The sequence below is a fragment of the Medicago truncatula genome, chromosome 8 (assembly GCF_003473485.1).
Source record: "Medicago truncatula cultivar Jemalong A17 chromosome 8, MtrunA17r5.0-ANR, whole genome shotgun sequence".
Taxonomy (NCBI): Eukaryota; Viridiplantae; Streptophyta; class Magnoliopsida; order Fabales; family Fabaceae; genus Medicago; species Medicago truncatula.
Window position 1 is genome coordinate 26031245 of NC_053049.1, and position 144179 is coordinate 26175423.

Below are 144179 nucleotides of genomic sequence, written 5' to 3' on the forward strand. Positions count from 1 at the left end.
CTTTGGACATATGTAACATTGCATAGTCAAGGTAAAAGGTACCACTTTTTTGCACCTTTTCTTGATAAATCGAAAGGGCATTGAATCTTATAAATTTTGATTACTTTATGAGCAAGAAAAAAAATGCTGCAAATTGATTTTAGTTAAAAATGAATTTGATGTAAAATGAAATATATTTGGATACATCTAAGAATGAAGGGAATAATTCAAGGTTAAAAATTAATTGTAGAATCAAATGCTACAGATTTTAGTTTTAAGTTATAATCAATTTTAGAGACAAAATTAAAAACATATGAACATGTCAAAATTAAGTCTATATCACTAGAATCACTTCAGGATTCAACAAATGTCGAACCAAACATAAAACATGTAATTTCGTTTCACTTTTGAATGGATTCATAATTGATTCTAGAGGTGTAAAATTAATTTTAACATGTTTGGATGTTCTTGAGAATATAATTGATTTTCCTCCACAATTGATTCCAACTTAAAGTTAGAATTTAGAGTTTTTATATCTACTATTGATTTGTAGCCTCAATTTTATTGTTCAATTCACTTTTTCATAAATCTATCAAAACATTAATTAACTCCCAAATAGATAGAACCAATTTTACAAAATTAATTAATTCAAAATCAATTTTTATCGCAACAAAATCAAATAAGGGCTTTTAAGAAATTTATGCAATTATGATTTTAAGACCCTCAAGCTTTACTAGTCTAGCACAGCCCCACCTGGTTGCATTATTGCATGAATCTTTTTTATCTTCTTCAGGAGAAAAAGTAATCAAGTAACAAAATGATGAATTTTCTTTTCCTTCTTAAAATTAGATAGAAAACACGTTGAAAGCAGGAAAAATATGGCAGTATACTTGAGAGTTTTTGTGTTACCAATTCTATAATTTCCTCCTCAATCAAAAGAGGTTGCTATGTGGTCCATATCAAAAGTGACTTCAACAGTACTCAAACGTGGTGATTTGAGACTCTCAATGAAGAAATTAGTCAAAAGAGTAACATTTCTATAAATCAAAACAAAACCCATAATCTTAAAATTTCTTCTTCAATTTACAATGTTTGTCACATCTCTAAAATGCAAATGTTTGGATGCTGATTTATGAATTTATTTGAAAGTGACTGATAAGTTAATGTAGTATGATGACATGTATAAATCAAACGTATGTTTGGTATTGCGGTGAATATTGCGAAATCACATCGAGGGAGAAGTTATGTATTGGAGCTTTTGGCTTTCATGGTGAAAAACTCATTTGAACACGAGAATGACTCGGCCACCGCAGTTCCAAACACATGGTAAATAGTTCTTAGATGAAGATTGAACTCGTTTTTCAAGTTGTACTATTGTAAATTCCATTTGGTGAATTCATAATGAATCACTAATCATTATTCGACGACTGAGATGTGCTAATAGCAAATATCGATGACCACTGATATTTTAGATTTGAAGAATCGATATTACTTAATTCACATCCTTCAAGTGTGTTTCTATTTTAGTGTAAATAAAATATCTTTCACATACAATTGCTGCGACTAATCATTCATTCCGCATAAAAACATAATAGACGGCAAAACTCTCCTTTAAAAGTTTAAACTTTACTAAATTTCAAGAGCCATATTCAAGTTTAGATACTTTAATTAAACAGAAAGAGACCTCGATCATATCATTTAAACGTTCTTGAGTTAGATTAGAAATGTGCTCTTTAATCAACCTACACTCCATTTTGAATCTTTGTTATGTTATTTTTTGGTAGAAGATAATTAATGTGACTTCAAGTAGTCAAAAAAGATGATGAAATAACTTGAAGTGTATGTTGTTTATTTTCCACATTGCACTTTTCCTTTTACTTTGTAAGATGGAAAACCTTTTTCACCGACACACAAGGGGAAGTGCTTAGGCCACACTTGACCGACAAGAGGATCATCACAATATGTTGAAAGAAATGAAAGTAATATGACTTTGTTGTATGTACTAGCTTGTACCTCTACCAGGACGTGTCCTTACATGCTTCAAATTCAAACAAAATTTAAATGGCTAAAAGAAAAGTAGAAAAAGTTGAAAAAAGGGATAAAAAAGGACACATAAAAAAAAAAAAATTGTATAAAGGCAAAGTTAACCTATACTATAGCTATAGATAAATGGTTGATGAGTATTATGATATACCTTGTCCACCACTTCATGCAACAAATAGATAACACATGACACCAATTATATTACAAAAGTAAAATTTGTTGTCAAATTCTGATTTCAAGATATTCCTTATTATGAACCCTTTATCTCATTATATAGTTTGTTGATAATTCATGCACAACATTATTATTATTGAGAAGGTGTGATTTTGAATGTGTAAACGTATATGCACATAATTTTGTACTTTAAAAGGCTTTATTCACCCTACCCCTCTTTCATGCTTTTACTTTTCTAGATTCACTGCACTTGGGGAAAGCATGCAGTCAAAGAATCTTGATCGTTTGATGAATATTGGACAACATGTGTATTTTATTTTATCAAATTATCTTTAAAATACATTTTAGAATATGAGTCATCCGATCTTTATCTAACAAGTCAGAAACCATTCATAGTTTTGATTTCGGATATCCTCCGCGCAATTTGCGGAGACTAATTCCTCGAGCCTTGTACGACCCAAATGGGTGGCAAACTCTTTCTCTAAGAGTTTTAACGTTCCTGCATGTCCAAAGCTGAATTCGAATCCAGAACCCTAGTTAAGCTAAAAGAGACTCGTGTCATCTGATCTAAGCGCTCTTGATTACTATATAAAGGATTTTGAGATATCACAACAACAATTTCAACTGCATCAACCACATTTTCTCACAGTATAAAGTTTGCAGCATAACCGCAACCACAATTGAAAACGATGAAACCATCTACTTGTTGTAGTCAAATATTACTCATCGTCTAGATGAAGATGAAAACTCCAACTGGATCAACTGCATTTTTCGCATTATACACTTCACAACATAACCACAACCGCAATTGAAAACCATGAAACCATCTAGTTGCTGGAGTCAAATATGACTCGACAGCTAGATGAATATCAAAACCAACTTTACTAACTTTCCCATTAAATCAAATTAATTGCACTTAAAAATAAAACATGTAGTCAAAGAATCATGATCGTTTGATGAAGATCAAACAACTTGTAGTTGAAATTCACCAAATTAAATTTAAAATACATTTTAGAATATGATTCATTTGATCTTCATCTAACAACTTAGACCATCTCCATCGGTAGGATCTTATCTATTTAAGATCCGGTGCCTATTAAGTACCTCCAATGGAGATAATCTTTTTCAGGGTCTTATAAGACCCGGGGTCTTACTTAAGACCCTCACTTTTAAGCGGGACCACACTTTTTTAATATTAAAAAATTGAAATATAATGATATAAAGTTATTGATAGTTGGTTAGTACGTGGATCCCATTTAAGAACTTTGTGTAAGATCTGGGTTGGAGTGATTGGGTCATTATTAAGTATTTTTTATTAAAAAATTATAAATGAGTGATGTGTACACGTGAAAACCATTTAAGAACCCAAAAATAGGTGTCTCCATTGTGAATGCTCTTAGAAACAATCTTTTTGTCAAAAAAAAAAAAACTTAATCAATTAATTGTGACATCTGAATATTATTATTTTTTCACTACATATTTACCCTCTTGACAATTTTCCTTGTCCCATTTTATAATATCCTTTTCAAATTACAAAATACATTAATGAATTTTTTTAAGAGATTAAATACATTAATGATGTTTAAAAAAAATGCCCTAATTAAATGAATGGAATTACTATAAATTTATTACAAAATAGAATGTATATTATTCATAAATTTATTATAAAAATTATCTTTCTTAATTTGTTATTGACAAAAAAAGTCTTAAATATAAGGACGGAGATAGTTTCGACAAAAATTCGTTAAAATAAGTGATCATATCAATGAATGAAGCATGATAGATGCATTCACCTTGCACTCAACTGTTCAAGCCATCTTGTTAGTCAAATGTCACCTGAATAAACACTGTTTTGTTCATGAATACCTATATGCAGGTTAATCAATAGGCTACTAGAAGAATCCAGATATATTGAACATCAATATATTGGAAGCTTTAGCATAGCCTTATTATGCATGCTTTTAAAAATTAAAATAAATTAAACTAAATTGTTTCATGTATTATTAACACTCACATCACTTTACAGAGTCGTACTTCTTTAAAATGATATAAACCACATTTTATATCCTTTCACTTTCTTACTTTTGACTCATGTGAGTTATCTGCACATGTTTTTTTAGTAAAAGACATAAACGTATTATCACACTCAAATGGCTACTAATATGACAAGAAAACACTAATTTATACAAAATGACAGAAATTCAAAGAGAATGGATTCCTTTATTTCCTTTTTTTTCTTTCTTTAATCAGTAATCCCTCATAGTGTAAGTTATGATGATAGTGCCTAATCCAATTCATGCATATTAAGGAAAAAATAAAAAGAGAGGAAAAACAAGTAATCTATGAAGCAATTACTCAGAGACAACATTCAGACACGATAGTGACGCATCAACACTGATAATAATTTACAAAAACAAAATTAATTGTAATTAGTCTATAAAGATGCATAAACAATAAGTTTAGCCAAAGAAGGTCTTACAAATATAGTATACAGTATCTTGCTTATGAAGCAATCACACAAAGACAACATAAGACACGATAATGACTCGTCAACATTGATAATAATTTGAAAAAAATAAAAGTGATCGTAATTAGTCTATAAAGATGCATAAACAATATGGTTAGCCAAAAAAGATTTTACAAATATAATATACGGTATCTTGCTAAGGGGAAAAATGTAAATATGAAGAAGCCAACAGAAGTTATTACATCCTAAATATCTACACAAAGTGTATTCATCTATTTCAAATTTAAAATAATTAATATTCCTTTGACTTAAATAAATCAATAAAAAAAGAGAGTAGCTAACATAGCCAAACTTAAAGCATTCAAGAGTTAAGAAGTAAGTGAAGTTCATGCAAGTTGCATAAAAAATCACTAATATTCAAACATGATCAGTGAGAGTGAGACCAAGCACTGTTAAAGGTGAAATAAAATACTACTAAAAAACAATTATTATGAGAAAAGATTTAGCAGGAAGAATCTAATTCATCAACTTTATCTCCTAGCTGGACTCATCTTTTCTAGAATTTGGTTTCAACCAATGAAATCTATCAAACATAATCCCCCCAAGATTTTCATTAACATGGACCTTAGATTATAATCATTATTGTCAGGTTTTGAAGCATAATAATACTCATGTCATAGTGACATAACAATGTAATAATATGCGGATGGTTAACGAGTGTCCTTGAGATATTCTTTAAAGTTTTTCAATTAAGAAATTATTCTTTAAAAAAGTTTAACACCTCAATTTTTGATACACTGAAAGCACAATTTTTCATAAAAATTTACTATTTAAAATCCTTAAGGAGTGTTCTTAAGACACTCGTTAGCATTTACCTAATAATATACATATATAATAAACATAACATGCAAGTAAGAAGTTGATTAATGGGTAGTGGCCTTATTAGGCATGTTTGCTAATTAGGGAAATTTAGAGCAAGGGGGGCATTTGAGAAAAATTATGATTGTTTGTTAATATATATGTTATTATAAATTCTTTGGTCATTTGGAGGTACCAAAAAAGAAGAACCAAACATATGGGTGACTCTGACTTGGTTGAGGCCACAAATCACATGGCAAAACCAATAAAATGAGTTTGTCGGCTACTTTTGAAGGCAAAGGATGGCTAGTGAGCAAGGCACAAACATTTTGATTATGGTCTAGTATGTAGCAGAGGATAAACATTAATCTAAAAGATGAAAGTATACATGTCATTGACAAGATGAATCAAAAAGAAAGAGACAATGAGATTAGCTAAGTGTATTTAGTGACAATACCTTAATTAGTAGGTGGTTTTGTGATTCCAAAGCAATGATGTTTAGTACAAAGCACAAACTTTTTGTATAGTAATAATTGTTATTTTTTTTGGCACCCTAAGTAAATGTAAATGTAATAGTTAAAATGGTTCTAAATTGCGGTTGCAGTTATGATTGCGATGCAATTTAAGAATAATTAAATAAATTTAATTAAATTATGATGATTCATGTGAAAGGATGTAAATATCCATGAAGAAATGCAAATAAGTTTCTACAAATATTTGTAATTTGGTGGAAGTAATTGATAAATGTCAAATGAGTTAGTCTCTTCCATAAAGTTTCTCTACCATATTGCCATTACGAGCGTTCGTTAAAAAAAATGAATAGGAAAGAGCTATACTATCTATTTTCATATCATCGTCGATGAAAGCATGTCCTTTAATGTCTTTATTACATGTGAGAATCATAGATTCCAAACTCTTTAGAATGTGTTAGTTTTTTAGAATATATACATGAATTTGAAAACTATAACTTACATGCAAACATTTGGATTGAGATAGAAAATATAGACAAATGCATACGTTGCGACGGTAAGTTGTGAACCGCAATTTAAAACCATGATAGTAGTAATATAATAGTGATTTAGAAGACCATGAAGTTCATGTCAAATCCTAGAGTTCAACTGGCTTAATTAGCTTAGAAAAACTTTCATCCCATCGTTTCATGTCACCCTATAGGCTACCTTGCGGGACCTTGAATTGCGAATGCACTCTTGACCTCAAGTACACTAGAAAAGTATTTCTCTTTTAGATGATGATTGCAGCCATATGGACTGTTGAATAGGGGCATGCTTTGATTTGATTTCATCACTCTTTTATTTCTTCCCTTTTTGCCTTTTAAGTTTGTTTTTTGGGAAAAGACTAGTGGGGCAAACAGATAAATAAATATAAGGATAATAGAGAGAGAGAGGGAGATGTTAAGACCATGCAAGGTGGGGAACATATTCATATAGATGTTGAAATTAAAAGTATGTTCATAGGTTAGTAGGTTTCATAAGGGTGTTTCTTGCTTTAAATAGGATTAGAAATTACAAAACTTTCCAATATAAACAGTATTTTGAGAAGGCTAGCAGTGACTTGTGGACCATCATTGGTTTTCTCTAGATAGTGCTGTGTGATGTGCAGATACAACAATGTTTTTGCAGAATTGAAATTTGACTTAAATTCTCTCTAATTTGTGAGGTTGTATGAAAAAAAATTAAGGGGAATGGTCCCATTAACAAATGCATCTAAAAAGAGAGAAGGAAGGTGTGTCATGTCCCCCTACAATTGACCCCCCATGAAGAGTGGAAAGGGAATTACATAATTATGTCTTGTTTACCAGTTTGTTTGTTTGGCCCCCTTCTATTCTCTTACCTTATTGAAAGAAGTGGATGAACATAAGAACAGCTGAGTTTGCCCCCACAATTTCATCTTCAATGAACTCATATTTAATTTAATGTTCCTTCCATGATGGTTGGTATTGGTTACAAGTACCTAGACATTGTCTGTGATGTCCTTTTTCTTTTATTTGGAAAATTTAAACGAGTTAGGTTCTAGAGATCAGCATTATCGGTTATACCTTAAAGTTCAAAGAGCGGTAATAGAGATATTTACACCGCCAACTAAGTTCTCAAATCAACATCAGGGTTGAACTTAGGTTCTTATTGCATCTGACATAAATCCTTATCAACTAAACCAACCTGCGTGGACATTGTCTATGATAGACTCAACCAATGCCTTAAACGAGTTAGGTTCTTGATATCAGCACTATCAGTAATACCTTAAAGTTCAGAGAGCGGTAACAAAGGTATTTACATATTATCCGCCAACTAAGTTCTCAAATCAACAATAGGGCTGAACTTAGGTTCTTATTGCATTGGACATAAATGCTTACCAAGTAGACGAACCTTGCGTGGACATTGTCTATGATAGAATCAACCAATGTCTTAAACGAGTTAGGTTCTAGAGATCAGCACTATCAATAATACCTTAAAGATCAGAGAGCAGTAACATAGGTATTTACATATTATCCACCAACTAAGTTCTCAAATCAACAGTAGGGTTGAACTTAGGTTCTTATTGCATCTGACATATATAAATCCTTATCAACTAGACCAACCTGCAAGGACATTGTCTATGATGACTTAACCAATGCCTCATGCCATATGGTTAGTTTTTATTTCTCTATATCTGAAGTGAAGAAAAGAAAGTCATGAATGAGTGTTTATGACATGCAAATAAATGTAAGGATTTACAGTTTGTAGGATTAAAAGGATAATTCACTCTTGTGTGTGAATTGAGATTTGGCCTTGAGACCGTCAACATTTGAGGGATGATTTTGCAACTTGCAAGATGATATTTGTTGCTACAGAGCTACATTTTATAATATATAAGACAGATCCTTGACCATAAAATCTTTTGGAAAGTTATAACATATGGGAAATGTCTATAGTCAAGAACACCATATTAATGTTTTCTTTATATTCCATAGTGGGTGTGGAAGCAGGTTCATTATCAGCCAATTTAGATGATAATGGCAAACAACATCTCTGTCCATCTTTACAAATTGTAATACCAATGAGTACATTGTCAGAAACAGCTCTTCACTTAGGAAAAAATTAAGGGCATTATTAGAAACATTAAGAAGCACTTTAATTTTCATCCATCGTTAGTAACTTTCTATATTATTTAGAAAAAAAGTTGTCACATCATTAAAGTTACTAAGATATCTCACTGATGATAAATATACTTTAAACTGTTTTCAAATCTAAGAACACTAATATTCACTACAATTATACAACTGTCAGTGAATCAACATTAAATCTTTTTCAGTAAAACAAACTAAAGCACGCCTTTAAGAAACAATTAGAACAGAAATTATAAACTGCCATGGAGTTGAGATGATAATTAGAAACTCTACTCAAATACCAAAATATTTCCATCCCATGAGCATGAAGCAATAACATTAGGCAAAACTGGGTGGAAGGCAATGTCCATGCAAGCTTGGTTAAAGGCCTTTATTTTCTTCAAAACTTTGGATGACTGATAATCATAAAGGTAAATAGATCCATCTGAAGAGCCAGATGCAAGCTTCTTCCCATCTAAGCTGAAATTGCACTTAATTGGGAACCCAGAAACCCCATGGTTCTCATATCTCTTATATTTGTTCAGTCTGTATGGCGGGGTGGTACTAAAGATTGCAACATAATTCCCGTTTGATTGCGCAACAAAAACTGGATCAAAGGGGTGGCTTCTAATGCAAGGACAAGTATAAGCTTCCACATAAACCTGATTCAGAAGCATAACATGTTAATTAAAATTTAAACTTACAGTCTTAACAAAGTTTATTCATATATATGGTCGAATCGGTATTCAAAGAATAACTGCATACTCTAAAATGAATATATCACCAGACACCAGTAGCACTTGTGGGTTGAGTTCTATCTCAGCATTAATATTAGATAAAGTCTTCAGAAGAAGTGAAAAATGACCTAAAATATTTGTTGTTGCTGCAGATTATGTTTGTATTTATTTATCAACTTTATTAATCTTCTTTGAAATGTGAGTTCAGCATTAATATTATTACCTTGTACCCATCAACAAATCTCAATATTTCGCAAAACCAGAGTCCCTTGAGCAAAGAAATAAAAATTTTGGTGGATTAATCTGATATGTAGGTAGTCACCTAAAACATAAGCATGTGCATTTCACACTGTTGGACATGTAACTTGAGAAATTGTTTACACTCAATTACTTCTAGCACTATAAATGTGAATATAACTGTAGTAAATCAACATTAAATAAAAAATTCAACCATTTTTTTTGTTTTGTCCTCTAGTGCACCGTCACACCATTTAATCCGGCATGACAGTGCACTAGAGGACAAAACAAAAAAAAAACTTGATGAAAGTAGGGCATTTGGGTAAATAAAAATTCAACCAGGTCATATATGTAACTTTGTTTAGTGTCAGGGTCAGGAAAAAAAAAAAACTCGCTATGTGTTGCCTTTGTTGCAAGTGCTTTTGGGCTGTGTCTTTGTTTTTAGGATTATCAATGTGTTTTCTATTCATCAGTGCAACCCAGAACCACGATTAGCAGCCCCCGTTGCTGCCGAAGAGGTCTTTTTGTTTGCTGTTACCGTAATGTGTTGCTATTTTTTCTCATTTTTCTGTGGTTGGAGCCGATTAAATACTAACATAAACACGGACCATAGAAATGACACAAACATGAGCAGTGTCCAAATATAGGACACCGGGAACTGACGTTTGTGAAGCATATAACAGGAGCATTCAAGTACAGTTATAGAATCAAGATTATCTCCTCTTATGTACTCACTTGATAAGCCTCCAACATATATACATGTGTGGGAGACAGGATGAACAGGTGAACGGACAACATACTGGAGTCTATGTGAGATCTTTCGTAACATTTTTCAATATTTTTTTTTCTAAATTTTATGCCAACATTTATCCAAGTTATTTAAAAACACAACGGAAGGTTTTTTTTTTATTTTTTTTACAAGAGCCGTGTTTACTTATGTGTCAAGTCATAGTTGGGGAGTTAAAGGTGTCCAATGGGTGTCCCAACAGTGTTTGGTGAGTGTCAAGTTGTAACTAGTCCCTTGGCCTATAAACATGTCAAAAGACACCCCAGTCTCTCTGATTCCGAATCCAACAATCTCCCAATTATGCACTCTGATTCTAAGAGGCAGATCCATTGGTCTATAAACAACCAAGCCACCCATTTAGAACATGTATACTAGGCTGCATTAAAAACAGCATGGATGGCAGTTCCGATTAGGAAATAATAAGTGGTAGAATTACTTGATGGCGATAGTTAGGAAATAATTAGTGACAAAACTGTTAATGGCAGTTATGAATAAAAATTCTAGCAGTTATTTATTAAGAAAATATGTGATAGTAGGATGTGATAGCAACTTGTATCCAATAAGAACATGTGCGATTTTTCTCCAACTTCTTTGGAATACCTCGGGCACATTATATACATCAAAGGGGTTGCAATGGACCCCAATAAGGTAAGTGTGACATTGGCCGCACGCAGCCTAAGAACATCAAAGGGGTGTGGGATTAACCGTGTATTTCAAAAACTCATCAAAGACTATTGAAAATTCCTCTTTCTTTTGTAATCTATTACCTTGATTTCAATAATACATTCCCATATTTGATCCATTGCTATTTTTCTCTGTTAGTTTTTCTTTATTCGCCTCTGTTCTCTATCAGTTTTAGTATAACTTTTCATTTTAGTAGGATACAATCCTTGTTACGATCCTATGTTTTACGATCTTGCAACCCCCTCCCGATCCTAGGTAATTATTTTGGTAGGATCTTACAATCCTCGTTATGATCTTATGTTTTATGATCTTGCTACGCCCTTCCCTAACCTAGGCAAGATCTCGATCTTGACAATATTGGACAATTGAATGGAAAAAAGGATTGAAACAAAGAAAGAAGCGTCCAATGTTATTCTATTACTAGGCTGCAGTTATTGTACTAGACGGTTGTTGAGTAAAGACGGAAATGCAAGGAAAAGTCAGTGGCCATTTTATTTTGGGACTGGATATTGATTAGGAGACACCAAGCTCCTTGAATTCTTCGAAGGGAGAGACCAAGACTCTCGAACTTCTTGGATAAGAGTTGCCTTGTAACATAAAACTAACTCTTTCTTTAGTTTGTGTTATTTCTCAATTCTGGTGTGTTATCTTGTAACATTGCCGTTTCTCTGTTTCTGATACAAAATTCCAGTGTTTCAGTGTAATAAACTAATATAGATACCATTTTCTATCAGATTTGTAGAGGGATTGTGGTGCAGCAAGAGAGCGATGAAGTCCGAGCGATGATTATAGACTTGAACTCTTAGCCCCACAAGAGGAAGTTATGTTCATTAAGCTTCTTTGTGACTTGATAGAAAACATCACTAATATTAAAATAAGGAAATGAGGAATCATGATCGAAACATCTCTGGTGATCGGAGAATCAGTATGCAGAGAAGAAGATTAAAACAGAGGTGGTGGAGGATAATTTTCGAACAAGGCTATCGGTGACCTAGGGATCTTGAGACAATCTTAGATTTCAGAGTTTAAAAGAAAGAGAAGATAGCTTCAAGAGAAAAATGAAAATTGTATTAAATTAGTAAAAAAATATTAATATTGATATTCTTTTAAAATGGCCAACCCAGTCATATATTAAACATAGATTCCGATCCAATCACAATCCAGTCATTGTTGGTTGAACCACTAAATCTAGAATAAGTCAATTTACTGGTTCAGTTATAAGTCTGGTTTTAAGTTTTAAATCCATTACTAGCACTTGCAAGCTTTGAAGACTTTTACTAGGCTATTTCCATTATTGAATTCCCTCTAGAACAATTTATTGCTACAAAATAGTTGTAATCAATATCAGTAATGCAGCCTAAACTAATGATAAGTAACTTTCACAACAATTTTGCAGAAATTACGTGAACTGTAAAACAATAGTAGAGTTATCTCACCTGATTAGACAATGGTACCTGTCTTGACACATCCCAAACGATAATAGAATTCTCACTGATATTGCTCCCAGATACATCACTTGAAGAAATGAATTGCTTCCCATTTGTTGTAAACTCAACATCTAGAATAGAACCTAAATTTCGATTATAGTTATGCACAGCTTTGTCAGTTCTGATATCCCATAGCTTGATATGGCCCTTTGATCCCCCAGAAAGGAAGAGACTTGAATTGTCTGGATGGAACTTTATAACTCCAACAATTTGATCTTCTCTGAAAACCTGAGTTTCCATCCCCTTTTCAACATCAATCAACCTTGATGTGCAATCATATCCACAAGAAAGTAAGAAGTGCCCTTGTTGAGACCATTTCACATCTTTCACTGCTGCATTGTGGAAATTTAGCGCACATGCTTTCTTCTTATCATTGCTCCATACGTTCCATATGAAAACCGCATTGTCCATCCCAGCAGATGCAAGGAGGTGAGCTGCAAGGTAACTACAATGAACAGATCATTACTAATAACATATAGAGCAATGATATATCTCTTGCTCCGGTCTGCTCTCTTACTTGTGTGAGTGTGTGATACTTTTAAAATATTTTAACTTTGTATTTATTTACTCTTGTTGTGAATAAATACATGCTTCAAGCAAAAATATATAATACAATACTTTCACCATTAAGAAACAATATAAGAAAACTATTATTTCCTAAAAGTAAGCCATATCACAAACAAGGGCAACAGCTTGTGAACTTAGAGAATTTACCATGAGTTGATGACCAATGTATAGCATTGACAGCTCTAGTATGTCCAGATAGAGTTGCAGATAGCTTGTCAGGTATCGAGTTCAGGTTTTGATGACCCTTTGCTTTACTTTTCAACAATGCTACAATCTTATGGGGTATATCAGCCTCTGAGATACTACCTATATTTATGAACAAGAAAAAGGTCAGAGTAGTTGTCTCTACCAATGGTTTAAAGTTCAATATATAAGTGGGGGAAAATATACAAGGTTAAAAATATCAAGAAAATCTATATCTGAGAAAACTACCATCAAGAAAAGGTCACGCTCCGTCTGAGGAAATAAAGAAATTGCAATTATACAAGCTCATCACTCAGCCAGAGCCTCAGATTATAAGATACAGAAGGTTGCATGTTTGATGCTTCTACTAACCGTTCTCACTAAATACAAGTGGAAGTCCTTAAATTTCGAACTAGATTTTGGATTATGATAAAGTCATGCCAAATGAAGTTATAACTTATGTATAACGCAATAGGTCTCTTATGTTCCCTTTGCTATTAATTACCTTGTTTTCCAGTTATTCAATTCCCTGAAATACCTTAACTAAACACTAAATTGGGAGAACAATGAGTGGAACTTATATCAAGGAACGTAGATAAAATTATGAAATAAAATTTGCATTTCATAATGTTCTACCTCAAATAATGTTATAATAGATTATGGGCTAGTTCGGATAAACGTGTCCAGCACTTAATAAAATAAATACTAAAAGAATCTTGCAATAACAATGAGGTTTCTAAACTACTTCTCAATCTCATATAAATTGAAATATCTTTTGTATTACGATTTTTTCAAAAGTAATATCATTTTACTTCTCCATAGACATCTATATGTACATACGAACTTTTCAGGGGTAAAGAACCATTACCTATTTTAATTGAGAAGTTCTTATAAGCTAAAAGTTAATCCAAAACCAATCTATTTTTCTTTGTCCTTTTGGTAGGTAATTATGCTTAATTTACCCAAGTTTAATAAGAAAAAATGTTTAATTCCTAACCCTAGATTACTATGGACCATGATATACCCACATAAAGGCATATCAGATATGTGTATTAGTGGAAGCCATTGTATTTTAGATATGTCTGTGATTATTTACTGACTGATGCATGAATATGTATGATTAAGCCAAGTAAGCTTTTCTAATTTTTCTCATATTGTGTTTGCTTCGTCCAATCGGTGGAGAAGAGGGGATTTTAGGTCGTGAAGGGAAAATGATGAATTAGGAAAGAGTATGAAATAATATCAAAGTTTTAAATCAAGGTCGCGTAAATATCCTTCATAATGATGATAATTGTGGTCAAATACTGGTTATCCGGCCGCAACTGAAGTCACGATATGGTTGCAGAGACATCAAAAACAACTGATGCCATTTACCGTTTTTTTCCACATATGAATCATATTAGTCGTGCCTTCTCTTCCTGTCGTCGCTCATCCCAATGGCAACTTATGATAGTTAGGACTTAGTTCCATATTTTGTAGGAAAAGGCATTGTTTTCTTGTAACAATCTTATTGAGCTTTAGCTTGAGGGGAGTATTAGAATCATTCATATATTTATTATAAGGATTAGAACCATAGATTAGGATTTGAATTAACAATTTATATCGATTAGAATTCATTGTATTAATTTTATTCTTGTTCCGGACCGAATTTCGGCGCATAAAACGGTCCACTTCACGTGAGGAGTGGTTGTGGAAGGCCCCTACTGCACAGGAACACCGCCCCGGGCTGATCCTGATCGTTGAACCTATCTCTAACCGACTCCCGCATCCGTCACCGGATTTCACGAAAGCAGTTACACTGAGCTCAGTCATATAAGCATAGCTCCACGCCACTTCACGTATTTTCTCACACTTCTCTCTCAAGTTCACATACTATGTTGAGCATCGGAGCGATTAGCTGTTTCGCAGGTTTCTTCCCCACAGTCGACGAACACCAGATCGTCATTAGAACAGAGGTTGAGATCGGTCATCCTAGTTCTATTCCCGCACAGATCAATTCTATATGCTATTATAAATAGAGGTAAGAGTTGTTTGATTGGACACAGACACACACAGAAATCACAAATTCAACAAAAAAAAATAAAAAATCCTAATCAACGGTTCTAATCCTTATAATAAATATCCTAATCAATGGTTCTAATTTTCTATTTTGAACAAAAAATTAAAATTGAGAGTGAAATGTGCAACAACAAGTAGTAGAAAATGGAAAGAAAAATAGTACCGGAGAGCGTGAAAGAAGAGGATTGTGATGAAGAAATGGTAGTTGTAGTAGAGATTGATGATGATGATGATGCGCGTTGTCGTTTGGAAACGTAGCTACCTGGAAGAATGAGAGAAGGAGAAGGAGAAGGGAGATAGGGTTTTGGTGGGTATGAAGAAGTGTGAGATGATTTTAGTCGTTTGGGTTCTTCTTCTTCATCTGAGGAATTTGAATAAGCGTTGCGCAGAAGTTCCATGTGTGTGTTCTTCTCTGCTCCCAATTCAAATTTCTGTTTTTTTCTTCATCTTATTAGGTTTTCAAGGAAGAATAAATAAATAGATATATTGATTTTTTTATAGAGAAAAAAAAAAGATATATTTATTGTTAAAAAAATGAAAATATTTGGTGTATTTGTTTAGATGCTTTTTCTTATATTTTTAAGGCCAAATAGCTATGTGGGTATCTTAAGTTTCACAAAAAATCGGGTTAGTTTTAAGTTTTATAAGTTTTAAATTCAAATTGAATACCCATGACACAAAAGATCCATTTCTATCTTCTTCAACTTTCCCTTTCTTCCTTTTTCCAGTAATACAAAAATATTTCAAGATCTAGGGTAAAATCATATGTATAAATATTTGTGACTTTTAAATGTATGAAACTTAACGAACTATATTTATCTTTTTCAATGACAACAATAATATAATAAATATAACAATTTTTTTTTTTTAATAATACCAACAATATAACATTATTATAGAAAAAACCATTTAAAAGTATAATTGAAATAACAAAAAAGACAGATCAAAATCTCTCTGTTTTCTTTATATAGTATAAATATAGATTATAGGTTTTTCCCCCACAATATAAACATATCGAATAAGACATGGCACATAACAAAATTAGTTGTCTTATATGTTATGCATCGACCAACAAACACATTAAATTACAAAAAATTGTCATGTACAGGAGTGTCCAACACTTATTGTTTTGCGACCGAAACACACACCCTACGAGTTATGCGAATCAAACACATTAGTGATTTATGACAAAATCATTTTTCTACATTGTACCTTTAAGACCAAATATCGTCATTGTTAGGGTAAAACATTTAGGTTGAAATTTAAATTGCAATAAATATTTTATTTAAGTAATAATATTTATACAATTATTTTATGACAACTTTTTCTTCTATCTTTTACCGTTAAAAAACAATATTACCTCCGTCCCTAATTATAAAACCCTTTTGAAAAAATAATTTGTCCCTTTTTATAAGACCCCTTTGGTGTTTCCAAGTACATTAATTATTTCTTTACCAACATACCCTTATTTATTTTGCATTTTTTCTTCAATCAACAATAAATATTATATTGAAAACATAAATTTACTCTCTCTCTCAAGGATAAAATTGTAAAAACAACAGTAATTATATACAAATTTAATACTACAACCAACTTTCTTAATCTCCACAATTTTGGTAAAAGGCTCTTATATTTAGGGACGGAGGTAGTATTAAATAGAGATGTGCGAAAATCATCACAAATATCTTAAAACTGGGTTGGTATTATCGTGAATGTGATAGAGTAGAAGGATCAAAATGCAATTAAACATAATTTTTAACAACAAAGCACCATATCCAAACCCCCCAACAACAAATCATCCCAAAGAGTCACCATGGTTCTTCTTCTTCCCTCTTGTTCAAACCAATTGAACACCACTTTCTGGTTTTCAACTCCCAGTTACCGACGCAACCAGTCACATCGCAACAGTAACATCATCATCAAATGCGCGAACAAGAGAACCGGCAAACAACGGTACCCGTCAGAGAAGAGAAAATTGAAGTCAAAACACAAGGAACTTTTATCATCTAATGATAATAAGAGCAACAAATTTGAGGGTACATGGAGACTATGCAACCTTGCTGTTCCACTTGATCAAGACCCTGGTAAAGACTTTCTAGAAGTTTCTGATGCACTTCTTCATGTTATTGCTAAGCTTCTCAAGTTCCCGGTATAATAATTCATAACTGATTTTAAATTTTTAATTCCTTTTTTATTTCTTGCTAAATTTTATTTTATAATGCGCCATTATTTTGTTTCAGGTTGCTTCAATGTTACCGCGAGAACCGTTTTCAGTTGTTAGAAAATCGTTTGATGCTAGGAAGGTATGTTAATTGAATTCATTCGTAATGTTTCTGACTTATTTGAGCTTATCTACCGACATAAACATATATGAGACTGTTTGGAAGAGTAATCGGAAAAACTTATGACATGTCGTAAGTTGTTTTTAGCTTATTTTCATAAGCTCTCTAGGATAGCTAGCTTATGAAAACAACAGTATAAGGGTTTTGAACTTTTCATAATTATCAAAACAACAATAGCAATCAATCCTTATCCCACTAAGGGAGGTCAGTTAAATGGATCAAATTACGCCGTAATGTTATATCATGTACCATATTTCTATCAAAGTTTTCATAGTTATCGAAGATGAATCCATTTTTAAAAACACATTTTCAGAAACTTTTATAATGTCTTTTCTAATACTCATTTTATCGGTGGATATGGAAACAGGAAACTTCGGAAGTAAACATGTCCTAAGGTATTATATTACAAAAATAATTAAAATACTGAAAAAAAATGCAATTACCTAGTGACGTTCAAGGTTTTAAACTGTGGTTTCATTGCGGTCAAATGCAACGACTATGAACGCAGTCACGTTGCAGCTGTGAACACATTAAAGACCTTGATGTCACATCCCATATCACTGTCACTAATTTTTTTTTTTTATGAGACACTGGTATCATTATTTAAGAGTAAAAAATATGAAATGGAAACTGATTTTTTATATTTTTCTTTTTAACTTGGGGCAATCTTGACTATGTCACAGATTAAATTGATGAGTTCATTGGTTTATGTTTTAACTATTTGGTTTTGACCTCTAAGGGTATGTATGTTATCCAAAATTAACCACATGTTTGCAAATGAATGTAGTGAAAATCTCATTTGATGCGAATGATGTTTTAAACGTTCATCTGAATTTGGGTTGTAACAAGTGAAATATCGTTTTAAATTACGGTACAGTTTCTATCATTGTTGCACTTGCATCCTCTTATAATGTTTTGCTGATGCTTTTTATCAATTTTAGGAACCTAAATTTGTGCATACTGTGGACATGGATGTCCAGAAACTCCTCAGCCTCGAACCTCGTTCTTGGGACTTTATATCTCAGCTGCAGCCTAAAGTTGGCCTTGTGGAACGTGTGAATGACGAAGGAGATTTTGGTGATCTGATGAGTATTATACGAGACTGTAAAGAAAATAAGGAAGATTTAGTGAAAGGGGAAAATGGACACAGCATCTTCTCAAAAGAGTTGTACAAAAAGCAGGATACCAGAAAGCCAAAAATTGCAATTGTGGGTAGTGGGCCTTCTGGCCTATTTGCTGCGCTTGTTCTCGCAGAGCTTGGTGCAGATGTTACGCTAATAGAAAGAGGTCAACCAGTTGAAAAGAGGGGGCGTGATATTGGTGCTCTTATAGTTCGGCGAATCTTGGAATTAGAAAGTAACTTCTGCTTTGGGGAGGTTGTACTATTCATGTCTATTTATTTCTTTTAGTGATGGCTTATTTTATACGTAATAGATTATGTTGCATTCATGGTTGCATCATTCGTCGCTTCTGATTTAAGGTAGTTTGGACACATGCTACAAATTCATTCAATTATTTATTTGAAGTGTCAGGTTCTGACAAATATGCAATTTAGTTCAAGGATTGCACACGAGAGAGTGCTTTGTCCCATTTGTGCTGCTTTGTTACTATAGTTTGAACTTTCTCCACATTACCCATTTGGCAGGGATCTTATTGTGACGTTTTATTAGAGTTAATGGAAATTTTGTGCACCTTTTTTAGACCCATCTAGGTTGCTATATTTATATATTTTTAGGAGTTTCTTCTAAATGCTTATAAAATCACCAATGAGATGATTTATTGATTTACATATAGTTGGTCAGCTCACATGTGATTTTTTTTATGTTGCTTTAATTTCAACTACTCTTCACCCATGTTGATTTACTTGTTTATTTACTTTGTCATTTCTCAAGGACTTATGTGTGGCAGGGTGGTGCAGGTACCTGGAGTGATGGAAAGTTGGTAACTAGAATCGGACGCAATAGTGGCAGTGTCATTGCGGTTAGTTTCACTTGAATTTAAAATGGCAATTTTGTTGTACTGTTTACAAAGAATTGTTAAACTACGAATATATAAACAAAAGAAGCTTTGAGGAGATCCTTGCACTTTGTGAGGTATTTTTAGGGAATATACCATATAACTATCACTTATTAACAAGAGTGATGTTATGAGGTTTTTTTAGGGAATGAAAGTTTAGCGAAAAGAGAAGGATTATCCGCTCACTGATTAGAAGCACTAGTGTCTAAAATCCAGGGACCGAGTTTGACCTAGTCCATAAAAAAAGGATTCTCTTTGTGATTTGGCCGTTATTCCTTACCTCAACTACGATGAGTTTAAAAATTAACTCGAATGTTTGAAAACCATGCGAGAGGAGATCAATGAAAACTATATACCAAACCATTGAGAGATAGGACATTATGACATCTTTAAATTCATGAAACTGACCTCACTTAGTGCGCTAAAAGGCTTTGTTTCTTATTGAAATTTTATTAATTTAATTCTCAGTTCAGCATTCATGTGTGCAACCTCTAGTTTACTTTTACTAATAATGACCCTGAATATTAGGAAAAATTAATATAATAGAAGTTTGATAAAAAAATGAGTGGGAAAACCTTTTTACTTTTTGGTAGGTTTTGACCCAACCATAGATATTTTATTTGGGAAGGTTTTATTAGCTAGCAGGATAATTAACAAAACAATAAGATTTATTTAGTTTTAATTTACCCATTATGCCCTTATATCTAACTGCAGTTCATAAAATGGTTGACTTGATATCTTCATTTTAGGTTATGAGAACTTTAGTGCAGTTTGGAGCTACAAAACAGATATTGATTGATGGTAAGCCTCACTTAGGAACAGATAGGTTGGTTCCATTACTTCGCAACTTCAGGCAACATCTGCAAGATTTGGGTGTGAGTTCCATTAACTTGTTTCCATTGAAATTAATCTCATGTCAGTGTAATTTTCTATCTTGCTTAGTGTAAATTTCCTTGTTGCACTTGTCTTCATACTGACCAATTAACACTGCTGCTTCGTTTTTGCAGGTAACCATAAAGTTTGGAACAAGAGTAGATGATCTACAGATAGAAGATGGACAAGTTCTTGGGGTTATGGTATCAGAATCCGCTGATGAATTGCGTTTAAGAAGTCAGAGGTTGGAATGTGATGCAGTTATTCTGGCGGTGGGTCATTCTGCTCGTGATGTATATCAAATGCTTCTTACTCACAATGTGGAACTGGTACCCAAAGATTTTGCTGTGAGTTTACTTAGACATTATCTTTTAATCTTCATTTCAATTTATGGAAATTGTGATGCTTGTCTGTCGCATTTCCTCGTGTAAGCTGTGCTATCCGGTGTGATATATGTCAAATGCTTGCCTTTTAATACAAGGATTAGGGAACATTTCCATGATTACTGAACAATAATATATAGCTTCAATGGTTTGCAACTTCCCAATAGTGGCCCCAATCCACTCAAATGACTACCTAATTATCTGTCTCAATCCCTCTTATCAATAGACGACATACCTTATTTCGTCTATCTCCCTACTAACTAAATAATTACCTCTAATTCCCTCAACTAATAAGGTATTAATTCCTCCCTTAAAGTTTCACCTTCTCCTCTATGTGAATAGTTTGTAGTTGCTGAGTAAAAAATTTCAGTAGGGACATATTGCATGAGACATGAATCACGATGATATAATTGTCAAATCACCCAAATCTTCTCATGTATCACTAACAGTAGAATTGTTTGGAGATGATAGAGGTATGGATGGATTTCATGAATTGTCGCTTCTGTTTTACATGTGACACCCAGAGTGTGGACAAGGGACATGGGTGTCGTGGTTTTTTTTTGTTGATAAAAAGAGAAATGGGTGAATCCATAGGCCTCAATTACACATGGGAGAATATTATATCTGCAAAGTCATAAATTAAAGTATTTATATTTCCCTATTTTCTCTAATTGCATGATTATCCTATTTACAATAATTTTAAAACTCCCCCTCAAGCTGAAACATATAAATCATATGAACCAAACTTGTTACATATACATTCAATTTGCGGATCTCTCAATGATTTAGTGAAGACATATGTCAGTTGGGCATTTGAATTTACAAAGCTTGTTATAACGTCTCTCGACAATATCTTCTCCCTTATGAAATGACAATCTTAATGTGTTTGGTCATCTTATGGAAAATTGGATTTGAGGGGAAATGTAGGGCTGTCTGATTATCACAAATGAGTGTCATATGTGAAACATTCCCAAACCCTAGTTCAATTAGTTATTGTTTAAGCAATGGCTCAATATTCTACTTCTGCATTAGATCTTGCCACAACATTCAGTTTCTAGCTCTTGCAAGAGATCAGGTTATTATCAACAAAGATGTAATAACCAGAAATTGATAGGATATTTCTTTGTGTATGACCTTTCTCTTCATACAAGAGTCCTTTTTGTGGTTCTCCTTTAATATATTTTAGAATGTGAATTACAACATCCCAATTTCCTTCATTGGGAGCGTTAAAAAATTGACTTACTACACTAACATCAAAAGAAATATCTGAACACGTTAAGTTGAGATAATTTAGTTTTCCATTCTGTACTTCTCTAGGTCTTGAAGAACCCACCCTAACTTGGTAGAAGTTTGGTCTTGAGTTCCATATGAGTATCTGCTCGGTTATCATTGATGATTCTTGGATCCTCCAAAATATCAGTTGTTTTCTCCCTCTGAGAAATCGCAATGTCATTCTTGTACCGTGCAATCTCTATCTGATAAGCAATGAAGTTTGTCTTGTTGGAAAACGATGTCAAAGATATTGATTTACCATAATGATCACTACTTGTAACGACCTCATCAACATACACAATCAAGCAAATACGTCCTGCAGCTGAATAACGATGGAACACCAAGTGATCAACATCACTCAAATCCATGCTAAAAGGTCAAACTTTAGTGATAAACCTATCAAACCGGGACCTAGGAAAATGTTTGAGGCCATATAAGAATTTATAAAGACAACAAATAAGTCCAAAGACTCCCCTTGCACAAACAAGTTCAAGAAAATGTTCCATGTAAACTCCTATTGAATCACCATAAGGAAAACATTTTTTATCTCAAGCTGGTAAAGTGGCCAAGGACAAATAGCTATCATGGAGAAGAATAGCCTAAAAATGCATTTTGACAGGAGACATTGTCACGATAGTCTCAGCCATGCCTTTGGCAACCAAAGGGGTTCAAGTATATTAACTGTACAACTAAATCCAACTTTAATTGTGAAATCTAACGACAACCTACAACAGTTTTGCTTGGATGGAGTGATAAAAGTGGAGGTGGCGATGTTGGTACAACTAGTATTGAAGGTAAAAGTGGAGGTGGCCGATGTTGGTACAACAGTTAATCTGTCTGTTTTTCCATTTAGTGACTCCATTTTGTTGAGGGGCATGAGTACAAGATGTTTGATGAAACTGTCAAATTTTCTAACTAATTAGATAAATGATCAGGGGCATTATCTCTTTGTAAAGTGCAAATAGGAACAGCAAATTGATTTTTTATTTCTCGAGAAAAAGACTTATAAAGATAACAAACAACTATGATCAGTTTTCCATTTAAAATAAACAAGTACATACAGAATAATCATCTGTGAATATTACCAAATATTTGGACCCTAGAGTGGTCAGTGGACACAATACGACTTGGACCCCTACAATAGAGTGAACCGAATCCAATGGGGTTGTAGCCCGCAATGGATGTGACTTGGAAAAATAACTACTAACATAATTAACAAATTGATGGGATTCACATGACACGTAGATAAATTTGAAAGACTTGCCACTATTTGACTTAGCTTGACAAAGATCTGATCCTTAAGGGAGGCCCCCGACTCTCATAGAAAGTTGTAGATCGGCCAAATTCTTATTTTTTGTTGTTGTAACATGGTGCACCCTGTTGTGGCCTATTTGTGTACTTTGACTTTTAGTGTCATGAAATAATGATGTGATGTTTGCTTTGACATTTGTTCATGTCATGATTTTCTATCTCTTCCCTTTTTAATTTTTTTCTCTTTATACATTGTAAACAGGTAGGGTTACGGATTGAGCATCCTCAGGAGCTAATAAACAGAATACAGGTTTGTATACATTAAAAAAAATGACGCACCCTTGTTTTTTCATAAGCATATACCTAAGGTAATTGCTCCTTCTCCACTCAATCAGTTATTACATAATTACGATTACGTAGATAAATAAGAGAGAGGGAGAATAGAGGGGAGCAAGTTATCTAGACATGGCATTCTTCTAGTTGTATATGCATTTGAGGGTATATTTCCCTCTGTTTTTAATGACAAAATACCATTTTCCTATCAACCTTTAAAAATTATTGTCCCCAAATTTGTGCCTAAAAACTAAGTGTCTCCTTATTAGTCCTCCAAAGATTTCTTTTTGCCGAATTATTCCTATAAAGATACAAAGTTTAGGGATGAATCTGGTGATATGTGTTTCTTTGAAATTAATTTTATGAAAATTTCTTTGGAGGGATATTATGGTGGCAGTTTAACCTGAGGAACTAAATTAGTAGTATATATGTTAATAAGATCTGTAGGATTGATGTTTTGTATTTGTCTGTGGACAGCAAAGTGTATTTTTGTTTTGGGCGTGATTTCTATTATTTAGTAAATTTATGTTCTGGGGCTCTGTTAGATGTTTATTTTGTATACATCTAACCTGTTTGTATTAGAATTAACAATGACATACTTATATGATCCTATTCAATTTCTGACATTCTTCTGACTATCATAAAAGCTGTTCATCACAGACTTTTATTTGTGATGATTATGATGCATGGAAATTTAAATGTGCAGTATTCTGAACTGGCATCTGAAGTTTGCCGTGGACGTGGTAAAGTCCCAGTGGCAGATTACAAAGTTGCCAATTATATTGACAAAGATGATTTCAATGAATCAACTGATTCAAAGGTGGAAAATCGCAGTTGCTACTCTTTTTGCATGTGTCCAGGTGGGCAGGTAAGCGTTCCATGAACATACAGTACTGATTGATTTGCATTTGATTACATTGGACGGATTAGTATTATTAAACTATTACTCTGTTTTAATTTCTCTAAATGATCAACTGGGAGTAATGTATGGAATATTGGAACTTATAGGTTGTTCTCACAAGTACAAGTCCATCTGAAATATGCATCAATGGCATGTCATTTTCTCGCCGAGCATCTAGGTGGGCAAATGCTGCACTTGTGGTGTCAGTCACAAAGAATGATTTTGAAGCTTTGAATTATTATGGTCCCCTCGCTGGTGTTGAGTTTCAGGTTGGTCTGATTTCTTGACATCTTTGTTGTATTTAAATTTCGTTACTTACAACTATATTTAACTAATTAATTATTAAATAGTGGAACGATAAATTCATATTCTGTTTATCTAGAGTTTAAGCGTAAGTGCTTTAAGAAATGGACCCGTATTGCATCTTATGAAATTTTGTTCAACATTGTGCTTGTTCCTGATGGGCATATAGCAGAGTTTTTAACTTTTAAAATTTGACGTTATCTATTTTGTCTAATACTACTACTATTATTTAGAGAGAGTTTGAACGAAGAGCTGCTGTGATGGGAGGAGGAAACTTTGTAGTGCCTGTACAGACAGTTCCAGACTTTCTTGAGAATAAGTTGTCCGGTAAAATTATGGACCATTACCATGTACCATTTATATGTTACTCTCATGCTCTCTATAGATTAACCTAGCTTAACAAGTTTGTGCCAGTTACATCTGTTCCACCGTCAAGTTATCGCTTGGGTGTGAAGGCATCAAATCTTCATCAGCTATTTCCTGCAAACATAATTGAAGCTTTGAAGCATTCACTTGAAACGTTTGACAAGGAGGTTTGCTGTTTTCATGTCCTGCAAATTAGTATACTATAGTATTCATAAAATTTTCTATCAAAGTTGATCTAAACATTTCTTCTCCTTTTTCCTTTTTAAATTCAAACTTCCAAACTTTTCAGTTACCAGGGTTTATCTGCAACGAGGCTCTCCTTCACGGTGTAGAGGTAATTAAAAATACTCATTTTTCAATTGAGGCTATTATCAATAAATCCCCGTTGTGTTTACATATTCACCAAAATTCTCTATATTTCCCAGCTCCTAGCTTAGTCTACAGTCATAAATTAGATCTGTATAAAGCTTGTGATTATCGCGACTTTGCTTCTCAGCTGTTATTTATTTTCCCTATTAGACAAAATCAAATCTCAATGCATATCAAAGAGAATAAAACATGTGGTCCCAAATATATGCAGATGTTGAAATTCGAACCTCAGACACCACACTTATTCACCTTAAAAATATTAATTTTTATCAATCATGTCTTACTTCATTCTTTTGTTAAAATTATATGTCAATGTTATATTATTGGTATGTTACTTCATCTTTTTTTTTTTTTTTTGACAAAATGTTACTTCATTATTTTGTAAAAATTATATGTTAATGTTATATTATGTATCTAAAAATAGTTCATTCTTAACCTCAACATGTAAAATGTTTTATTTAAATAATTTTCCTTTTATCGAATATTTGACATTTACCGTAAATGATACCCTTTAACTATTTGTTGAAATGTTTCTTCCACCTGTTTGTAATATTAACAAAAAAAAAATGTTGCCATAATCTTTCAAAACTCTTTTATTCCAATATGGCGATTTGTTTTGTTGAAGAAATAGGGCGATTTGTTTTGAAGAAATAGGGGAAATAAAGCGATGCTGATTTGCTTTGTTCATGAAAATAGGAGATTAGGTGTGAGCATTAGGGTTGTTCATGAAAATAGGAGATTAGGCGTGAGCATTAGAGTTTAAACAGTAAAATTATTCAATAGGGTTTAGGTTAAAATTATGGCTTACGGGTTAACTTTAATATATAAGAAGATAAGAAGATTAGGTGTGAGCATTAGGGTTGTTCATGAAAATAGGAGATTAGGTATGAGCATTAGAGTTAAAATAGTAAAATTATCCAATAGAGTTTAGGTTAAAATTTATATCATATTGCATAAATTTAATATTTTAACCCTGATGCTAAATTCCTTTGTTTAACCTTATTGAATTTTCCCCCTTCTCAATTTCTCAATACATCTTCTTATATATTAAAGTTAACACAGAAACATATTTTAATATATAATATATAAGAAGATATAAGAAGATATATATAAGAAGGGAATTTAGCATCAGGGTTAAAATAGTAAATTTATGCAATAAGTTTAGATTAAAATTAGGGCTAAAATATGCTTCTGTGTTAACTTTAATATATAAGAAGATGTATCGAGAAATTGAGAATGGGGGAAATTCAATAAGGTTAAACAAAGGAATTTAGCATCAGGGTTAAAATAGTAAATTTATGCAATAGATTTAGGTTAAAATTAGGGCTAAAATATGCTTCTATGTTAACTTTAACTAGACCATTGACCCGTGCTAACGCACGTGTCATTTAAAAAAGATAATATTCACTGAAAAAATAAGACACTGTAGTTCGCGTGAATCTAAAAATTGTCGTGAATCAAAGCATAATGTCAATATCAAAGACTTTGTTATTATTCCATAATTCTAGTACTTAGTTCCTGTTACTTTAAAATAACATAATTTTGGAAGGCAAATTGAAGTTCGTTGACATGCAAATAGTTTCAATAAGTAAGAAAATGAACAGTACACAAAAAAGTCCTACACATTACGGAAAACTTCTCTGTAGACCACATTTGATGCAACATCGATATCATCGCCGTCGTCGTCATTAATCAATATTTTTAAACCAACCCTTGAAGTAACCCGTGATATTGCGACGTACAACTGTCCATATGAAAAAATAGGAGACGGTAGGTAGACACCAACATGTTCTAGCGACTGACCCTCACTCTTGTTAATAGTCATTGCAAATGAGACAGATATCGGAAACTGCCTTCGTTTAAATTTGAAAGGAATTCTATTATCAGATGGTGTTAGCGATAACCTTGGAATAAACACCTTCTCACCGATATTAGAACCAGATATTACCCGTCCTTCGAGCACAAATTTTCCCATCTTTGTAATGATCAATCTCGTACCGTTACATAAGCCCAAACTTTGATCCATGTTCCTGAGTAACATGACAGATGCTCCTACTTTCAGTCGCAACCGATGATTTGGCAATCCGGACGCCACAATGGTGTTGAGGAATTCAGGAGTGTGGATGTCATCTACAACGTCACCATCTATGTTTTTATGATAAGGTGTATCGTAACTCAAATAGATTTTTTCTTCACCAGGAATCAAGTCTAACACATAATCATTAACCTGTTCAACAATGGTATTCTTTGGCGCCAATATTGCTTTACTTTGAAAATATTCTGCTTTACCAATGTTTCCTAACAAATTTGGGTAAGTGCTATCAACGATAGATGCAATAGGATTACCTGAACTTGGAATAAGCAAGTCGGACGGGATAACAACGGATATGTCGACATCATTGATTTCCCCAATTGTACCATCCCCAACTCTTAAAACCCAATCAGAAAACAACTTCCTCTCCTCAATGTCTGATTCAGATGCGCTGCTTAGAAGCCTCATATTTTTTGTAAGCGTAAGGACCTCACAGTACCTCCACAGATGAGATGAGTTAATTGAAGCATTGACAACTTCTGGCCTCGTACTTCCTGGCATTACCGGTAATATTTGTCTGAAATCTCCACCTAACACAACAACCTTACCACCAAATGGTATGTCCTTGTTTCTTTTGTCAACGGTCTTAAGAACATCTCTCAAAGATCGATCAAGTGCTTCGAAACAATGCTTGTGCATCATTGGCGCTTCATCCCATATTATAAGTTTAGCTTTGATCGGCAGCGATGCCAACGGTGTATTTGGTGTAACTCCACACATAGAGCATTCGTCTATTGTAAAAGGGATACCGAATCTTGAATGTGCAGTTCTTCCACCGGGTATAAGCAAGGCAGCAATCCCACTTGATGCACATGCCAAAACAATCTCACCATCAGACCTCAAAGCAGCACATAAAACCCTCCAAAATGTCTTCCCAGTACCACCATAACCATACAGGAAGAACAACCCAGGTTTGTCTTCCTTAACTCTTGTCATTATTTTATCATATACATTACGTTGCTCTGAAGTCATGGTTGACATCATCCGGTCATGTTGAGCAGCTAGTACAGGCCTATTATAACTCATCTCATCGTGAATCAACCTACTCTCGACATCCGGTACTAAAGATGCATCCGCCTTTGGCATTGGAGGAAAATCAGACAAACTCTTTCCAAAACTTTGCAACATCGTTTCTAGTTCGGCCAACGCATACGCCTTCAACTGCTCATGAGTCAACCGTAAATCTGGGAAACAAATAAGGTTTGTTAAAAATCAGCGTGACTTAAGAATTGGCATGTAAATAGGGAAGGGGCGCAGAACAAAGGGATGTAGTTGAAGTGGAATAAAATTATGCTCAACATTTTTGGATAAAGATTAATATGAATAAAATGAAATTAATATTTTTGATGGGGCATTTTTTTTTACTTAAGAATAACCATAGTTGACTCGCCAAAACATATTTTAGAGATGTGGATTAAATGTGTAGTAGTTACTTGAATGAGAGGAATTATGATTTTTAGTTTGTTTCCACCCAAAATATATTTTAGAGATGTGGATGAAATCCCCTACTTATTTGAATGAGAGAAATAAGGATTTTAGTTTGTTTCCGCCAAAAAGTTAGTTTAGAGATGGATGAAATCTCTTAGTTACTTGAATGAGAAGAATTTGGATTTTTAGTTTGTTTCCACCCAAAACATATTTTAGAGATGTGGATGAAATTCCCTACTTATTTGAATGAGAGAAATAAGGATTTTAGTTTGTTTCCACCAAAAAGTTAGTTTAGAGACGTGGATGAAATCTCTTAGTTACTTGAATGAGAGAAATTAGGATTAGGATTTTAATTTGTTTCCACCTAAAACATATTTTAGAGATGTGGATGAAATATTTAGTAGTTATTTGAATGAGAGGAATTAGAATTTTTAGTTTATTTTCACCCAAAACATATTTTAGAGATGTGGATGAAATCCCCTAATTATTTGAATGAGAGAAATAAGGATTTTAGTTTGTTTGCACCAAAAAGTTACTTTAGAGATGTGGATGAAATCTCTTAGTTACTTGAATGAGAGAAATTAGGATTAGGAATTTAGTTTGTTTCCACCCAAAACATATTTTAGAGATGTGGATGAAATCCCCTACTTATTTGAATGAGAGAAATAAGAATTTTAATTTGTTTCCACCAAAAAGTTACTTTAGTGATGTGGATGAAATCTCTTGGTTACTTGAATGAGAGAAATTAGGATTAGGATTTTAGTTTGTTTCCACCTAAAAAATATTTTAGAGATGTGGATGAAATCTTTAGTAGTTACTTGAATGAGAGGAATTAGGATTTTTAGTTTGTTTTCACCCAAAACATATTTTAGAGATGTGGATGAAATCCCGTAACTATTTGAATAAGAGAAATAAGGATTTTAGTTTGTTTCCACCAAAAAGTTACTTTAGAGATGTGGATGAAATTTCTTAGTTACTTGAATGAGAGAAATTAGGATTAAGATTTTAGTTTGATTCCACCTAAAACATATTTTAGAGATTAGAATTAGTAATTGTTAGTAATAATGTTACTAAAAGTGTCACCAAAAGACAATAATTGTTACTAATAATGTTACTAAAAGCTATGCTACTAAAATGCTTCAATAACAAATATAGTTTGAGCAGCACAAATACAAATATATAAATCAAAAACCAAAGCAAGTAAGGCTAAATTATTTATGAAATTCAAGGGACATTTGCTAAATTCAAAGATAAAAAAAATAGATGCTTCCAAAACTCTAAGAAACTAAAACTTAAAATTCAAAGTGGAAAGGTGTTGCACAATTTATCTAAACATGGACTAATTGTAAATAACATCAAGGTAGATGGTATCATGTGACCCAACCATCGGGGCACCTCCTATGATCTTCACACCTTCACGGAGCCTGCGAGCTTCCACAAACCTATTCCAACGCCGTTCTATCTTGAAGTGTTCATAAGGAAAAGTTGCAAAATTTAGCTCACACACCCATAAGTTACCGCAATCGTCGATAATATTCACAGTTGTCTTGAGTGTATCAAGCATCTGCGGAACATTGCCGGTGTAAAGTAGAATCTGCAAAATTAGAAATCCATGTAACTTATATCAACTAAACGGAAAAGGAATAAAAGAAGTTAAGGTGGACACGAAAAGTGTATCATACCATGCAACCTTTAGTAACATCATACTCAGTTAATTTTTTTTTCGAAATCAAGAACCATGTCAGTGATATTGTGACGATAAGCGAGAAGAGATGTTATTGGGGGGAGATAGTCATCGAAAGTTGCTTGCAAATTCATCTTGTCAAGAAGGAAATGCATAGGGGGATCAAAAACCGGGTAGGGGATACTCTTGTGAAACCTATCAGTCAACTGTATATTGTGAGAAAAAATGTTCCGTTTACTGTGTCGACCAATACTTCAAATTTGTTGGACTTAGGATCAGTCAATATTGCATAGCGCCCAATTTGATCTCCAAAATCACCGCCAAACATGTTTGGCAAGCATATTGCACCCTAAAAAAATAACAAACAAAAACATCACAAACGTTGATAAAATAGAATGCAAATAATTAAGAATAGGTATATTTCACAAAAAACACATACATCATCAATGTCATATTCAACGATATATGATCTGTATTTCAGTCTCAGCTTGTTGATTGCTTTGTCAAGATCGGAAAGAGGGTTTTTCACCAACGGACCTACAAAAGATTAAAAGGGATTGAAAGAATGATTTATACTTTACAACAACGAGGAATAAGAGAAAAAGTCTATATATTTCGTATAAACCAGAGTGGAATGAAGATATGGTGACCAGTGAGGCAGTGGTATGACAGCAAAGTCTGAATGTTTCTGGAAGCCATGTTGATTAAGAAATTTCGGTTTAAGAGAAAGGTATGATTTTAGAAAGAGATTTCGGTTTAGGAGAAATGATTAAAATATATTGGTGAGGGTTTGGAGGAGGGGAGTTAGGAGATATGGTTTATGGAAATCAATTAGATAGGTTTTAGGAGGAGTGAAGTTAGGAAATCATGGTTAGGGTTTGGAGGAGGAGAATTATGAAATATGGTTAGATTTTGAAGGAGGGAAAAATTGCTAAAATATTAGGTTAAATTAGGGCAACAAAGCTTTGTTTAGGAATAAGAAGATATATAAGAAGATGTATCGAGAAATTGAGAAGGGGGAAAATTCAATAAGGTTAAACAAAGGAATTTAGCATCAGGGTTAAAATAGTAAATTTATGCAATAGGTTTAGGTTAAAATTAGGGCTAAAATATGCTTCTGTGTTAACTTTAACTAGACCATTGACCCATGCTAACGCACAGGTCATTTTAAGAAGTAAATATTCATGTAAAAATAAAACAATGTAGTTCGCTTGAATGTAAAAATTGTCGTGAATCAAAGCATAATGTCAATTACGATAGACTTTGTTATTGTTCCATAATTCTAAAACGCAGTTTCTGTTACTTTAACATAACATAATTTTAAAAGGGAAACTGAAGTTCGTTGACATGCAAATAATTTCAATAAGTAAGAAAATGAATAGTACACAAAAAAGTCATACACATTACGGAAAACTTCTTTGTAGACCACATTAGATGCAACAACGGTATAATCGCCGTCCTCGTCATTAATCAATATTTTTAAATCACCCCTCGAACAATACGTGTGAGTAAGATATGATGGTTGAACAATAAAGAGTATTACTTATCACGATAAGCACAAAATAGTGGAACAAAATTAGGGAATGCCCAACATTTTAGGATAAAGATTAATATGAATAAAATGAAATTAATATTTTTGATGAGGCTTTTTTTTTTACTTAAGAATTGGCATGTAAATAGGGAGGGCGCAAAACAAATGGATGCACTTGAAGTGGAATAAATTTAGGAAATGCCCAACATTTTAGGATAAAGATAAATACAAATAATATGAAATTAATATTCTTGATGGGGCAGTGTCTTTGACTTAAGAATTGACTTGTAAATAGGGTTTAGGGGCGCAGAACAAATGATTAAGATAGTTGACTCGGGTGAAATGTAGTAGTTACTTGAATTAGAGGAATTAGGATTTTTAGTTTGTTTCCACCCAAAACATATTTTAGAGATGTGGGTGAAATCTCTTACTTATTTGAATGAGAGAAATAAGGATTTTAGTTTGTTTCCACCAAAAAGTTATTTTAGAGATGTGGATGAAATCTCTTGGTTACTTGAATGAGAGAAATTAGGATTAGGATTTTAGTTTGTTTCCACCTAAAAAATATTTTAGAGATGTGGATGAAATCTTTAGTAGTTACTTGAATGAGAGGAATTAGGATTTTTAGTTTGTTTCCACCCAAAACATATTTTAGAGATGTGGATGAAATCCCGTAATTATTTGAATGAGATAAATAAGGATTTTAGTTTGTTTCCACCAAAAAGTTACTTTAGAGATGTGGATGAAATTTCTTAGTCACTTGAATGAGAGAAATTAGGATTAAGATTTTAGTTTGAATCCTCCCAAAACATATTTTAGAGATTAGGATTAGTAATTGTTAGTAATAATGTTACTAAAAGTGTCACGAAAAAGGTAGTAATTGTTACTAATAATGTTACTAAAAGCTATGCTACTAAAATGCTTCAATAACACAACAATGCTACTAAATATAGTTTGAGGAGCACAAACACAAATATATAAATCAAAAACCAAAGCAAGCAAGGCTAAATTATTTATTTAATTCAAGGGACATTTGCTAAATTCAAAGACAAAAAAATAGATGCTTCCAAAACTCTAAGAAACTAAAACTTAAAATTCAAAGTGGAAAGGTGTTGCACAATTTATCTAAACATGGACTAATTGTAAATAACATCAAGGTAGATGGTATCATGTGACCCAACCATCGGAACACCCCCTCTGATCTTCACACCTTCACGAAAGTTGCTTGCAAATTCATCTTGTCAAGAAGGAAATGCATAGGGGGATCAAAAACCGGGTAGGGGATACTCTTGTGAAACCTATCAGTCAACTGTATATCAAACTGTCCGTCACCAACAAACACCAAGGTAATCCAGGCACCAAGATCGATTCCGTAAAAGTCAAGAATCGCTTTCCATCCCTTTGTGAGAAAAAAATGCTCCGTTTACTTTGTCGACCAATACTTCAAACTTGTTGGACTTAGGATCAGTCAATATTGCATAGTGCCCAATTTGATCTCCAAAATCACCGCCAAACATGTTTGGCAAGCATACTGCACCCTAAAAAAATAACAAACAAAAACATCACAAACGTTGATAAAATAGAATGCAAATAATTAAGAATAGGTATATTTCGCAAAAAACACATACAGCATCAATGTCATATTCAACGATATATGATCTATATTTCAATCTCAGCTTGTTGATTGCTTTGTCAAGATCGGAAAGAGGGTTTTTCACCAACGGACCTACAAAAGATTAAAAGGGATTGAAAGCATTTATACTTTACAACAGCGAGGAATAAGAGCAAAAGTCTATATATTTAGTATAAACCAGAGTGGAATGAAAATATGGTTACCAGTGAGGCAGTGGTATGACAGCAAAGTCTGAATGTTTCTGAAAGCCATGTTGATTAAGAAATTTCGGTTTAAGAGAAAGATATTGTTTTAAAAAGAGATTTCGGTTTAGGAGAAATGATTAAAATATATTGGTGAGGGTTTGGAGGAGGGGAGTTAGGAGATATGGTTTATGGAAATCAATTAGATAGGTTTTAGGAGGAGTGAAGTTAGGAAATGATGGTTAGGGTTTGGAGGAGGGGAATTAGGAAATATGGTTAGGTTTTGAAGGAGGGAAAAGTTGCTAAAATATTAGGTTAAAATTAGGGCAACAAAGCTTTGTTTAGGAATAAGAAGATATATAAGAAGATAAGAAGATATATATAAGAAGGGAATTTAGCATCAGGGTTAAAATAGTAAATTTATGCAATACGTTTAGGTTAAAATTAGGGCTAAAATATACTTTTGTGTTAACTTTAATATATAATATATAAGAAGATACAATGTTTTGTTCCAGACTAGGACCAGTTCCCCAATCCAGATTCCTCGTGATATTGACTCTTATGAAAGCACTTCGGTAAAAGGACTATATCCAGTTGGTGAAGGAGCAGGTTATGCTGGTGGCATCATTAGCGCCGCGGTAGATGGAATGCATGCTGGGTTTGCTGTTGCGAAAAAATTCAACTTATTTCATGGAGATGTTAAATCTGTTCTTGGCAAGGCTCGTAATGCTGGACTCGTCAAGTACTAAAAGAAATCAGTTTTCTTCAGATTTCTACAGGCACAGAAAACAATAGATAATGGAAGAGGTTTTGCATCCCAGTTACACCGCGCTGAATATTTGAGGTGATGTTATGATTCTGCTCTTATTCTTCTGTCAGCACAAAGTTGTCACTTGTCAGCTTCAGCTTTTCATAGATGAAACACTGATGCTAACTGGTATCTCTGTTGAAATTGTGCAGCTAACAAAGTTGTCTTCCAGACTGATCCACCGAGACGGGAAGGAAGACTTCGAAACTTCATTTATGTTGCTGCCTTTTCCCCAATGATCATAGAATAGCATACCAGATCCAGATGCTTGCATGCTCCGTTTTGAAGTTGAAGCAAAGGCCTTTGAACCTGGTAGCTGCAATTTTGGATGATGATCAGCTTGACAAAACATGTATGTATCTACCTATAAAATGAATTTGAGATGGTGGAAACACAACACCAGTTGCATGGTCATGCCTAGAACTCTTATACTGTGATGTTTATTTCTGTATTTACAACAATCTTAGGATTCATAATAAGGTTTGGGTTCCTAGCTTACTTTAAGTTGGCCCTGCAATGTCACAATAGCTTTACAAATTAAGCTACATCTATTTATTTCTTTGGAATAATTCCCACAGATGATTTCTCAGTTTTTAACGATTAAGAATAAAAACTAATTCATATATATGAACGATTTTACACTTTGCATATACAATATCCTCCATTAATGATGAACCCAGTTTGGAGTGACAAGGTGGCTGGTGGTTTGGGGGAGGGACATTGTGATGTGGAGGTCATGAGTTCAACTTTGCCCACTGACAAAATAACAACTAACATTTACTTGCTCTTATAAGGATTGAAGATTATACCATCGGTTAGTTGCTCTTATAAGGATTGAAGATTATACCACAACCAATATTTTAGGATTTGTTTGGTATTGCCATTTATTATATGATAAAAAAAGGACAAATGCTTACATTGTAAGTTACATTTGAACTATAAGATGATATTCTAATATGCATCAATAGCTCATGTAGGCTCCCTTTTTATCTTTTATTCATCAGCGAAAAGTAAATTAACAAGAAATGTATTTCATTAGTTGGTATTGTACATTCTTAGCAGAGTCACTCAAATAGTTGTTTATGAGCTTTAAGCATAATCCTTCATGACTTTACACTATTTATTATTTGCATAAGTGAAATGTAGGTGCCATGCATTCCAATAAATGTACCAATGAGCAGAATTGCTATGATTATGATCAATTCTAACCCAAATCGCCTAGCAGCTTTATTCATCTTTAAGTAGCAGAGGCAAGGAAACAACCATGACATTGCCACACTCAAAAAAGCACCAATAAAAGCCATAATGTATCCAAAAAATGGAACAAATAGTGCCACAAAGACACTGCTTACCACAATGGCTGTTCTAATGAGAATGCTAATAGGTCTTCTCTTGCATAGATGCCATTTTTCTTCAATGGCATTGATTATTGGAGTGATTATAATAGCATACTTAGTGAAAGGATTTATTACTGTGGTATATATTGCTAATTTTGTACTTATTGTATTTGTTGGTAGATTTAATGTGATTTGAGACTTCAAATGATCCCCAAACATGCTGTAGCCTAATACAGCTACGGTTCCATAGATAATTGTGCTTGCCATAAAGCAAACCAGCAAAACCTGCAATAAGCAAAATATCACTGTGGTAAGAACAAAGTAAAGTGACTTCATCTCTTGGATTTTAAAATACATCTTCTGTCAAATGGGTGTTACAATTTGAAATTAAAAAAAAATCAGTAATATTTTCAGTTTTTAATATAATATTATTAATTTTTTCAATACATTACATTACCAACTAATGAAATACATATTATTAATTACTTAGGATAGAATATTATGTTGAATATTATTAATTACTTAGGTTAGAATATTTTGTAAATATATCATAGCTTAGTCTCTAAGTTACTAGTGATATTTTTATATATGTTAGAAATTTATTTATGAAAAAAGAAAAACAAGAGACCAGGAAGACATAAACCTAACCTTGTAGAATAAGAAAAACAAGAATAAAATGTTATTCCAAAGACATTACTTACCTTAGAAAACTGCTTTCTGTCATTCATGGAATTGCATATTGTGGGCATCAGTGCATGAGCACAATAACAGAAAGCAAAAAGGCTCATAGCAGTTGTCAATCCTTCCAAATTAACTAACTTTCCTCTTTCATGAAACCCTACACCATCAACTTCTCCCACCCAAACAACACAACCAATCAAAACAACAGAAGTCACTACCCCACCAACAGATATGTAGGCCAAAGCTCCTAAACTTCTCAACCAAGTTGTAGGTAATATTATCAATGCAGTGATTAACACAAAACTACTTTTACTTCCAATATTAAGTCCAATAATTGTGAAGTTCATATTTGGAAATAACTTTTCTAAATTGTCACCTTCTAATATAAGAAGCACCACAGCAATTAAAAAAAGTTCTACATATATGAAACTTGCTATTACAACTCTTCCCTTATATCCAAAAGCAACCTCACCTATATCAGGATAGGATTTGATTAATGGTTGTTGATTCATACACCTTTCTAGAAGTAAAGCTGTGTACCAACATATCATGGCAAATATAATTAGTAACATGAAACTCAGCCACCCTCCTTGTGAAACTGCATATGGCATTGAGAGTATCCCAATACCTGAAAAGTATATATGAACTTTTTTTGAATCTTATACGACATAATCATATATAGGTGAAGAACATTATTTTAGGGAAGAATAGTTGGAGGACACCGATACATAATTACATTGAATTATATGATTGTCTCAAATTATTAGTGATGTCGGCCGTCAGTGTCCATATTGTGTCCTTTGTCCGTATCCGTTTACATAGTCCACAATTCAATTATTTTAGCGGTTCAACCATGACTATGCTTTGATTCAAACGGTTTAAAGCAATTGAACCATGATCTAAACGTCTTACCTTACCAGCATCATGAAGCTTTATAATATTGTAATGCCAAATCATATTTGAATGAGAGCTAAGAAAAGACATGTCTGTACACCCTCTCATTACTATTATAAGCAAAAATTACCATTTTAAATTCCTTCAATTAATGATGTATATGATCTTTATTACAGACCACATACATCATTTAATTAATAAATCTAAAATGTTGATTTTTGCTTATAATAGTGTTCGAAGAGTCATTATATTTATGACATTCTTGAATCATTTATATAAGGTAATAGTCATTTCAGTCATTGAATGTGTAACGAGTAGACATAATAGTTTTTTAGTGTATCGAAATTTGAAAATAGTCATTCTTTGTGCTCTATGTTAGTAAAAGTATTCATTTATATTAAAATATTTCGTTAATATTGTCATATTAGTCATTCAATATACATACTAATTGTCATATCAGTTCTTATAGCTGCTTACTTAGTCCTTATATGAAAAAAAGTTAATGTCAACACTAAAGGACTATTTTAATGTCAGAGACTACTTTAACTACAGAAGTGCACAATCAAAAACTATTTTAAATTGTTGATACATCAGGACTATTGTGGATGCTCGTTACACATTTAAGAATCAAAATTAATATCGTCACATTTATAAATGTTCTTGCGACACATGTTTCATTAACTAGTTATATAATTTAAAAAAATAATTCCTTTTTCCGAATAGCACATATTATGACTAACTTTTCATACAAGAGTTTGAGAAAACCTATTTGGGGTTGATCTAGTGGTTGACTTGGGATCTTGGAGTTTGCTCCTCCAAAGGTCTGAGGTTCGATTTCCTCTAATGTCAATTTCAGTGGGCTAAGTCCATACAGAGCTTGCTCTGGCTTTAAACGGGCCTCCCCACAAGTGGGCGGTGAGATTGGTCCCCTTGAATTAGTCGGTTCTTGGACCGGATATCGAGTTTTCAAAAAAAAGAGTTTGAGAAAGAAAATGTAATACCTGCCAAGGCATTGAGTCCATTGAAACAAGTTTTGATAAAAGAGGTTCCTTCTTTGTGCTGCCCTGAATTTGATGAAACTTGGAGCTGCCTTTCTATCTCCATTTTCTCTCTAGATAATTAGTTAGGGAATGAGAAAACCGTTGTTGCCTCTACACTATATGTAATAATTGGTTAATATATAGTGTTAAGTGGTATAGATTCCATGTGTCTAAAACAAGTGGTATAGATTCCACAAAATGGTTCTTAGTAAATGATTCATCAATGCACTTCAATCAAAGATACAATAGTTCCTTTAAAATATGAGAAAGTGACATGGTGTGTTTTAATTAGATAATTACCATCTGTATCTTAATTTTCTCTTTTTGTGATGAACATCATTTTTATCTTTATTAATAGTCAGTCTCATATTAAACGTAATTATAGGATTTTTGTTTGCTGTAGTAATTAATCATTGTGTGACAACTATTATTATAAATATATTACATAATAGAATATAATGAATTTTTGAGTGTGATTCACATAGCGATAATCCTTTATTTATTAAAGTAAAATAATCTGCTAACTACATTTTCCCTCAAAAGCTCCAATTAGCCCTCCTAATTCACCATTAATATCCACCTTCGTTTCCCAAGCTCCAATTAGCCCTCCTAATTCACCATTAATATCCACCTTTATTTCCCAAAATAATCTACTAACTACAATTTCCACCCAAAGCTCCAATTATCCCGTCTAATCAGTGGCGGAGCCAGGAAATTTATGGAGCCTGGGCGAAAAATTAATCGTAAATTCACATGTGATATAATATATAAACAGTCATAAATCGATTTTTTTTTTTTACCTAAAAAAAATCAAAATAAATGAAGTTTATCATTTTATCAACAAAAGTACAATTTAAAATAGGGTTATTAATTTAAATTAACCACGTAATATACGTGAAGTCTGAAAATTGACCCTGTAATTAAATAACATGTATTCTGACCATGTAATTCGAGATTTTTATTATTTATAACCTGTAATATACGCGAAGTCCAAAAAAGCAACTGAGAGATTGAATTTTTTCATGATTTTCCAGCGACGAGTTAAGAACGTTAAAATATGGCTTTAACAAAAAAATTATAAATTTTCGACAAACGACAAATTAATTATGAATTTTTAAAGTGTCAAAAGCTCAAAAAACAAAACAACAGAAATCTCGATCTATAAATCAAATTTTGAGCTCATTATTTGCAAAGACATCTATAAAAATACATAAAAGGGATTTGTAAAGTTTCATAGCATTTCGAAATCGTTTAAATTTATTTTGATTTTTCAACTGAAACGTGCAAAATTGAAATTTTGTTCCGCGTAAGCGTATACTCACAAGTCAAATTTAGTTCCCTAATTTTGTAGGCATGACTAGAACATGATAAGAAACATTCACAATGAAATTTTGTAAATTTTAAACGAGATACAAATTAATTATAAATTGTTTAAGAAATTCATAATTATGAGGGAATAAAAATTCATAATTAATTTATCCCTGGTCAAAGAAATTTAATTTTATGTAAAGCTATATTTTAACGTGCTAAACATGTAAGAAAAAAATAGTGAAAAAATTCAACATTTAGGTCACATGTTTAGACTACACGTATATTATAGGGTGATCAAAATTAAATAAGAAAAAATTCAAGTTACAATGTTAGAGTATATATTTTGTATTTTATTGGGTCATTTTTCAAATATAAAGTATATTAAAGAGTCAATTTGAACAATTAACCCGTTAAAATAAGAGAGATGAAACTGTCAATAGTGTGCCAAATAAAATTCCAAGACCTATTTACGTGTGACAATTTTCAAATTGCCCAAATTTTTCTTTTTATAAATGTGTTAATGAGCTTTTTGGTTGAGTCTAATGTGCAAAAATTATCGATCGAGCCCGGGCGACCGCCCGGGATCGCTACACGGTGGAACCGCCCATGCGTCTAATTCACCATTAATATTCACCTTCATTTTCAAAAAACAATTGATATTCAATTTCAAGACTCATCTACATTTCATATTCCCCACGTTCTACACAATTTATTTCTCCACTCTTCTCCTTCCAATATACATCCTTTATTTATTAAAGTAAAATAATAACTACAGTCCCCCCCTAAAAAGCTCCAATTAGCCCGCCTAATTCACCATTAATATCCACCTTAATTTCCAAAAAACAATTAATATTCACTTTCAAGACTCATTTACATTTCATATTCTCCACGTTTTGCACGATTTATTTATTGACTCTTCTCCTTCCAATATATATATAAATAATCTACCAACTATAGTTTACCCTCAAAAGCTCCAATTAGCCCGCCTAATTCACCATTAATATCCACCTTCATTTAATAAAAGAAAATTAATATTCACTTTCGAGACTCATCTACTAATATTCACTTTCGAGACTCATCTACATTTTATCCCCACGTTCTGCACGATTTATTTCTTGACTCTTCTCCTTCCAATATATATATATGAGATAGGATCCGTTGACACCACCAAATCCTATCCGTCTAAATTTTTAATCAAGCGGCTACGATTTATCTACGTGATAACTTGAGTGGACTCCTTTTACACTGTATTGATCTTTCCTTTAACGCTACTGTAATTACGTTTCCAGATTACCATGTCTCTTGTCCCTCCTTTAATGTCGATTTGCTTTTTACATATTAAATTCAATCAAAAGAGGAAGCTTATTGAAGAGAATGAGGTAAACAACTACTAAAAGTGAAATTTGGAGAGGAACCTTCTCGACTTCCACAAATTAAAATTACACCATTTCTTTGGACAAATAAAAACCCATGTCAATAGTATAAATTTATAGGTTCATGTTCTGGAAAATTCATTGTTTATATGTGTGTATCAACATTGAAGCACGTAATATTGTTTATTTTGTGATATGAAATAGTTGTTCACCATCAATATGAGGTAATCAATTATAGAAGTGAGATTCGGAAGGAAAAAAAAATAACGTTCTTGACATAACAAAACTAATTCAGAAATTTGGTCAAAAAAAAAAAAACTAATTCAGAAATAGATAATTGAAAGAATTATGATATTTCATCATTATTGGCATGGGATTCCAGTTTTTAATTCAATGAATGAATGAATTAATTAATTTTTTATTGATGGTGATATGAAATAGGTTATGAATCTTGTCAAAAAATGAAATAGGTTATGAATAAAAATGGAACTTGGTTTGTTGTGAGGAAAACATGCTTGATCAGTAAAAGAAGATGAAGGATAATCACTTATTTTTTGGCAACAAGAGATATGAAAGAGAGAAAATCACTCATTAATTATGGGAGCCAATTAAAGAGAGATCACAATAAGGTTTAAGTAAATAATTATGAACCTTTATATTAATTTCAAAGGATGGTTGTGATTTGGTGTCAACAGATCCTGACTATATATATATATATATATATATATATATATATAGGGATAGGATCAAATGACACGTGTCAAAATTAGTTTGACACCAAATCTTATCCATTCATTTCATTTAATCCAACGACTTAAAACTATCACCAAATTAATTAACATACATCAAATACTCTCTATCACCTAATTAAGAAACATATCTATCATTATTAATTCATAATCAAACAATACCTTCTTGTTTTTGGTAGATTCAAACCCTTTTTATTTTCCCCTAATTTTTTTCTTTTGGCCATAAACACAAACTCAAACTTTATAATTTTTATAAAATCATGATAAATCTTAATTCAGTTAAATATGAGACACAACGAGTCCTCTAAAAAAATTAGACCTATGAGTGACAGAATAATCTAATTAGCATGAACGATTCAAGAATCATTTGTCGAGTTTGTTATTTTTTTTAATACAATTTAATTAATTATTAAAAAAAATGAGTATATGAGATAAAGACAAAGAAATATCATTGATGGTGATGATGACTCAAACAACCATAGGTATATTAGTTTAACCATTCATTTTATAAAAAAGTTTAGAAAAAAAGTTTGAGTATGAATATAGAAATCTGGGAAAATTTATAAATTTGGAGAAATAAAAAAGAGGAACAAATAAATTTGGGGAAATAAAAATGGAATGTTTGATTATAAATTAATGATGATAGATATGCTTCTTAATTAGGTGATAGAGAGTATATGGTGTATATTAATTAATTTGGTGATAGTTTTAAACCTTTGGATTAAATGAAATGAATGGATGAGATTTGATGTCAAACTAATTTTGACACCATGGTGTCATTTGATCCTAACCCATATATATATATATATGCACACACTAGCGAAAAGACGGGAACTCACGTGTCCGTCATTTTATTGCGCTAACATATGAAAATTATTAACGGTAATTTTTTTTATAAAATTTTGATTTGGATTAAAACTAAAAATATAAATGTTTGTTGCTTTCAAGTTATAACAAACCAAACTAATCATGATTATTTATTTCAATGACACCAACAATATAACAAAAAATATAATCTAATTTTTTTTTTTGTGACACCAAGAACGATATTTATTATAGAAAAATTGTTTAAGGATATAATTGAGATAATGAAAAAGTAAGTATATCTAGTTGTATTTTGGTAGTGGTCGGGGTTTGAACCCCGGACCTTGCATATTTTATGCATTGTTCCAACTAACTGAGCTAAGCTCACGAGGACATTCATCTAGTTGTTTGTTACACTTTTTAAATGATAAAGGAAAAAAACCACACAAATATATATTTATATCGTGTTTGTTACATTTTTTTAATATTTAAATTTATTCTTATCAATTTCTTACATGTGTTGTTTGTATTTAAAATTGAGGGTATTTTTGAAAAGAAAAATCCAGCCCTAAAGAGCTGAGAGGGGTAGTTTTTTTTTTTTTTTTTTTGTGGTGGTCGGGGTTTGAACCCCGGACCTTGCAGACATTATACATTATCCATACCAACTGACCTAAGCTCACGAGAACAAGGGGTAGTTTTTTTTTTTTTTTTTGTGGTGACAGAGGTTTGAACACCAGACCTTGCATATTTTATGCATTGTCCATACCAACTGAGTTACGCTCACAAGGACAATATATATAGTATTGATGACACCAACAATATAACAAAAATATAATCTAAATTAATTTTTTAGTGACACCAACAACGATCTTAATTTCCTTATAAAAAACCACGATCTTTATTATAGAAAAAATTGTTTAAGGGTATAATTTGGATAATGAAAAAGTAAGTATAAATATACTTATCTAATAAGTATAATACGATATTTGAAATTCAAAATTCGAAAATTTTGAAAAAAAAATATTGGCGCAAAAAATGAAAATTCAAAAAATGCGATAAAAAATAAAAAAATTAGAATTCGTTTCCGACGAAATTTTCGTCGGTAACTAAACTAAAAAAAAAAATGCCAAATAATTCCAAAAATTTGAAAAAATATAAATTTTAACAATTTAAAAAAAAATGATATATATATATACTAAAAGTCCTTTTTCATTAAACAATCTTTCTTTCAAAAAAAAATTAAACAAATTTTCATTTGAATAAAACATTTTGAACAAGAAAATAATGGAAAAAATAATTGCTAATTGTTTATTTTTGCAAAAAAGTAAATATTGAATAAAAAGAAAAGTATGATAAAGAGAAATAAATATTTTTATGAAATTGTTGATGAAAGAAGTAGGAAGAAGAAATTTTATGTGGAAAAAATGATAATAGATTGTTGTTGAAGAAGATTAAAAGTTTTGTTGAAAATGAAGAGAATTTGTTGTTGGAAGAAGAAGTAGAAAGAAGAAAAAGAAAAAAAATTGTTGTGAAATTATTTGTTGTTGGAAGAAGTAGAAAGAAGAAAAATTGCTATTAAATTACTCGTTCTTGGAAGAATAAGTAGGAAGAAGAATTGTTGTTGGAAGAAGTAGTAGAAAGATGAAAAACAAGAAAAATTGTTGTTGGAAGAAGAGTAGGAAGAAGAAAAAGAAGAGAAAAAAGAAGGGAAAGAAGAAAATGAATTTATGTTGAAATAATTGAATGAGAATATGTATAGTAGTGTGTGATTTATACAGGGAATAATCTGAGCACGGTTTCTGAGGAAGTTTCCTAAGAAACATTTCCCCCTAAAAATTTGAATATTTCATTCCCTTCCACCAATTTTCATTTTCCCCCCAAAACATATTTTTAAAAAATTCATTATATGATAATTGAAATGATTATTTATTTTCTATATTTTGGGAAAAAAAAACAAAAAATTAATATTTTTTTTTTTTTAGGTTAAATTAATATAAAAGGAGCATTGAAATGAAACTATCTAAATTATAGAATTATGTTGAAACTACCCAAACAACACAACCAATCAAAACAACAGAAGTCACTATCCCACCAACAGATATGTAGACCAAAGCTCCCAAAATTCTCAACCAAGTTGATAGCAATATTATTAAAGCAGTGATTAACACAAAACTACTTTTACTTCCAATATTAAGTCGAATCATTGTGAAGTTCATATTTGGAAACAACTTTTCTAAATTGTCACCTTATAATATAAGAAGCTCTACATTTTTTTATTGATATTTGTTTAAATTTTGTCGCTCTGTGCTCTCCTAGGATTTAGCCGTGATTCCCAATTGCTCCACCTCTTCTGCATCGTTCTCCGTCCTGTTCGACTCAGTTGTGCCCTAGCTACATCATCGTTCTGCTTGCCTGGTCATGTTTGACTGGCAGGAGGAGCTTGCTCCTCCTTCCACCCTTGCTGTGATACCACCCAGCAATAGTATTGCAGCTGCAACTGTCCTGACACACAATGTTTCTTCTGCTTAGATGGTTGCGCCTGTGTAGACTGCAAAATCCTCTTTTGCACAGGTGTTACGTGGTACTCCGTCAACTACTGATTCTATCTCGTTTCCCTCTATCTGTGGAGAAACGCTAGCCATATCAATTTCAACCACTGTTTACTCCTGTGGTTTAGATTATTGTAAAATTAACCTCCGTGGTCGTTTGGTATTGAACAAATGCGACAAACCATATGCAACCAAAGATATCACCGCCAAACTACAGAAAGTATGGAAAATCAAAGGACCATGGCATATGCTATCCCTTGGTCGAGGTTTTTACGAATTCTTTTTTGCATCGCAGAAGACATGCACACGGTTTGGGTAGCTGGCACTGTAAGCTTGAAACCGGGGCTGCTCAGACTTTTCGAATGGACTAAGGATTTCGACCTGCATACTCAAAGACAAACTCACACGCAAGTATGAATTCGACTATGGGAACTCCCGCAAGAGTATTCGATGGAGATGACACTGTATGAAATTGTGGGCGCAGTGGGGACACCGTTACTGATTGATAATGTCACAAGGAACATATTGTATGGACACTACGCACGAATCCTGGTTGATTTGGACTTTTCAAAGAAGGTTTATTACGAGGTGATGGTCGAACGGGAGGGTTTTGCTTTTCCCATTGCTATTGAATACGAGGGTCTTCTGGATTTTTGCACGCCTTGACATAGTATTGGTCACAATATTAATTCATGCCGTCGGTAACACCCCCGAAGAGTGGAAACACATGAGTAGCCAACAAACGTTGGAAAGAAAACAATTGATAACGGTAAGCAACCGGTTCATTCGCAACAACCAAAACAAGCCTGGAAACCGAAGGATAATCCGGAGGGCATTAGGTCCTCAAAGGCGTTTGCATCCATGGATAGTGCTCAATAGGATGTCTTTATCCCTGAGATTGTATTGTTGGCAATGATGATACTGTTCCTGTACGGCAGCATGATACAAGCACATAACCACATGAATTGGCAGTCACGCAAAATACAGATGGCAAGGATATGGCAACTGACATGACAAATAAAGATACAAAGACAAACATAGCGCATGACACAACACAAATGGCAGTGCCTCAGAATTCTGTGAATGAAGAGTTTGAAGTTACTTACACATTTGAGGCTCAATCATATGTTACTACCAACCGGACAGAATGGCTTCCTAGCACCTCACTTCATGTGTTGGAAGAAATATCTGCTGATGAGAATATAGGCATGGTTGATCGTGGAAATGAGCAAGGCTCAACTGCTGCAGATTTCGAACAGGTCCAACACGCAACAAACAATAACACTGATGATGTAGAGGCAAATTTATCACTTCAGGTTCCGTCTGTTCAGCCAGAAGTACACAACATCAGGAACATACAAAATGATCTTGATTTATGGGCCAGTATACACGAATATGACCAACTAATGGCTGATGAAGGCTTCACTCAAGTGCTTTCAAAGTCGCAGAACCAAAGTCTTAAAAATCAAGTCATTGGCAAAGCCTTATTAAACCCGTGTGAAGGGTGGTCATCCTCCATCTTCCCAATGATTATGTTATATTGAAATGTCCGAGGTATTGGCAATGTCGATACCAAAATTGCTTTACAATTCATAAACCATTGTTAATTTTTGTGGCGGAACCGATGATTGCTTTTGAGAGTGTTCCTCCATGGTATTGGGATAGTATTGGGGTTTCTAAATATTTTGTAAATAGTAGAGAGAATTTGCAACCTAATCTTTGGGCTCTTTGGGGCAGTGAGATTAATGCAACTGTGATGTTTATTTCTGATCAGTGTATTGCCTTGGAAATTTCTTGTCAGCAATCTACTGTTTATATTGCCGCCGTTTATGCAAGCACTTTATATTTAAAGTGACGTCAGCTTTGGGCTGATATGACTAGTTTGAAAGGGTGCTTCCATGGTCCTTGGCTATTCATTGGTGATTTTAACGCGGTTTTGGGTGCTCATGAGAAGCGTGGTTGTCGGCCTCCTCCTCCTTTGTCTTGTATTGATTTTATAAATTAGTTGAATGCTAATCTTTTACATCACCTTCATACTTTGGATGCTTTTTTTACTTGGTCCAATGGTAGGTTGGGCTCAGATAATGTTGCTCTCCGTCTTGATAGGGGAATTTGTAATGAAGAATGGATCAATTTTTGGCGTAGTTCCACTTGTGCTGCTTTAGTGCGCCATCAATCGGATCATCACCCTTTGCTTATGTCTATTGATTTTTGTACTTCGCAACGTTCAAGGACTTACAAATTTTTTAAAACTTGGACAGAACATGAGGATTGCCGGAGAATTGTTGCGGAAAATTGGTCTAAGAATACTAGAGGGCATGGAATGGCTCGGTTGCAAGCTAAGCTCAAACACATGAAACAACTGTTTAGGCATTGGAATAACACAATTTTTGGGGATGGAGATAGGAAGGTTCGTATGGCAGTGGATGAGGTAAATCAGATTCAACATATTATAGATACTGTTAAATTTCTTGGAAGAAGTAGAAAGAAGAAAAATTGCTGTTAAATTATTTGTTGTTGGAAGAAGTAGTAGAAAGATGAAAAGCAAGAAAAATTGTTGTTGAAATATTGAATAAAAAGGGAATAAATAGGCAATTACCCCCCTGAAATTGTAAGTTTCGTGAGTTACCCCCGTAAAATTAACAAAACTTCAATTACCCCCCTAAAATTGCACAACGTTAATCAATTTACCCCCTCCGTCAAATTCTTCTGTTAGTCAACATGACGTTTTGCAAATACACGCCACCCCCCCCCCCCCCCCCCCCCCCCTCCCGAAATTTTGCACTTGTGTGCAAAATGCCCCTCGAACTTGAAAATTTATATATTTCTTTTCTTATCCTTAACAAATGTGAAAGAGGAGATGAAGGAATATCAATACTACTATAATCCATGGATAAATATTAACTTTTGGTTTTATAGTAGTATTGTAATGATTAAAATAAATAACTTTTATGTTGCATACAAGCTCACTCCATATCCAAGTGATTAAATTAATAACTTGAACCATTTTTTGTAATGAAGAAAATTGGGGTAAATCTTTTGAGGCAAAGATTTGAAAAAAATCTAAATATTTGAAAAAATATAAATTTTAACAATTTTAAAAAAATGATTTATATATATATATATACACACACACACACTAAAAGTCCTTTTTCATTAAACAATCTTTCTTTCAAAAAAAAAAATTAAACAAATTTTAATTTGAATAAAACATTTTGAACAAGAAAATAATGGAAAAAATAATTGCTAATTGTTTATTTTTGCAAAAAAGTAAATATTGAATAAAAAGAAAAGTACGATAAAGAGAAATAAATATATTTATGAAATTGTTGATGAAAGAAGAAGTAGGAAGAAGAAATATTACGTGGAAAAAATGATAATAGATTGTTGTTGAAGAAGATTAAAAATTTTGTTGAAAATGAAGAGAATTTGTTGTTGGAAGAAGAAGTAGAAAGAAGAAAAAGAAAAAAAATTGTTGTTAAATTATTTGTTGTTGGAAGAAGTAGAAAGAAGAAAAATTGCTGTTAAATTATTTGTTGTTGGAAGAATAAGTAGAAAGAAGAATTGTTGTTGGAAGAAGTAGTAGAAAGATAAAAAACAAGAAAAATTGTTGTTGGAAGAAGAGTAGAAAGAAGAAAAAGAAGGGAAAGAAGAAAATGAATTTATGTTGAAATAATTGAATGAGGATATGTGTAGTAGTGTGTGATTTATATAGGAAACAATCTGAGCACGGTTTTTAAGGAAGTTTCCTTTCTTAAAAATTTAAATATTTCGTTCCCTTCCATCAATTTTCATTTTCCCCCAAAAATATATTTAAAAAAAATCGATTATATGATAATTCAAATGATTAATTATATTTTGGGTCCCTCTAATATGGACCTCTTTTTTAAAGGTCCAAACATGGACCTCTCCAACTTAACTTGCCATAGCCTGTTACAATTTTTTTTAATTTTTTTCGCTATACTCTTTTTATCTGCTTCTTCTCCACGTGCTATATCATCTTCACGTAATCCTTCCAAGTAGCTTTCTTGATTGTGATAAACCTGTTTTTATGTTTAATTAACTATTAATTAATTAATAATATGCAACATATTATATATTATTCAGTTTCTTTGCTCTCCCAAAAAACTGAAGTAAAAAACAAAACAAAAGAAATGCAGTTTCTCCACCGTCTTCCATTCTTCAGTCATCGGTGGGTTTATTTACCGTCAAAATTAATTCATTTTTTCACAATTTTTAACTGTTAAATGCTCATTTGTTTTATTTTTACCGAAAACTTAGTAAATCAGATCTAATTAAAACTTACAAGTTCTTAAATCAGACATGTTGGAAACAATAAACTGTCAATACCCTTTTTTGAAGAAATCAGATCTAATTTGAAGAGACTGTTCATACCCATTTGTTGTACTACACTATTCCTTACCATGTAGCACTATTTCCATTGCATTCCTTAATTCACTTTAACTTGCAAATTAAAAATGTGTGCATGTTGGGGAATTACAAAGGGATGGTGACCATGGAAATGGAGGCACAATAAAGGGCATTCTCTTGTAACAAGCAAAGAAAAAGGGTAGCATTTTTCTATTTTAATTTTATTATTTGATCAACCGGTTGCATTACCTAATACAGCAAGTTGAACTAAAAGGTCCATGGTTGGACCTATTTTTGAAAGGTGCATATTAGGTGGAAAAAAAAAATTATTATATATTTTTTTTGGTTAAATTAATTTAAAAGGAGCATTGAAATGAAACTATCTAAATTATAGAATTATGTTGAAACTACCCAAACAAAAGAAGTCATTATCCCACCAACAGATATGTAGACCAAAACTCCTAAACTTCTCAACCAAGTTGATGGCAATATTATCAAAGCAGTGATTAACACAAAACCACTTTTACTTCCAATATTAAGTCCAATCATTGTGAAGTTCATATTTGAAAACAACTTTTCTAAATTCTCACCTTATATATAAGCTCTAAATTTTTTGATTGATATTTGTTAAAATTTTGTCGCCATGAGCTCTCCTAGGGTTTAGCCGCGATTCCCAATTGCACCACCTCTTCTGCACCGTTCTCCGTCCTGTCTGACTCAGTTGTTCCCTAGCTGCATCATCGTTCTGCTTGCTTGGTCATGTTTGACTGGCAGGCGGAGTGATCAGTGCATTTTTAATGTACTTTCTTCTATCTTATGCTATGGAAATTCTATGATTTGTCCCTTTATTTTTAGTGTTTTTAATGTGTTTTCTAAGTTTAGTTTAGTTTTACATTTATTTTATTTTCGCTACTTATTTTTTGAATAATTAGTAATTTGACACCTTTCATTGCGCAGGGCATAACTCGAGCTTTGGTTATCCGTTTGAGGCGTAAATATAGGCGTTGGAAAGCTAAGGAAAATATCTACAACTTTCATGTTGAGCACGAAGCCCAGTTTGGACGTCCTCATGATAAAAAATTTCATTCTCTAAAGCAGTTGTGCTGACTACGAGTTTGGGTCAAATGGTTTTAACCGTAAATGGGTCGAGTAGCCAACTTTTTCCCCAACTATTGCTGTAACTCGGTTTTATGAATTAGGTTAATGTTTAGACCTATAAATAAGGCTGAAACAGCCAGAACATCATCTTTTATTCATTCAGCCGTATTATCAAAACCTGTGTGCAAACTTTTTGTGATGGAAGCCTAAACCCTAAATTGATCCATTGGTGTAAGGGTGCTTTGTTTATGAATTCTTGAGGTTTGGATTCTAATGCTAATTTTTTTTACATGTCAATTGCTGTCGATATCAATTTCATGTCTCTTTAATTCGATTTGATGCCTACTCAATTTCGATTCTATTGATGCAAATTCAATTATATTGATGCTTACTCAATCTGTTTCGGTTTTGCACCATTGAGATTATTTGAGTTGTTTTATTGCTTGTATAAATCAGTTTGAATAGAAATTGATATACCTTATGGCGCTTATCATATAAGATTGATTGAATTCTGTTATTATGATATTAACTGTGTTCTAAGTGACGCTTGTTCACTCTCATGGTTAGTTGAACACATTCTGATGCTTAATCGAATGGAATTTGTATAAAATTAATTATGGCTTGTTTACTTAGTTTTATAATCAATCAGGCCTTTGACATGTGAATGAATCTTTATCAAGAACCCATGATAGAAGGAATAAACGTAGTATGCCTAAAACCAATGGATTGATTGCTTTTTATTAATTGAATTTCTCCTAATTTGCAAGTTGTTCCGTGAAGCAAACAAAACCCCCCAATTTATATTTTTGAATTCATAGCTGCTGTTCTTGTTATTGGTAATTGTTAAATAAAAAATCCTCGAGAGAAGACCAAGGTTAACTACCTTGTACTACTTGTTTTAAAATACTTATTTTTGATCGTGCACGACAACGATCACGGAGCTTGCTCCTCCTTCCACCCCTGCTGCGATTCCACCCAGCAATAGTATTGCGGCTGCAACTGTCCCGACACACAATGTTTCTTCTGCTCAGATGGCTGCACCTGTGCAGACTGCAAAACCCTCTTTCGCACCGGCGTTACGTGGCACTCCGTCAACTAATGATCCTATCTCGTTGCCCTCTATCCGTGGAGAAACGCTAGCCATATTAATTTCAACCATTGCTTACTCCCGTGGGTACTTCGAAACAACTAAATTTGTACGTTGGTTGTAGAAATGTGTTCCTCCATCACTAATTTGTACGTTGGTTACTACGAAACAACTAAATATGTTTTTCTTCAAGAACTTAACCACTATTCGTGCGTCATTTGTTGGCAACACCATTGTCTTGTCTTGCCTAAATTAAGGGTAAAATCATATTAAATTAACTTACGATTGGTTCATTAATTTAACGTTATTCTAATTCTTTCATGACAATCCAAATTATTTGCATATGTTTTTTATGCATCAAAAGTACTTTAATCTACACTTAACTTCCACGATGATCAGCATCAAAGCATCCCTTGAATAATTTTGATTAATTCATGGTGTCGGGGGACGGTATATAAATAAATCAACAGAAAATGTGTATATCATCACGTGGATATATAGACTATGCTTTTTAAATATTAAATTAAGTAAGATCATTTAGCTTGGACTGCAGAATCTTAGAAAATGTGTATATCATCACGTGAATATTAAATTAAGTACAAACATTCACTGGATATTTTTTTTTTTTTTGGAGTGGAACATTTAGTGGAACTTGTTTATTAGAAATTAATGGGTTTTGCTAAGTTTGTGCGTGAAATTTGATTCGATTCATACCGAACATAAAAGAAATTGGGGAAGGGAATTATACACTATTGACTAAAGTTATACCAATGATTAGTTTCTAAAAGTTGTAATGTTAAATTCTTATCCTTAAAGTGACATCTTACATATGATTTCTGTACAATTCATTGTTGCGAATAGGTGAAATTAACTTAATTATAATCGACTATACAAATGGAGATTAGTTTCATATTTTTTAATATTTTTTTTCTTACGAAAGACAGTCTTTTAATTAGCCGGTCTAAATGGTCAACAAAAATCTTAGGGATGATTATTTTTCAAGCACAAGTTGAGGCAACAAAGAAATAGTATATACTTTGTAAAAAAAAAAAAATAGTAAATATTTTTTCTTCCAATTATAGTACTATTTAACTAATTTTTCAACTTTGCATCAATAACCTACATATAAAGAGGTATATAGTTTCTCCTCGTGAGCTTAACTTAGTTGGTAAGGACAATGCATATATAATATATGCAAGGTCTGGGTTCGAACCCCAATCACCACAAAAGAAAAAAGAGGTATATAGTTTTAGAGTAACATTTTTTCTTCTGATTATACCTTTCATTTAAAATTTTTATTTTATGGAAAGAAGGAATTCATTTACATTATTGTGTTTACTAGTTTACCCTTTTTAAATTATTATTTTAATTTAAATAAAAATTCATTAAAATAAAAATAATTACACTGCAATCAGAACAATATCTTCTTTAAAAAAGGAACAACCTATACTATATAAACAATCTGTTTTAATTTTATTGAACAAAATTATTTAAATGTAATACATGTTAAAACAAATTGATCGTACCTGATAAGAAGGTGACTGTCGTCGTTTTAAATGCAGTGGTTTGAGTGGTGGTGAAATGCGCCAAAATGCTTCTTGGAGCAGATGGGGGTGTGTACCTGCAGGCACTCTGACACTCAAGTAAGTAGAGATTAGAGAGTGAAGGTTTAGAGGAAGAGATAGATTCTACATTGGGGACTGCTATGAGTCCCCTAGTTATAATATAGGTGGAGGGTTGCAGAGCCGTTGTAATGGCACACTTGACTTTGGCGGTTACGAAATCGTGGAAAGTGTAACCGCCAGAGAGTTTATTGCGGGAACGTGCAGAGAGACATTGTGGTTCGTTTGAACCAGTCTCGTTTTCTCCGTGCACCCCCCTTGTGGGAAAGGGGTGTGACGCAAGTAACTTTGCCGAACGTGGTGTTTAGGATTTGGATTGTATTGGGTTGAATAAAGATTACAAGAAATGCTTGAGTTTGTGATCAGTGTACGCTTGAAATTAAAGCCTTTGAGGAGACATAAGTTTTCAATTGAATTGTCATATATTAATCTCGTTTATTGCTACTATGTTTATGCCTTTTGCTTGTGGACAAGCAAAGATTCAAGTGTGGGGGAGTTTGATGAGTCATTAATTATCTATTTTAGTATAATATTTAGTTTCGTTTTAATTAGATTTAAGTTTATTTTATTTTAATATTATTTCCTTTTATAACTATTTTACTTCAAATTGCATATTATTATATTTCAGGAAGAAATATATGATGGATTGAATCTCGGAGCAAAAGAAAGGGGTTTAGAGCTGATTCGGGCAAAAATACGAAGATTCGGACACAAAAATATGTCTCCCCCAAGTCATAAGCTTGGCACGGCCCGTGCTAACATTGGCACGGCCGTGCCATCTCCTAGGACTGCCGTTTGCTGCTTTTGCTTAGATTTTAAGCTACTCTATTTTAGTTTTACCAAAAAGCCCGCATTTTCTTGTGGAACATTCTAGTCATGTAATTGCTTAGATTCTAAGTCGAATGTAAACTATAAATAGAGTAGCTAGCCATCACAAATATTCATCTTTTATTCTTTGAATTCAATAAGTGACAATTGTCTTTCTTAATAAAAGTTCTTTTCTTTTCCTTCACTTTCTTGTTATTTACTTTCATGTTTTTCTCCTTCTCCATGTCTATGATAAACATGAGTGAGTAGACTTCTCTTGTCTTGGGATTGTTGGATAAGTCTAATGCCATAATCCTAATCAAACCAAGCTTTAACCCTAATCTTATGTAACCCTAATCTCTAATCTAAATTCACCGTTTTAACATGAATTAACCATTATCAAACCGTGGAAATGAAAGTGGAGGGTTTGATAATTGTTAATCCATCATCTCAAATATCAATGCATAAAACGAAAGTGGAGCTTTGATATTGGAACAAGTGAATTTAGACCAAGGTTGTAAAGGTAGCGAAATAGTCTTTGCAATCTTTGAGACATATAAGTTTCGAACTTCAAGGATTCTAGTAGTAATCAAGTCAGCGAAATAGGCTTGGTTGCTAGATGAACCAAAATCTAATAGTAATCAAGTCAGCGAAATATGGTTGATTGCTAGAGGAACATAAGAGAATCTGTCTTTAGAAGTTAGGTCTAACATAAGGTTCTAGGTTTAATAGTTTGGTTTGTGAAGGATTTGTCACCATGACGAACCAATGATCCCAAGGCTCTTTTTATTATATTATCTTTCAACCGTTTGAAAACCCCCAGTTTGCAACTTAATTCTCTTCTAATCATCAACAAAAGTTAACTGAATTTAACAACTCCCTGTCGGAACGATACTTTTTTATTACTACTTCGATAGAATCGTGCACTTGCGGTTTTATCCCAACAATGAGCGGTTGAACATGCGGCGTCCAGTTGGGCGAGTCCGGTTCTCCCTATAATGCAGTTATAGAGAGAAGGGTAGTCGATTACCAGGAATGGGATATTTATTGTTGTTTTTGGCCTCCTTTTCGCCGAAGGTGATCAGCAGCTCTACATATTGTAACACCCCGTTTTCCCAACGTAAAAATTTCATTTAATTAATCAGAGTAATTCACATAAACGGAATGTCACACTTCTTTTCTTAAAATCATAAACGGAATAATTAACTAATTATCCTTCAAAATTCAATAACATAATATTTAATACTTCGCAGCGGAATTTATTCGAACATCTAAAATAATTTTGGCACGAAGGCCTCATCAAAGTATCTCATAAAAATCCATTTAACAACTTAATCATGTAAATTCATAAGCAATACGTAAGGAATAGAAAAGCATGCAACAAAGTTCCCATCCCGTTACATATCAGAGCACATAAAGACACACATGAGAGATAATTCACTAACGACAGCAGTCTAACATCAACTTAAACTCGATCACCTGCAAGTTACTCATACAAAGAGCAACATTTCCAAGTAGAAGGGGTGAGATTTCACAAAACAATAATATCAAGCATATAATTCATTAATTATATTTAACAACATAAATAACTTCATCTATTAGTAATAATAATCATTTATGTAATGATTCTTAATAACTCAACCAACTTCTAATTATCATTAACTTCATATTCATCACATTATAAACTTCGTCATATAGCACAGCACATAATAACCAAATCATAACCAACATAGATCATCACATCATAAATATCATCTTTAACACACAACATAATCATCATCTCATAATAACTTAAACCACACAACATAATCATCACTTAATAATAATAATCATATACAACACAACATAATCATCATCTTATAATGATATAAACAACACATATTCATCATCTTATAATAATACAACAACACATATTCATCATCTTATAATAATATAACAACATATTCATCATCTCATCATAATATAACAACACATATTCGTCATCTCATAATAATATAACAACATATTCATCATCTCGTCATAATATAACAACACATATTCATCATCTCATAATAACTTAACAACAACATATTCATCATCTCGTCATAATATAACAACACATATTTATCATCTCATAATAATTTAAACAACAACATATTCATCATCTCGTCATAATATAACAACACATATTTATCATCTCATAATAACTTAAACAACAACAAATTCATCATCTCGTAATAATATAACAACACATATTTATCATCTCATAATAACTTAAACAACAACAATTAATAAATATTAATACTTCACTTAGTTCTTTATTAACAACTCATTGACAAATGACAACTTAACGACAACGACAACGCAACTTCAACTTCTTAATCATGCATGTGGTACCAACCAGGGCATCAAGCCCCCAACATATTGAGTGTAAATAGGATCACAGAGCATCAAGCCCTCTCCCTTCACATATTATGTATAAATATATATTACAGAGCATCAAGCCCTCACCCAACGTAAATGAGTATGCAATGGACTCAACATCTTAACAACTTAACAATTTAGACATCTCTTATGACTCCAATAATTTGGATCAACATCTTACAACTTAAACAACTTAAACCAACATTAGCATCTTAATGATATTAATACATAACATCAACAATGCAACACCATCAAATAATTTACATCAAGTGAACATCAACAATAATCATCTAATACAACCATTACAACTTCATATCAACATCTTTCACAATATATAAATATTCTCACATTAATCATCAAAGTAAATCAACATCTTAAAACATCATATATACATATAACACTTCATCAATCATGGACAATATCGTATTCACAAACATATACATACATATACTAATTCATCAATCATAAACAACATCATACTTATAAAGATATACATTCATATAACACTTCATCAATCATGAACAATATCGTATTCACAAACATATACATACATATACTAATTCATCAATCATATTCAATTATTCACTGTGACCTACTGCAGTAATTTGACCATAACTCAAGTTCTATAAATTGTTTTGAAGTCAAACCAACGACATTAGAAAGCTAACATCCATACCTACAACTTTTGTGTTTACACCTAAGACCAATTATGTACCAATCAATACCAGTTTTCATTTCAAATTCGGACAAAGTTGTGCTGAAATTCATAAAAATTCACTATGACCTACGTGCAGTAATTTGACCATAACTCAAGTTTTATAAATCGTTTTGACGTCAGACCAACGACATTAGAAAGCTAACATCCATACCTATAACTTTCGTGTTTACACCTAAGACCAATTCTGGACCTATCAATACCATATTTCATTTCAAATTCGGGGCAGAGATGAAAAGAAAAATCATAAAAAACAACCTATATTATTCAACTTCACTTTCATTCAAAATCATCACTCTTAACCCTAATTCTCAAATTCTCAAAAACTAAACCTACAACATGTTAAATATAATTTTCAGAATCATAGACTCAAGATTATTGAATGTTAGTCCCACCCTTACCTTAGATTGATTGACAGCAAGGTTCTACAGACTTCTAATTCTCTGACTCTTCTCTTCTCTTTGTTTTCTCCCAAATACTTTTTTTCACGTAAAAACTATTCTAACCTAATTTCTCCTCTTTTATATCACTAACCACTTCTCTTAATTCTACTTAAGCCCGCTAAACTTCTTTAATTTCTAATTCAGCCCCCCAAGTCTACTTATTCTATTATTTAATCATATTCTAATAAATAATAAAATAAAACCACTTAATAAAATATCAACATACCACGTAATCAAATAAATCATATAATTCGACTCTATCTCATTAAAATAATTAAATAAACAAATATAGGCTACTAATATATATATCAACACATAACAAAATATCACTTATCAAATAAGTTAATTAATTCTAGAAGAACAGACTCTAAACTCAAATAAATAAATAAATAAAACAAATATTTCAAAGAGGGCGTTACACATATCCCCATGGTTGAGTGGACGAACCGTTGAAGCCGTAGAGTTCATTTACAACATACGGGGAAAGGTTTTTCTCCGTAAGCTGCAGTGTTTTGAACAGGCTGGTGTACATGATGTTGCATGAGGCCCCTGTGTCAATAAGGAATCGTCGGACATCTACGTTGGCCATCGATGCTCGCACGAGCAAAGGAATGACAGAATTTGAAGCTCCACCAGGTAGTTTGATGAGATAAAACCGCAAGTGCACGGTCTTACCGAAGTAGTATAAAAGAGTATCGTTCCGACAGGGAGTAGTTCAATTTAATTAATCTTTAGAGATGATTAGAAGAGAGAAGAGAATTGTAAGTTGGGGGTTTTCAAGCGTTTTGAAAGATAATAATAAAAAGAGCCTTGGGATCGTTGGTTTCCTCTAAATGACAAGTCCTTCTTAAACCAAAACTATAAGCTTATAATGTTATGTTAGACTTAATTTCTCAAGACAGTTTCTCTTATGTTCCTCTAGCAACCAAGCCTATTTCGCTGACTTGATTACTATTAGATTTTGGTTCCTCTAACAACCAAGCCTATTTCGCTGACTTGATTGTTATTAGTTCCCTTGAAGATCGAAACTATATGTCTCAAAGATTGCAAAGCCTATTTCGCTGACTTTGCAATCCTTGTATGAATTCACTTGTTCGAATATCAAAGCTCCACTTTCGTTTTATGAATTGATATTTGGAATGATGGATAAACAATTATCAAACCCTCCACTTTCGTTTCCACAATTTGACAATGGTTGATCCATGTTAAGACGGTGAATTCAGATAAGAAATTAGGGTTGCATAAGATTAAGGCTTAGAGCTTGGTTTGATTAGGATTATGTCATTTAGACTTATCCAACAATCCCAAGACAAGGAGAAGTCTACTCACTCATGTTCATCGTAGACATGGGGGAGAAGAGAGAAAGCATAAAAGTAATGACAAGAAAATAAAGGAAAAGAAAAGAAGTTTAATTAGAACAGCAATTGTCACTTATTGAATTCCAAGTAAAGATGAATATTTGTGGTGGATGGCTACTCTATTTATAGCATTCGATCGACTTAAAATCTAAGCTATTACATTTGGGCTAAAAATAGAGTAGCTTAAAATCTAAGCAAAAGCAGCAAAAGGCACTCTGGAGGGTGGCACAGCCGTGCCAAGGCTAGCACGGGCCGTGCGAAGCTTCTGACTTGTGGGAGACATATTTTTGTCTCTCAATCTTCATATTTTTGCATCCAATCGGCTCCAAGTCCCTTTCTTTTGCTCCAAGATTCAATCCATCGACTATTCTTTCCTGAAATATAATAAAATGCAATTTCAAGTAAACTATCCTAAAAAGGAAATAATACTAATATAAAATCAAATAAAATCTAAATAAAACTAAACTAAAAAGCATATTAAAATAGTCAATAAATGACTCATCATAGTTCGGAGTCGTAGAACGCCAAAGGTGGTTGGAGGGGACCAGCAAGTTGACGCTCATGAGCTCTTCGAATTTCCTCTTCATGCTTCCCATGGAGATGTCCAACGTTCCTCCTGTGATGACTGATAAGTGCTCAAAAGTATTATCTTTCATGTGTTAAAATAGGCATTTTAGTGACTTGTTTTGTAAGTTATATAAGGAAAAGCAATCATTTGTTGTAATTTGACCATTTATGCTTTCGATGCCTTACACTACTCAACTTGTGCAGGAATGGCAAGCAAGGACCAATAAATAAGGTTCCAAGTCAAGCAGAACTCGCTTAAGCGAGATAGTTCTAGGGAGCAGCATGGAATCTCGCAGCCACCTTGCTTCTCAACTCACTCATGGAAATCAACATCTCGCTTGTGTGAGATACACTCGCTTACGCGAGATTAAGTCAGAGAGCAAATGGAATTTCACTTTCCATCTCGCTTCCAGTTCGTGCAAGCAAAGTATCAAAGAATGAAGCCAAGTCGCTTAAGCGAGATCATTTCGCTTGAGCGAGATCATTTCACTTAAGCAAGAAAGTTCCATAAAGCAACTTCAAGACTCGCTTTCAGTTCGCTTCCAGGTCGCTCACGCGAGATTCAACAAACTTCAGGGGATGTGGTCCACATGGCATGACCTCATTGGTCAGGTCAGGATTCCCAGGTATTTCGCTTAAGTGAGATGTACTTCGCTTAAGCGAGATGCACATTTTCAGCCCATATAAATAGTTTTCTCTTCTCTTTCCAACCATTCGATTACTGTTTTATTTACATTTTTCTGGTTTTTTGAGAGACTAGAGCTTTTCTAGAGAGAGAAACATAAATCAATGTAGTTAGAAGTAGATTCAAGCCAAGATTTGTTGAGACATCATGGATCTTGTCATTGAATCTTCATTTCTTCCTCATCCTTTGCAAAGCTATCATAGACATATGTAGCTATATCTACTCTTATGGTTTTGAGGTATTCAAACAAGCTATTATGTAATCTTTTGATATTTAATATATGGTTTTAGCTATTTATTCAATATTGTTGCAGGTAGGGGTGGCAAAATGGATGGATTGGATGGATATGAATTTGGATCTTAATGAATGGATCAAAAAAGGTCTATTAGTCCATGCATTACAATCCACTATTTTTTTTTCTTAAAAAAAACCATCTAATCCATCCAATTAGAATAACGTCCATCCAATTTATCCATTATTAGATTTTAATGGATGGATAATCCATCCGATCCATAAATCAAAGTGTATTTTTTTTAAAGTGTATTTTTTTTATAGGTGTATTACTAATTGAAGTGTTTTATTAGTGAATTAATCTAAATAAATTTTATACTGCAAGGCCCAAAAAGCTTTTTCTCAAGCCCATAAATATTTTTGACCTAAACCCAACTAATTTAATAATTCAAAAATATTATAAATAAAAATACTGGTAAACCAAATTTTATATACCAAAATTCCAAATATAAAATAGCTTATTCAAAAGAAACTTCAAACAAATTTAGCATACTGAATTTAAACAAATACACAAACAGTTCCCTGAAAACTATACACAACAAGACAATATAAACATACTTTCTCGGTAGAATAAAGAGATTAAAACATTAGTTGAAGCAGTGACTTCAATCCCTGATAATTATATGATTTATCGTTGTGGTGATATTAGACTCTCATGGTAAATATGAGGATCCATCGAAGCCTTTCCCAAAATCTTCCGATAATTCAACCTCCCATTATTATCCAAGCTATACACAACAAGTTTACCATTCTTAGGTGTTACGAGAATAACACCATTGTCTGAAGAGTTAACTTATTTTGAGGGATGATTTTCAGTTTTGTCCATGACTCAACAACGCTGTTCTTTTTCATCATCCACACAACCCAATGAGCTTCCTTAGGGTGATCAAAAGACACACAAATGCAATTAGTCAAAACATGCAACATGGGATTGCAAACATTGTCCCCGTCATACTCGGGCAGCAATATTTCTCCATAAGTCTTCTTATCAAGATCAAAAGAAACAATCACCTCTTGATTAGTAGAATTACGATCTTTATTAACGATCCAATTAATCGTGCCACTCACAAATTTTCCAAGCCAATTGTTAGAATTGTATTCATGATCATATGGAAAATTTTGAACTGTTGTCCAAGAATTTTCACCAAAGGTATAAATTATGGTCACAATTTCCTTAGAATTATATCGATTATTCACAACTACCAGCACTGTGTACCTGTCATTAACTATATCATAGCCAAAACCACGAAACGTGACTTCATAATGATTAAAACAAACAATGGTTGGAGATCTTTTGGATTCCAATTTGAGAGAAGGATTCCATAATCTGAAGTGAGAGTCTTCATGCAAGCATAGCAACCCATTGCACGAACCTAGAATCATTATCTGACATCTCGAGCTGAAGATAACGGGTTTAACAGGTTTATCGATGGTTAATGTGTTTTCCAATAGTGGTTTCAAAGGGTAAGATACGATTTCACATTTTGCAAGACCAAAAACGGGAGAGACCAATTGCGGATACTCGGTTGAACTCAAAAATTGGTTCTTTGCGAACTGAGGATCAGAGATTAGAATTTTCCAAGATTTACAGACGCATTTAAATTGAAGGAGGGATCTCACCGGAAGTCTGAGTAGGATGTTGACAATGATTTCTTCCGGCAAAAACAACAGCTCCAGTTTAGTCAATGTGTCATTTTGAGAATGGTGTAGACGCTTTCTTGAACATGAGTATTCCGCAATCTTAACATCACCCATTCCGCAATCTTCGAATGAAAAGGAAACGTTTATGCTGAAAAGGAAAAGGTTTCGATTGAAAAGTGAATTACCCCCTAAATTTTCCAAAACTTCAAAGACACCGTATTTTAAATAATCTCTTACTTGGTGTAATATGGCTTTTGTTTTGAATATAAGTAAATAGAGAGAAGAAGAAGAAAAGAGAACAAGGAGAAATATTCTTATTCATGTGTATTTTAATGTTACATATGAGCTCTATTTATAGAGAAATAGAGTAGCTTATGAACTAAGCCCAATAATCTAATATTATGGCCCATTAACACATTTGTTATTTGGACACCCACAATTAATACTAGCGGAAAGACGGGCTCTATTGTACCCGTCTGTCCACTATTTCTATTGCGCTAATGCATGTGATTATTTTATTATGTTTGTTTGTATAATTTTGATTTAAATTTTTAAATTTTTAAATATTATGGAAATTATTGATATATTGATTTATAAACAAAATATTGTCAAGCATATAACAAAATTATTTTTGAACTCAACATATTTTAGTTTGCTTGCATATAAAATTATGGTAAAATAATGATCATTTATTGTTTATTCTATTAGTAATTAGTAACATCATAACATAAATGTGTGTGTTGTGTGAAAGAAACATCATAAATAAATGTATAAATGAGGTGTTATGTTAAATAAACATTGTTATGAATGCGGTAAAAGAATGTCTTTAAAAAGTTTATTTTTCCTAAAGTCTCCATCTTCTCCTTCTATTTTTCCTTATTTAATGAGAACTTTTGTTGAATTTTGAAAAACTCCTCTTGATAAAGCTACATATAATTGACCATGGCTGAAAGCATGTCGTGGAAGATAGATTTCGACATTGGGAATGGTCTGCCCCTTTGACTTATTCATGGTAATAGCAAAACTTAGTCTAACAGGAAACTGTTTTCTACTAAGCACAAAGGGAAGTCATGAACTCGCATTTGATTTTAATTTATTTTGGGCAAGAATGCTCTTTTTCCAGCATTGCTTCCTGTTAGGATTTCCACATCCAACATATTCTTCAGGCCAAATACCTCCCCAAGGTCCTTTAAGTTTCATGTTTGTTTCAGATAGATCCTTTAAGTTTTTAAGGTTTTAGATAGGTCCTTTAAGTTTGAAGTTTGTTTCGGATAGGTCCTTTAAGTTTCTAAGGTTTCAAATAGGTCCTTTAAGTTTCGAGTTTGTTTCAGATAGGTCATTTCTATCAACCTCTGTTAAGTCAAAATTGATTTGATAGAAATGACCTATCAACCGGGAAGATATTTAGTCCTAATTGAATAGTTTTTTCTCTTTCAAATTTTCACATCATCTAAAAATTGAAGATTGTATCAAAAAGAATGGGAGAAAAAAAATGCTGATTTGTTCCTAAATATGTGTTGCATTACTATTAGGTGTCTATCTTTAATTTATTTGTTCCATAAAACTGTATGCTAATTACGTGTCATATGAACTTGATTGTATCATTATATTGATAAACACTTCTTGATTTAATATTAATTAATTTATAAGATAATTAGTATGGATACCTGTGCCATGCACGGGTTAGAATTTCGTCATAGTTAAAGGAGATAATATTATAATGTATCGTGTTAGTTAAATTCAAACATGGGATAAAACAACGAAGATTTATTAACTAATAAGCAGAAGAAAAAAAATAGTAAAATACTTCTAAAAACTTAAATGAAATACTAAATTATTTATTAATATAAAGTAATAAAATATGTAAATAATCATGTTATCAAACTCCCTTATGCTTGCTTGAACAATTGTTTGTCCTCAAGTAATTCATAAGGGAAAAAAAACCAGAAAATAGTAAAGGCATTTGTTTGCGATTATCCATACATATGAAGGAAAAAGTAGATCCGAGATGTTTTGTGCAAGACATTTGTTTAATATAAAACATAAAATATGATATAGATTAGATCCGAGATGTTTATTTTTCTTTTTTTTTTGTGGTGGTTGTGGTTCGAACTCCGGACCTTACATATTTTATATATTGTTTTTACCAATTAAGTTAAGTTCACGAGAACAAATCCGAGATGTTTATACAAACCCGTATGAAGACATATGTAGTACATAATTATAGTATATCAATTTTTAATATCCATTGTGATGTCATATGTACTATTTAATCTAAGTTACCAAATGAGACTTATCTCATGATGTCATATGTATAACCTTGAAACCATGAAAATCATTCTAGTCGATTGTCTCTCTTCACTTTAGTCGATTCTCAATGTATATATCACAAAAAGAATTAGAGTGTGTTTGGATGAGGGAATGTTTTGAGGGAATGTAATGTTTTGAAGGAATTCAAATACCTTGAGGTGAATTCCATTGTTTGGGTAATAGTTTGAAGAATTTTCAAAATGATGGAAATTTATGAAGTATTTTGTTCAAGTTAAATGTAGAGAATTTCAAATGACACCTAAAAATTAAAAATTTCAAAATTCTTCATTGTAATATTTTTTTCAAATTTTACATTTTGGACCTCAAACTTTCCAAAATTTTCAATTTGACCCCAATAAATTTATAAAAAATTGCAAATTGACCCCTCAAATTTTCCAAAAATTATAATTTGGCCCCTCAAAAATTTTGAAATTTACTAATTGACCCCTAATTTCATTTTTCAAATTTGGCCCAAAAAAATTGAAATTTATAAAAGTTGCCCAAAAATGATGACAATAATTTTTTTTTATTACTCCATCCAAACAATAATATTTAAAAATGAAAGCAATTTAATTGAATCATTTGAATTACCTAGAATTCTAAATTCTTCAAAATTTCTCAAATACTCCATCCAAACACACTCTTAGAGTATATTTGTATCCTTCTTTTTAGGTGTTTGTTTTTGTCAGTATTTTCATAAAAGGAATCACCTATAAGAGTATACAGTTTTTCATTTATTACTAATTTAAATTTGAATAATAGTATATAAATTAGTTATTGTTATGAAACTATTAGAATAAGAAGAACAAGAACAAGATTAAAGAGAAGAAGAGAGAATAGAGAGAGAAGAAAGAGGATTATATTATTCTCTTGTGATGTATAATTAGGTTACATATGAGCTCTATTTATAGAGAAATACAATGACTTGGGGAGCAAGCACAATAAATATGGCCCAATAAGCTAACAATATGATCCAATAACCCAAGTGCTATATGGACATCCACTTGTAATATTCATAACACTCCCCTTTGGATGTCCATCTCGGATATGCCTCATTAAAACCTTACTAGAGAAAAACCCAGTGGGAAAAAATTCTAGTGAAGGAAAAAGAGTACAACATCCTTTTGTGTTATAATCTGCCTCGTTAAAAACCTTACCAGGAAAACCCAATGGGATAAAACCATGGTTAAGGGAAAAAGAGTGCAGAACACATCTTTATCTCCCCCTCATAAAGACAATTATATATGAGACGAAGAAGTTTAAACAATCTTTTATGCTAGTTACTCAAAATCTTTACTTGACGGCGACTCTGTAGAAAGATATGATATATCTCCATACTCTTCTCCAAATTAGCAGCTCTTGTGATATCTTCATATTGAGTTGTTGAAAGAACCTCCTTTTAAAATTAGAAAACCACAAGTTTCTTGTATGTGTGAAATCATAATCCTTAATAAAGAGCATTCTCCACTTCCTTGACGTAGTGCTAACATTTTCAAATGATCGGATGATATTGTTGTTTCTCTAAGATACAAATTGTATGTTTGACTTTGCTGCAATATCTGTATTTACTAATATTGACAAAAAAATACCACAATATATATATAATAAGCAAAATGTGTTCGTGTCCTCACCTGACCAATTCAAATTGTTCATGATTTTCTCGAGGACATGATCTTTACTCACATCAAGTGACATCACAATCATTCTAGTACATAATCAATTAGATTTGTCCATAAAAACATTTATATAACAAAATTTAGAATCTCTTCAGGAGTTCTAATATATATATACGATTATAACAAATTCATTTCAAATCCTTAAGATGTCATCTTTCCAATAGATTTGATAGTACGTTTCACTCAAATGAAATCCTTCATGTAGTTTCATATAATTCAAATAAATTGTAGCACATTTTCATATAATTTGAGCCTTTCATGTGCTACTGAACTTAATCAAATATGAAAAAGTTCTTGGATTCACTTCTGGTGAATATGTCTTTTAAAATAAATGGTAGACATTTATCAATTCACTTCAGGTGAACATATCAAACTCTGTATATATGTAATTTACCATACTAATTCTTTTTTCGCGCGAAAAATCATATATAGTCATTTAACTTCACACCTTCAAGTGTGCGGACTACAAGTCCAAACAAAGTCTGCTTCATGAAGCGAGTTTGATTTCAGTAGAATTGTCTCTTTCCATTCTGTAGATATTTTCTTTATCTATAATCTTTAGTCGACTTTAACACATGATCCTCATTATTACTTATCACATAACGCTATATTATATGCAAAAACACATCAACGTTGACTTCATTTCGGTTCCATCTCATTCCATTGAGATCTTTTATTCATGACATAATTTACCAATATTTTATAAGTTTCAGGTACCTGATTAGTTCTTCTGGAACTGAAAAATCAATTATGTCAGAAAACTCTTTTAGAGTTTCTATATCCTCGTTTTGGGTTATCTTTCCTTTAAGCTCCTTTTCTTATTCAAAGCTTTTTATATTTGGAACCGATTGATCTATCATGCTTCAGGCACGATGAAGGCTCATTTGCAATATTAGATTATCCGATATGGACATCTATTTCGTTTGGAGCATTAGCAGCTAATATTTGATTTGTTTACCTTTGCAAATGAGTTATATCTTGAGGATCAATAAGAGATAATAATATTTCCTTTCAAATAATTTATTTAAACTTCAGGTTCACAATTTTTAGCTGCTTACTATCTCCCCCTAATATTGTGAAAATCAAACCATCAATTGATAATCAGCCTACTAGGCTATAAACAAGTTGGCTCAATACAATTAATGATAGATGGAGATTTATATCAAATATATTTTTCCAATATTCTTTTAAGATTTATCAAAATGCATTATATTGAAGCAATTGTGACATACACAACACATCCAAAAATTCACTTGGATGAAAAATATCAGGTTGTTAACCTTAAACCAATGATAAATTAAGGGGAGAACTTACATATAGTAATGTGTTGGCTTGATGCATATCAATATCTCAATATACAAAATGATTGATTCCCAAAATTGAGTCTATAAGGCATTATCTCATAACCAAAATAGAGTTTATAAGGTATGGTCTCATAAGTATCAATCATACAATTAACTTTAGACGTCTAAAGAATGGATCTCCAAATCCATTTTTATGATCATATGCTACTAGTTGTTCAATATCAATTTGAATTGGTGAATGATACTTATAAAATGCTTTTTGAAAAGTTTAGAAAATAAACTCTTAGTCAAATTTGTTGACATAATAATCTCACAAACTTCTGGTTGTGAATATACATGTGATCATTTAGTTGATGCATCGATTCAAATCATATAATATTCAAGTACTTCACATGATCAGTGTATTAATTTAAATAGCACCTTATATAAGTGAGGGACTCATTCTTTTAAATTGTCAACTCTATCTGGGAAGTAGTAACACACAATAGTTACTAGATTGAAGAATCTTCTGGCTCTTTAATATATATCCATTTTTTTTCAAATAGTTTATGCATCATAATAGATCCGGGATAACCCAACCAGTCTTGCCAACAATATAATTTGTAAACTTCTGGTTTACGATATTATGTGCTTATATTGCACAAATAATATAATATGTAAACTTCAGGTTTACTATAATATGTGCTTCCGTTGCACTAATATGAGTGTATTATAAATAAGAGACAAAATAAAATTTCCACTACACTTGTTTTCTCCAGAGTATATCTCGTAATATAGAGATTTTTAACATTAAAATTTTATGAGAATGCAATCTCAATGTTTAACTTTGTTCCTCCATGTAACAATAAATTAGTTATTCAGGAGCCTTCGAGAATTTATTTATTTTGAAGTGCAATGCTAACATTGATTCCTTGCATCATAATTTATGAAAAATATTCCTGGTTCTTCCAAAATGCATGATTGAAACCATATTATTGTAAAAAAAAAATTAATAACAATAAATTTCAAATATCATAATCATGCTATAACCCAAATATTTAATTTCAAATGAAATAAACTTGAATCTTATATATACGAGAGAAAAAATCATGTCAATATTGATTCACTACATGTGAATATAAATATTTACCCATATATTGTAGAATCAATATTTCTCAAAATTAAAGAATCAAACCTTTGTATAATGTACTACCAAATTGAATCACAAAAGTTGAGATTCATTATTAAAATACAACAAATCTTCCACAAATATATATCATAACCAAATATATAGCATTTATTTATTTATTTATTTTATAACTAAATACAAAGTTTATACACAAAAATTATGTGAATCAATTTTAATTTCAAACCAGAAATTAAAAGGTAGGACATAAATGTTTTGCCAAATAAAAATATATTTTCACAACAAATAAATTCAATTAATCAAATTCAATTCGATGTTAACAACATATTTGTATTTGTTGTTACAATGATCAAATAACCATATTCAATAATTCAAAACAAATATTTGTATACATAACATTTATGTGCATATCGATAATGGATCATAAATAAGTTTAAATCAAAATCCACACAAAAATTTCCCAAATTACATGAAAGCACAACCATAAAAATAAAATACTTATTTGTCATCAAAAGAAAACACAAATATTGACTAGAACAAATTGATGTACATATCTCCTTATAGGAAACTTCAGTTTTTCGAAAGTATAGAAAATTTTCTACACCAAAAAAAAATTGGCCTACTATAATTTAGAAAAGAGTCTATATGAGCCAAAATTCAAGAACTTAAAACATGATAATTTAGGTGCCAAACACGATTTTGGTGGTTGAGAAATTGAAATTGCCAAAATCGCATGGGATCAAAATTTTCTATCGTGAAGTCAATTTGCTTCTAAAAATAATGATTTCATCCAATTTTTATTTCAAAACAAAAAATTGTGACAATCCACTAAAACAAAATACATGATTCTAATTGGTTTCTATCAATCAAATTGACAATGAATCCATAACAAACAAGAGCCATAAAGTCAGACAAAAAAAACGAAATTAGTTACATTATCTTTTTTTTGAAAAAAAATATGTAGAATTTAGAAAAGAAATTTTAGATCAAATCTTAAAAAAATTGATACAATTTGAATCCTTAATTTTAAGAAGAAAAATTAGATATTTAATTTAATATTATATTTGAAACAAACTCAAACGTAAAGATATGTTTCAAATCAATTATAATAATATTTTTTTTTAACTTAGATCCAAATAAAAACTAGTTGGTTTATTTTAGACCCAACAAAACAAAACTGGTTTCAGCAAAAAATTTGGAAAAAAAATCCACAATTAAAGGAAACAATCTCAATCAAACAGAGATTTGTTTTAAAATTAAACCAAAAAGATAAAATAATAATTAAATCAAGGGATAATTTCAACTGAATCTTAAATGAATAAAACATGGAAATTTGGTGAAAAAAAAAAAATACACACCAATTCACAAAAGAAAAATGAGTTTTTTTTTATGTTTTTCACGAACTACTCACAATCAAATTAATTATTTGTGCAATCCATACATCACTATTGAATTTTTCAGTAATTCATGGAGAATAAAATTGGTTGATTTTTAAGTTTTTTTTAAGCTTTTCAAGAACTATATAACAAATTTAATCTGTTATTTGTACGATCCTTCATGGATGTATTACTACTGAATTCTTCAGGAATTCATGGAGGATAAAGATTGATTTTTAAGTTCTTCAAGAACTATGCAATAAATTTAAACCATAAAATAATTCTCCAAGCAATCCTTCCTTCATAGATTAACGCTTTTGAATTCTTCAGGAATTCAAAGAGAAAAATATTAAGTTCTTCAGGAACTACGCTGTTGAATTCTTCAGGAATTCAAAGAGAATAATATTTAGTTCTTCAGGAACTACGGTTTTGAATTATTCAGGAATTCACAAAGAATAATAGTGAGTTCTTCATGAACCACACTTTTGAATTTTTCTAAAATTCACATAGAGTAACATTGAGTTCTTCAGGAACCATATAATAGATCTCTTTGATTTTATAATATGAGATCAATTCTTATGCAATACTTCATGATTACATATGGAATAAATAAACACAATAATATATTACAATTCACATAACAATGATTTAATGTATCTATAAGGCACTGATTCCAATTGATGGAATTGTAACAGTATAGCCTATAATTATTGATACAAAATTAAAACTTATTTACATAAAAAATACCTTAGTTGGTAAGCTCGTGCTGATAACGTGTTATGAAACTATTAGAATAAGAAGAACAAGAACAAGATTAAAGAGAAGAAGAGAGAATAGAGAGAGAAGAAAGAAGATTATATTATTCTCTTGTGATGTATAATTAGGTTACATATGAGCTCTATTTATAGAGAAATACAATGACTTGGGGAGCAAGCACAATATGGCCCAATAAACTAACAATATGATCCAATAACTCAATTGTTATATGGACATCCATTTGTAATATTCATAACAGTTATAAAATATTTCAATTATATTCCTTTTATTCAATTAAAATATTTATGAAATATGTCATTGATTTCTTTGTTGTATGAATATTATTACCTCATTCAACAATTGTAATAAGTGATACCCTTCAAATTATAGGATAAATGTTACAAGCTCATGGTAAAGATCATTTACTTCAATTTTGGTCGTTGGGAGGCTTTTTCTAAAAACATATGTGATGCTTTCTACTTGATTTGGCTCTCATATAATTGGATTGTTTGGTGTGACATGAATGACATAAAATTTCAACTGCAGGGTGACCCTATTCATCATCTTTTGGACATAATTAAGTTGCAACTCTTATGGTGGTTGAAGGCAAATCATTATACTTTTGTTTTCAATTACCATATGTGGTGGCTTAATCCTCTCTTTTGCTTGGGAGTTCACCTTTAGCTTCATTTGCTTTTTTGTTCGTTTTATGCCACTTGTTACGCGGTTTTTTCCATTATTTTTCCTTTGGTTCCTTGTTGTAACAACTTTTATTCTTTCTTAATTCTCTTCTGACACATCTTGTGCTAGAAAGACTAAGATATCAGGTAAATTTAATTCATTTTAGCTTTTTTTTTTTTAAAAAAAAAAAAAAGGATTAATAGCTACTCCCTCCTGTCATCATTATAAGCAAAAAACTTTTTTTTAGGTTCATTGAAAAAGTGATGTATATATCTATTAATATAAACCATATACATCATTTATTCAATGAACCTAAAAAGTAGATTTTTGTTTATAATAGTGACCGGATGATGTAGTAAATAATACTTGTTTGAGAAAAAAGTCGCCACGTGTACTTAAAATTTGATGTAAGACTTTTGTATATAATAAAGATAAAGATTAAAAATTAGTGAAAGCAACATGTATTTGGTATTACGCATACATATGTTTTGACTTCTCTGTTTTTTTTTTTTATCGGATGTCCGGCCCTTTGGGACTTGCGAGTTTGAGTTTTGACTTTTTTCGATACTATTACATTTGTTAATACACCGGCAATTTAGAAAAACAAATATATATATACCCTGACATTGTCTTAAAGCATTATAATTTTTTTTTGTCTAGTTACTAGTGGCCTGTGGTTTTTGTCAAGTTACATATATGAATGATGTCTTTGATAGTTATCAATTGAGTTACATTTACGTAAAAGTATTACTTTTCCAAGGGATTAATTGTTGAGTTTATAGTGTTAATGTTTTTTGTATATGTACATCACATTAAATCACTCACTAGTGTCAAATTGTTATTATTTTTAAGGAAAAAGTTTAATGGTACAATAGTTGAGTGACGAAAAGCAACGAATCCTCTGCAGCCATAGGATTATATACCATAACCATTGGATTTAGGTTGTGTTTTAACTCTATTTATTTTTAAAATGTACACCCTCCGGTCACTAATATAAGCAAAAAATTATATTTTAGGTTCATTCATTTAATGATGTATGTGGTCTATAATAAAGACCATGTGCATCATTAAATGAATGAACATAAAATGTAGGCTTTTTGCTTATATTAGTAACTGGAGGGTGTAAAAAAACATATTTACAAACATCCACTTAATGAAACTTGCATTAGATCAATGTGTTAAAAAGCTTTATCTGCATATAAATCAAATCGTAATAAAAATTAGTCAAGTACCAAAAATTCAAATTACAGCAAACAAATATACTAAATACAGAAAGAGCAAAACCTTGATAACTATCTATATACTAATAAGAAAAGAAATGTCCCTTGAATTTACCATTTTGCTCCTATAAGGGGCAATTTGGTAATCTACTTATTGGTTGAGTTTTTTCTTAACAATGGCTTATGAATTTCCATTTTTGCCCCTAACCAATTTTTTTTCTTCTAATTTTTATATTTTTAATAACTTTTAATTATTTTCCAATTTTTATATTTTTAACTTTTTCAATTTTTTATCCCAAATTCAGTTGTTTCTACATTGCCGTTGTGGGAGATTAAGGTATCGTTTGACCCGACATTTTTCAAACTTCTCTACATTTTTAAGGAGAAGTTAGGTCAAACACAATATCAATTAAGTACTTACTAAAAAAAGTACTTTTTTTGAACGCATAAAATTGAATGAAATGAGCTTTGACCAGAAGATGTTGAATGTTACTTTAAAAAACTACTTCTCGACAATTTATTTCAGAAACACCTCTTTTCAACTTACGCCGAGAAACTTTTCTTTATTTTTTAATTTTTTTTTTTAACAATGGCCTATGAATTTCCATTTTTGCCCCTAACCAATTTTTTTTAATTATTTTCTAATTTTTATATTTTTAATAACTTTTAATTATTTTCCAATTTTTATATTTTTAACTTTTTCAATTTTTTCTCCCAAATTCAGTTGCTTCTACATTGCCGTTGTGGAAGATTAAGGTATCGTTTGACCCGACATTTTTCAAACTTCTCTACATTTATAAAAAGTACTTTTAGAACAAATAGGTTAAATCTAGGGTTAATATTGCATCACCGGTTAACATTTAGAAATAAGAGATGATATTTTGCATAAATTAAATCTAGGGTTAATATAGTAAAGTCACACGAAAAAATTAGGTTAAATCTAGGGCTAATATTGCGTCACGGGTTAACATTTAGAAATAAGAGATGTCATTTTGCATAAATTAAATCTAGGGTTAATATAATTTGTTTTGTAAAATTAAAGAGAAAAATTAGGAGCGATTTGTTTATTTTGATTTCCCTAACAATTAACGTTGACAATTTGATCAAATTAAACATGGTTAATTAAATAGGGTTAATACAGTAAAATTAAGCAAAGAAGTTAGGTTAATTCTAGGGCAAAATTTTGCGTCTGGGTTAACTTTAAGAAATAAAATAAAATAGGTTAAGTATAGCAAGACGGGTTAACATTTATAAGTAAGAGATTAAGTTAAGTATAGCTAGACGGGTTAACGGTTATTCCTTTCCAAAAAAACAACATATAATTGGGAACATACTTTTATTTTACTTTAGATAAACATTAAATGCAAAAGTGTTTAGGGAAAAATTATGTTAAAATTAGAGATGACATTTTGCATAAATTAAATCTAGGGTTAATATAGTAAAGTCACGCGAAAAAATAGGTTAAATCTAGGGTTAATATTGCATCACGGGTTAACATTTAGAAATAAGAGATGACATTTTGCATAAATTAAATCTAGGGTTAATATAGTAAAGTCACACGAAAAAATTAGGTTAAATCTAGGGTTAATATTGCGTCACGGGTTAACGTTTATAAATAAGAGATGACATTTTGCATAAATTAAATCTAGGGTTAATATAATTTGTTTAGTAAAATTAAGGAGAAAAATTAGAAGCGATTTGTTTATTTTGATTTCCCTAACAATTAACGTTAACATTTTAATTAAATTAAATAGGGTTAATACAGTAAAATTAAGCAAAGAAGTTAGGTTAAATCTTGGGCAAAATTTTGCGTTCGAGTTAACTTTAAGGAATAAGATATTATAATAGTTGTTATGTTATTTTTTATGTAGTGTTTTAGGCTCAGTGTTGCAAAATTTTGGTTTACGCAACTTTGATTTTCACATTTATAAAAGACAACAATTTTCCGTAATTTATAAGATTTCTCCTTCGAAACTAAATTTTTAAAAAAATACGTTATTCAACCTGTGCGAAGCACGGGTTTGTAACTAGTTTCACTTTGAAAAGTCACAAGAGAAAATATACTAAATAAGATACCATAACAACACTCTCTTTTGAACACTTTCTCTAACACTCACTCTCTTATTGGTTTAAATAATTGTGGGTCTACACTTTGAAAATTGAACTTACACAAAGTGGTGGGACATACATTAATTTCATCTGATAAAAGAGCGAGTGCTAAAGAGAGCGTTGAAAAGTGAGTGTTGCTGATATTCCTCGTAAGATACTCTTTAATTTCCCCACAGGTAGGAAACATTCCAGATTCATATTCCAGCTTTTGTTTGACTGTTTCTGCGAAAATCAATGTTAAAAATGTTTATTATACGTAAGCATCAAGCAGGTAAGCACTCACTCACACTTCTCTTACCTGTATATGAGTTAACATAATGATAAAGTCTAGATGAAAAAATCAAAATACGACTAATTGCAATTAAATAAGAAAAGGATATATATACAAGTTGTCAAAACCGAGATTTTGCTTCAGGTCGAAAGGGAAGAGCAAAATTGAATATCATAAAATGGTAATCAAAATCGAAGGATTTTACTCAACTAGTTTTGTAGAATCAATATAACAAATGTTAAAATCGCAATCATAATCGATAGATTTTATCAAAACAAAAATAATGTTAAATAAAATCCTTCGAAACCTTATAAAATCCTGCAATTTTGTATGAATTTCACGATTTTGATGCAATTTCACTACGATTTTGTCTATTTTGGGATTTCGCTATGGATTTGAGTCGTTAAATGTGAATAAAGTCGCAAAATCCTGGATTTTAGGATTTAAGTCAAGATTTTGATAACAATGTATATATTAATAATGTTTTGTTTCCAAATACTGACTTTGGGGTTCAAAATATTGTAGAATATATAGCATGACAGTATGCGACCATATCAACAATACATGTTCACAATTGCGACAATGTTGTAGAATATTATAGAATAGAGATAAACTACACTACTGTTTAATCTATCTTAAGAGGAGTTAAAGGAATTCGTCAAACACAGTCTATATAACAAGAGCTTTGCTAGCAGATAACTTGAGAGTTAAGTTTCAACTATCAATCAATGCTATCTTAGTGCTTTACTAAGGTGGTTTTAGCAGAATTATTTTGTTTCGTTTCTCCAATCGGAACAAAGATGATGATGCTAGAAGTTGCCAAGTGTACATCGTTTGTTCTTATTCTTTTACTAAACGTCACATGTCGGGAATCATTCGCCTCGTTCCATCCCATTGATAATTATTTGGTCGCTTGTGGTTCTTCCCACAATGTCACGTTTCAGGGTCGAACTTTCGTACCTGACACTGAATTTGAACATTCCAACTTTCAAATAAAAGCAGAAAAATCTTTGGTTGTTTCATCTAAACTGAACAATACCCTTTCACCACTTTATAACTCAGCTCGAATCTTCTTTGAAAAGGCATCCTATACATTCAAAATTCAACAACATGGGAGACACTGGATCCGTCTCCATTTTCACCCTTTACCCGATTCCAACCACAACATGACCTTTGCCTTAATAACGGTAATCATTGATGGTTATGTGCTTCTTGATAACTTCACTTTTGTAAACTATAGTAACTCTCACTTGATGAAGGAGTATACAGTCAGTGTTACATCTTATGAATTGATTGTCACATTCATCCCTCACCGTAATTCACTTGTTTTTGTTAATGCCATTGAAGTTGTAACTATGCCAGATGTGCTATTTCCTTACAATCTAAATCCATCTACCCCTTTCACAGAATCCATCCTTGAAACTGTGTATCGATTGAATGTGGGAGGCGCAAGTATCAATGCTCAAAATGATACACTTAGTAGGAGTTGGGAGAGTGATGAAACTTACTTTCGCTCCACCATTACTGCGTTGAATATTTCAACAAGCGTTTCTGCTATAAAGCATCCTGATTTCTTAGAAATTACAGCACCACCAATGGTTTATGCTACTGCTAAAGCCATGGGAAGTGCCTCAAGAGGTTACCGCTTAAATTGGGTATTCCGTGTAAGGCCAAACTTACTTTATTTTGTTCGCGTTCATTTCTGTGACATGATTAGCAACACTACCAACTATATGGTCGTGGATCTATTTATGAATGGTAACAGAACCACAGAGATAAGGGTTTCTGGTGACTTTGCTGAACCATATTACAAGGACGTTTTGTTCAATGCCACAGAGGAGACTCTCACAGTAAGTGTTGGTCCTTCAACAATGTCTACTATAGAAAATGCAACCTTGAATGGGATAGAGATAATGAAGTTCATTAACAGAGTTGACAGTGTTCTAACAAAATCTTCAGAAAGAATTCAAACAAACAAGAAATTAAAATTAGTCATTGTAATTGGATGTGGTGTATTTGTTTTAGCATTTCTTGGACTATCATTTCGTTATCTAAAATCCTGCAGGTCCAAGAAAAATTCAGTAAATGCTTACGAATTTCTGAGGCATTTTACTTTGCATGAGATCCAACAAGCAACAAAGAATTTTGATGCTGTGCTACTTATTGGAGCAGGAGGATTTGGAAAGGTGTATAAAGGAAAACTAGAAAATGGGAAAATAGTAGCCATCAAAGTAGCAAATCCTGAATCTAGACAAGGTCTCGGTGAATTCCATAACGAGATTGAGTTGTTGTCTGGTCTTCGTCATTCAAATCTTGTCTCTCTCATTGGTTGTTGTAATGAAGACTCAGAACTGGTTCTAGTGTACAATTACATGGCAAATGGATCTCTCAGTAGTCATCTATATGGGAGAGACTTTGTTCCACTGTCTTGGAAGCAACGTCTTGGGATAGGCATCGGGGCTGCGAAAGGACTTCTTTATCTTCACACTGGAGCTAAACAAAGCATAATTCACCGTGATGTGAAGACAACAAACATTCTCTTGGATGAAAACCTTGTGCCAAAAGTTGCTGATTTTGGCATATCAAAAAAGGGTCCTCTTCTTGATAAGAGCCACGTTACAACCCATGTAAAGGGTAGCTTCGGCTATCTTGATCCAGAATATTTTAGGACTAAATTTCTTACTAAGAAATCAGATGTTTACTCGTTCGGGGTGGTGTTGCTTGAAGTTATATGTGGGAAGCCTGCTCTAGATGATGCCCTTCCAACGCAGCAGATGAATTTGGCATTTTGGGCATTAAGCTGCCATAAAAAGGGCACTTTTCATGAAATGATGGACCCTTATTTGACTGGCAAAGTGAATATGGAGTCTGTAAACAAGGTTTTAGAGCTGGCTTGGAAGTGCTTGGAGGAGCGTCGAGTGAACAGACCATCAATGGGGTACATATTATGTCAACTAGAAGAGGCTCTCCATCTTGAGTTGGCATCAGATGTTTTGAATAACAATAAAAATGGGGATTCTTCTACTTATGCAAGTGTAGGAAATGGATTTGTAGATGACACAGAAGATGTTGTATGAAACCATAGTCTGTTAAAGTTGATATTTTAAATGTATCATAAATGTATGTGTTGCAGGAAAGGACATTTTTTTCGAGTAAATCATTTTCTAATATATAAATATTTAGATTGATTTTTTATTTTTTTTACTGAAACAAAGTTAATGCATTTCATCTAAGATCGATAATAGTTTGGATACATGTTGGAATGTTGATAAAAATACAGAAATGAACTAAAGATGGAGCCCCCCCTATGTAGACTATCGACAACTTCATTGGCTTGACTTGCTCCTAACGAACTTAACATGAGAGTTCACAAGATCCGTAGTTAAACTGTTAAAAATCCCAACTTTTCAACTAAACTTTTTTCTAATCATTCATAAAATTTAATTGAATTAAACAACTCCCTGTTGGAACAATACTCTCTTTTTACTACTTCGGTAAACCGTGCACTTGCGGATTTACTACATCAATGAGCTTCGCGGATGTGCCGTGTGAATGGACCGTAAGCATTACGGTCATTCCAGGCATCACGGATGTCCTCGAAGCTAGAAGAGGACAAGAGCATCTGTTGCGTCTTGGTGGGTATCTCCTAGGAGGGGATCGGCTTGGAGGAGATCGTCTGGGTGATCTCCTTATGGGAGATCTCTTGGTGTAACTTGGAGATCTAATGCTTACTGAGTGCCAAGGAGATCTAGAACATTAGGGGTGGGAGCTCCTTCCTCTTCTGATAGGTGTTGGGGAAGGAGTCCGTTTAGGTCGGACTAGTGGGTGCGCGTACTCCAGATCCATCAAGCGTCGGTTCTGTTCCTCGATTAACGACGTCTGTCGTTGAAACGTGCGGAGCAGATTATTGACGAGGGCACTAGTTGGTGTGGCATCTTCTAGTGTCTCTGTAGGTCATGGAGGACCCTGTAGAGGCCTTTCTTGGAGAGGAATTATCTGTACAGGTTCCTCTCTGGTGTACCCACAGGAGACGGTGAAGACGTCATACCATCGCGTTTGAGGGATACGAACTTCACTTCGTATCTATGAGCGGGCACCGTTGGCAACCATGGTAAATTTTTTGGAAAGCTTTGGTTTTTAGCAAGGTAAAAACGGGGAGAGCTTGTATTCCCACAGACGGCGCCACTGATTGTACCTGATCAGAAGGTGACTGTCGGTGCTTTAAATGCGGTGGTTTGAGTGGTGGTAGAATGCGTCAAGAGTTGTTCTTGGAACAAAGGGGGTGTGTGTACCTGCAGGCGCTTCGACACTCAAGTCAATAGAGATCAGATAGTGAGGGTTTAGAGGAAGCGATAGATTCTACCTTGGAGACTGCTAAGAGTCCCTTATATATAGAGGTGGAGGGCTGCAGAGCCGTTGTGATGGCACACCAGGCTCTGGCGGTTACAAAATCGTAGGAAGTGTAACTGCCAGAGAGATTATTGCAGGAACATGCAGAGAGATGTTGTGGTTCGTTAGAACCGGTCTTGCTTGCTCCGTGCACCTCCCTCGCGGGGAAGGGGTGTGTCGCAAGTAATGTTTCCTAACGTGGTATTTCGACTTTGGATTGTATTGGGCCTAAGTAAATGGGCCAAAGCTCCTTTTGACCGGTCCAGAACTATATATATATGTTAATATATTATAAATAGAGAGAAGAATTTTATAAAAAATATAATATAAAGAACAATTTTTTTGGGTGACCTCTTTTTTTAGTATGCTGAAGGAACAAATACAACACATTGATGTACTTAATGAATATTTTTTTAATGATTAAAATGTTAGGAAAAGGATGTGGTTTATAAATTATGAAGTTATAAATACATATATTACAAACAAAGGAGGGAAATATGGCTAAAATTGTCAATTTTCTTTATAGTATGATTATCTTTCTTTCCCTATTTCTAGTTGCAACGAAGTCTGAACCAGGTAAGCCATTTTTAACCATTTAAAACTTTCTTATGTACTTCATACATAATATATTATCCCATTTTAGTTACACTTTTTATTCTCATTTTTTATTTTATTACAGGAGGTCATCGATGTTCTACTGATTCTTTTTGTCCACCAAATATGTGCCCTCCTGGTATGACACCAAAGTGTGTGCGTTTTAGGTGTAAATGTGTTCCAATCGGGTGGAAAAATTTATCTCATGTGCTCGCATGATTCTTCATTTGGTGTCAGACCCAAGAGAGTCCACATATGCTCTGCTACAATATTGCACAAGCCGTCATTTAGTTATTTTCTTGCCAACCAATAAATTGATTTCTTTTTTCTTTCTAAAATTTCAAGAACTTTTTAGTTATATATTTATACTGTAAATTAATGATAATGAAATAAAATAAGAGAACAAATATTATTTATATTATCTTCTTCTTCTCTATATTTTATATACTAGTATTCAACCCGTGCAATGCACACGCGAAAATGTGTTTTATTGTAATGAGCAAATGTTAACTTTCAAAATATAATGCATAAAACTTAATATATAATATAATTCATAAATAATTTAAATGAGTATCATGTTGCAAATCAAAATGTTAACCAACGATACACTATTTAGTTTACTTTAGTTTCAATACACAACATTGTCAAATAAATATCATCAAATAACCACATCACCAAAATAAATATTACATAAATAAACGATAAACTAATAAAAAAAAGTTTTTTTCAACAATAGATTCAACATCTCTTGATGGCTCCAAATGCCACTAAAAAAGAAATGAATGGAAAATATTAATGAATATAAATTTATATTTCTAGTAAATAAAATTTATTGTATATATTATTTAAATATATCCAATATATTGAATATAAATATTTTTTTAGGAGTTATGGAATACAAATGTTAATAACATATTGATTGATTTATACCTTCATTATAAATAGAAACATAAATTAAATATCTATAGCCCCATGTTTGAGGAATATAAAACTTTAATCTAAAACCGAATACTTATAGCCTCCCGTGTTTAATACCTATAGTGGTTGTACTTAATATGAACCATATACAACTCCACTCGGATTACACCAACATAGACCATGGTATACAAATAATAAACTTGCCTATTAAATGTTTGCAGAAGCCCATAGTTAAAATTATTGATGACTACCTATAACTTCAATTTATCTTTTGCTAGAGTCTAGTTAAGCTCTGATTAGGGTATCAGACATTTATGTTTATTGTCATTTATTCATTGTTGGATTTTATTTGATGAGATTATGGTTATGTATTTGAAACCTGCGATATGGTGTTGAAATTCATTTACCCATGTATTGAGGATTATTCCATGTTGTTGAGATATTTTGTATGATGATTTTTCACGGCGAGTTTTGAAAACATATTTATACATGTTTTGAGAAAAATGAAGTTGTGACGTCTTGAGCTTTTTTGATTCAATTGAATTAATTCCATGATTTATTGCATATGGGGTTTAGGGTGTTACACTTCGCATGCTTTTTTTTTTTATGTATATGGTTTAGTTTGATGAATCTTTAAATTAGTTTTATACTATTATACTTCAAGAAAGTTAGGGCACTTAACCAAATTTTAGTGGGCACTACAAACTTGTTAGGATTTGTTTGATCTAGCAATTTATTTTATGATAAAAAATGACTAATGCTTACATTACAAGTCACATTAGAACTAAAATGATATTCAAATACAGTAGTTTAGAATCTTGAAGCATATAAATCTTCATGTCCTTATATTATTTACTATTTTCACAAGTGAAATGTAGGTACCTTGTATTCCAATAAATGTACCAATGATCATAATTGCTATGATTATGATCAATTCTAACCCAAATCTCCTAGCAGCTTTGTGCATCTTTAAGTAACAAAGGCAAGGAAACAACAATGAAATTGCCACACTCAAGAAAGCACCAATAAAAGCCATAATGTATCCAAAAAATGGAACAAATAGTGCAACAATTACACTACTTACCACAATGGATGTTCTAACGAGAATGCTAACAGGTCTTCTCTTGCATAGATGCCATTTTTCCTCAATGGCATTGATTATTGGAGTGATTACAATAGCATACTTTGTGAAAGGATTAACTATTGTGGTATATATTGCTATTTTTGTACTGATTTTATTTGTTGGTAGATTTAATGTGATTTGAGACTTTAAATGATCTCCAAACATCATGTAACCTAATATAGCCACGGTTCCATAGATAATTGTACTTGCAACAAAGCAAACCAGCAAAACCTGCAAAAAAGCAAAATATCACTTTGATAAAATTTTGAGGGTGCAACTTGTGTTTTTTTAAACAATATATAGATCACTTTGTAATTTTTTAAAAATTATGAGCCAATTTGTAATTGTTTGAACAATTATTGGGGTAAATTTGAAAATTTTGACAAATATGAGGACTAAAATGTAAAATTTAAAAACATTGTAAGAAAGAATAAATTTGAAATTCCTAGACTTTAGGTGTCATATGAAATTCTCTAAATTTAACCTGAACAAAATATTGCATAAATTTTCATTATTTTGAAAATTATCCAAATTATCATCCAAACAATGGAATCTATCTAAAATAATTTAAAATTCCCTCAAAAAAAGTATATCATCTCAAAACATTCCGCCATCTAAGATCTAAATTTACAAATCTTTTGTTTTTGGTATTTTTTTTAAAGGAATTTTTATATTTTTTTTACGAAGCCAAACTACCTACTGAGACCTTAAGATTAACATATTTCAAGGTCTCAAGTCAACACCATCAAACCAACCCTAGTGAGTTCTCTTTTGTTTTTTGTCTTAAACCTTTTGTTCTTAAAGGAATGAAGCTTTGGTGATTCAAAGATTGTTTCACCAAGATTTGAACTCAAAGAATTGATGTGAATGATGATGATTATCAATTTTAGGGATTAAATCACTCAATCCTATAATTTCAATGATTAAATTGGTAATTTACTCCAATTTTAAGAATTCAAGGACTATACTAACCTTGGAAAACTGCTTTCTATCATTCATAGAATTGCATATTGTTGGCATCAAAGCATGAGCACAGTAACAGAAAGCAAAAAGGCTCATAGCAGTTGTCAATCCTCCCAAATTTACTAACTTACCTCTTTCATGAAACCCTACACCATCAACTTCTCCCACCCAAACAACACAACCAATCAAAATAACAGAAGCCACTACCCCACCAACAGATATGTAGGCCAATGCTCCTAAACTTCTCAACCAAGTTGTTGGCAATATTATTAATGCAGTGATTAACATAAAACCACTTTTACTTCCAATCTTAACTCCAATTATTGTGAAGCTCATATTTGGAAACAACTTCTCCAAATTATCACCTTCTAATATAAGAAGCTCCACAGCAATTAAAAAAAGCTCTACATATATAAAACTTGCTATTACAACTCTTCCTTTATAACCAAAAGCCACCTCACCTATATCAGCATAGGATTTGATTAATGGTTGTTGATTCATACACCTTTCTAGAAGTAAAGCTGTGTACCAACATATCATGGCAAATATGATTAGTAGCATGAAACTCAGCCATCCTCCTTGAGAAACTGCATATGGCATTGAGAGTATCCCAATACCTGAATAATTATAATCTTTGTTAAAATATTATAAGCATGTAATCATTTCTAAATAAATAATTCTTATTTAGTGAAGAAAAGTGTGGGAGTATGCCTGTACCTAAATAAGTATATTAACCTTGTAAGAATATTATGAACACAACCATTTATAATTAAAGAACTCTGATTCAGAAAATTCATAAGGTGGGAGGATTATGTTTAAGAAATTATTCAACCACGATTTAAGCTCTCTATGATTCGATTATTTGAGTTGTTCAACCACGATTTAGAGCAGTCGAATCATGACTCATGTTTCTCACCGGTAAGCCGGTTTGATATCTGATGCAGTCAGTGGCGGAGCCAGGATTATTATAAAGCCTGGGCAAAAAAAATTACAACACATTTTTTTCTCTGCAATTTTTGAGATGTAGGCCTCTTTCACTCATTGAGTTTGGGATAAATTGCATTTGCAACGTTTACATAAGAAATTGCAAGCAAATAATAAAAAAGCTAAAGAAATTGCCCAATTTATAGGAGTTTATATAAGAAATTCATAGAGATTTATATGAGAAATTGCAAAAGTTTTGGCCCAGAGCCTGGACAACTGCCCAAGCTGGCCGGGCCTTGCAACCGCCCATGGATGCAATTTTCAAAACATTTTTCTGAATTCTGAGGTAGCCATCATTGAACAACCGAAAATTTGACGAAAGGGGAAACTTGAGAGCTAAAAAAAAAGCATGTGCGTACGCAAGTTTTTTTATTTTATTTTTTTTCTAATAAGTACGTATGCAAATTTCACTAACAATATTATATATGAAGAATCATTTTCTTTTTTCTACTAATCAAATAGTTGAGCTAAAGTGGCTAATGAACTCTGTTTATAACAAAGTATTTAGAGTAACCATAGTTTTAATCATGGCTAGAACAATATATAGTCAGACTTTACTAAGATATCCTCCCCCGAAAACCAGATGATTAAGATAAAATAATTTAGTTTTTGAATTTTTGCAGACGTTTTCAAATAAATATTTTACCATACATGTTTTACTAACTAGTATGCATTAACTAGCGTGTTATTCAAAAAAAAAAAAAAAATACATTCTTTTATCCATCTTGCTAAAGGTCGTATATATGGTGGATGATGCATGTGATAGTTCTTTACTTTTTGCACACATGACTTGTGATTAAGTAGTTTTCATATATAAGAGTTTGAGAAAGTGAGAATATGAAAACCTGCCAAGGCGTTGAGTCCATTGAAACAAGTTTTGAAGAAAGAAGTTCCTCCATTGTGCTGCCTAGAATTTGAAGAAACTTGGAGCTGTCTTTCAGTCTCCATATTCTCTTTAGATAATTAGTTAATAATGAGCAATCTTTGTTAACTCTAAATGAAATGTAATAATTGGTTAATATAGTGGCATAGATTCCATAAATGATTATTAATAATGATTCACCTTGCACTTCAGTCAAATACTATAACTCCTTTCAAAAAAGTGAAAGTGACATTACGTGTGTTTGATTAGATAATTATCATCTTTAATGTTTTTATAAGAATTGCTTTTATCTTTATTAACAGTCTATTTCAAAAAAAATCTTTATTAACAGTCGGTCCCCTTTGCTAAAATCCCTCATGGACTGACTCAACAATTTATTTTACTTTTTTTTTTTTTAATTTGGTATCCAATCCAAGGATCGACTAATCTAAGGGGACCAATCTCACCCCAAAGGGAATCAAATCTGATACCTTGAGAGAAGCACATTCCAAGATTACAAACCAACCACTCGGCCAACCTCAAATGGATATTTATTTTACTTTCTTAGATAGTGGTTATAGGACTAGAGGAATTTAATAAGAATATAAATTTGTATCATTTACTAAATTATGACAAAACTTTTTATCTATAGTATAGACTATCAAAAATACTGAAATATTTAATTTATGTTTCCACATAATATTTTTATCTCTTTTCAATACAATTCTGTTTTGAATTTATTGAAAATTAAAAGTAATTTTAGGATACAAATTAACATTCCGCTGTATATAGATAATTGTATTTATTAATACACGGGAATTCACATCTCAATCAAGGGTCTTGCTAACTACTGCCCTCAGAGCAATGGTTAAGGAAACTAAAAGTAGCAGTTTTGCATTGAAAATTACAACTTTTTAACTTTTAGAAGGTTGAATTCAACACTTTTCACCATTTCCCAACAAATTATTTATATTTATGTTTTCTTAACAAATGCCCCAAGGACACTCTTTAGCAATGTTCTAAAAATTGAGTGTTAACTCGCCGAGTTTACGTTTTTAGGTACCAAAATCGTGTCAACTCGGAGGTGAACTCAATTTCTGGTAAAATCGGCATGTTTGACGAGTTCGACTCGAGTTAACTCGGTCAAAATCGGTAAACTCGGGTAAACTCGAGTAAAATCGGAATGTAAGTCTAATTTATTTTTTATAGTTTTATTAACAACTTTAGGAACTTGAGAAACTTGCCTTTTTGAATGGTTAAGACTTAAGAGATTTATTATTTTGCAAGTTTATTTTGTATTTTGGTGTTTAGTTGAACATAATGATTTATTATGGTGGTTGAAAACCTTTATAATGTAGTCATATTTTGCACTATTGAACTATTTACAATATTATATTAGTCTATATATATCATGTAAATAATAAATTTTATTTAATTTTAATTTTAGATAAACTTATATGAGTTCTCGAATCAAGTTTACCTGAACAAAACTAGTTAAGGTAACTCTTTAGTTGTAAAACCTTGCTCTTTAGCATTTCCCCTCAATTAATAGTGTTAGGTTGCTATTTATTTAAGAGGTAAGCAAGCACAATGTACAGAAGACCTCGCATGTGTCCTGATCGTTTCTTTTTGTGATTATACGTGCACGATGAAGTACCTTTTCATATAGGGGCTGCTTTCATCCTTTAAATATTTTTTCCCCTTTAAATATATATCACAGCCATAATATTATCAATGCAGCTTTTAGTACTTTATTCATGTTTACCCTCTCTCCATAGACTTAATTGCTATGAAATTTGCTTTTTAAGCATTATGGTTTGCTCTCAAACACCTCAAAATAAAAAATATCTTTTAACGATAGTTAACTTCCGTTCGCTCGTAAGCAATGGTTAACCATCAACCCATCATACGGAAATTTGGAACACATTCATATATATTAGAAACGATAGTTCACTACAGAATGTCCCTCAAAGAAACGGTGGTTAGCTATGGTTGACATTTATTTGAATTGCGAAATGATAGATACAGTGACAAACTGTATTAAGAAAATGTTAAGACTTCTGTATTTCCTAACATCTTTCCTTAATTACACACCATCACCTCCTTTGATTTTGGCAAATAACAAATTTAATTGGCTGAGACTTTTTCTCGATCAATTCTTGATAAAATCTCTCTAGATAAATAGCAATGCTCGTTTAACTTTCCACCATCATGCGAAGCTTTTTGCAACAATACCATCTTCCCTCAAAGCTTTCTTCAAAGGCTTAATACATGCTTTGGTCCCTTAACTTATTTTTGGTTTTCATTTTGGTCCCCTAACTATAAAGTGTCTCAATTTGGTCCCATAAGTCTTCCTCCGTTTACTAATTTGGTCCTCTCCGTTAGTTTTTTAATGTCTAAATTTGGTCCCATTTGATTGCATGTCCATTGTATCTAATAGTGAACCGTCAGCACCTAATTTTTCACTGATCATCATCTTCTCTCTTCTTCCTCATGTCTTCATTAACCTTTTCCAGATTTTTTTTGCTTTTCACAAACCTCAATCCATTCTCTATAATGGAAACTTAAATTCACAAAAAATTAAAAACCTCAGATTTACAGCATCACAAAAAATCAGTAATCAAAATATCTCAAAAATGAAATATGAGTTTCATCAACAAAATCACCACAACAGAGAAGAAAGAATAATTCATCCTAATCTCTTTAATTCCTTTAAACCCCCCATTTTCGGTTCTGAATCAGAATCACAATAACCTTCAATATAAAAAAACAATCAAACAAATCTTAATCAGAGTCACAATAATGAGCTGAGAGATTTGGGAAAAGTGAATGAAACTCATAAATTGAATCAAATGGGTTTGAAGGAATTGGATTCAAAACCTAGAAATTCAATGATTCAAAAACAAAAATAAATTAAATGAATTTAAAACCCAGAAAAGAAAAGGAAAAGGGAAAGAAGAATAAAAGGAAAAAGTTACATTAATGAAGAAAATTAAGGAAAAGGAAAAGGAAAGAAGAAGAAAAGGAAAGAAAAAGGAAAACCGGAAAAGGAAAGAAGAAGAAAAATGGGAAAGAACGAGAATGAGGGGAAGAGGAAAAAAGGAAAGAAAATGAAAAGGAAGAAATGAGGAGAAAGAAGAAAAAATTATAGGCTGGTATGAAAAATGGAGTAAAAATTATGTTGAAGATGACTAAGATGAGGATGAAGAATAGAGGAAAAATTAGTTAATAAATGGTACACTATAAGATAGAATAGACATGCACAATCGGACGATCCTCTTTTTAACTAAAATATCAAATGGTTAAAATTAAAAAACTTAGTAAGGTCTATGGTGGACCACCTATAATGTTGGTCCACCTTAGACATTTAGTGTTAAAAACAGACGGAAAGGACCAAAATGGTAAACGGCAGAAGAGTTATGGGACCAAATTGAGACACTTTATAGTTAAGGGATCAAAATGAAAACCAAAAATAAGTTAAGGGACCAAAGAAATTATTAAGCCTTTCTTTTATGTGTACAAAGTTTTGATGTCTTTTGTTACATATGTATAATTTTATCACTTTGGTTATAGTGTCTTTTTTTAATTTAGTTTGAGTATTGTATAGTTTTTTATTTTTAAAGATATTCCTAAAACAATGCTTGCATTTTATTTTATATCAAAGATAAATTATTGAGACTTTGTAGGTAAACCTAGACTCTGAGGTGCCGTATTTCATACCAAGTTTTGTATTGAGTTGGATATTTCGTATAATGAGCAAAGTTCTAAACACCTTCATTTTCTTTTTCTAAGAAATGGAAAAACATTTACAATGAAGCCACCGCCACTTGAAGCATCATGGGCCAACCTAAGATTGAAAGTGATGGTATTGAAAGAGATGGTTGCATAAAGCTTTCATGAGGGTGGATATTGAATCATTGGATCGGTGATAGTTAACTACCGTTTCGAACATAAATGTGTTCTGGATTTATGCATGACAAGTTTGGAACACAGTTAACTCGTTGATGAAAGAGAGTTAACTAACGTTACAAGGAAAATTATCATTTTGGGATGTCTGAGAACAAACATGTTGTCTAAAGTTAAATTTTCCATTGTCATAAGACCCCTTAAATATTTTTTCTGAAGTATTTGTATGTTGTATCTTTTGATCTAATAAGAGAATCACAACAATTCAGATGTAAAATTTAGGATAGATAAGGTTGAAATATGATGATATTAATTAATGAAAAATAGAATTAAGGATGGAAATAGGCTAGACCCTCATAAAGGGGTCTACTAACTAGCCTACATAAGATCCATGCTAGATTAGGTTCTTTCTTAAATTGAGAAGGCTAAGATATTTTTTTATAGGCCTATTTAAGGTCAGAAAGTTTGCTTTATATGCCACTCAAAATATGCTCACATTCCCCTCAAGTTGCTTAATATGTTCCGGTATTTCAACATTGGGTCCTAGTACCCCCAATCGTTGTGGTTAAGTAGTTACACACTGATCAGGTCCTAACTAGTGATGTGCCTGATACACAGACTACAAAGTGTGAAATTATAGAAAAATTATATAACATATACCATGCATCGTATTTGTGTTATATTTTACATTATCAAATTTATACCATGCATCAAATTCATATTATGCATCAAATTAACATCATTCAAAATGTTCAACCAAAATGGGTTTTTTCAATGCCTCTAAAGTTTTGATGATAACAAAGTATAAAAAGAATAATTGGATATGTTAAGAAATTTTGTACATATGTAACAAAAGATATCTAAACTTTGTACAGAGGATATTTTATGGTCATGCACACTCCAACACTTAAGTCAGTAATGGAACTAAGAAAGAGTGTGTAGAAAGTGTTGTGAGAAGTGAATCATAACCTTGAGGAGCATGTTGGTCATAACCGTCTATGGGTTATGCGGCGTGTGATTAGGGACGGAGAAGGACACGCGTACGGTGATTCTTGTGCGGGGACGCGATTCTGTGTGGCATAGTGCATCCAAGCTGGCGTGCTCCTTCCGGCGCGAGCCTTAAGGCGCTGTTAGTTTAGGCCACGTGTCAACGTGTGATTGGTCTTCTGACTGGACTAGAACATAAAGTATCATTGAGATGTGTCCCCCTTTTTCACCAAAAGCATGAAGATAAGGGATACACCTACAATTGAGTGCCTTAAACAATTCTAGAAGCTACTTCTAAGAGTTGTAAGGCACTTTTAGACGCTTAATCAATTTGGAGCCTTTAGGTTCTCAACCGAAGTTGAGACCTTTGGTTTTTTGAGACAATATCAACATTCTTGGGCACCCACATCATTACAACTTTAGGAACTTCGAGTCTCATAATGTGATAATGAGGTGTGGTGTGACCAAGCCTTCCACAATAATGACTACTAACATTGTGAGTGTGAGGTTTACCATCCTCATTTTTGTTTACAAAAGAGTATTTTTTTTTGTAAGGTATTTTAAAATAATCTCTTTTGTCTTTTGATTTCATGTTAATCTTAATCTCACCTTTGGAAACTTGTTCTAGCTTAAGAGTTAGGAATTCAATTTCCATATGTAGGGTAGGACAAGTTTCACAACGTGAAAAATTCATCCAATTTGAATCATAGTTGGGTGAATTTTGTTTGGGTGACTCAAGGCAAGGAATTAAAATCTTTTCATTAACAAGATATGCATGTTTTTCTTTTAAGCATTCAAAATCAATTTTAAGATGTGAGAGCTCTTTTTCTAATTTTAAAATGTTTTTCTTTTGAGCTATTATTTTCTCAAAAGCATTCAAAGCCTCACCATGCATTTTTTCTATGGCTTGTTGTAATTTCTCATAGGAAGGTTTAAATATGGAAATGGAGTCGGATTAAGTTACCTTGTTTTTCTTCTTATTTGCATGGCCCATGAAGCACAAGTTCACAACTTCATCATTTTTTGTGTCACTGACCACGGTTTTGACATCATTGTCTTCTCAAGTAATGTAAGCTCTTCTTCCTCTTGAGCTTCTATTTGAATTGGATTTTCCTTTGCCTTTGGTTAGCTCCGAACATTCATTCTTGTAGTGACCAACTTTTTCACATTCAAAACAACTTACTATTTTATCCTCTTTTTCCGATTCTTTTCCTTTGAGTGAAGCCTAAGTTGACTAGGTTCTTGATGTAACGATTGTATTGTCTCACGAACAACCCCATTTATTCTTCATTGAGTGAATCTTCATCGGATTCACTTTCATCTTGAACCGAAGAAGTAGCGATGGACGAAGTGCCATTTAACGCAATTGATCTAGACTTCATTTGTAGGATCTCATGTTCATGCTCCTTGAGTTTGCCAAATAGAGTGGTGTGGTGATTCCAAGGGTGTTAAGCCTTTGCTATTCAATTTGGAACTGACCGGTGACGATCAAAGTTGTTAAATAGTTGTTCACGATACTCCGATGTGACAGAGGTTGAATCTTCACGGTGGAGGATAAAAGTGTCAGCAGGAACGTTAACACTCCAACGTTCAAGTCAGTATATGAGCGAGGTGGTTATGCGCGAAAATTTGTAAAAGTGAAGTGTACCTTGAGGGTGATGCTGAGTCACCCTTATATAGGCGCAAAAAGCACTAACGGCTTCTGCAAAATGGCACCATCATGGAGTTTCGTTGGGGATTGCATGTATGGTGGAGATCACGTTGAGGCGTGCTCCTGTGTTAATCCGCACATGACTTCGTGTGTTCCACCACCGTTTTTGTGTTCATTGGGCTTTTCCCTATTGGGCGTTATGTGATTGTGCTTCGAGCCAATTTGGAACAAATTTTACAATTTTTCATTACTCACTCAGCATATGTATGGCGTGACACCACCTTATTTCAAGCGAATTCATGAACTTTTAAACAAAAAAAGATAAATTAAAATAAAATAGAGAGGGGACATCTATTAAGTTGATGCTTGGAAATATAAAATACCATTAATGAGAATGGGGTGAATATGCAAATAACAAAAATTATATAGTAAAATTAATGTGTAACATACATTCATAAATTTGACATAGATAGTGGAGTACAACAATCTTTTATTGGAGCAAGGTAACTTACAAACATGTTTCATAGGCAACCTAGGTCTCACATAGAGTTTTGGTGTTTGTGCTTGTTGTGAAATACCACAACCAACTTGTTAGGATTTGTTTGGTCTAGCCATTTACTATATGATAAAAAAGGATAGATGCTTGCATTGGAAGTCAAAATGGAACTAAGATGATATTCAAATATGCATGAGGGACACAAGCATACTCCACTTTCCTCTTTAATTCATGAACAAGGAGTAAATCAACGAAAAATATATTTCACTAATTAGTATTATACATTTGTAGTAGAACTCAAATAGTTTATTTAGAAGCTAGAAGCATAACCTTCATGTCTTTATATTTTTAACTATTTGAACAAGTGAACTGTAGGTACCTTGTATTCCAATAAATGTACCAATGCTCATAATTGATATGATTATGATCAACTCTAACCCAAATCGCCTAGCAGCTTTGTGCATCTTTAAGTAGCAAATGCAAGGAAACAACAATGACATTGCCATGCTCAAGAAAGCACCAATAAAAGCCATAATGTATCCAAAAAATGGAACAAATAGTGCCACAATTACACTGCTGATTACAATGCTTGTTCTTATGAGAATGCTTAAGGGTCTTCTCTTGCATAGATGCCATTTGTCCTCAATGGCATTGATTATTGGAGTGATTACCATAGCATACTTGGTGAAAGGAGTTATTACTGTGGCATATATTGCTATTTTTGTACTGATTTTATTTGTTGGTAGATTTAATGTGATTTGAGACTTTAAATGATCTCCAAACATCATGTAGCCTAACACAGCTACAGCTCCATTGATAATTGTGCTTGCCATAAAGCAAACCAGCAAAACCTGCAATAAGCAGAATATACTTTAATAAGAAAGACCAAGAGCATATAGATGACATGGATCTCTTTCGGTTTAACTAAATGTATGAGTTCAAATCCAACTTTGAGAATGTAGCAGTGTTAAATCTCTTGAGGAAGAGTTTTGCAACCTATCATACTCTTATCTGACTCAAGAAATTAATCTTCAGTCGCGTGCAGAGGATACCCAATTCACACAAAGAAATACTTTATTAAGAAAAGGAGCTTCTTTAAAACCACATAAAACTTCGTTTTTTTTTCTTTTCTGAAAATATACCTCTAAGGTGCTCCGCTAAGAAAAGTCAAGACAAGGACCCTGTAATGTGGCTTTATCTCTTAAAAATTTGATTAATGGAGATAATGAAATTTCAAAATGTTCCTCAAAATTTAAATCTATGATGACATTAGTCTTCCTTAAAATAAAAGGATGAATGTGAACATGATTATCAATTTTAAATATCATTTTGAAAATTAAATTGTTCAAACACCTAACAATTTTATGATTAGATTGGTGATTAAATTATTTCCCTCTAGTCCGTGATCACAGCTCAGTTGGTAGGACAATGCATTATTATATGTAGGGGTTGAAGTTCGAACCTCGGACACCTCACTTATTCACCTTATAAGGTGAATTCTAGCCACTAGGCTACCTGACCAAAAAAAAAAATCATTTCCCTCTGGAGAAAAATGTGATAACAAGGCCACAACTTACCTTTGAAAACTGCTTTCTATCATTCATGGAATTAGATAATGTTGGCATTAATCCATGAGCACAGTAACTGAAAGCAAAAAGGCTCATTGCAGTTGACAATCCTCCAAAATTTACTAACTTACCTCTTTCATGAAACCCTACACCATCAAATTCTCCCACCCACACAACACAACCAGCTAAAATGAAAGAAACCATTATCCCACAAAGAGCTATATAAGCCAAAGCTCCTAAACTTCTCAACCAAGTTGATGGTAATATTATCAAAGCAGTGATTAACACAAAACCACTTTTACTTCCAATTCTAAGTCCAAACAATGTGAAACTCATATTTGGAAACAACTTCTCCAAATTATCACCTTCTAATATAAGAAGCTCCACAGCAACTAAAAAAAGCTCTACATATATAAAACTTGCTATTACAACTCTTCCTTTATATCCAAAAGCAACTTCACCTATATCAGGATAGGATTTGATTAATGGTTGTTGATTCATACACCTTTCTAGAAGTAAAGCTGTGTACCAACATATCATGGCAAAAATGATTAGTAGCATGAAACTCAGCCACCCTCCTTGTGAAACTGCATATGGCATTGAGAGTATGCCAATACCTGAAAAAGTATATATATTAGAAATCGTGGTTGGGCCTAACACAACCCCACAAAACCGGCTTGTGAGGTGAGGATTGCCCCCACTTATAAACAAAGTGTCAGGCCAACTCCTAACCGATGTGGGACTCTTAACAATATATGAACTTTTTTAGAATATTATACAACATAATCATATATAGATGAAGAAATTTATTTTAGGGAAGAATAGTAGGAGGACTAGTTGAGAGTATAGTGTTTTAAAAACTAAATTGAACTAGATGATTCAACCAGTTAAACCTATATATCGATTTGAGCTGGTAAACAACGGTTTAACCCTGGTTTGAACGGTGTAAAGCAGTTGAATCATGACTCAGATGTCTAGTAGTTTAATGTTCGGGCCAGTTCTTAAAACACTGCTTCGAAAATGGGGAAGGGAAAAGCTTGATGAAGCTTTATATTGTAATTTTCGAAATAGTATTTGAATTAGAATGAGAGCTAAGAAAATGCATGTACATATGCAACTTTTCACTAACAATATTATATTTGAAGAATCGTTATCTTTCTGATAATCCGCCAAACATTTTCAAAGAAATATTTTACTAGCTACACTAGCATGCATTGCATAAATAGTTTGTTATTAAAGAATGTGAACCTGCCAAGGCGTTGAGTCCATGGAAACAAGTTTTAGAAAAAGAGGTTCCTTCATTCTGCTGCTCTGAATTCGAAACCTGGAGCTGGCTTTCTGTGTCCATATTCTCTCAAGTTTGTTAGGCAATACCGAAATCATTGTTACCTCTACATCTATATAAATTCGTAAGGGGAACACGAAATTATAGCGTATCAGAAAAGAAACAGAAGAAATCAATGTGTAGACTTCATTATAGCTGCGTAGGAGTTAGGACCATTAGATTTAAAATGGTATAGAGGAGAAACTTAAACGTAGATCAACTATTTTGCTGGTTGCAGTTGATGCATTGTGCAGAGGATATAAATACTTTGTCTAAGGTGGTCACCATTAATTAACTATTTGTCTGCACATTAAGGGTCTTCTTTATGCTTCAAATTTTCCATTCCAACTAGCTTTCTCAACTTTCATCATTTGTATGATGAGTCGTGAACTTTTACTAGCTAATCTTACCAACATCAGGGAGACCTTCCTTTCCTTTAATTTCTATCAAATTGATTTAGATTTTGATGGAAATCTAGATTCAAACAGGTATTAGAACCTATCATAACATAGATGAAATCAAATGCTGATTTGTTTTCTATCGTTGATTCAAAGACATAAGCTTAGACATATATTTCACAAATTATTTGATACTCCAACAATGTATATCTTTTTGGCCTCTCTGTGACGTTGTGCTGAATTTTTGTTTACAAGTGTAAGAGCCTTTGAGTGAATCTCTTTGTCTCATAAGTTGTCTATATTTTTATGTTCCTGCATTTTATACATATCATATGCTGCTGCTGCTGCTACGTTTTTTGTTTATGTTTCTCCATTGCATAACGGAAATATGGTGCAGCATAAATTCGTTTCTGGTTTGTAATTGTGTTTCTGCTGCTTAGAGCATATATGTTGATTTTACTACGGAGAGTGAGTCCTTGTTATTGCTGCCTTGCTCTCTTGTTTCGCAGTTCTATTTTACGTGTGTTTCTGTCTACTATTGTTTATTCTTAAGTTATTATGATCTCACAAAAGAAGGCACATACACAAAACTTGGTGTTTTGTAAGGTACCTATACAACTTTAAACAGCAACTACTATTATAAGCAAAAGGCATGCAAAGGAAGGGTGGAATCTCAAATAGGTTGCAAACCTGAGACCTACCTATGAATCATTTGAAGCAATACAAATTTAAAAAGCATGGGAAACAAAACTGAAGCAAAAATCAATGAAATCTGAAATTAAAAAAGACCATACCTAGAAAAACACTTCCCTAACAAAAATGGGTATTAAATCCCACAAAATCTTCCCAAAACTTAACGACTACTATTATCATAGTATTCCTGATAATTGACATGTTTCCGTTCTTGAATTTGTTGCATTTCAACTTGAGGTTGTTTTTCTTCACGGTGTTGCACTCTAACTTGATTCTTTGTACCTGCTACATCATAAGTCTTCTTTTGGGCAAGCTGTTGCTCTTTAACTTGATTCTTAGAGACTGCTTTTCTAGCGCGTTTCTTTTCTTTGGAAGAAGACTCTGAATCTGATGCGATGGAAACACTATTTTCCTTATGGTTTTCTTGTTCTAACACAAGAATGCGCTTTTTAATCTCACCAACTAGATTGTGGTGATGCTCTAGGTTGCAATCTGAAATGCACTGTAGAATATCCTTCAGACTAGCAATTTCTGTATCTCTGGCCTTAACCTGAATTCACATTTAATATATTATTGGCATGCAACTATATGAATACTAAAAATGTAATGAGATAGAATTGGAATAGGAAAAAAGAGAACCTTTGGTTCACGGTGTTTTTCTCTGCGAACAACTTCATACGAAATCTCTTTTGCTTTCTGCATCTCTAGTTGCAGCATGACGATACTAACTAGTCTATACTTGTCAACCAAATTATATGCAAAAATGAATCTAACAGCCCCAATATGCCGCAGATTCTTTATAAGATTATCCACAAAATCTGTGGGACAATATAGATTTACTTCATCAAATCAAACAAGAAAAGTTCCTCCAGTTATCGCTTCGGAAGAATCAACAAAACAATTGGAACATGCTATTACAAACTTATTCAAGACAAAAGGATACAACCAGCAAACCAGTTTTAGTAAGAAAAGGGATCGTCTAAATCATTTATAAAACATGAATGTACAAATATATTTCAAAAACAGAATATCTAAGATCATTTAGAAGATGCAAAAGAACATCTAAGATTATTTAGAAAAGGAAGACGTGTGCGCATACACGCACATAAAGAGATTAAATTCTAACTATTGAGCAAGCTGTCAACGATTCTTTAACAAAATATGGATTGAACTTTCTTCAAACAGAAAACATCTTTACCATGCTACATTCTATTGTATATCTCCAGTACTAGTTTTTAAACAATAACTCTTTTACATCTATCGAGTATTTTCTTATACTTATTTTCATATACAGCAGTATACATATGGTATCGAAAAAAAAAGTCTGATAACCGAAAAAGAACATCTTTAACAAACATACAAGATATTTTGTCCACAAAACCAAGGGTCCGAAACAGCTCTACAGCTTCCTTGTGATGAGCAACAACCTCAAAAAGCTTCAAAACTTCATCTTCGTTAAAATTAGAATGAGGAAACAATTCATAACTAGACAAAACCAGCAGAAAACCCAGAACCACCAAAGAATCTTCAGTATATCCTCTCACGGTCTCTTTCAACTCAAGTGCTAGCTTCATTGCCTCGTATTTTACGTCTGGATCAATATGTGGTGAGATTCTCGCCAGCTGGTCTAACAGAAATATTTGAGTCTTCTCAATAATTATGCCTTCCTCCCGTCGTATCATAGTATTCCGAATTATATCTAGAACAAGTTGTCCCAGATTCGGTGCCGTTTGGAGATTAACTAAAATGCCATTGTGATTCAATCCAGGCCCATTTGAGAGCAACTGGAAATTTCCACCATCATTGGTGGTGTGACTTGTTTGATTATCTGTGCAAAATTAAAATTGAATATTTAGCTAGAATGTATTTAAGATCTGAAAGTATTAAGTAATGAAAAGCTTCCGAATATGCATTGGTTACCAAAGGAAAACTACTCAATATTTAGAAGCAATCATCATAATGCAATAGCTGAATCAGATATCATATAATATAAAGATTAATGAGAGAATAAAGTATGAATACAAAACAAATATAAGACTTTAAACAAAACAATGTAATACATGGAAGTGGTAGAATCAATGCAGGTTTAAGTTCTAACAAGATGCTTAGTTTCAACACTTTTTCCGTATTATTGCATCATACAGTTGATTCAGATGAATAAGTGTCATTTGACATGAAATACTTACATAGGTTGGCTCGTACTTGATAAAATTTCTCTTTGGACTCGAGATCCTTCTCTTGATTTTCAATATCACTGGCCTTTTCTCGAAGCCTTTTCTCTTTTTCATCAACCTCATAGTTTCTCTCTTTGATCAACCCCATTTGACTTAGACAATCAAACTCTCTGTGCTTAGCATTCAACTCTTGTTGAATAGATTGCAAGAGTTTTTCGTTTTCATCAACCAACCTTGTTAGACAATCAAACTCTCTCGGCTTAGCATTCAACTCTTGTTGAATAGATTGCAAGCGTTGTTCGTTTTCATCAACCAACCTTGTTAGAGAATCAAACTTTCTCGGCTTAGCATAGAGGTCTCCATACCACAAGTTCGACTCTTGAACAGATTTCAAGAGTTGAAGAGCGTTGTAGTCTTTCATCATCTTTAGAATTGAATGTGGTGGTTCCATATCTCTCAAACCAAAGGTTTCGTTCTTTCTTTCTTTGCTTGCGAGTGTTGTTTGCCACAGACTTGACTGTGATATATATTTATAGTGAGAGTCTCTAGGAGTCTAGGGTTTCTGTCTAAACACCTATAAATTAGAATCAAATCTCACAAATTCCAAATCATTTTATAGATCCAGCATGAAACTATATTGGTGACAACTAGGGTACCCATGAAAGAATGGTGGGTAATTTACCCCAACCAATACACATTAGCCACATAAGCACATTTTTAAGTGGTATCCATGAACTATCTTGACCCCACCAACAAATTGCTCATTTTCATTGGTTGGTGGGTAAATTACCCACCATTCTTCAAAGGTAATCTACAAAAAACCAACTATATTTATTTATTTTATTAAGCAGCACCGTAGTTCTTAGTGTTTTAATATGTGTGACCCGTATTGACCTCTCGGTAGTTCTTTAAACCGGCAACAATATCACGTCTACCGTAAGGTGAAAGAGGAATGAAGTTATTGGGCTAATTTAAGTCATGGAGTCACTTGTTTCCCTAATGACCGACATAGTTGAACTAGTTACTTCCTGATTCAGACAAGTATTCACCAATGTTAGGTATGTCACCTTCCTAAGTGTTGTTATCTTAAGGTAATGCTCCAGAGGAAATAAATCTTACGCACGACAGTAAAATTAAATAGGATACGAAAAATAACTGACTAAATACTTTAAATTAAATTAAATATACAATTTCATATTTTTATTTCTAAAGGGAGGTAACAAAATTGGAGGCTTAGTAAACTATTCTTTGATTGCGTCGAAAGCCTTGCTCATGCCCCCACTTGAAACTATCTTCCTTCTTCAGTCGAAGCAATGGCGAAAATATTTACTTCTTAATTTGTTGAGTTATATTTTAAAGTCAAATATTTTACAAAATAGCTAAAATATTTTTTTTATTTTATAATTGTTATATTTTAGTCAAGTATTCTAACAAAATCCAAAAATATTTGTTTTTATTTTATTTAGATTTGTTTTTATTTTTCTCTCAAATATTCTCAAGCCCAATGTTTTATTTTTATTTTGTTATTCTAATTGGTTCACTTTCTAGGCACTTTATTTTTTTTTTCAGTTGTTTATTTTTTTTTTATCAAAATTTAAAAATCCAAAAATAATTACTTTGTCTAGCTTTTCAATAGATTAGTGCTATGAGATCTTTTGTTTGTTGTGTATTGATAAAGAGGATTTTACCTATCCGTAATCAACCTAGTTCCAAAACACTTGAAACACACTATGTTAATAGATTGCTTTTAACCACACCAACCATGTATTCCATTAAGCAGCACTGTTGTATGATTATTATTTTTATTAAAAATTAATATTAACCAACCACCTCCATGTATTGTGGAAAGTGGGACTCTCATAATAATTGTAATATTAGTTAAGAAAGCTATTTTCGTCAAATTTCATACTCAATCTTCCGTACTAAATAGCAGCGCTGATAACCAAAGAGTAATGCTTAGTAGTACGGAAAAATTGAAGACGGATACTAACGAATATGTTAATAGATTGCTTTTAACCACACCAACCATGTATTCCATTAAGCAGCACTGTTGTATGATTATTATTTTTATTAAAAATTAATATTAACCAACCACCCCCATGTATTGTGGAAAGTGGGACTCTCATAATAATTGTAATATTAGTTAAGAAAACTATTTTCGTCAAATTTCGTACTCAATCTTCCGTACTAAATAGCAGCGCTGATAACCAAATACTATATTTGCTCAAAAAAAAAAAAAAACCCCAAATACTATCTTTAATATGTCAATTCTCTTTGTAAACACATACATCAATGTCCTTGCTACCAAGGTTAGATCATCATAGGAAGAAATTTTTCCTTAAAAAATGAGAGTAATTATAAGAGTATGCTTTTAGGTACTAACACAACAGTGATTTATCAAACGATTATCTATGTGCAACAATCATTCATTCAAGCAACAATATAAGTTATATAAAATTCAAAAGGGACAGGAAAATAAAAAGCATAAAGGAAATAGAGGACCAATTTCATAGAATTATTATAAAGATCTTCTTCAATTTGGATTCATCATGTATGATATAGTGAATAATGAAAAATTCGTCGTCTTTAAGAGAGAGAGGGGTACACATAGAGAGGGTTTATGCGAGCGAGAAAACAGTGATGAATAGGAAGGGAAAGAAGAAGTATGAGTGCTTTGGGAATCAGCAAGTCATCCACCACTGTTGGAGCCGAGTTCATAATATCATTAGATTGCTGGTCTGCTTTGACATTTAATTCTTTGACTAATTCCACTTTAGGAGGAAACGTAATAGAATTATAGCACTCCTTTGTATTAGAAAAGCGGTGAAGACCTTGACTCTAAATGGACATTACGGTCATGAATATTTTACCCCCAAGCGTTGTCTCAAACTTCCTTGAGTTCATGAAGTATCAATGTTCTACAAATTGAGTGTTAACTCGACGAGTTTACTAAGTTTATGATTTTAGGTACCAAAATTGTGTTAATACTGAGGTAAATTCGGTTTCTGGTAAAATCGAAAGGTTTGACCAAGTTAACACTCGGTAAACTCGTATAAACTAAACCGAGTTTGCATCTAAAAAAAATTGGTCCAATTTTTTAGGCCCATTTTTTCCAAAACCCAATTCCTATTCTACAAGTTCAAAGGCTGAAACGTTTACTGATCTTACATTTATAGTAACGCATTACTAGCTTCCTAAAATGAAACATTCCTTTTTCTTTCTTATCTAAGTTCTCAAATCATGAACAGGAGAGCACATAACAGTTAAAGTTACGATTCCGACATGGGAAATTCTGAAGTCGGTGATTGTGATGCTGGTAAGGATTGCGGCAGTGGTGTTTGATGACCTTCTGAAGAAATTAAGTAGTTTATTTTTTAGATAGTTTAATTAACAACTTTACGAACTTGTGAAACTTGCTTTTTTGGATTATTTTATGGATGGCTTAAACTTAGAGACTTATGATTTTGCGCGTAAATTTTTGTACTTTGATGCTAAATTGAACATAACGTTTTATTATGATAGTTTGGTATAATTTTCCTTTGTAATTAAGTCATATTTTGCATTATTGGCCTATTTACAATATTATATTAACTTATATGTCATGCATATAATAAATTTTATATAATATTAATTTTAGGTAAACTCGTACGAGTTCTCTAGTCGAGTTTACCTAGGCAAAACGAGTTGAGGTAAACTCTCGAGTTGCAAAACATTGAAAGTATCAATTATAGGCTCGTGCTCGGGTGAATCAACAAGATTTAAAAATACCGAAGTAGTCGAATCTGATTTATAATCCTCAAAGCAAACATCGGGTGGGAGCCCAATCTCTAGTTCCTCAACAAACTTGATTTTACAAGGGATTTAAGTATGAGGTTTTTAACAGATTGGTCATTTACGTTATTTTGATCATACGCAAGTCTTTTAAATTTGAGGTTTGTAAAACCTTTGGTTAACAGAAGGGCTAAATTGAAAATGTTTACAAACTTAAAGGATATGTGATCAAAATAACTTAAAAATCAATCTGTTACAAACCTCAAACTTAAAAGCCTTATGTGTGATCAAAATAACTTAAATAACCAATCTATTACAACCTTCAAACTTAAACACCCATGGTGTAATTTACCCTTAAAAAATCTTCTATCATGTTTATGGGACTCCAAAGAAGTGGCAGATATAAGGATTCGAGCAAAGTCCAAACGCTGAAGATTAGTAGTACACACAAGTCTATTTTTAAGAGCCTTTCAAACGACGAAGAACATAAATTGATAAATTATGTGGTCGAAGCATGCAAAGGGATTCCATAGATTCTCAACTACACACCTCTCTCATAATTAACGTCATTATTCTTGGACCATGGATGAAGCCCCGAAAAAAATAAATTAAAAAACTCAAACGCTTCAGAAGTAATAATTATGATATTTTCCTTTCCAGAACAAGTCAAAAACACATTATCGCCACCCATTTGAATAATAACTCTAACATTCTCAAAACTTGTATCTTTGATTTTTTGTTGGAGAAGTAAAATATATTCACCATTCAAGACTCTTGCAACAACACTCCTACTTACCCAATCTAACACTTCTTTATCAGATAAAAAAAATTTGGGACAAGTAAAACACATTATTCGCCACCCATTTGAATAAGTCTTGTTTTTTTTCTCCCTCATTAATATTAATTTTTTTCTCCCTCATGGCAGTGGTGAATACTGCCAGAGCGAAACATGTGTTGATGTTCATGACCTGCATCAGAATTCAAATTGTGGTGACCAACTCTGTCACGTGAATGCCAAGCAGAATATTCGAAATCGCGGTCATTCCGTGAAGTTCAATTCCGATCAAAACCTGGTTCCTGAAACTTGTCGCTGTCCAAACCTCCTTGCCGGAAAAAACCCCTTGATCTGTTCTGTCCTCGATTGTCCTGTCGAAATGCTTTTTGACGTCTTGAAATATAGTATGTTTTTTCTGCTTAAATAACCTGATTTTACGTTCATACCACACAACCAGACACAAAGGAGCCAAATAAGCTGAAGGAATGACCGCCGCGATTTCAGGCCACGTGTGTAAAAAGTAAACTGAGAAAATTGATCTAAAATAACCAGAGTATCCGCCCCTTCGAATCCAATCCATGAACACACTAATAGCCATAGAGAGCCAAAAGTGTTGCAAGTGAGAAACAAATGATGAGCGTCCTCCACCTGACAGCACCCGACCACACAAAGTCGCCCATCTAAGGAGATAACACCACACTCCGCCAAATTTGATTTAGTTGGCAATCTATCACGAAGCAGCCGCCATTCAAAAATTGACACCTTAAACGGAACCTATTTATGCCAAATTAATTCCATTTCCGCATGCACATGTCGATGATCCTGAGAAGTAAGCATAGCATAAACGCAGCGAGCTGAGTATCCCCCTATGGGCTCCAAATGCTACTGCCACCCATCGGGAGAAGAAGATTGCAAAAATAACTACTTTGTCTAGGTTTTAGATAGTTTAGTGTTACTGAGATCTTTTGTTTGTTGTGTATTGATAAAGAGGATTTCACCTATCCTCATACAACAGTAAGTAATCAACCTAGTTCCAAAAAATTTGAAACACAATATATAACCCAAATACTATTTTTAATATGTCGATGTTCTTTGTAAACACATACATTAATGTCGTTGCTATCAAGGATCATCATAGGAAGAAAAGTTTCCTTAAAAAATCAGAGTATGCTTTTAGGTATTAACACAACAGTGTTTTATCCACCGATAATGTAAGTTCAACAATCATTCTTTCAAACAACAATGTAAGTTATATAAAATTCAAAAGGGACAAGAAAATAAAAAGCATAAAAGAAATAGAGGACTGACTCCATAAAATTATTATAAAGATCTTTTTCAATTTGGGTTCATAATGTATGATATGGAGATCAACGGAAATTTCGTCGTCTTTAAAAGAGAGATAAAGAGAATAGACCATTGTTTCAGTTTGGAGAGTCTTCTGTACTTTTGGGTCTTCAGTTATCCAGAATCTGAGGTCTAGCTTTTGGGTTACCTTCAGAGTCTGACTGACTGCTTCAGCCTCTGGATTGATACTTAGCTTCTCTTGAAAATCTTTTAATCTACATTTGTTCTTTCAGAATTAATACATGATTAAGACATTTAAAATTTTTGTCATGCACACTTGAACAAATTAGTATATCTAATTGATCTTTTAATATTTTATTATCATCAAAACTCAAGAGCACGATACTTTTTGGGGTTTAATAGCTTTCTTTCCCCCTAATTGCTTGTTGAGTTACACTATACTAACTTATCAGTTTTCCACCGCATATCCCTTATGTATCCCCGATGTATATGAAATGTATTGGACAATTTTTTTTTTAAAAAAAATTCAAATTTATTCCCCAAATACTCTTGCAATACGGATCGAGATGTAGCAGGTATCAATGATGCGTATCAGATACCGGTACATCATGCATTTTGAGCTAACAAGCTTTACATGGTATGCAAATAAGATAAATAAAAAGACATGGATATGTGTTTAGTCCCTGCAAATAGAGGGTCATATAAAAAATGGTCCTTGTATTTCTTAATCCTGACATTTTGTCCTGCCAAAATTTAATCGCTTAAAATTTTGTCCCTCTCCCCACTTAATCACTGTCACGTCACTAATTACAAAGGTATTTTTATAATTTCACGTTTGTAATTACAATGATGTGGCAATCATTAACTGGGCTGAGGGACCAATTTTTAAGTGATTAAATTTTAATAGGACAAAATATCAAAATTAAGGATTACATGAGCCATTTTTTAAATGACCCCTATTTGCAGGACTAAACATCTATAAAAGCCAAATAAAAATGGGTCCAAATGAAATGAATAATTCAATAAAGAAGACAAGAAGAAAATGGGAAGTTGTCTTCTACGTGGGTCCCGAACCCGACCGAAGCAGAACGGGTCGTTTACGCGGCAACTAACAACAATAACAAAACAAGAGCGTCAAACGTATACAAACCTCTCGAAAATACCTATAATGTCCTTTTCCACGTTGTTCCCAAATTCCACCACCGAACACTAACGTTAACCTTTCCTATATATACGCCGAATCCAATTCTCTCTCTCTCTCTTCCCTTCCCTTCTTTCTCGCTCTATAAACCCTTCTTGTCTCTTCCCTTTTTCTTCGGTGAGTTTGTCTCAGTTTCCTTCATTTTCTCGAGATCGTGAATTCCACACGATCTCGAGAAAATTCCACCTTCCTCTTTTTCTAATTTGTAATTATTTTTTTGATTTTGATTTTTCTGTTTTAGATTGAATTTTAATTGAATCAATGAGTGATCATGTGGTGTTGTTTGTGGATCGATTAATGCGTCCGATGCCTGTTGAGCCGTTGGCTCAACATCCTGCTCAGCCTGCTCCTGAGCCGATGCCGCCGGTGATTCAATCACCGGCAGGGCCTTCGGGTTCTTCGACAGCGGATGATGATGTCGGCGAGGACGAGCCGTTGTTGCAGATGGAGATGGCTGAGTGTAGGATTTGTCAGGAGGAGGATGGTATTGATAATCTGGAGAATCCTTGCGCCTGTAGCGGTAGTCTTAAGGTACATTTTTGTTTTTTTAGGTGGTGATTGAAAATTAAAATTAATAATTTTGTCTTTATATTTTTGTTTCATGAAATGATGCATGAATGTGAAAAGGGACGAAAAGAAAATGAAAATATGAGAAATTTGATTATGTTATGCTTTGATGGAACTATATTTATGATATTTTCTGTTTTATGTGTAAAACAATTTTAACGAACAGGATTATTGATGTTAGAGCGTTATTATTGGTGATATTGCAACATAATCAATAATTAGAAGAGTTCCGATTGACTTGTTTTTGAGCTTATGCAAAAGAACTTATGCAAATAAAGAAGCTTTTATATATGTTTTTGAAGAAGCAACAAGCTTTTATATATTATTCATAAGCTTGTCGAGATAGTTTATGAAAAAAAACGTTTACGGAGATACCATTTTCGTTAATGAAAACTTATAAATTAAAATAAAAGCTTATTTATTTGCATAAGCTATTTTTCATTCACTCAAAAATAAGTCAATCCAAACGGGCCATATATATATATATATATATATATATATATATATATATATATATATATATATATATATATATATATATATATATATATATATATAAACTTATAATTTTCTTACAAGGTCTTCTCGGTATGCTTTGCAAGATTAATGAAGAATGTGTGTGAAATTTCCACACATGCATTCAATCACATTTCACCACAGATAATTGTGGAGATATTTTTAGAACTAACATAGCACACTGATATATTGATACATGTGATTGTGTAAAACTATTTTACATTAACAACTTATATCAATTAAATCATTGCATAAAGTATAGCTAGAATTCAACATTAAACCAATCTTTTCACATTTAGACACAAGTGTATTGATATAAGTGCTGAATCAAAATGTTCATTCATACACTCTCAGTAACCGGGAACAATGCTTTTGTGTATGAGACATTGGTGTCCTCCCTATTTATGTCCTCCTAATTTACGAACTGCTGGATTTTTTTGAACAGTATGCACATAGAAAATGTGTCCAACGCTGGTGCAACGAAAAAGGAGACACAACTTGTGAAATTTGTCATAAGGTATTCTTTTTTACATGTAATTTTCATATATGTCGTAACATTGTATGGTTTTGTATATAGATAGGTATTAGTAATATTCACACCTTCCATTTTAACAAGTATCACTTTATTGAATAATGATAGCTTTGTTCTGAACCAAGTCAGTCTCTTTGTGAATTCAAAATCTTCAACTATATTAGTTTTGTGCTCATCTAGTTTTTCTTGTTGTGCATGTAATTCTCAGTCCTATGAACCTGATTATACTGCTCCACCACCTCGTCCACATCCTGAAGAAACCACCATCGATATAGGGTAAGATTAAGTTTTAAATTTTAAGGTAGTCTTCACTCAAGAATTATGGTTATACATAAGCAATCTCTTTCAAGCTGTTGGAAATATTTATTTGAAACTTATGTACTCATTTGTGAGTTGTGAACATTTTTGCAGTGGAGGCTGGACACTCTCTGGCACACCTTTGGACTTGCGTGATCCTCGACTGTTGGCAATTGCAGAGGCAGAACGTCAATTCTTCGAAGCTGAATATGATGGATATGCTGCTTCTAACGCCAATGGAGCTGCATTTTGCCGTTCAGCTGCTCTCATTGTAAGACGTTGACCATGCAGTCCTTTTTAACTGATTATTGTATAATCCGGTCATGTATATGCGCACAAGACATACAATTTCGTTAATGAACTTTAGGTTCTTCGTGCACATTTACTATGATTGGGTGCTAACACTTTACACTTGGACATGATTGTAAGCCTGATTCATTCTATGTTCTGGTGCAGTTAATGGCTCTCTTACTCTTGAGGCACGCACTTTCTGTCACGGATGCTGATGCTGAAGATGATCCATCTATGTTTTTCTCTGTAAGTGATTTGAGTTCCTTCTGTCTATGTAGTTTATAAACTTTATACAGTTGATGGGTTGCTTTCAAATATGTTGTGGAGAAAACATAGCTAACTGATTCATCATTTGCAGCTTTTCTTGCTTCGAGCCGCTGGCTTTCTTTTACCTTGCTATATCATGGCTTGGGCAATCAGTATTTTGCAACGACGGCGACAAAGACAAGTAAGTGCAGTTTTAAAATTTATGATTTTTGCTCCATATTTGTTCATGTTCTAGACATTGTTATTTACGAAAGTAGACGTGATTTTTGCTCCATATTTGTTCATGTCCTAGACATTGTTATTTGCAACTGTCGGTGTTACTGTTACATTTGTCTTCATATTTTTTTCTCCTTTTTCCGGGAATATGCAACAAATGCAGATGGATTGCTACAATATTCTTATCATTTCATGTTTTGGTAATACAGGAGGCTGCAGCATTGGCGGCAACCCAAGTTGCTTTCGTGCTACAATCTGGGCAGCATAGGGGACTGCAATTTGCCATAACACCAGCATCTAATCCACGCCCACACCAAGAACAAGTGTAGTTTGTATGGAAATGGAGCGCTCACCATGTAAAATTGACTTGTTGAAATGCCACGCTACTCTTGCTCATCATTTTCCCGGCTCTAATTCTAATATAACTCGAGCAACTTCAAGAATGTTCTCCCTCAATCTAATTTTATTTAAAATAATTGTCTCTTACATTATTTTCGATAATAATAACTTTATTTATTGGTATATCAATTTATTGTATATTAATTACTCATTCCGTTCAATTCATATGCTATGAAGATGAAGATAATAAAGATATTTTGTCACACAATTGTTTTACTTGACTAAATAATTTGTTTAAATGTGTGCACTACAAATAAAATATTACAGTACTCCTTTGTTAATGAGGTAGAAAGTTTAAAAGTTGAAATTCAAAGCCACCAACAACAAAGACATCAAAGTTTTTTTTTTCTTTTTTCTGCTTCATCAATTCTTTAAGACGTTTCGTGGTACTGTCCAAAGTTGTGCAAGGCCAATAATCACCGAGAGAGACCACATTTCAATTGTTAGAAGTTATCGTTTCTGTAGGAAAAAAATGAAGATTCTATGTTAACTTTGTATGGTTGCGCAGAAAATAGGTGAAGTTCGGTCGTATATCATTAGGAGAAGACTTTTCTTAATTAGATGTGGCTGATTGTGAATGTCACAGCATAAAGATTAGTGTGAGCCTCTCAGAAACCAGCTGGCAAATGGACCATGGAATTTTAAAATTGTTCTAGTTACAATCAAACGTATCCATTTGATCATGAGCCACATAACTATCATTATATATTATCAAGGCTAAAATATGGTTTTGGTTCTTGTAGATATGTCTCGTTTTGATTTTAGTCCCTATAATTTTTTGTTGTTGTTTTTGGTTCCTGCAAATATGTCTCGTTTTGGTTTTCGTCCCTAGCCCCACTTTTGTGATGATATGCACATGTGACACATGATGACCGAACCCATTTATTAGAAAAATAGTCCCTGCAAAATCTTTTGATTTTTAAAAAGGTCCCTGCAAAATATTTTACTTTTGAAAATAGTCCCTGGCTGGAAGGACTATTTTCAAAAACAAAATATTTTGTAGGGACCAAAAACAACAATTTTTTTTTACAGAGACTAAAACCAAAACGAGGCATATTTGCAGGGACCAAAACCATATTTTAGCGTATTATCTATATCACATTACATTGTTATATTTGTAAACCAAAGTTTAGTAAGTGTTGTTTTTGGATTTCTAAATTGTTGTATTTGGACTTTTAAATTCTTTTTTGAAAAAGAATATCTACCGAAGTTGTTACTAGGTTGAGTCACGACCAGGTCGCTCTCTTTAAGACGTTTCGTGGCACTGCCCAAAGTTGTGCAAGGCAGAATATCAATCACGTCGCCTCCAAGATAAAACAAGCTTATCTACAACTGTGCGGTTAACTATTGTAGAAAACCGTTCGAGATTTACATCCTCAAATATTGTACTAAGACCACTCTTTAATATTGAAACCACTTTAATATGATATTGTTACCACTCTGTTATGGTGCTGAGACCACTCAAATATGGTGATACCACCATTTCGACTTACGTTATTCTTAGCATGTTTTTCAGTTATTTTAATTAGGTTTTAGCAGCAAAAAGGAAGAGTATTAGAACAATTGCCTATGATTTCGGGACTCTTGTAATGTTTTCTATATTTGAGTCTGTAATTCTAGTTTTCTCAAAACATAGCAATTTTAGGGGGGTTTGAAGTAATTCACGAAGAAATCATGCAAATTGGCAAATTAATAATATCTGAAGAATTGTGAAGATTCAATAAACAAAGAATGAAGATTCAAGAGGCCTCAGAAGACTTACAAATGGGATGAATTATGTTCCCAAGTACTGAGGCAAGTTATTTGAAGACGAAGACCTAAAACGATGGAAAATCAAAGAATTTGGGCCAAGGAAAGGATGGCATGCACCTAGGGAACTGTTCATGCGCCTAGGGCATGGCTTTGTCCTCTCTCTCTCTCTCTCTCTCTCTCATACGCTAGCCACACTAGCAATGTGCCTCGTGCATCTGAAAATGCGGGGCACAAATGCTTAGGAGCATGCACGTGGCGCATGTGCCTGCAAAGGCTGAGGCCCCTAGCATCCCCTGGCATGCTCCAGGCGCTTTAGTGCATTAGCTACGAGATGCCTAGCGTCCCCTGTGGTGTGCTTGGGCGCTTTAGTGCGTTTTCAGTGTTGTTTTGCATGTTTTCTTCGCCTGATGAGGTGTTTTCTTCAAAGTAAAATGTCTTGGAACTAGGGAACAGAGTTCCTCCCTTTGTAAAGTCATCTAAGGCCTCTTGAATCTTTATTCTTCAACTTCCCAAGATCCACATAAATCATCGAATGTCTTGTTTTGTTTGATTTGCTTTATTTCTTCGTGAATTAGTTCAAGAACACCCTAAAATTGCTTTGTTTCGGGAAGAATAGAATTACATACTCAATTATAGAAAACATTAAAAATGTCGCAAAACAAGGATGAAATTCTAGCGCACTTGTTTTAATATGTTCTGTAAGATGTTTCAACGTTTATAATGTTCTGTTCAATGTTCCAACATCACGAAATAAACAGAAATAAAAACAAGAAAGTAAAGAACACAGTGAGTTTGTTGACCTAGTTCGGTGACAAACACACCTACTCTAGGGGCTACCAAGCCAGGAAGGAAATCCACTAGTGTAGTCCTTATTCTACAGCTCTCAGCAAACTCCTCGTTTACACTAAAGACCTAGGACCTACCCGTATTGATTTCAACCTAGGAACTCCTAGATCTGAGATCCCATCTCACTATCCTATAGTCAGTCACAGCCCCTGCGAGCTATCAGACTAGAACACAGACTCAAACGGTGAAGTTACCTTCAAACAAACAACTAGCACCTTGCTTACAAGCTTTGGTGTAGTACTCAAGAGTTTACAACTCAACACACAATCCTAAACATGTATCAAAAACGATACAAGAAAGGCTCACAATAAAAGGTACTAAACCTGCATCAACATGATACAAGCCTAGCACACATGTAGACTCAAACCCCTAAAATCTAAACTTTTTAGAATGACGGCTTGAATACTCAATTAGGTGTTGAAGTCTCCCTTATATACTGAAGGCTTCCTAATCTCTTAGCCAGTAATTTCGACAGACTCATTTAATGTGGTCAACAGTTTGTTGACTTTTAACTTTGCAGGAATCGAAGGCTTTCTCATTTTAAATTGAGGATTTCGACAAGATAACAATCCTTGCGCGCATGGTCAAAGGTTTGACAAAACATGTTGATGAACCGCCACGTGGAGGGAAGTTCCCAAAATAGTGGAAGGTTGATGAACCTTGGCATTAAGGAACGGTTGCTGATTGGGCGACAAGTCATCTGGGCATTGTCGGAGTGAGTGTTTGGATAGAGATCAGAAGCACGTCGAGAAGGTCATCTTGAGGAGTTAAAAGCATATAAGACATCTTCAAAAATCCCAATCTTCTCCTTTCTTGACGAATGCCGTCGAAAATGGTATTTTTGGGGGGCAGTTTGATAGCCTGTAATTTCGACAGGCTCATTTAATGTGGTTAACATTTAGTTGACTTTTAACTTTGCAGGAATCGAAGGCGTTCTCATTTTAAACTGAGGATTTCGACAACATAGCAAGCCTAGCGCGCATGGTCAAAGGTTCGACAGAACAAGGATGAAAACATAATTGAAGTCAAGCAATCAAGGCGAGAAAGATACGATTTCAAGCTCAAAGGCGATTTTCCTTAGTGGAAACATGGGGACAAGCGGTTGTCCAAGATGGAGGAAGAGTTGATCATGTGATTAGTCTTTTTCCAGTTATTTTCTTTATGTATAAATAAGAGTTTCCTAGTCGGAAAATGGGTCGCAAATCATTTATAGAAATTCTACAACACTCAAACTACCGACGCATAGGAAAATGAGCTATACAGAATGTATGTAAACTGATTTGTAGACCATTTTCCTTTTAATGCAATGCATTTTACATTTCCTTTAAGTTTATGCGTTTATACTTTTACCCTTTCCTTTAATTTTATCTTGCTTTTACTTGCAATCTCAAACCTGTCGAGAGATAGTGCCCTTTTTACTCTAAAACTCGTCCTGATCTCTAAGTAACCTGAGTGCATTTCGTGACCTTTTTCAAACCATTTTCGATCAAAACCTTTTCACAACATGTCTTGAGATTTATAGTTCGGCCTCGCTGTAATAATCAGAACTAACCCGTAGTTTTTCAAAAACACTAGTAAACATGGGCTTAGTAACTTCTCATCTCATTAAAATATTATTACTAAATTACTTCATTAAAACCTCCCATTAAATAGTCATACACCACCATCTTAATTAATTATCTCAAGTTATTACAACCTCTGTTAATTTAACTCACTACACTAAAAATACTAGAATATCCTCCAATTTTAAGGTTACTAAAATACTATTACTTATCAAATGACCAAATTGCCCTTAGTCCTAAAATGCCTTTCTCGTCTAATAATCTACTAATCCCAAATCAAACACACAAACAAGTAATTAAACACATATAATAAATAAATAAATAAACCTAGCGAAAAATGTGTTGTTACAACTCTCACCCACTTACATAATTTTTGTCCTCGAAAATTACTTGAAGGAAACAACTCTGGATACGACTCCTTCTTCCGATTCTCCGATTCCCAAATAATGCTCTCACCGGTTGGTCCAACCAAAATAACTTTCACCAAAACGATCTCTTTTCCTCTTAAGCTCTTAACTTCTCGATCTTCAATACTGATCGGTCAAGTCTCAATGGTCAAATTATCCCTTACTTCCAAATCCTCCACTTGAATCACCTATGATGGGTCATAAACATACTTCCGATGTTGAGACACATGAAAAAAAACTATGAAGATTCGACAACGACGGAAGCAATGAAATCCGATACGGTACAACTCCAACCTTCTTGATAATCTTAAACAGACCAAGTAAACGTGGTGTCAACTTCCTACACTTCAAAGCACGTTTGATGCTGGTTATGGGGTTAACTCTCAAAAACACATGATCTCCAACTTGAAACTCAATATCCTTCATCTAATTATCATGATAAATCTTCTTCCTACTCTGAGATGCTTTCATCTTCTCCATAATCATCTTAACCTTGTATGTAGTGTGCTGCACAACTTTCAGTCCTAACATAACACTTTCTCCCGATTCCTACCAACACAACGGTGTCCTACATTTCCTCCCATACAAACTATTGTTGTAGGTAAACTCAATCAACGGTAAACATTCATCCCAACACACTCCTTGGTCCAACGGTCCCGAAACATCACAACCAACGGTGCCATTGCACACATTATTTTCATTCTTAAAGTTAGTGGTTCAAGGCAAGGGTCAAACATCAAAGTTTCAAGGCAGAATCTCTATCCTCCTCTTGTTTTGTCTAGAGTATGTTTCTCTATTGTTTTGTTATCATGTTTGTTTCCATGAGCAACTAAACCTCTTGATTACGGTTCTAAGATTAATCCCTTCTTATTTGTTGGATTCAATTAATAAAGTCTTCATTCAGTATTCTTTTCTTGTGTCTAATTTAAATTAGTTCTTGTCTGTTCTTAATGCTTTTTCAAAAGAGATCTCTGTATCATAATCTTGAAAATTGATACGTAAATAAAAATTAGGATTGACAACCCGAAATTCTTTATCTGTGCATGACTGTTCTAAGTACTTTTTCCATAATTACGTTAATGAAATTTAAGTTTGAAATCTAACGCTTTCTAACTCTCTTCTCTAGGGAACGTCATGGTATAGTTAGGTTAACTCCTAATAAAACCCTCAAAATGACCTATATTGGATGAATGTGACACTAAGTCCCACCTTAACCACCTAGCTATAACATACCATACAAGAAGGACAATCTCACATAAATAAAAGTAAGTTCTCAGGCGAGTCCTCTGCGATCCCACAAAAGATACAATTAGTACACCCTGGGTCGACGACAACTATTTTCCTAAAATGATTATGTTGGGTAGGCAACCTATCTTGAATCAGTTGCCAAGCGAAGGTAGCCACTTTGTGAGTGAATTGATTATGTAAAATTGATCATGTATAAAGGTTAGTTGGATATAAATTGATTTATGTTTGAATGTATTGAAGTGGAATAAATAAGCATAAGAAAGAGGAGTTTGAATTGTGACCCTTTTAAAATTTAGTCCTGCAACTTAAATAAGTTTATATACTCAAGAAGGTTCTGGGTAAATGTTATTCTAACATGATTAGAGAATTAGATATATAACAATTGATTTATACAGGTCCCAAATGTTTTGGATTAAATAAACATTAAATGTTTAAATAGTTTTGACAAGAACCAGAATGTTCTAGATGAATTAAAGCATAACAGTTTTAATTTGTTTAATATTCTGAAGAATGACTATATAAACAGAATGAGAAAAATGATATTAAACTAAAATGTGAAAACTATTTTATCAAGGATCATAATGTTATGGAGAATGATTGATAAAACAATATTATAAGCTGATTTTAAGCTTGAGTTTATCTTTAGATATTTATGCAGTTGTTTTATCTTGGACCATGATGTTCTGGATGCAGTTGTTCAATTAATATTGATTGAAATAATAAAACAATATTAATGATTAAGTTAGGACCAGAAAACTCTGGATTAATTTGGTTGTGATTAATTAGGACCAGAATATTCTGAAGAGATTAATAAATATTAGTATGATTGTGATTTTGTGTGTGTATGTAGTGTAACTTTAACACAGGAGATTTATTCTGGTTCACCAAACTCGACTACTTCCAGTCCCCCACACCTCGTGTGAGATTATCCACTATAGTATCTTGCTAACATAAACTTTTGACTAGCACTACAAGTTCTTGATTACACCATATCAGTCCATTTTCCTTGTATTATCAACCTCAACAAACTTCTTCAATTCTTTGATTTCGCACAAGGAAGGTTGTTACGAATAGACTTGAGAACACGATACCCTTTATATGACGAGATGGGTTTGTGATCGGATTTACACTCAACTCGTGTTTGAGGGTATGATGCTATAAACACACTCACAATATGTGATCCACAAATCTATTATGAGCTATAGTGTGTTATAGATTAAGAGATTGTGATATTTGCACGTAAAAGTGGATTATGGTTAAAATTAATCTCTTAGCCTCAAAGGCTTCTCAACTCATGTTTGAGATTATGATGAACAAACTCTTGATATTGATAAAAAAAAAAAAATATAGTGAGAGTGTTGGAGTTTGTTTGTATGTGAAGAGTTTTTAAAGTAGTGATGATTTCGCTTGAGAGATGATTTCTTTGTTTTTTTTTTTTTTTTGTTACAAGATGATTTCTTTTTTTTAAAAACTCTTGATATTTCTATTCAAGTGTTCCTCTATTTATAGAAGATGTGAAACTTGGTGACCACTTCATAAAATAGTTGTTGGGACTCGTTTTTCTATGTAGCATGTGCTTCCTTTAGTTGCTTGGAGAGAAAGCATGAAATTTTGCACTTGTAGAATGTTCCCAGAACGTTCTGAGATATTCAGCTAGCATAAGGAGGAAGCTTCACTCGTGAATGCAAGTTGTAGGTATGTAACCAACTATTTGAGAAGTGACATGATGATGTCATACCATGCTCTCATGGTTATGTCACTTTAATGATGTCATGCTTTAATTCCCATGTGTTTTAATCCTTTGATGAGATATTTATCTTTTCATGGGTTTTGCTTCAAATGGATCAAAAAATCATTAAGGCCCAAGAAAAATTCTTGTATTGAATTTATGTCATGCTTTCCATTTTCATGACTTGTCTTTTGATGTAAATAATTTATTTGCTTTGTGAAATCATAATGGTCTCGTAATAGTGACCAGAACATTCGCCAGAACATTCTCACTGAAACATTCTTACAAAACACATTAGTGGATAACAAAATAATAATTGTAATATTTTTGTTATCTTTTAAAACATCAAATGAGGATGTTTTCTTCACTCTATATGACCAGATTAATATTTGTAGGAACATGAAAGACTTTTCTCAAAGTCAAAATTCATTTGAGTAATTGATTTCTATTCTCCAAATCATATCTTGAATAGTGATGGATGATTCTTGGATCATGCTAAGTCTTGTATGATAGAATCTTCATGCATATGATCATGAATTTTCTTCTTTGATAATTCTCCAATCAACATCATGAATGAATGACTTAATGAATAATTCATTTATGGATTGGTTTCTCTTCAAAGTTGATTCTAATTATTTTGATGAAATGATGAGAATAATTTCAAGTGTAATAGCCATCCTTATCATGAGAAAATTCTTTCATCAGAGTTGATAATGTTCTCTTCTATATGAGATGACAATACCTTCTCGGTTAATGAACCTTGGATTATTTTGTTAATGATGCAATTTATCTCATAATACATCTTGGTGATTGCACACAATGTTTCTTGTCCATTGAGTATTTTTGAGATGTTTTAAATTAGACATGTCTTTTCTTCCTTGAATCTTTAAGACGTTGTTGAAAATCATGTGGTGACGATGATGAATCAATTAATCATAAAGTTCATCTTCTTGTTGAATCTTCACTCAAGACTTTTGATTCAAACAATTGATATATCTTCATTTGAGTTTGTGATGCTACTGGTTTGATATTACTTCTTGTCTATTTTTGTGAAAAGACTCAAGTGCAAACATCAGTAGATCACCATTCATAAAACTTAGTGTTTATTTCATAAAGATTGTTATCATTAAAACATTCATCGAAAAGATTTTTGGTTCAACACATATTTGTGTAAAAGAGGGTTTAGCAAGAAAATCAAAACGAAAATCGATTATAGAAACCAAAAACTTAAAATTATAACTTGAAGGATAATCAATTCTAGAAACAAAATCAATTACCCTATAAATCATCTTAATATCATAAAATCAATTCCACAACCTTCAGAATCACTTTTAATCTTCTAAAATTAAACCAACATATGCATGATGTCTTTCACATAAAGTTTGGTTTTCATGAATATTTTGGTAATATACTCTTTTGTAATTGGTTTAGGGTTTGGTATTACTTCTCCCTCCTAAACCCTATACTAATAAGTGAGGATATGTTGTCATTTGTAGAAATGAGCATTGGGGTGATGGACTCTTTTGTTATTGGTTTGCTTATGATAATATTGATCAGAGCCATATACAACAAATAAATTGGATCCTCTTCTCCTCCTCACTTTCTCCTTCTCAAATTTGCATCTATATCTTTCTTGATCTACGTTCTCTCTCACTTGATTTTTTTCGTTGTTGACCTTTTATCTAAAATTGAGAGAAATTGACATAACTTGATAAAGGAGGGAGAAGGAGAATAAGGGAAGAAGAGCCTTCAAATCATAAAAAAGGTCTTGTTAAGGAACATCTTAACGGTATTGGTTAAATAATTCTTTTAAAAGAAAAGTTTTGTTAATGAATATCCTCAAGATATTGGCTAGCGAATCCATTAAAAAAAATTATTTTAAAAATACAAACTGTTACTTTTGTAAATGCAAAAATTACATCACTTTTTGATAAGAATTTACTACATTTTTTGCTAAAAAAAAGAATTTACTATGTTTAGTACCTTAATTAATGCATTAGCGACGCTGATTAACACTTCTTTGTAATTTGTTTTTGAAGGAATTATGATTTGGATCCTCTCATTTCTTTCATTCTCACATCCTTTTTTTTTTTTTTGACAAAAACAAAACGATATTCATTCATTCAAATTGACAGAATACATCAGAATCAACATCGCTAAAAACGTAAAGGGTGAATCTGCGAACAAACTCACAACATCCAAGTTAATAGCATATAATTTGCCTACAAATAATATGATAAAATCTAAATCACCAAAATATTCTTTCTTCCGGATCTGCAACGTTGACGTACAAATCATTGAATGAATTTGTGATGCGATTGACTGAAGCTGATTTTTCAATATGAACCAAATGAACACCGCAACAAGATGCGAAATCAAACAACGCGGTACAGGACGACGAACAACACAACGTCGCACTCAGACGACGAAATCACGAAGAATAAAACAAAAAAGAAAACACTTGATCTATGTGGAAATCACTTATTTAAATCGAAAGAAAGAGGAAACAAAATGCAGAGGGGTGATTCTAGGTCAAAAATGACCTAAAGCCACCCTACTCGATGATTGAAAGAGAAAGAAAACCTAGAGAGAAGTTGAAGTTTCTCTCACTAAAAAATAGAATGGAACAATCTTCACATCCTTCTTTTTATCAAGCTGTATCAATCTCTCTTAATTTTTAAAAAATATCAAAAGAAAATAATAATAAAAAATAAATCAAGAGTGAGATAGGAGATAGTCTTACATAGGCACAAGCAATTAGGCACACATATAAATAAAAGATAAATAAAATATTCACATCAATTAATATCACATCAATCCTTTTCTTTTTATATTTTTATTTTATATGTGTGCCTAACATGTAATATTTGGGGCTATGACTAAAAGAAGAATGATAAAGAAAAACATGAGATAAACACATATACACGGAATTATGATGAGCATGCGGTACTACGGACTTTTGAGAAGCATAATTGATATATAGTTGACCGCCGGATATAGTTAAAACCCAAATTTTTATTACATATCCAGAAAATATTAAATGTATATAAAGTGTGAAGTCTGAATACGAGATACGATATTGTATCGATACGTTGATACAGAAAAAAAAATTTCAAAAATCAAGATACGATACGGCTGAGATATGTTAATAAAAAAAATTATATAATTAAATATACATATCGGGATAATTATCATATACTTTCATGATACGTATCGGGAAGTATTGACTAATTATTTTTTAAAAAATTAAAATTTAATCTTCGGATACTCTCCTGATACATATCGGAAAATATCATGCAGCAAGAATACGATACATCATCCATTTTGAAGTATCAGAGCTTCACAATCCTAACATAATACGATGAGGTGAGATTATGTACCAGTCAATAGTAATCAACAAATATTACTTTAAATTCCTTAAAAAAAATACCTTTAAATAAAAGTTAAAAATAAAAGTTAAAGATAATATTATCTTTTAATAAAATATTTTCTGTGAAAAAAAGTATAAAAAAACTTTGTCAGAAGATATTTTATTTTCCAAACCTTGATCTTATCTGAATCTATATACACCGTTTATATTTCATTTTTTTTTTTGAAGGAACCGTTTATATTATCTTTTAATCCACACACATTACCAATTTACTTTGTTGTGCATCATCTCTTCGGATTTGTTTGGTTTGGAAGAGAAGTTGGAAACAGAGAAATAGGCAAGAGAGAGTTTGAGAAGAGAGAAAGAGATGAGAAATAGAGAAGATTTGATGTATTGTTTGGTATAAGAGAAAGAATAGAGAAATAGAAAAGAAAGAAATGTTATTATTTTTAAAAACACAAAAATATTCTTGATAAGACAAGATTACTCATGATTAATTAAAAAATCAATGGCATATTAGACATTTTTATCCTCTTCCCTCTTTCTTCTCACCTTTGAAGAGAAAACAAAAAGATATGAGACCCACCATTTATTCTTCTCTCTTCTCAATTTCTCTTCTTACCAAACAAGAGAAATATCCAACTTCTCTTCTCCTTCTCTCTTCTCTATCTCTCTTCTCTATTTCTCTCAAACCAAACTAAGGCTTCAAGATTATATAAATTTTATTTAAGAAAAAAGAAGCCACGGTTATTTTAATGGGTCCACTTAAGTTGTATGCATTTGACCTAAGGAATCTGGTTCTTTTGTTAATAAAAAAGCATGGTCATGTATTTCTCACTCCCAATCAATGTAGATTGTGAATACCTTAGGTTTACGTTATGTCAGTGAGTAGAGCTGTCAAAACGGGCGGCCCGACCCTGGCGGGCTTCGGGCTTTAGCGGGCCGGGGCAAAAAGCTCGGTTGACAAAACGGGCTTGAAATATACTACCCGAGCCCGGCCCTACACGGGCTGCGGGTTAAACGGGCCGGCCCGTATTTATTTTTTTTTATTTTTTTATTTTAAAAAAGTACTATAAAACACTACTATAATTTTTTTATAAATAATATTTTTAATATGTTTAAATAATGTCTAGCACAAAAGTAAATTGTAAACATTTTCGTACAAACGTCGTAAACTAAAACGACGAGGAAAATGATTTTAAATAAATTAGAAATGTTATGGTTATAGATATTTATATATTTGATCTTTAAAACTATAAATAATGAAATGAATAAATATAATTTTATATTACATTTATATTTGTGTTAATTCATTGAATTTTCACTTTTGTTTTTTACTTTGATAATCAACTAAGTAAATAATTATTTGAAAAATATATATAATTTATAGAATTTTTTTTTGTTATGCGGGCTAACGGGCTAGCCCTAACGGGTACCGGGCTTTTAAGGGCCGGGCTAAAAAGCCCTATTAAAATTCGGGCTCAATATTTTAGGCCCAAGCCCTATATTTATTCGGGCGAAACGGGCCGGCCCATACGGGCCGGCCCGTTTTGACAGCTCTATCAGTGAGTCCCTAACAAATGTTGAAGACCTTGATTTGGATCCTCTCCATTTATGTGTTTTTCTATTTTTTTAATTTGGAGAGATAAAGACACGTAAAATCTTGAAAAAAATGAAATATAATTAATGATGGTGGAACTCACTTAGTGGTAGGATCCACCATCTATTTTTTATGTCTATCTCTCTTAAACTTGCAAAACAGAGGATCTTCACCTTGATGTACATTGTAAGTGCTTCCCTTACCATAACTTCAATTATTGCACTATAAGGCCATGTTAGTTGTCTCCATTACATTTTTATCCTTAACCCTAACCACACAACTTCAATTATCAATTGCCTAATTTAAAACTTCAATCATCAATTGTTGCACAAAACCAATTTGGATATGTTCTTTACTATTTTCTCATCAATCGTTGCAAAATTAGGTATTCCAATTTGGTCAAACTAGTAGTTAATTGGCCCACTTGTTTACAAGTCTCATCTAGCTTTTTAATTTTCCCATTTTTGTGATCTAAAGATAAAGATTAGTAGTACTACTATTTGATGAACAAAAAGGAAATATATGTTGTACAAGTTATGGTCTATATTTAGGTAAGTTTATTGGGTCAAATTAATTGCAATGTCAATGTCTATTGTCTAGTACTTTGTGTCAATCCACGCATGCTTCTTTGATGATGACAACATTGTCAGAATACTGCTTCAAATATTCATTGAGGTTTTTGACCATGAGAAAAACAAACAAAAAGCCTAATTTCATGGGAATGCTCTCAGCCTCACACCATACCACACAATAAGCGTAATCCAATAGAAGATGATCCAATAAATTATGCATAGATAAACAGAATTTATGAATGAAAATGTTTTATAAATATAGGTTTAAATCAAATCACATTCAAGACTTTTAAAATGTACGCACGCCTTAATCTAAAGAGATCATATCGTATCAATGGTTAGTGAGGACCCCTAGCTCATGCCAATTCTTGAAAGCACACACATTAATGTTCCTTGGAGTCTAGTGAAGCATGCATGTGGTGGAGAGGTATAGCTTTAGGTCGAGGGACATAATTAATTAACAAGATTACGATCATATCTCTAAAAAAAATATTAGATCATGTATGAGAAATGTTAATGAATGCCCTCTGGGTATTCTTTAAGGACTATAAGTAGTAAGTATTTGTGAAAAATACGTAATCATTGCATCGGAAATCGAAACATTTGACCTTTTAAAAAAATAATTTCTTATTTTAGAATGCTTAAAGAGTGTCTCGGAAGCAATCGTTAACGAGACTCTGTATATAAATACCCCAACACAATTGTTGTCCCTTATAGGAGGCGATTCTCTGCATTTATAACAATATGTTTTGTTTGATCAACATCTGGTATGTTATGTACTTCATCATGTATCGTTAGGAATGAACCTGATAATAACATTACTTGAAGTATATAACATTCATGTGGTTGATGCTTAGAAAACAGTTGTTATTTTCCATGCATATTGAATGGAAGTATACAATGTCGCAATAAGTATAAAAAATAAATAAAGTATCGATCTCATGAGGATTGGAGTGAATAAGCTCCGAGTATTTACACATGCTAAGTTCGAAATAACGAAGATAAGATTTTATGATTCCAAATAGTAAAATGCAGAAGTAAATAAAGTAAGTAAAAAGGATTTAGAGAATCAAGTGGAAAGTTTGGTTAAGAAATTAACTACGTAAAAATAGAGGTTTGTAAAATTTAGAAAGTTACAACTGTGAGTTATGGAAGTTATAGCTTTGTATATTGATAGAACGATTTAAAGAGCAATCTTTGCACAACTTCTTGACAATCCGGTGTCTTTTGAGGGTCTTTTGACTCGGCCATAATGTTAAGCATGTGAAGACACACACACTTTCCCTGTAACACCCCAATTTTTAATATTAATTTGTTAGTATTATTATTCGATAATATTTGTATTATTGTTATTATTAGTATTAATTTTTTTTATATTATTAAATTAAATTATTCATGGTTATAGCTATTATAAATAATGAGGAAGTAGATGAGTTAACTAGTTGGTAAAAGAATGGGAGAAAATAATATTTAGGAAGAAAATAGCAATTTTAATAAGAATAAAAAAGTAGAGTGCAAACAGAGATACATTAGTCAAACTAGATATAAAAGAGGAGTAAGTAGTAAGTTGTGTAGCGTTTTAGTGGTTTAGACAGAGGGTGGTGTAAACAACAAGGTTGTGTAGTTACAGAAAGAATAGTAACCAGACTAGGGGTGTGGATAGCAATTCTATCTAATAATATATGAGAAAACTAAACCAAAATAGTGGCTACAAAAGCATTAGAGAATTAGGGTTACTGAAAAAAATTGAGAAGACCAAATGAAAAACTAGGGCTTTGGAGGAAAGGAGACATATGAGGCATAAAGAGAAAGCTAGGGAGAGATTCAACCGTAGAATTCATTAATACTGATAAATATCAAGGTAAGGGGGAGAAACCATCCATCTTGAGATTAATTTTGTAATAGGGAGAAGAGGGTTCTTAAACCTCATCTTGTTATGTCTTTTTATTCTCAATTTTGGGGTTATTATAAACCCTATGATGTTGTGTTGTTATCATAGAAATTTATGGAGTAAATTGATGATAATTGGTGTTGGTGAGAGGTGTTGGTGTTGTGAGAGGAAGTTTGAACTTGGTGAGATAATTGGCTAGGGTTTGAATAGTAAATTAATCGTCTGAGGAGTTGTTATTAATGGGTAAGTTGTATAAAACTTGGTGTTAAAATGTTAGGGTAACCTTAGGATGATGTTTATGGGTGTGTTGGTGTGCATAGGTTGTGCTTAAGAATAAGTTATGAGTAAAAATTGAATTGGTGTGGTGGTGATTCATGTGTTTAAATGATGAATTAATCTTTGAAAAATAGTTGTTAATGAGTAATCTATTTGAAATTGGTGTCTAACATGTTATCGTAACCTTAGAGTATAGTTCTTGGGCGATTTGGGGGTTAAAATTAAAGCTTTAGAGAGCTCTGGAGTCAAAAATTTCAGAAAACCCGAGCCTTGTACAGTGCGCAAGGTCGTGTGCACGGTACGCACGGACCGTGCCAAATTTTTGCCAACAAGCACACGGTCATGCATGTGGGGCGCACGGTCGTACCACCATGTCAGCATTGGAGAACTTTTATTTTTCTTTGTATTTACGCCCCGAATGTGAAAACTAAGGTCATGTAGTAAAGTATATAGGTGAGGGTGATTTAGAGGTTATTATGTTATAGGAATGACGAGTTTCTTAATGATGTTATCAAGAGATGAATGATGTTTTATAATTTTTGTTATGGTGTTATTATCGATGAAATGATTTTGTTAACGATGTGGTATTTTGTGAGATGAAATAACATGTTATAACGTTATTATTGATGAGATGAAATAATATGTTATAATTTTTTTGACTAGATGAATAAATGTGATAATGGTGTCGTTAATTGGTGAGATAAATATTTTCGTAGTGTTGCTATTAGTGAGTTAAATCTTGTTTATGGTGTTATTATTAGTGAGTTAAATATTGTGTAATGGTGTTGTTATTGATGGGATACACATGTGTTTGACCTATGTAATATTGGTGATAAATGAGGACAGGTCATCTTACGTTATGCTTAGCATGTTTTTCAGTTATTCTCAGTAGGATTTAGTGTAACAGCCCGATTTTTCGGTAGATTTATTTTAATTACTTTTATTATGTGTTGTGTGTGATTATTTGTGCTTGTGTGTATTTAATTGTCATTGGGTGCATTTACATGGATTACCGTATTAGAAGGGTATTTTGGTCATTTGGCGGATAAGGGTAAAATGGTAATTTTGGTGAGAATTATTTTTAATATTTAGTGAGAACCCTTATTTTACTAAGTTACTAGTGTAGTGATTAGTTTTTACCGTTTAGTGACCGTTGGTTATATTTTACCGTTGTTAGTAATTACCGTTGAGTGTATAGAAACTTTTTAGAGTTATGTTAGAATGGGTTAAGCCCACTAGGGTCTAGAATTGAGCCCAATTGAGTTGTAGCATACCTAAACCTAAACTTGGAGAGAAATTCATTCATTCATTTCATTTCACAAAGTTAGAGAGAGGTAGAGAGAGAAAGTGGGTGAAAGGAAGAACAAGGGTTAGCAAAGGGGGAAAACTTGAAGATTGGAGAATTAGGAGCTAAAGTAAAGCTCAAGTTTGAATTGATCATAACCTAAGGTAAGGGGGTTAGTCTTCATCATAATCATAATTGTTTGTTTGCAATTTTTCTTGGTTTGTATGAAAAAGTGCTTAATTGAGTGAGAATTCATATGAACCCAATCTCTAATTTTCGTGCTCTTGTTTTCGTGATAAGTTTGAGTATGTTAATTGAATGATAAATGAATTGTTGGTGATGAAATAACATGTTGATAATGTATGAAAATGGGTTGTTGTGAAATTATGCTTAATTGATGACTTATGACATGTTGTTGTTGAATTGGGGTGTGAATCAAGTTTCAATTGATGTTGTTGTTGCTGAGATATGTTGTTGATTATGAATTATGGCTTGGGTGTTCATATATCATGATTGTTGTTGAGAAAATGAGTTGTTGTTGGTGGTTTTGTAAAATGGGTTGATAAAGAAGAAGTTTGATTTTGATGATGTTGAATGAGATAAGGAAGTTGTTAGAATGAATTAGGATGGTATGATTTTCTGTTTTAATCACTTGGTTTTGGAGAGAAATCGTTTTGGGAAGAAAAAGGGTTTTTGAGTAAAAGTGGTTTTTAAGTGCTTTTGCAAAATAAGTCATTTTGGGATGAGTTTGATTAAGTTGTTTTAATGTTTAAATGTCAAGTTTTCAAGTGTGGTATGTATGGTCTAAGTGTTAGGAATGCATTGGCGAAAACGGAACTGAAATCGGATTCGAAAACAAGATTTTATGCGCAAAAACGTAAAAATGCATTTTGCTGTACTGGCGAAGTGACACGACCGTGCGTCTAAATGGCACGACCGTGTCAGTTTCTCCTGTAAAGGGAGCACGACCGTGTGCCCTGATGACACGACCGTGTCAGTTCTGCAGAATTCTGAAACCTCGTTTTTTCGTGTTTTTGTGTACTTTTAAGCATGCCAATGGATTCCAAACACGTAACCTTATTCAATCAATTTATGATTAAGCTTCTAAGAGTATCATAGCTTGATCCTAACTTGGTTTTTGTTTTGAAAATGAATTGGTTTTTGCAATATGGAAGAAATGATATGGAACTTGGAATTTTGGGAAATGTCGGATTTTGTTGAAATGAACTTTTGTGAACTAAATAGGATTACAAGTTAAACCTACACCTCTTATAGACTTAGGTAAGACTTGTATGGTTGGTCAAACATCTTAATCATGTCAAAAATGATATTTCGGGTGGGAATGTGAAAGATTGTGAAATTGGGTTTTCTCATACGAACTTAAGCTATTCTTTGAACTAATGTCTAATAGTTTGTAAGTGGCTTAAGCTCATGACTACATGATTGATTAAGATTGTTTGAGAGCTTTTAACATGTCTAAGTTACTTTGTCTTGAGAGCTTTTTGTCGGAAATGTTTCCTTTGAACCAATTTCCTTATAATCTATCGTGACTATCCTTATATGACTAAGTGAAGATGTGTGAATGAATGATTGTATTGGATATGATGTTTATCATGAGATGTGTATGCTATCTTACTTAGAATGTAAGGAATGTTTGAATGGTGAAACTATATGTGATAGTTGATGTTGAATGATTATATGTTGGATATGATATTTGTCATGAGATGTTGTATGTTCTCTTACTTGGAATATGAGAATTGTTTGAAATGGTGAAACTATATGTGATAGTTGATGTTGAATGACATTGTTGATTATTGATAATCATGTTGAGGTGTGATGGTGAATACTATGATTTAATTGTGTACGGGCATGTTTTCTTGATAATGCAATGATGTGGAGATGAACAATATAATTGGGTGTCGTCCTATATATTGTGGAGAAAATTGTGGTGTTGTCGCATTATCGAGTTCTTATACATGTCCATGCATCATAGTCGTGTTGAGATACGATGTTTTATTCGTTATAGGGCTTTGGCCTGGCAGAGATCTTTTGAGATCTAGTTTTGGACTTCGGTCTAGCAGAGATCTTTTGAGATCTGGATACGATGTTTTGTTCGTTATAGGGCTTCGGCCTGGCAGAGATCTTTTGAGATCTGGATATGGGTGACGACCTTTTGGAGATTTGGTACCACATGCATTTATGTGTCAATAAGTGCATATCATGACATGAGTCATATTTGAAAATGTGATTGGTGATTATGTGTGAATAATTGTGAATTGATGTTTGACACATGTGTTTGATGATTGTCCATGAAATGTGATTGATGAATGTTCATGGAATATGATTGGTGATTGTTCATGAAATGTGATTGGTGATTGTTCATGATGTATATGATTGGTGATTGTGTATGAATAACTGTGAATTGATATTTGTTCATGACACATGTGATTGGTGATTATTGATGTGACATATTGGAGTTTTGATGTAAGTATATATATGAGAATATTATTATTGATCAAATGCATGATGTTAATTGAAATATTCATGTTAACTGTTATTTGGATTATGATAATGTAATACTTACCCCCAGTGGATCTGTGATGGACCGCCTGCCTATCTGTATGGATGGGTAGACGTTGTGCAGGATTAGATGCTTGGTGAGTTTTGTGCTTGGTGGATATCGGGAGCTTTCTCCGATATCGGTGTTTAGATGTTTAGTCGGCTCTGATCTAGGCTTCGTGGTGTCGGTCTAGATTACCTTTTATTTCGGATTTTGTTATGTTTGGAGATTGCCCTTGTGTTGGGATTTTTGAGATGCATCTATGTTGATGTAATTATTGATTCATAACATGTATATGTTGATTACTCTGGTTTATATTCCGCTGCGATTGTTGAGGTTTATATACATGTTTATTGGTTTTGAATTTTGAATGTGGCGTAGCCTCTATTTCTTGAATAAATGTATTATTCGCATGTTTAATTGCTTTAATAGAAATAGGAGTGTTACATTTAGCAGCAAAAAGAAGGAGTATTAGAGCAATTTCCTATGATTTCGGGACTTTTGAAATGTTTTCTATATTTGAGTCTGTAATTCTAGTTTTCCCAGAACATAGCAATTTTAGGGGGTTTTTGAAGTAATTCACAAAGAAATCATGCAAATCGACAAATCAATAACATCTACAGCATTGTGAAGATTCAGGAAAACAAATAATGAAGAATCAAGAGGCCTCAGGAGACTTACAATAGGGAGGAATTTTGTTCCCTAGTTCCAAGGCAAGTTATTTGAAGACGAAGACCTAAAACAACGGAAAATCAGAGAATTTTGACCCAGGAGAAGACCCCATGCGCCTAGGGCAGTATCCATGCACCTAGGGCATGAAATTTGTCATACACTCATGTGCTAGGCATGCTGAGCATGTGCCTCGTGCATCCGAAAATGTGGGGCAGAAGCGTCTTGTGCTGCTTTTTTTTTTGGGTAAAACCTGCATTTTAGCTCAAACCCAAGTAGAAACTCTCACTATAAATACCATCCTTCCTCATTCAGAATTTCTCGTTCGGAACTGTGGCAATTCAAGAGTAAAGCAACTTTGGAGCTTCAGGAGAGTTTCTATCTTCTCCTTGATTTTCTCGGGTATGTTTTTATCTTTAATAATTTATTTTTAGTTAGCATGTGTAACTAAATCTTTTTAGGTTAGAGTTCTAAGATGAACATCTATTTATTTTTGTTGGATATTTATTTAATATAATATGTTGTTTCTTTTATTTATTCTTTTGTTCGCTATTAAGTTCTTGATTTAGTTATTTATTTCAAAGGAGCGTAACCCTAGATTAGCTACTTAGGTTATGACAAGGCCTAACATTGTTAGTACTATCTTACTGCTTATATCTTGATATTTATAGCATTGTACTAGGAACTATCTGTCTAGGAAGTAAGTGATTATTAACTAGCGAAAGATATCGAAAGATTGTTGACCCTAGCAATAAGTACATAGGAGGTGGCATTACTAAGACTGAGTAGTAACTCTACTGAACCTAGGATGTAACTGGTTAGTAATTAGGTACGCAAGCGTCTCCAGAGAATAAACCTTTATCAAACCATTCTCTTGAAACCCTTTGTAAGGTCGACGTAGATTAGGGATGACCGTTTGTATTACTAATAAAAGCGTAGAGAGGGTGTGCTATGAGTGTCCTAAGATTCATAGATGTGTTGACCTAATGGAACCTTGGACTTCATTGTCGTGGGAAAAACTGGAACGCCAATTTAAGTTTATGTTTCAATTACCTTTAAATTAGCAAGACCCCACACATATGGATCACTATGCAATCAGCATGTGCAGTTAGCTATAGGAGGGATAAATCAATTAGGTCAGTAACGTTCCAACGACCTCATCACTTGTATAGTCTACCTAAGATAAATAAACGCGACATTACTGTTACTTATTATCCAACAATATAAACAGGGGGGATTCGAATAATCCTAACCCCTGCTTACTTTTCTGCAACCAAAACAGATAAACTTCCTCTGTTGCAAACAGATAAAATTGCAACTTTTCTAACCCTTATGTTTTATATCGTCAACTTACAAAAACTTGTTTGGACAAAATGAAAATCGTTGTGGATACGATACTCTACTTATCATTTTATTACTTGGTAAATGATTTGATACACTTGCATAATCCGCACATCAAGTTTTTGGCGCCGTTGTCGGGGATTGTTGATATTTTCGACTAAACAATTTAAATTACTTATTCCTTTTTAACATGAGTTGGGATACCCACTATTATATTACCTTGTGGAATGAACCCAATCCCTTAGTGGAGTACGATTAGTGGAGTACGAACAAGCCAGATACAAGTTAATGAAAGAAGCGATACTAACTGTATACGCTGAACTCGATAAATATATTGAGGAGTTCGGAAATGCCATTAGGGCATGAAATAAGAGGAACTTGGAGGAAATGGATTGTTTGACCAATGAGATTTGTAAAACTCACATCTACATCAAAGAAATCCTTGAATACAGACAACACAACCCTTTTTTAAGTGTCAAGTCGAGCGAACTTAAAGAAGTCGAGTTAACAACATCTCAAACTGCGCACTCAGTTCCTCTGCGTTCTATTAATCCTAATAATAACAACATCCAAGTAACCTAAAATGAGTACGATCTCATTCAACATGTTAAGGATAAGCCTTACCTTGCTGTAAGGCCATTTTCAATTATGACTATTAATGCTCACCCCGATTTCGACTTCTCTAGAACTAAGACTAAAAACATGCTACCAAGAGAAACCCTAATAAGAATCGGAGGCATGAATCTATTGATGCATGCCATATTAGGAATGAGCATCCTTCTATTAATAACCCTAATATTATTAATCCTAGCAAGAAAAATAGATTAGGGAAATTAATTTTTGGAAATCATAGAAAAAAGAAATAAAAATTAGTCTGCTGAAATATGGTCAAGCTAGTGACCGAAAAAGAGCCTTTAGAGAAAATATTTCTTTCTCTAAAAAAATGAATTTTTCAAAAAAATAAACTTATACTGGCGCGTGTGAGCGTGTGAGGTTTTTCTCTTCATTTTCCAACCTCTAAACCTCTTACCCAACTTACCCTAAAACCCTTATTCTTTAGAAACAACTTATGGCTTATGAATTGTGATTCTAAGTGACCTTTTTCACCTTCTTTGCACAAAACTCATTCAACATCTTAAAACTTTTATCTCATAACCCCTTTTATTAAGAACCTCCATTGAAACTTCATAAAAACCTCTTCTCCTTCAACACACAACCTTCTTTTCTCATCTTTTTTCCTAAACCCAATTGGAAACCTAACAATTCTCATCCAAAATCCGAACTTTTTCCTATAAAAATTATTGCCTTTTCAAACTTTGAACGAAAAAAATCTAAACCCTTTTTTCCACCTCTTACTAATTTTTCTCTTCACCAATTCAACCAATTTTCACCCAAAATTTCCTCACCCATTTAACCTAACCACTTCACACTCGAATTACTCACTTTTCATCATTTTTTCTCTAATCCTTTTCACTCCTAATTTTACAAATATTGTTTCTTTTTTGTTTTGTTTCTAACAAAAAGGAATTTTTGTTACTTATTGTTATCAATAACCTTGCACGTGCCTCATTCATCTGAAAATGCGGGGTATAAGCGTCTTTTCCTGCTTTTATTTTGGGTAAAGTCTTCACTTTTAGCCCAAACCCAGATAGAAACTCTCACTATAAATACCAACCTTCCTCATTCAGAATTTCTCGTTCAGAACTGTGGCAGTTCAAGAGGAAGACAACTTTAGAGCTTTAGAAGAGTTTTTATCTTCTCCTTGATTTTCTAGGGTATGCTTTTATCTTTGGTAATTTGTTTTTAGTTACCATGTGTAACTAAGGCCCCGTTTGGATAAACAACTTATATAGATGCTTATAGCATTAGGGCTTATAACATTAGAGCTTACATCATAAGCTCTTATACTTGATAAACTATTTATGTTTGGATATGTACACTAAAAAGTACTTACATAAATTGAAGTGTTTGGATGTGACATTACATAAGCAATTATCGAAATATTAAATATTTTTAATTTTAAAAAAAAATCAAAGAATCGAACCACAATTATCAAGATTTATTTTGATAAAATTAATCAAGATGTAAAAAAATAATATTATAATATATTAATTATAATTACATATATAGTATAATCAATATTCATCCTTAAAAAAAAAAATCAAAGTTACCTAATTGTATGCTGCGTAAACACTCTGCATAAATAAACTTGAGAAATTATGATTGTAAACTTATCATATATATAGATATTAGTGTACAATTTGTTACTAAAAAAAGGCAAGTTAAGTTTGTTTTTTTTTATTCAGTTTCATTTTGTTACGTAACAAAAAAATAATAAAAATCTTCCTTAAAACAAAAAAAGAAATCTTAGTTACGTGTGTTACTTTAGTAAGATAAACATATAGCAATTTTGTTACTTATGCACCGCTAAAGATAACTAACATTATAATAAAAATATATGTTTTTTTTTCTAAAAACAAAAAAATAAAATAAAATATATGTTTTGAAAAAGTGGATCCAGAGAGAATCGAAGGAGGTTACATAAATTCATAAGCTCCTTGTTAAGCCGGAGGGTAAGCTGAAAATTTAGGCTTATTAAAATATGACATAAGCAGCTTATGAAACTATGATAAGCTGTTTTTATTTATTTACCCAAACACCTTTAAAAAGGGTTATGGGAGTAGATAAGCCCACATAAGCTCAAAATAAGTCAATCCAAACGGGGCCTAAATCTCTTTAGGTTAGAGTTCTAAGATGAACCTCTCTTTATTTTTGTTGGATATATATTTAATATAATATGTTGTTTATTTTATTTATTCTTTTGTTCGCTTTTAAGTTCCTGATTTAGTTATTTATTTCAAAGGAGCGTAGCCCTAGATTAAGTACTTAGGCTAGGACAGGGCCTAACAATTTTAGTACTATATGGCTGCTTATATCTTGATATTTATAGCATTATACTAGTAACTATCGATCTAGGAAGTAAGTGAATATTTACTAGCGAAAATACCAAAAGAGAGTTGACCCTAGCAGTAAGTACTTAGGAGATGACATTACTAAGACTAAGTAGAAACTTTGCTGAACCTAGGATATAACTGGTTAGTATTTAGGGAAACAATCGTCTCCGGGAAATAAACCTTTATCGAACCATTCTTTTGAAACCCTTATTAAGGTAAACGTAGATTAGGGCTACCTATTTGTATAACTACTAAGAGCGTAGAGAGGGAGTGCTATGAGTGTCCTAAGCTTCATAGATGGACTGACTTATTGGAACATTGACCTTCATTGCCTTGGGAAAAATTGGAACGCCAATTTAAGTTTATGTTTCAATTACCTTTGAATTAACAAGACCCCGCATGTAAGAATCACCATGCGATCAGCAGGTGTAGTTAGCCATCAGAGGGATAAACCAATTAGGTTAGTAACGTCCCAATGGCCTCATCACTTGTATAGTCTACCTAAGATAAATAAACGCGTCATTACTGTTACTTATTATCCAACAATATAAATAGGGGGGATTCGAAGAATCCTAACCGCTGCTTACTTTTCAGATACCAAAACAGGTAAACTTGCTCTGCTGCAAACAGATAAAAATTGCAACCTTTATAACCCTTATCTTTTATATCGTCAACTTACAAAAATAAGTAACGCAAGTTGTTTGGACGAAACGACAATCCCTGCGGATACGATACTCTACTTATCATTTTATTACTTGGTAAACAATTTGGTACACTTGCCTAATCCGCACATCAATGATATGCTTTGAATACTAATCCGCACATCAATGATATGCTTTGAATATATTTATTGGTAAATCTTTCTTCATGCATCATATAGATGGATGTTAGAAAAATTGGTTTGAGCTTAAGCTCAGTAACATAACTCTAACATACAAAATTGGTGAGTAGATTGGTACCACATGCATTTAGGGTGAATATACTTTTAAATTAATAAATAAAAGTCGGGGTCGTTGGGTGTTACACCGAACATGCAGAAAAATGTATTTGTGCGCCCCGAGCATGCAAAAAATGCTTTTGTACGTCCAACGTACGCCTCGAGCATGGGAAAATCGAGCTAGAACTGATTTTTGCTGTCTTTTAGTGGAAAAGCCCGATTTTTAAGCCAAACTTCAGGTGGAAACTATCCCAATAAATACAACTCCTCTTATTAATAATTTCTCATTCAGAACGAAGCGGTTCAAGAGGAAGGCAACCACTAGGAGCTTCTAGGGAGGAGTTTCTCTCCTCACTCCAAGTCTATAGGGTATGTTTTATGTCTTTTGTAATTTGTCTTTAGTTATCATGAGTAACTAAATATTTTTAGGGGCTAGGGTTCTAAGAAAAACCTCTATTCTAGTTGTTGGATATTTTATTCAATTTAAAGTCAATATTCAGTTATTTATCGAATCCTATTTAAATTTACTGTCGTGCGTAAGATTTCTCTCCTCATAAGCGAACCACCCTGAGATAACGATACTTGGAATGCGACATACCTAATTGGACCATCAATATATTCCTAAGGGCTAGAGTACCCTCGGGAAAGGCTTAGGTGCCCTCCAGAAAGGCTCCTGAAGTCTTGGCACGCCCTTCAAGAGGCGCCACCTCAACTAGCTTCTAGAAGCATCTAGAGCTTAGTAATAAGACTTAAGACCCAGCTTACTTAAGGCTTAAGTCACGAGAAAACAAGACCATAGAGGGCTATAAATACACCTCTTAAGAGCATTATCAAGGCATCTCATAAACAGTCTAAACCCTAGATTCTACTATTGTACTCACTGCAAGTACAGTCAACCTCGATAAAACTAACCTAGGCCACACCTCCGTATCGTAATCGCGATTTAGAGAACATAAACCTTATAGTGATCTCGAAAGATGATGGCCGGCAAAGACCAAACCATCATCACGGCGATCTCGAAAAGACAACGGCGGACGAAGGCCAAACCATCATAATGTCTCAATATCTATACGATAACATACTTTCTTGAAGCTATTCTTTTTCAAAGGAATATCAGGTTCTATATTTTTAATTCTTTGCCTTCAGTCGAAATACATACTCTTATCCCTCGCTTATTGGGATCTCCATGCTCATACCCTATGTATCTTTATATTAACAGAAGTGCTATATAGCACGAGACGAAAGCTAACGACCGTAAATAGTGAAAATCATGCGCAGGATAGCAAAACATGGGGAGAGAGAAATGAATTAATTAAATGAAAGATAAAAATCCAAGGGAAGCAATTCATTCGCAAGTTGTCGTGCATGGGTTTGTTCTCGTACCATAAAGCATGGTTTTCACTATTTACGGTCGTTAGCTTTCGTCTCGTGCTATATAGCACTTCTGCTAACTGTTAATATGTGGACTAATGATTTGATCGCCAATGCATGTTTATTTTAAGAGAAATTATATTTGTACATTCATTTTGCAACAATTTTTTGACAACTTTCTTTCTCATACTTACATTATGTTTTTATTCTCTCTCTTCATTTTTCTCTCTCTATTATTTTTGACCAATAGAAATAGAGAAAATTGAAGTTGTCATGGAAGTTGTCACCAATGGTTGTTCATATATCATTGCTCCTATTTTAATCTTGTTTTGAAAAAGAAACAATTTCAATCTTGTTTATCTTAAAAATATGTGTTAGTTAAATTGATTCGCAAGGTTTTTACTAAGATGGTAGCGATTCTTAAAATCTAATCACGTCATTGTGTTATCATTTTTCCACTTGAATCAATTACTTGATTTTTTTTAGGTTATTAAATGGTCTTATGTTTGTTTTGCATGATTGATAACATGATATATTAATTGGAATCTGATTCAACCTGGTCCATGTAACTTTGTGCAAGCAAAACATTCATGTGATTCTTATATATTTTTCGTTGGTTATATTTAATTTGGATATGCGTAAAAAGTAAATCGATGAAAATTTTGTTCATTTTTACACTTTTAATTTAAAGAAAATTTTGTGCTCAATATATTTTGAGACAATGTATTTTTACTATTTGATTTGAAGAAATTTTTTTGCCCAATATATTTGATTTGCTCAATATATTTTTACTAAAGTGTAGTATTGTTAAAAGGTCACATATGAGGGATTCTGACAAGGAAAGTCTTGGTATCTAAGAGGTCCAAGTGACTCACCTCTCTTTCCTGGGAACTCCTTTCGTGTACCATTTGCTTTGTGAATTGAACTAGTTGATTAGTAAAAACATAAATAATGGCTTAATAGCGCCAGACCCATGTGGAAGAATAAAATTGAGCAGAAGACTTAGTTCTAACTTCATAGGAGGAAGTAAAGACAGATAAAATAAAATACCAAGCAAGTTAAAATTCAAGTTAGTAGGAGAAAAAGAAGGAGTATAAAATAAAATGAACTAACTGGGCAAGTTAGTTACAATCTAATAGAAGAAAGAAAATAATTAAAAGCACAAGATAATCAAGTAAGAAGGTTATTTCAAATCAAGTAAGAGAATGAAAAGAATAGGAAGGGAAGTAGAATATATGGGCGAGTTAATAAAAGAAGAAAACGAGTAATTAGTTCTCATTAAATAAGATTGAGTATAAATAAAGTTTGGGAGGCAAACAAACCCACCAAGGGCGAGATTAAACAAAAGGAAGAACTCACCAAACAACACACCATAATGAAATGTTGAAGCAACGATCCCGCCATTAAGAGCTTGAAGATGCAACACAGAGTTATTCTAACCTTTCCCGACCTTTGAGATTTGTTTTGCAGGTTTTTAAGGAGGCACCCTACTTTCTCGAAACATTTGTTGTTTGCACTCGTTCTAATTATTGCCGACCAAAAGCAAAGCGACGACTAAACCAAATCTCCGAGGGGGCTCTGGAATCTACAACCAGGGCTCTAGAATCTAAAATCAACCCTCGGAGGGGGCTTGGGAATCTACAACAAACCCTCAGAGGGGGCTCCCAAACCTAATAAACCCGCCTAACTTCAAATAAAATTATGCCGCCAATAAATAATATTTGACGCCAAAGGCAGTTTGACCATAAATGTACAATTAAAGGGGCTCAAACACCCTCCAGAAGAGCAAAAAACGGCCTTAGGAACGTCCTCTTAAAGGCGTCGCCTCAAGAAGCTTCTAGAAGCATGTAAAACACTCTGAAAGCATCATATACGATCGATCGACCTTACAGATTCGTGCTTGGGGGGGGGGGGGGGGGGAGGGGCTGTGGTTTTGGTCTATATGGCTAGTTGAATACCAAGCTAGAGGAGGGGGGGGGGGGTGAATGGCACTTTTGAAAACTTTAATGGAGATTTTATAAAAACGAATTTTATTGAAATCGACTATTTGAAATTTGCTTGAACAATCACAAACAATGAATTAACAAATATCAAATATATGTGGAATAAGATTTTATCTTAGAATTGAGAGATTCACGATACAAATATTTTGATACAATCAACTATTAACAATCCGTAAACAAGATACAAAACAATATACAATTTTAAACCAAACCTATATGACAATAAACTTAATTAGCAATTGAAATCACAATACACATGAATTTGATTAATTGAATTGATTTTGCAATTAATTCATCCAAGTAAAATAGTTTTAACCTAAATCAAATGGATTTAGATTATTCTTTTGAGAAAGCACTACTTAGATCAAAACTAGCAATTCACTAATCAATTAATCAAATAATCAAGTGTTGTTAAAGATCATCAAGGTCATCCACTATGTATGAAAAGTTGATTACAATATTTACAAGAGTTCCTTCAAATTAAAGCCCTAATTCTTCAACTCTTATGTAAAACAAAGCTCCCCCAAACTTCAAGTACTCCTTGAATTTGGTGATCTTAGAATCTTCGGATCTTTGAATTACTCGTGCAGTCCTTCGATCTTTTCACTCGAGTCTTCAATGCTATGTCCGGTAACTAAACCCCCGTCGATCTCAAGAACGGTTAGAAAGACCCCTAAGCCCTTTAGAGGTGGAATGAGATTATTCAATTCCTTTGAAGCATTGATTAAGCCCAATCAATCTTCTTGAGAGAACCAAACTACAATCCCTATTAGCACCCTAGAGAATCTACACACTCAAAGACAAAGTGATTCTAAGAAAAAGTGTTTAATCTTGAAGAAAAAGTGTTTAATCTTGTAGTCTTCATATGGACCATCAATATATTCCTAAGGGCTCGAATACCCTCTAGAAAGGCTTACACGCCCTCCATAAAGGCTCATGAAGCCTAGGCGCGCCCTTCCAGAGGCGTCGCCTCAACTATCTTCTAGAACCAATGACAGCTGAGTAAAAAGACCCAAGGTCCAACTTGCCTAGGGATTAAGTCATGAGAAAACAAGCCCATAGAGGGCTATAAATACACCTCTTGAGAGCATTCTCAAGGCATCTCATAAATAGTCTAAACCCTAGATTCTACTATTGCACTCACTGCAAGTACACTAATATTGGTGCATTCCTGCCTTAATCAAGAAGTAACTAAGATAACAAATACGGTAATTAGTGAAAGACTGTGCCTTCATGATTTAAATCAGCCTAGTAACTTCGATTTTCTTTCATCCCTGGTAAGGTAGACGAGATAGGGTTGCCCGTTTGTAGAACTATAGAGAGGGAGAGTGTGTTGATGTCCTTCTAAGATTCAATAAATGAGGGTACCTATAGGACACTAAGAATTTATGAACCCTAATATCTGTTATTGTTTTAAATACTTCTGAGAAAGTAAGAACCTAAATGTACCTCTACGCACGTAAGTGCGTCTCCCTAAAGGACTGAAAATTCTAAACACTATAACTTGTAGAAACTCCAGTGAAAGGTTGCAATTGGAAGGTGGAGGGAAATGAACCCATACCTTTGAGAGAGTAAGACCCCACACGTACATACCTGTGTGATTAGCAGGTGCAACTTGACAGCTATTAAGTAGTAAAACCCGATGAACTCATCACTTAGATAGAAAACGCTAAAAGTTGAATAAGACCTGAATGTTAAGTAATTCCAACAAATGAATATAGGGGATTTATATAATCCTAACCGCCACTATCATTCTGCAATCAAAACAGGTAAATCTTGTTTTGATGCTAACAAATTAATTTGCAAAACCCATTTACCCTTTACCTTTTATCATTGTATTTATTTTAATTGTACCCAAATAAGTAGTGTGAATTTCTTAGTTGGAACGAAAATCCATGTGGATACAATACTCTACTTACACTTTATAACTTGGTAAACGATTTGGCACACTTGTCTAAATTCGACCATCAAACATCATAGCCAGGTACAATCACATGGCAACTGGAGTACTGGCTTTGGCAGGTACATACGTGTATCTTGGAATTATATGTCGTTTAAAGTAAGAGTATCTTCTCTTAGTCTGTTCTGCTTGCATGGAAGTGGTAAGCTAGTTAAACCTGTTGGTGGAAAGAGTGACAATCTGAGCCAAATCTCCAAAAATGTATGTTTATATTCTTTAAATTCATGTAAATCCTAACTTATTGCTATTGTGTTGATTGAGGACAAGCAACATTTTATTTTGGGGGTTGTGATGACGAATCATCATATGATATTTTTTGCTATGTTTTTAGTACTTTTCTTTGCATTTGAAGAGAAATAAGATGAGAGTTAGAGGAGTTGTCAACGGTTTGAGGAATATATTGTATTTTTTTTCACCCAATTCGTTGTAGTTAACTTTTATCCTAAATAATGCAACTCCATTGGTGTTTTATAATGAGGAATCATGCAAATCGACCAATCAAGACATCATGTGAAGGATCAAGGATATTAATTTTGAATACCAATGTTTCTTAGAAGGTTTTCGAAGATAATAAAAGATGAAGAAAATTCATTTCAAGTTCCTAGGAATTTCCAGACGGAAGAACGATAAAAACAGGATAAAAACACAAGAACTCACACAGGAGGGGGATGCCTCTTATGAACATGCGCACATGCCATGTGTCCTTTTGCATGGGACAACCTTGGATACTGTCCCATGCGTACATGCGCCTCTCATGCGTACCTACGCATTCCTACAGGCAAAAATTGCTCTCTGCTTGTTTTTAAAGCTAGGTCGGTGGATAAAGCCCAATTTTCTTCTCTTAAACACTAAGTAATCATATGCTATAAATAGAGACCATTGCACACACTTTTAATGATTCAGAAAGCTACCGGTTTAAGCCAAGGGCCAAGCATCAGAGTTCCAAGGCAGAGGATCTCTATCCTCCTCTTGTTCTCTCTACGGTATTTTTTTAATTGTTTGTTAATGATGTATGTTGCCATGCAACTAAACCTCTTTGATCAGGGTTCCAAGATGAACTCCTTCTTATTTGTTGGATTCCATTAATAAAATTTTCATTCAGTTATCAATTTCTTGTGTCAGATTTAATTTGTACTTGCATGTTCTTAATGTTTTTTCAATTGAGAATCTGTATCGATAATTTAAAAATTGATCCGTAGTTTATTAGTAGGATTGAAAACCCAATATTCTTTCTCTGTTCTTGGAAGTACTAATTAGTTATTTCTTAATTATTGTTAATGAAATTTAAGTATGAAACCTAGGGTTTTCTAATTCTTCCTTTTGGGAACGCCGCAACTTTAAGTAGGTTAACTTGGAGCACATGTTGTCATAAGGGTTAATGGAGTTTAGAAACTAGTTTCATAAATCATCAGTCGACACTAGATAACTGTTGTTTTACTAATTTATTTCCAACAAACATGGAAGGGGGATTCAAAGATTCCCTAATCACCGTTAAATATCTGAATCACAAACCTAATCTTACATTGAGTAGGGCAAATAAATCATGCAACCCCCTTTTAATCTCTTTTCTACTTACTTTCTAAATAAGATGTGCTCATTGCTAAGTTGAACGACAATCCCTATGGAAATGATAAACTTACTACTTTATTACCTCCTATGATTTGGTGCACATGCCAATTTCGTCCATAAATCCACTAGATTACGGTGCGGGCCGAGGGTTACATAAAAGGTCCAAGGGTTGACCACGCCCACACAGGTTAAAGGCGACTCCGCATGGCCAAGGTTTACCCACGTCTTTACCAATAGATACGATTGTCAAGATAATGTTTTCCTGCCAAGCCCCACATATCCTCTATTTACACCCAATCCTTAGCTTTAGGTCAGGTATGACACTTCTCACCCTTAACTTGTGACCTCTCACCTTGAACCGCTCACTTACTTTGGCATAGGAGCGTGTGCAGGTACACAACCTTTCTTTGTGTTACCTGGGGACGACTATCAACCTTACCGATGTCATCACTTCTCCACAGCTCAACTGAATTAGGCTGGTGACGGTCAGATCAGTGGATCAACCTCAACAGGCGGGATATCCAAGTAGCTCAACCATCCTCTTTGGGCCAACCGGATCAGTGGCAACTTTACTAGGGAGGACATCATTCCTTATCCAACTCTTCAACTCAGGAACTTTTGGTTAACCTTTCTTCAAATCTTCTACTAAGTCTTTACCTTCTCTTGTGCTTCAGATACTCTCATATATGTTCATAACTTGATAAATTTTAATCTATGGTCCTGCACACTTGAACACATATTAGCATATCCAATTATTCTATGGTCTTGCTCTCATATATGTTCTAGAGGCATTGTACGAAACCCATTTTGTTTCAACAACCCTAAAGCCTTAAGCTGTGAGCATAGAAACATAACTTGCCCCACAACAAGCTCAACTTGATAATGATTTTTCACAAAAACAAGTGCAACTATCTAAGTCTAGCACTACATTTCCCTTTGCCTTGCAAAATCTGATGGATGAAATTGTTAGACCAATTAATAACGAGCAGGTTCCATTTATTTTGTAGTCAGCTATTCAACAGATCAACCTTGTTCAGAATGATGAGAAACACTCTTCTACATTTGTTAATGAGGTAACTATCTAAGACCATGGTCTCCTTTTCCGCATTGTTTCCTAGTAATAACGAAATGAGGTAACTATCAAAGAGGTAAATGCAGATATTTCTTAGGCTGATAGAATACCTGAAACTTTTTCAAAGATACTTTATTGAAGTACCCACCGCACAGCAACCATATTTTACAAAATATCTAGAACATACAAAAACAACGCTTAAAACTCCTAAACTAAATTAACATTTAGTTTGAAATTATAAATTGATTACATAACTAAATCATTTCAAGTTTAGTCGGATTCAACGCAAGCTATAAAAATTATTGGGTTTAATGATTTAATCAGTACATGATTATTACAATATTTAATGATCTAATTACTAAATTTTAGGCTAAAGTGCATTTTTCCCCCCTAACTTTAAAAAATTTGCAATTTTGACCCCCTAAGTACAAAAACTATAATTTTAGTCCCCTAAGATTTAGCTTCTTTGCATCTTTGGTCCTTTTGGTCAATTTTGACCGGTCAATGCCTACGTGGCACGACATGTGTGTAATTATTAAATTAAAAAAACCATAAAATCATTTTTAAATTAAAAATTAAATTAAAAAAGTAGAAAAATAAATTAAAAATATATTCAAATCTTGATCTTCATTTCATCTTATCATTCCAAATCCAATCCAGATTCTTTTTGCATACTTGGTATTGGACTATATGAGTTATGGTTCTCATTATTTGTTTTTTGTTCTCTTTGTTGATCAGAGAAGTTAATTACTACTGCAGGTGACGCTTGCAATTGCCTATTAGTATACCTGCATGAATGGAACACCGTTTGATAAGCATGCAGAATTCAACAGAGTGGAGAAGTCATATAGAGACCACAAGTACAAAATTCATACACTTGCTAGCTTCCTCCTTATCATGTTCTGAAGTTCTTCAAACTCATCACTAAGAGTACAACAATTTTTAACTTACACAGAAAGGAAAAAATTAGAATAAAATGGGATTTAGCAATTACCACTTGAAAGCTGAAGCATTAGAATGCATAAGGGTGTGCCTTTCTTCGGTGAGATCCTTCTCAGATAGTAGTTAGCTTCCTTTTCTATTTTTTCTTTTCTTTCAAATTTTGTGATTTTTTTAATTTTCCAATTTCTTTTCTAATTTATTTAATTTAGAAAATGATTATTTGGATTTTTTATGCTGAATCTGGATTGGATTTAGAATGATAAGAAATAAAGATGAAGATTAAGATTTGATTTTTTTAAAAATTTTTCTGATTTTTTTTTTTAATTTAATTTTTCATTTATTTAACTTAAAAATGATTTTATGGTTTTTTTTAATTTAATAATTACACACGTGGCGTGCCACGCATTAACCGGTCAAAATTGACCAAAAGGACCAAAGATGCAAAGGGGCTAAATCTTAGGAGGCTAAAATTGTAATTTTAGTACTTAAGAGGCCAAAATTGCAAGTTTTTGAAAGTTACGGGGGAAGTGTACTTTAGCCTAAATTTTAATGTTTTCTATGAATTAACGAGTTATTAATTCAATGAATTAGGATTTTTAAGCATATTTACTTACAACTTCATCTTACAATTTTATTTTAAAATTATAAATGAAAATAAACTTTCCTTCAAAAAAAATTGAAAATAAACTTATCAAACAAGTTTTTTACAACTGTTTTTAAAAATAGATTTGCTAAACATAATTTTCTTTAACTTTCATCTTAAAAACAGTTTTGTAAAATCGATTTAGAAAATAGTTTTCAAAAACTAAAAAAGAAAACTTAATCAAACAAGCCCTAAATTTTTAGTTGTTCAAATCTCAAAATATGAATTTTGTGACTTAACAAAATCTTGAATTTTTTTTTTATGTTTGTAGAGAATTTTCTCCACAAATTATAACAATGCAAAATTAGAGAGATAGTAGGAAGAAGATGAATACATAGATTAAGGTAGTTCCCCAATCGTTTTCGATATGAGTACGTCTTCTCCCAATACCAAAATTGAATTAATTAGGATGGATTTTGCCAATAGTTGTTTACAAGAAGAAAAAGTACAATCAAAATAAAACCAATTAAGAATCTAATCCTTTTGTAACGATGATGAAGTTTCTTCTTCCCTTGATTTTCAGCCACGATAAAGTTCCCAAACCGTTCGGCGATCCTCCATTTCCTACTGCTTCGGCCGAATCCGTTGCAACAATTTTTGATGAAAATCCACAAATTCAAATCCAAAGTTGGGAGGAAAATCCATGTGGTTTTTCTAGAAATTACCT

The 144179-nt window shown here is 32.8% G+C and overlaps 7 protein-coding genes across 9 annotated transcripts; 3 read left to right on the forward strand and 4 right to left on the reverse strand.

The window, feature by feature from the left end:
- Window positions 1-8657: 8657 nt before the first annotated feature.
- Window positions 8658-15803, reverse strand: LOC25502675 (WD repeat-containing protein 25). The gene is made up of 4 exons (XM_013590226.3): window positions 15528-15803; window positions 13271-13429; window positions 12506-12990; window positions 8658-9286 (listed from the first exon to the last, which is right to left on the reverse strand). The coding sequence occupies exons 1-4, from the start codon at window positions 15760-15762 to the stop codon at window positions 8915-8917; spliced, it is 1251 nt and encodes a 416-aa protein (XP_013445680.1). The 5' UTR covers window positions 15763-15803; the 3' UTR covers window positions 8658-8914.
- A 1332-nt stretch (window positions 15804-17135) lies between these two features.
- Window positions 17136-35756, forward strand: LOC25502676 (uncharacterized protein Cbei_0202). The gene is made up of 14 exons (XM_013590227.3): window positions 17136-17513; window positions 17605-17667; window positions 18648-19082; window positions 19615-19686; window positions 20472-20597; window positions 20730-20942; window positions 23764-23811; window positions 24541-24702; window positions 24843-25004; window positions 25272-25365; window positions 25453-25571; window positions 25694-25738; window positions 34839-35167; window positions 35284-35756. Exons 1-13 carry the CDS (start codon window positions 17178-17180, stop codon window positions 35070-35072), a joined length of 2109 nt encoding a protein of 702 aa, XP_013445681.1. The 5' UTR covers window positions 17136-17177; the 3' UTR covers window positions 35073-35167; window positions 35284-35756.
- A 390-nt stretch (window positions 35757-36146) lies between these two features.
- LOC25502686 (amino acid transporter AVT1I) lies at window positions 36147-85804 on the reverse strand. Of its 3 annotated transcripts, none has more exons than XM_039828514.1 (3): window positions 85603-85804; window positions 37170-37777; window positions 36147-36753 (listed from the first exon to the last, which is right to left on the reverse strand). In XM_039828514.1, the coding sequence occupies exons 1-3, from the start codon at window positions 85703-85705 to the stop codon at window positions 36235-36237; spliced, it is 1230 nt and encodes a 409-aa protein (XP_039684448.1). In that variant the 5' UTR covers window positions 85706-85804; the 3' UTR covers window positions 36147-36234. The 3 variants fall into 3 exon arrangements, with proteins under 3 accessions (XP_039684448.1, XP_024628516.1, XP_013445691.1); XM_024772748.2 differs by lacking the exon at window positions 85603-85804 and adding an exon at window positions 39045-39287; XM_013590237.3 differs by lacking the exons at window positions 36147-36753; window positions 37170-37777 and adding exons at window positions 82425-83041; window positions 83783-84390 and having other exon boundaries at window positions 85603-85797.
- LOC25502684 (receptor-like protein kinase THESEUS 1) lies at window positions 76383-78981 on the forward strand. Its single transcript, XM_013590235.3, has one exon. The coding sequence runs from the start codon at window positions 76587-76589 to the stop codon at window positions 78861-78863; it is 2277 nt and encodes a 758-aa protein (XP_013445689.1). The 5' UTR covers window positions 76383-76586; the 3' UTR covers window positions 78864-78981.
- Window positions 85805-92589: 6785 nt separating the features above from the next.
- On the reverse strand, window positions 92590-95577 carry LOC25502687 (amino acid transporter AVT1I). The gene is made up of 3 exons (XM_013590238.2): window positions 95476-95577; window positions 94237-94844; window positions 92590-93510 (listed from the first exon to the last, which is right to left on the reverse strand). Exons 1-3 carry the CDS (start codon window positions 95573-95575, stop codon window positions 92992-92994), a joined length of 1227 nt encoding a protein of 408 aa, XP_013445692.1. The 5' UTR covers window positions 95576-95577; the 3' UTR covers window positions 92590-92991.
- A 1225-nt stretch (window positions 95578-96802) lies between these two features.
- On the reverse strand, window positions 96803-97607 carry LOC25502688 (uncharacterized). Its single transcript, XM_013590239.2, has 2 exons — window positions 97282-97607; window positions 96803-97192 (listed from the first exon to the last, which is right to left on the reverse strand). The coding sequence occupies exons 1-2, from the start codon at window positions 97357-97359 to the stop codon at window positions 96803-96805; spliced, it is 468 nt and encodes a 155-aa protein (XP_013445693.2). The 5' UTR covers window positions 97360-97607.
- Window positions 97608-105830: 8223 nt separating this feature from the next.
- LOC25502689 (uncharacterized) lies at window positions 105831-109104 on the forward strand. The gene is made up of 8 exons (XM_013590240.3): window positions 105831-105985; window positions 106110-106399; window positions 107397-107468; window positions 107692-107759; window positions 107895-108051; window positions 108237-108317; window positions 108430-108519; window positions 108764-109104. The coding sequence occupies exons 2-8, from the start codon at window positions 106130-106132 to the stop codon at window positions 108881-108883; spliced, it is 858 nt and encodes a 285-aa protein (XP_013445694.1). The 5' UTR covers window positions 105831-105985; window positions 106110-106129; the 3' UTR covers window positions 108884-109104.
- Window positions 109105-144179: the final 35075 nt, after the last annotated feature.

Bases quoted from the DNA above. Each gene is read 5' to 3' on its own strand.
- LOC25502675 (XM_013590226.3), bottom strand. From the start codon at position 15,762: ATGGAACTTCTGCGCAACGCTTATTCAAATTCCTCAGATGAAGAAGAA. The intron at 13,430-15,527 runs GTACTATTTTTC...TCATAAATATAG, and splicing joins CTCTTCTTTCACGCTCTCCG to GTAGTATCTCAGAGGCTGAT. The intron at 9,287-12,505 runs GTGAGATAACTC...CTTCTGAATCAG, and splicing joins AGGTACCATTGTCTAATCAG to GTTTATGTGGAAGCTTATAC.
- LOC25502676 (XM_013590227.3), top strand. From the start codon at position 17,178: ATGGTTCTTCTTCTTCCCTCTTGTTCAAACCAATTGAACACCACTTTC. The intron at 25,366-25,452 runs GTAAAATTATGG...AGTTTGTGCCAG, and splicing joins TCTTGAGAATAAGTTGTCCG to TTACATCTGTTCCACCGTCA. The intron at 25,572-25,693 runs GTTTGCTGTTTT...CAAACTTTTCAG, and splicing joins TTGAAACGTTTGACAAGGAG to TTACCAGGGTTTATCTGCAA.
- LOC25502684 (XM_013590235.3), top strand. From the start codon at position 76,587: ATGATGATGCTAGAAGTTGCCAAGTGTACATCGTTTGTTCTTATTCTT.
- LOC25502686 (XM_039828514.1), bottom strand. From the start codon at position 85,705: ATGGAGACTGAAAGACAGCTCCAAGTTTCTTCAAATTCTAGGCAGCAC. The intron at 37,778-85,602 runs GTTTTCATATTC...TATACTTTTCAG, and splicing joins TGGACTCAACGCCTTGGCAG to GTATTGGGATACTCTCAATG. The intron at 36,754-37,169 runs GTAAGTAATGTC...TGCTTATTGCAG, and splicing joins ACAGAAAGCAGTTTTCTAAG to GTTTTGCTGGTTTGCTTTAT.
- LOC25502687 (XM_013590238.2), bottom strand. From the start codon at position 95,575: ATGGACACAGAAAGCCAGCTCCAGGTTTCGAATTCAGAGCAGCAGAAT. The intron at 94,845-95,475 runs GTTCACATTCTT...ATACTTTTTCAG, and splicing joins TGGACTCAACGCCTTGGCAG to GTATTGGCATACTCTCAATG. The intron at 93,511-94,236 runs GTAAGTTGTGGC...TGCTTATTGCAG, and splicing joins ATAGAAAGCAGTTTTCAAAG to GTTTTGCTGGTTTGCTTTAT.
- LOC25502688 (XM_013590239.2), bottom strand. From the start codon at position 97,359: ATGCTGCAACTAGAGATGCAGAAAGCAAAAGAGATTTCGTATGAAGTT. The intron at 97,193-97,281 runs GTTCTCTTTTTT...ATGTGAATTCAG, and splicing joins AAAAACACCGTGAACCAAAG to GTTAAGGCCAGAGATACAGA.
- LOC25502689 (XM_013590240.3), top strand. From the start codon at position 106,130: ATGAGTGATCATGTGGTGTTGTTTGTGGATCGATTAATGCGTCCGATG. The intron at 108,318-108,429 runs GTAAGTGATTTG...CATCATTTGCAG, and splicing joins ATCCATCTATGTTTTTCTCT to CTTTTCTTGCTTCGAGCCGC. The intron at 108,520-108,763 runs GTAAGTGCAGTT...TTGGTAATACAG, and splicing joins AACGACGGCGACAAAGACAA to GAGGCTGCAGCATTGGCGGC.